The sequence below is a fragment of the Gracilinanus agilis genome, chromosome 4 (genome assembly GCF_016433145.1).
Source record: "Gracilinanus agilis isolate LMUSP501 chromosome 4, AgileGrace, whole genome shotgun sequence".
Lineage (NCBI taxonomy): Eukaryota > Metazoa > Chordata > Mammalia > Didelphimorphia > Didelphidae > Gracilinanus > Gracilinanus agilis.
Genome location: NC_058133.1, coordinates 448,926,961 through 449,071,139, shown reverse-complemented (window position 1 = coordinate 449,071,139; position 144,179 = coordinate 448,926,961). Strand labels below are relative to the sequence as shown.

At 37.5% G+C, this 144,179-nt stretch overlaps 1 protein-coding gene across 2 annotated transcripts; it reads right to left on the bottom strand.

The window, feature by feature from the left end:
* Nucleotides 1-42,856: 42,856 nt before the first annotated feature.
* On the bottom strand, nt 42,857-102,964 carry S1PR1 (sphingosine-1-phosphate receptor 1). Of its 2 annotated transcripts, none has more exons than XM_044672160.1 (2): nt 102,914-102,964; nt 42,857-45,702 (listed from the first exon to the last, which is right to left on the bottom strand). In XM_044672160.1, exon 2 carries the CDS (start codon nt 45,538-45,540, stop codon nt 44,398-44,400), a length of 1,143 nt encoding a protein of 380 aa, XP_044528095.1. In that variant the 5' UTR covers nt 45,541-45,702; nt 102,914-102,964; the 3' UTR covers nt 42,857-44,397. The 2 variants fall into 2 exon arrangements, with proteins under 2 accessions (XP_044528095.1, XP_044528094.1); XM_044672159.1 differs by lacking the exon at nt 102,914-102,964 and adding an exon at nt 47,441-47,761.
* Nucleotides 102,965-144,179: the final 41,215 nt, after the last annotated feature.

Below are 144,179 nucleotides of genomic sequence, written 5' to 3'. Positions count from 1 at the left end.
CCTTTACTGGGAATCTAAAAATAATTAGAGTGAGCAGTTTCAGAATCAGCATTTTTTAATATCTAGAAATAAAGATTACAATTTTCTAGGAATTTATGCCATCTTTGGAAAGCATCATTCTTCTACTTGGCACTGAGGAGGGGATTGAATACTTACAGTTTTTATAAGTTCTGAGGATCCCTATCTCAACTCCCACTCTCAATGAGTTGGGTCTCCCGGAGCAAGACTATCTACATCTCTTCTTCAAGGTCCTAGCAGTTCTGCCTGAGGAATTGAAGGCATCTCTCTAATGCTGTCAGCTCGAGGCCCCCATTCCAGGGTTTTCTTTGCAATATCAATCAGCAGTTGAAATTACCCCAAGTATTATATATTAATGACAATAATAATAATAACAATAACTAATACTTACATATGGGCAGTGAGATGGTTCAGTGGATAGAGTACTGAACCTGAAGTTGGCAAGACTCTTCTTCCTCAGTTCAAACCTGGCCTCAGACAATAACTGGAGTGACCCTAAACAAGTTGCTTAGCTGTTTGCCTCAGTTTCCTCATTTTCAAAATGAACTGGAAAAGGAAATGGCAAACCACTCCAGTATCTTTACCATGAAAAGCCCAAATAGGGTCATGAGGAGTAAGATATGAGTGAAATGATGGAACAACAATAAAAAATATTTATAGAGTGCTTACTACGTGCCAGGCACTGTGTTAAGGGCTTTACAATTATTATCTTATTTGATCCTGTGTATTTTAAAATGGCTCTAAGTCCTGGGAGACTACATCTCCCAGGACTCTCTGCCATAACTTCCTCAGACACATCCCACTTCCTTTGTGAGAGGTGTCTGAGGAAAGTATAAGAAAAAAAGATAACGAGAGTTTTGGTGCCTTTTCCCCTCAGAGCACCTTCTCTCCCCCTCAGAGCACGGCCCCCCCCCCAAGAACAGAGGAGCACTTCTGGAGAGCCTAATTTCCCTAGTTTTCCCTAATCTTTCTTTACTACCTAAATAAATCCCAGTTAAACACCCCCAGAGACTAGCCTCACTTTTTTCTACCTCAAGTTCCTAGCTTACCCTCCGAAGGGCTTGGGTGAATTTCCCACCAGGGCTGGGGGCTACCCCAGCTACCTTCATTCCCTTCCTCCAGCTTCCTACCTTCTATTCCCTTCCTTTCTCCCATCCTCCTTCTTCCCTTCTTTCAACCAAACAATCCTCATAATAACGCTGAGAGAAGGGTGCTATTATAATCTCCATTTTACAGATGAGGAAATTGAGACAACCAAAAGTGAAGTAACTTGCTCAGTATCACATAGCTAGCAAGTGTCTGACCTGAATGTGAACTCAGGTCTTCCTCACTCCATGCTACCTTATGTTATTATGCTAATTAATTAGTCAATTAACCAATTAGTTTTTCAAAAAGATATCTATTAAGAAGATAAAGCAAGAACAGAAACACATTTACCCCAACTTCTGGAGGATAGTATCCTTTTAACCACCCTAGTCCCTTGGGAGAGTGAACTAAAATTTATAGCAAATTCTACATAGCATTTGATCCATCAAGTTCACTTCTGAATATAGCATACACTAGACGAGTTAGCATCTTATCTAGATTTTGGCTCCTACTCTTCAAGGTTATATTGATACTTTATTGATAGTAAATGTTAGCTTGCACTCCCATTACTGGACTTATGGTGGCTTAATTTTCCCAACTTTTGAAGCTTTCAACATCATAGCCGTATTCAATCTTCTTTCACTTAAAAGCAAGAAAGAATAAATGCAAAGAGGTAATGAATAGAGATCTATATTCAGGTCTATGTGGCTCCCAGTAGAGAGATTAAGACTAAAGATCACCCTTCCACTGGGGAAATTGGAAAACAGTAAGGGAAAAATCAGGTTAAGATCAACATCTTATACCCTATACCAAGATGAATTCAAAATGAGTGAATTTTGAGTGAAATCATAAATAAATTAGGTGAACATAGAATAGTATACCTGTCAGATCTGTGGGAAAGGAAGGAATTTAAGACCAAGCAAGAGATGGTGAATATTATGAAATGTAAAATGAATACTTTTGATTATATTAAATTAAAAAGACTTTTTTTGTACAAACAAAACCAATGCAAACAAAATTAGAAATAAAGCAACAAACTGGGAAAAAAATTATAACAAAACTCTCTGACAAAGGTTTAATTTCCCAAATATATAAGGAACTAAGTCAAATTTACAAATAATCAAACCTTCCCCCAATTGACAAATGGTCAAGGGAAATGAATAGGCAGTTTTCAGATGAAGAAATCAAAACTATCAATAATCACATGAAAAAGTGATCTAAATCCCTCTTGATTAGAGAAATGCAAATCAAAACTACTCTGACATAACACCTTACACTGAGAAGATTGGTCAATATGGCAGCAAAGGAAAATAATAAATGTTGGAGAGGATGTGGCAAAACTGGGACATTAATGCATTGCTAGTGGAGTTGTGAATTGATCCAACAATTCTGGAAGGCAATTTGGAATTATGTTCAAAGGGCTTTAAAAGAATGTGTCCCCTTTGATCCAGCCATACCATTACTGGGTTTGTATCCCAAAGAGATAATAATGAAAAATGTTTGTACAAAAATTATTTATAGCTGCGCTTTTTATAGTGGCAAAAAATTGGAAAATCAGGGGGTGTCCATCAATTGGAGAGTGGCTAAACAAATTGTGGTATCTGATGGTGATGGAATACTATTGTGCTCAAAGGAATTATGAACTGGAGGAATTCCATGTGAATTGGAAAGACCTCCAGGAATGGATGCAGAGTGAAAAGAGCAGAACCAGGAGAACATTGTACTGATACACTGTGGCACAATCGAACGTAATGGACTTCTCTACCAGCAGCAATGCAATGACCCAGGACAATCCAGAGGAACTTATGAAAAAGAAAGCTATCCACATCCAGAGAAAGAACTGTGGGAATGGTTCAATGGGAATATGAATGGGGTTTAGGCTTTAAATGATCACTCTATTGTAAATATGAATAACATAGAAATAAGTTTTGAACAATGATACATGTATAACCTAATGGAATTGTTTGTCCGCTCCAGGAGGAGGTAGAGAAGGGGAGCGGGGAAAGATTATGAATCATGTAACCATGGAAAAATATTCTAAATTAATTAATTAATTAAAAAATAAAGTAAAATAAAGACCTCTCTTCCAACACAGAGGCTTATAGCAATGTGCCTTCCCTAGATTACAGCCAGAGAAGAGAAAGAAAAGAAGTTGGTGGGTTGGTTTCTCTAAAGGTATTCTCAGTTCCAGTTCAGTGGCCAATGAAAAAGATTCCTTCATGTGTTAAGCAGAATGGAAATAATATTTGTATATGCTTACTTCTCCAGTGGAATTACATGAGCAAAAAAGCTCTGTACATACCCATAAGGACTCAGTTCACATACCTACATATATGTACATGTAGTTTCCCTGGCAAGAATGTTTTAAACTGGAAAAAACACAGAACTATTAAATAGTCAGAAAAACCAAGTCTTTAATCAGGAGAGGCATAGGGTACAATCTTTAGGCCTCCACACAGAATCACGTGTCCAAAATCACACAGAACCGAGGGATCTGGTTACTCTGTCTACCGATCCCTGGGAGTGCCACCATGCTAGATGACAGCTCTGAGGAACTATGAAAATTGGGGAACTTATTTACCTCTTGGGGAATTGAGGACTGGAGAGTATAGTTGATTGGCTTTACAATGGCTACAAAGAAAGGAGGACTTCTAGACAAGATTATTAGGGAGAGGTTGATGCTTTATAATGGACACAAAAGGGAAAGATCCAGTCAAGGCCTGGGCTACCTGAGCTAAGACTTTGATACTGTGGGAGAACCTACTAGGACAAAAAAAAAAAAAACTTAACATCTGATTGAATCTGTTAGTTCCACCTAAAGTACTTTAAGGTTTATTGTTAGTCTGAAAGGTTTATTGTTAGTCTGAAATTAAGTCTAGGATTTTCCTCCAAGAGAAATTCTCATGTGACAAGGTCAAACTTGAGGTCTTCAGATCTCCTGCTGCTACAGACTTGGGATTCTCTTAGATTCCACATTGACAAATGAAAGTTGCTTGAGGACAAAAATGGTTTCATTTTTGTCTTTGTGTCCTCAATTCTAAGCAAAGTACCTGGCATATAATAAAATCTTAATAAATGCTTATTGATTAATTGCCAATGAATCCTCACAAGTTGGAGGAGGAAAATCCCAGCTCTAATTGTTTAATAGATATTTTAATGCTCTTAAATTCATATTGTCATTGTTTCACCTTAAAAAATGACATAAACGGGGCAGCTGGGTGGCTCAGTAGATTGAGAGCCTAGAGATGGGAGGTCCTAGGTTCAAATAGGGCCTCAGACACTTCCTAGCTGTGTGACCCTGGGCAAGTCACTTGATCCCCATTGCCTATCCTTACCACTCTTTTGCCTTGGAGCCAATACACAGTATTGACTCCAAGATGGAAGGTAAAGGTTTTAAGGGGGGAGGAGGGAATGACATAAAAAGTCACCACAGGCAATCTTTTAATTAAACTCAGGGTACCCTCCAACTCTAATTCTATGATCATAAATGCATAGTCAGTTGTTGATTATCCACAGAGATTGACAAACTTAGAGCTAGAAAAAACATTAGAGGTCATCTAGAATTATCTACCACTTATTTTGAAGATATTGAAATTTTATAGAGATAAAAGATAAAGGACAAAATAAAAACAATGGACTTTATGATAAGGAAGTCATTAGAAATCTTTTAAAGAGTTCATTCAATTGAGTGAAGGAACAGAAACCAGATTTCAAGAAATCTAAATGATGGTAAGGATGAAGCACAATGCAGAAAAGCAAAAGGGACAGATCAAATTAAAGCAAGGTCAAGAACAACAAATAAGATGGCAGCTAATAAAAACATCACTTTCTGGGGGGCTTTGTAACATCATTATGAGAAGATTTATAGGTAAAATTAGGACAACAAATAGATACAAAATAGAACAGATCTTTCAGTATTTCAATAGTAATTTATTTGCACTCAATAATAGTGAAACCACACCTTTGGACTCTTATTAATATCATAGTCCCTAGTATGACCTATGAAGAAATAGAAATAGAATGAAGACAGGAAAAGCAGCTGAGTCAAACCAACTACACAGAAGAAATTCATTCTGGAGGTGATTAAAATTTTGAAATAATTGAGAGAGAAGGTTTTAAATGATTTGAAAGCAGCAAAGATATCAAATAATTGGAAAAAATCATGGGGGGTTTTAAGTGATCAAGAACTCACAAGTATCTACTGAATCATAATGCATGCTTTCTTATTTTTTTAATCTTTAAGATAATTATTTATACACATGTCAAAGGTAAAGACAAAAATACTACAAAAGAAGGAAACTTGTGCAAATGATTTTCTGTCTCAAGCATATTTTTTAGTCACATAATTGAGAATATATGACTGCTGTTTGTTGCTTGTTGATGATGTCTTAAAAAAAAAAAAAAAAGTATTGACTCCATAGAACAAAAAACTGCTTTCAAGGCTCTCCTCCATCAAGATGTCATTCAAACATATGCTATGCTCATACTAGATACTTTTATAAATGCAATAAATAAACATAAAAGGGGCAGCTGGGTAGCTCAGTGGAGTGAGAGTCAGGCCTAGAGACAGGAGGTCCTAGGTTCAAACCCAGCCTCAGCCACTTCCCAGCTGTGTGACCCTGGGCAAGTCACTTGACCCCCATTGCCCACCCTTACCAATCTTCCACCTATGAGACAATACACCGAAGTACAAGGGTCTAAAAAATAAATGAATGAATGAATGAATGAATAAATAAATAAATAAACATAAAAGGCATTTATTAAACCCTTACTTTTTGGTAGGCACCATGCTAAATGCAAAGGGGATAGATACAAAAAGCAAAATATTACAATTCTCACTGATGATTTTGTTCAACACTCTTTTGGTCATAAAATGAAACATAACATAGGGAGTCATGTCTTCACAAAAGCGTTCATCACTGTCATAGAAGCCCATCATTGATTCCAAAGAGAGGGGCAAGTTCCCGTAAACTTTTGTGTTTATGTGTGACAAAGTGCTGACTGCATTAAGTCCTAGAACATTATAGGACCTCCTCAATGAGAGCCACAACAATTCAGAAGGGATCAGCCTAATGATCCACAAAGGAAAAAACAAAGTAATAGAGAAGACCTATTGTCCAGATGATGACATGAAGTTGGATGGACAGCCAATCCAGTTTGTTAATCAGGATTTCTATCTTGGATAGGAAATGGCAACAAACAATAAGCTGGACCTAGAATGAAATGGAGTAGGTGAAAGAGCCACAGCTGTATTGCATTTGGGGAATTGTGTAGGACTTTAAGCAATTCCCAAGCTGCTTCCTAACACAAAACCATCTTATTCACATCAATATTTTTCTAGTGATATTACATGCTTTCAAATCATGGAATGTTAGATTTTAAATTATGATGGCTCTAAGAATGGTAGAGAGAGACATGACAGGTATGAGTAGGTTGCAGCCCATGGATATCTTACTCACAATAAGTGATATAAAGGATGGTTTGGGACTGGGTATGTGATTTCCTTAGCATAAAGAACTCCCAGTGAGGAAATTCCCACTATCAATGCAAACAGACACATGCACTACAACATAGTCTTGAAGAGTTTGTGTGGGGCACAAAGCCAGCATGTGTCAGAGGCAAAGCTTGAACCCACTACCAGAGGTGCCAACTATGACATCAGAGAACTCTCCTACCAGCCCTATAAAACAATTGAACTGACTTATCAAAGCAAGCAAGGGTTTAAGAATCACCAGATTAGCCAAAGGTCCCTATTTGAGTTATAGATCAAATGGAGAAGGAGCTATGATAGGGACGCAAATGGTAGACCCTGGGTTCAGGAAGGAAAACTTTCTCAAGAATGAGAGGACTCCAAGCTTAGCTTAAAAGTAAAAAGAAAGATTTATTAGTAAGATAGGATTAATGGCCGGCAAGACCGCATGAGTGGATCAACACTGGGGGGTTGTCCTCCACAACATGGCATGGCAGCACTAGTGGAGCATTTGTCAGGGTTGCTCCCCTGATGCCCCAGTTCAGGGGATTTTGTATCCTTTTCAAGAGTGTTGACTTCTTGCACTCAGGCATTTGGTGGGTGGGGAGGGTCTGTCTGGGATCCTCCATGCTTAGGCTATCAAGGTATGGCTGGGAGGTGTATCTCTTTTGTCTATCTCAGCCAAAAGGACATCCCAGGATAATGGTCTTTGCCTGGAGAGTCACAAGGGCAGGAAGGGGGAAGGGAATTTCCCAGTTCACAGCCTGCCTGAGTTAAGGGGTACAGGGTCTCTGCCATCTCTGCACAATGCCCAAGTCAAAACCAGTCAGAAAATGAGGATGGTGATTCACAAATCCTTGAAACTCAGACTCTGGCTGTGTCCCATATATTTCCCTGAAATTACAGTCAGCCTTCATGGACCTCATGCCTAAAATCCAGGGTCTCTAATAGCCTACAAGATGGTCTCCCTCAGGCTTGTTGTGTCTTGTGGGAGCTTCATACAGCCTTTTCCCTAAGTAATGGGTTTGAAGATCTAAAGAAGTATCAACTGACCCACAGGCAGTGTAGGCTGATCCAAGCCATGGGAAGTATATAACAACTGCTATGTTTCTTAGAATGGGTTATAGGTCCAGATATCCCTTCTGATTTTCCCTTCCCAGAGAAAGATGTGATAACAATTCCTAAAAAATCTCTTGAAATTGTGATATGGAATCAGACTGACATTTCCAGATGTGTAGCAAACCAAAAAAACCATTCTCTAACTATTATGCTACATTATCTCTCAATAGAAATACCATCCTGGAAAGGTATAATGGAAAAAGGAAGTGGTATGGTCACATAGGAGATAGATGAATATTCTCAATATTGTTCTAATATCCTTGAAAGATTGAAAAGGGAGGTCTCCAGGGCATTAGACTTTTAACTTTGGAAAAACAAAGTAGTTAGAAAAACCAAACCTTTAATCAAGAAAATGATAGTGTCATATCAGGACATATACTTTAGAAGATTTATGTAAGGACTAGACAGGAATCACAAATGATAAAAAAAAAAAAAATGATTGTACAATGATTTGCACCACTGAAGGTGGTGCACATAAAGAAGATCATGGATCATCTTGAGAATTGAAATATGGTAATCCCTAATTTACACATTGGTTAGTGGCTAGCATTGTTGTAGCTTTACATAAGTGTCAGGTCTTTTATACAAGTTTTCTCATTTGATCTTCACAACAATCCTAAGAAATAGGTATTATTGTCCCCATTTTACAGTTGAGGAAACTGAGACTGATCAAAGTGACTTGCCCATGGTCACACAGCTAGGAAATGGTTGAAGCAGGATTCAAATTCATATCTTCCTGAATCCAAGTCCAATGCTCTAGCCACCACATCACTTAGCTACCCTTAAGTATTCCAAGAGTTCATTTGTAAATTACTCATACCTAGGAACATAGTTTTCCATAAAAATAATACTAGTAAGGATTTGAATTTTTCAGACCATCTCAACAAAGCACATCTTTCAATAAAATAGCCACCCTTGGGCAAATCACCCTGTGTGAGTGTCCATGCTCTCCAAGAACATTGTTGTAGTTGCCACTGTCATCTTGGAAACCCCAATCTTGAGATCTTGAGAACCCCAAGTTTGTAGCTGCATGAGGTCTGAATACCTCACACCTGACCTTGTCACATGAGAATTTTTCCTGGAGGGAAGTCCTAACTTTAAATGTTTCAGATCAACAATAAACCTTAAAGTATTTTATGTGGAGCTAGCAGACTTAATTAGGAGTTAAGTGCCCTTTTTTGTCCAGGTAGTTTCTCCCTTTGTATCAAAGTCCTTTCTAAAGTAGCCCAGCTCTTGGCTGGGATCTTTCCCTATTTTGTCCATTGTAAAACAATCAGCCTCTCCCTGATAATCCAGTCTAGGACTCCTCATGTCTTTGTAGCCATTGTAAGCCAATCAACCATACTCTCCCATCCTCAGTTCCCCAAGAGGTAGTTCCCCCTCCCCCCCCCAATTCTATTTTAATTTGGAGTTGTCATCTAGTAAAGTGACTTCTCCCAGGGGTTGGTAGTCAGAGCCCTGGGACTCTGTGTGAAGGCCTAAGAAATTGTGTTGAACTTCTCTCCTGATTAAAGACTTGGTTTTTCTGACTTTTTAATAGTTCTGTGTTTTTTCCAGGTTAACACCATCTTGGAGTGCATATTGATTTTCTTAAGTGAGAAAAGAACAAACCCAACAGTCAAAGAAGTAACAAGGGAACAATATACCAGTTTGCCTAGTTTTGAAAAACTACCCTTTATATTAGTTGCCATCTAGGCACCGCCACCATGATGCTGGAGCAGAAAGGACCAGCTCATTTCCATAGTTCATAGAAATCTTGAAGTTAACGTGCACCACTTGGAGAGCCCAAGGAAGAGCTCTGAGCCAGGGCACTTTGCCTATTGCTGCTCTCATGGGGTAATGGAGGAACAAGGAACTACTCAGGGTTTCTACTGTCATACTGACATGGGCATTGTACAGAGATGGCATGGACACTGTACCCCTTACCTCAGGCAAACTATAAACAGGGAAATTCCTTTGCTCCTTTCTGTCCTTGTGACTCTAAGCCAAGAACATCTGATAGATCCAGTAAGGCCCAAAATAGTTTGAAATGGATATGGAGATGCACCTCCAGGCTATACCTTGGTATCATCAGGTTGTATCTCAGATATCCATCTGTCCTCTGAACTATGAGGGCTACCTCCCTAGATCTTCAGACAGACCAAAATCCCCACTGAATGGCTGAATGGTTACCACACTAGAGTCATATACTCACTGTTGTAAAGAGTATAAAAACCCCTGAACTGAAGCATTCAGGGAGCAACCCCTAGGGTTGTTCCACTCATGCTGTAACTGGGGGAGACAGCTTTTCCATCCATGCTGTCCTCCCCCAAGGAACAGCTCCCCATCTAGCGGTTCCACCATGCTATTCCACTTTGCTATCCCACCTTGCTATTCTCCTGGCCATTCTCAACATTACTTTCCAAATTAATAAATTTCTCTCTTTACTTTTAAACTAAGTTTGGAGTCTCACATTCTTGCAAAAGGTATCCTTCCTGAACCCAGGGGTTCACCATTGTAACCCACTATGTGATGTGGTTCTGCACCCCATAACAATACCAAAATGCCAAATACTTTTGGCATTGGGACACCACGTGGCCAATCTGTAGCCAGTGACTTCCTGTATTCAAGAAGTTCAATATTCTATCAAGAAACAAACTATGCTGACTCTCATAAGGTAGTAAGCATCAAAAGTGGGATTTAAACTCAGGTCCTCTCACTTTAGCACTAGGTCTCTTTTTCCAAAGCTTCTACTTGATCTACCAGGAAAGGCAACTCTTTGCATGTTCCCTGGGATAGACTTTGTTACAAGCCCATAAACTTCTCCATTTTGCTAAATCCTTTTATTTGTCCTAATTTGCTTCCTTCAATCTTCAAAGTGTACCCTCTACTTCTAATATTCTTGGCTTTGATGAATCCATCTGTTCCCCTCTATCTAGAAGCAGCAGGGAATAGTATGCACAGCATTGGTCTTGGAGTCAGAAAACTGGACTTCAAAGCCCAACCCAGACTCTTATTAGCTATTTGACCTTACCCAAGTTACTCAATTTCTCTAAATCCCAAATTTCTTCATCTCTAAAATAAGGATAATAGTATAATCTACTTCAGTTTGCTTCAAAGAAAATGCCATATAAATGTGAATTTCTATTATCCACACACATCAAAGAACCCCTGAGAAATATGTTTTTCCCTATGAAGTCCTCCCAGATTGATCATGAGAGAAGCAATGCCTTCCCACTAAAAATGCATGGCCTTCTAAGTTTCCTTAAGTTGCTTACTTATTCCCCTAATGCCCTTTTCCTTGGCAAATATAATAATGAGAGCATTTCTGTTATCTACTTGCATATTTGTTCAATATTTTTACTCTAGTATTTCTCACATCCTCTATATGTTCATCCCCATCAGTGTTATCTGTTTGGCAACAGCTGGAAAGGGTGGAGTAATCCAAGTTTCCTGTAGTCCAGGAAGGGAAGAAACAAACTAACAGGCTTATCATCATGGAGATATGTGTAATCCTAAACCAATCATTCTTGCAGTGGTTGACCGAGGAGGCTAGTCGACCTATCTTTATTCTACATCAGACATAGACCTCATTTCTAAGCATGCCCTCCCTCAATTTGGGTGAAAGAACTTCATACATATATGCATGCCTAATTCCGACTGGGAGAAAGGGAGATGAGGCAGGCCTTTGGTTTAATAGACTTTCAGCAAAGAAAGAAGGAACTAAGAATGTTAGGGAAGAGACCAGATAAAAGATGGAGAAGTATTGTGGGCACTATCACATGCGTGGAGCATGTTTCATTGCTGGCTCTCATATCTAATCCACAGTCCCAGATCAGCATATTTGGAATTGGAAGGGATCCAATCTCCTCATTTCGCAGATGAAGAAACTATAAGGCTCCATGACTTTATGTGGCTTGCTACATAGAAAGTAGGTTTCAGAGCCTGCATTCAAAACAAGGTCCTTTGACTTCAAATTCAGTATTTTTCCCCCACTCTACCATTAAGGAAAATTACAATATAGAACTCTCCCTTCCAGTGACCTTCAACTTTCCCTTTTATTGACCATATTCCACAAAACCCTGCAGCCCTGCTGGCTCTCAACTTTCAGACATAATACTTTCTCCTTAAAAAAAAAAAAATGTCTTATCACTATCAGCAAGGAATCTGATATTAATCAGCCACACATTAGTATATATTAAGTAAATGTTTTACTTTTCTCAGGATCATAGAATTAGAGAGACTTTAGGGACCATCTAGTCCAACCTCTCATTTTTTCAGATCAAGAAACTGAAGCCCAGGAAGTTTGCATGAAATAATCATAGATTGTTTCTTAAGATGAGAGACAGACAGACAGACAGAGGCAGGGACAGAGACAGAGAGACAGAAAGAGAAGAAGAGGAAGACAGAGAGACAGAAAGAGTCTTGTCTCTAATTATGAAATAGGAAATACCAACTCTTTTTTCAATAAATGTTAAACATCATTTAGCAAGTAGAGAAGGTTTGGGGAGGCATTTGGGAGAGCTAAGTCCTCTTTCCACCTTCCAAATCTCACTTCCTCCACCTCCTATCACAGAAAACTGCCTGCTCCACCTATCTGTAGGGCTTTCCTTAAGATACAGATAAATAATACTGTACTATGAAAGACTGCGCACAGTGCCTGAGTAAAGTCTTGATTATATGTTTAAGGAAGGTCTCCAGTAAGTTCTTGGCTGGCCACAGAGGTTGCCTGGGGCAGAAAGCATCTGTCTGCCTTCACAGGATACCCTAAAATGGGAGGGCCCCAGGATTCTTGCTCTCAGCAATACACAGGAAGGGTTCTACCCAGTGTGGGTTGTCAGAGCACAAAAGTGAACAGATCTTTATATATCTTTCGCTTTCTGAAACTTCTTTCTTTTTCATCCTTTTATAGTCATCGGTGCCAGCTTTCAGGCTGGTAAACAAAGGGAGGTGCTTGAGGTCAAAAGGTGATGTGATCTCAATCTGAATTTACTGGCTGATCAGCAAGGCTCCCCCATTATGATCAGGAAATCCTGGAATGGCTGAGCATGGGCACATCTGAAGGGTTCCATCACAGCCTGGAAGTGTTTCTCCAGTTTGTAGGACTCTAGAGTTAAGAGATGAAGAAAAACTTGCATGTCCTATTGGGCAAGACATTACTCGGATGTGCCTTGGTTTCCTGACAGGTAAAATGAGGGTGCCAGCCTATGAGACATCTTCATCCTCTAAAATTATGATCCATTGATATGTCAGGAATTCTTAACCTCTTTTGTGTCATAGACCCTTTTGGCTGCCTAGTGAAGTCTATGGACCCTTTCTTATGAGAATGTTTTTAGATAACTGGAAGAAATGATGAATTTTAGATAGTAGTTAGGGAAAATTAAGATATAATTTTTTCCCATCCAAATTCCACGGATTCTCCTGAAATCTAACCACAGTTCCTTTGGACATCTGTGGACCCCAGGTTAAAAACATCTGGCCTGAACTAACCTCATTTCAAAGATGAGAAAAATAAGGTTCAAAGGGATACTGGGTAGTTAGTGATAGAGCTGGGATTCAAACCCACATCCTCTGACGCCACGGCTGGCTATTATAATTCAACGGCACACATTGATTTCAAGCCAAGGTTTGGCTTTTTCTTTGGAGATTTTTTCTTTTATGTTTGGCTTCCTGCTCAGAGGGGTTTTAGTCTATCTCACAGTGCAATGTACAAACAGGTTCAGAAAAATAAAGCAAGTATGAGGTCTTTGCTACCCTTTGTCCAATGACATTTCATAGCTTCTCTTCCCTCGTTCCACCAAATTTGAGATTCTGTGAAACTGGGGTTTAGTGGATTCAAAGTTCTGATATATGTGTGTGTCTATGCCTGTGTCTGTGTTTGTGCTGGGGTAAGTCAGTATTTATCTTTGTACCATTGATGATCATTTTCATTTTGTGATATGAAATATTAGCCCTGTAGAAGTTCCTTATTTCCTTCTATATTCCGGCTTTACTATATGTCCTTTCAAATTACGCTTTAACTGTTCAGGAAGCCCTGCTTTACCTAACCCCAGTTTTCCTTTTTCTTTGTGAAAAAAATTGTTGCTTTCTTCTGCTTATCTTCCAATTTGTGTGCTTCTCCATGCCCACAATGCTCCAGTCTCACCCCCTGGGGGACCTGGAAGCTCCTCCAATGACCATGGACTCTGATTGGTGAATTCCCACCTTACTTTACCCAGTTATGCATCATTATATACCACTTCAGATATTCGCCTCCCTTGAGAATGACTAGTTCTGAATAGAATAATCATGTTGATATCATCATTTCTAGTAAGAACATGTCAAATAATTGTCTTTTTATGTCCAATCACCATTTACTCTGATTTCCTTTTTCCAAACTGTTCCTTCCTGGCCAATACTCCCCTAAATGGATTGTGTTCAAGTATTAGTTCCTTAAGTGCAGGAATTGTCTTCTTTGTATAGTGTGTGTGTGTGTGTGTGTGTGTGTGTGTGTGTGTGTGTGTGTGTGTGTGTGTGTGTGTGTTCTGGCCCCATTATCTCAAAGCTAGTCCTACTACATCTTCCTCCTTGGAGCTCCAAGATACCATGATGGTTGGAATGTCTCTTTTCTCTGTTGCCATTGGCATGAGTCCCCACTGGTTACATTTCTCCCATTTGTAAGGAGGCAGCGACTATTGGTTGCCTTGATTCCATTTAGCCACTTACTATATGAAACTTTTGGTAAGAAATATTTACTTCAAAGATATAGCAAGGACGTTTTATAGAACATTTACTCTGATATCTCCAAGACATATTCTCTCCTATACAACTTCAGTCTCTGGTGGATTAGGTTCAAAACTCAGCTCAGTTCTTATATAGCAAGAGTCCCATCAGTTCCACATCCAATGATGGCATGGCTATTGTATAAGTGCTTGCTTCAACTTTCATTGGTAGAGGTCCAGAAAATAAATCCCAATGGCCACTCCATGATCCTTAGGCATCGATTTTATTATACTGGCTACAAAACCAAGCCTGTGTTCTGAAGCTCTGCCTCTCTCTCTCTTTCTTTTCTCTCCCAAGCAGGCTGGGTTAGATAGCTCTCTCTAGTTATTATTAATAAACTTTATAAATATTATACTTGGAGATATTGTATATTAATTTTATTCTCTACGCCTGGATTCCAGTTCCCAGATTTCTGTAGCTCACTCTCCCATCCAAGTAAAAGACTCTGCTCTCTGCACCTAGAATAGAAAAGAACAAACAAAAAGGCCAGACAGAGGCCCATTTTGAGGGAATCCTATGGGTCTCAGAGAGAAAGAAGACCCAAAGGTCTCTTCTTACAGCATAGCTTCTCAATGAAAGCTGTAAGTGAAGGAGGTTTGCACTCCCTCTGACATAAAGGCAGCCAAGGGAAGAGAGAGCCCCTTTTTGAAGATGCCGACAATTTTGGCTAGTCATTCAATAGAAAAACCATGCGATTAGCCAACTGAAACTAATTACAGAATATCCACACGTGTCCCCTAATCTGTCTCCAAGGCACCTCTTTACATGTCATCAGGATTCTGGGAATCCTGGCTCCCTCACATCCTCTATGTCGAGATTCCATCCAAGGCTCTCTGCCCATGTACCAGATCCCGTAACGCTACTTGCTTATACTTGTTACTTGTATTCCCTGAATGTAGTTCGGTATGTAGAATAAATGTTTTCTCATTTCATTCACTCTGCAATTTCTACCCTTGAAAAGTCTACACATAACTCTCTATCACTTGGTGGTAATGAATTAAGTCTTCACTCCAGCATTGAATTACCTCTTGTTCAGCTTATCACAGAAGAGAATATTAGGTTCCTCCAGAGCCTCTGTCAGATTTCAGGGTATTACCTTCTTAATTAAGAGAAAGCAGTGATTCTCTAGCATAATGACCAGAGTGGTAGAGTTAGCATTAGGGAATGCTGAGTTCAAGTTCTGCCTCAGATACTGAGTGTGTAACAATGGGCAAATCTCTTCTCAGCCTCAGTTTCCTCATGTTTAATAGGGATAATCATTGCACCTACCTTACAAGGTTGTTGTGGCAGTCAGTAAGATAATAATAATAACCAAATAAATAGCTAAGAATTGTCTGAAGCTTTGCAAAGTGCTTTTCATATCTTATGTCATGTGATCCTTATTATAACTCTGGGGGAGGGGGTATGGGGCTACTACTATGCCCATTTTATAGATAAGGAAGCTAAGGCTAAGAGAGGTTGTGATTTACTCATGGTCATCTATTGTCTGAGTCAAGATTTCATCTCAGTTCTTACAGTCTTGTCTTTCCATCCTGGAATTACCCCTACCCTGAGGTATCATTCTACTGCTAGCCTGGCTGGACCAGTATTTCAGGAGAGCCCCAGTCCTAATTCACCTCATTCAGGACTCAATTCACTGGACTTCTCCTTGCAAGGGTTCCCCCTTTCTATATGCCTGGCACATTGCAAGTGCTTAATAAATGTTTCTCTCTCTCTCTCTCTCTCTCTCTCTCTCTCTATATATATATATATATATATATATATATATATATATATATATATATATATCTTTCTCTGTCTCTGTCTATGTGTCTCACTCTGTCTCTCTGTCTCTCTCCTCTCTCTGGCTGTCGCTGTCTCTGTCTCTCTTTCTCTCTCTCATCTAAAGAAATAATCTATGGAATTCCAAGTCACAGTTTTTTGTCTAAGACAAAAACTAGTAAAGAAAAATAAACACAAAGAAATAGAGGCAGCCAGTGGCTTGAGGTCCCTTCTCAGGCTCACCTAAGCAATTATCAATGTAACCATCAGTCAAAGGAACAAAATAAGTGGAGACAAACCAGCTTGACTATTGGTCAAGCATGTTCTTTAACAAGGAGCCAGAGGGGCAGCTGGTTAGAGAGCCAGGCCTAGAGACGGGAGGTCCTGCGTTCAAATCTGGCCTCAGACACTTCCCAGCTGTGTGACCCTAGGCAAGTCATTTGATCCCCATTGCCTACCCTTACCACTCTTCTGCCATGGAGCCAATACACAATATTGACTCCAAGATGGAAGGTGAGGGTTTAAAAAAAAAAATAAAAAGTTAAACAAAAAACAAAAAACAAGGGGCCAGAGCACAGTTGGCCCATTGGAAAGTGTCAGAGCACAAGCCCATCTTCTTTGCTCCATGGGATATCTTATCAACACTTCATTATTGAGTGACAGTAGGAGAGGGAAAAGGCTAGCATTAACCTGATACATTTAGAGATCAACTAAATAGGAAATTAAAAAGGGATAAGTGGAGATCAATCCCCAAAGAAAGGCCTTTTGGAAACGCTCCAGTTCACTTATGTTTTTCCTTCCCTATACTCTGACCCTTAAGACATGAATCATTTCACAACAATGAATCAGCTTCTTTTTCAAATATGTCACTCTTCATCCTGATGGCTCAAGATAAGTGTAGAGAAATAGTCTGGACACATATTTTGGAATGATTCAAATAGAACTGAGGCTCACATCCTCTGCCTCACTCTCAAACACATCTACTTGTTTGTTTTTTTGGCTGTTTTTTTTTTTTTTACTTGTTGGATTTTTTTTCCAGGGAAAGACTTTCCCCAGGTTTTAAAATTACTCATCCGTTATCTTTCTGAAAAGCCTGGCAGCATAAAGGACACATCAACAGTACTCCCACCTCCCAGCGCCACAAGGGCACGATTGTGATCAGTGAATGAGCTGGTTTGCAGTGAACAGAAGCTGTAAGTAAAACTTCAAAGGGTCCTACTCTCTACAGCCAGCACTTTAGAGATTTAGGATTCCAGTAAGTGTTACTTCTGCTTGCAGAATGTAACAGATCAGTGCAAACATGGGGATGGGAATAGAGAGAGGAAAAGGAAAAACAGAAGAGAGGAAGAAAATATGAATGGAGAGAAGGGGAAAATGAACTAACAATAACCCTAATAGAGGTCATCAAATCTGAATTTTCGAAAAACCCAAACAGAAAAAGGAGAAATAATTCCACCTGCAAAAATCATGACAAAGCCAGGGAAGGGGAAGTGTTAAGCTGGCCCAAAGACAAGTTAAAACATAAAGAATATGTAATCTCCCACTGTTAGCAGTTTTTGCTGGTTGTTGATTTCTAGCCATTTCCTTGCCTTCTTTACCACCAGCAAAGTCAAACTCCAAAATTAGCAATCACCAGACCATTAGTCAGCACGTTTCAAGAGTGTCTCTGAAGGTTCAACAGGCTTTGGAAGAAGGAGTTCCCCATTTTGCCACTCAAAACAATTGTTTCTTAACTATTTATTAGGCCCTGGAATTCTCTTAGAAATGAAAGAGATTGGAGACACTATCTGGTCCAAACCCCTCATTTGACAGATGAAGATAGTGAGACCTAGAGAGGGAAGTGACTGGCCCAAGTTAACAGAGGCAATAAACAGAAAAGCTGGAATACAAACCTTCTGACTTCAAAACCAGTGTTTTCTCTTCACAAGGAAATTGTTATGGTCTTGGTACTGAATGGAAAGAGGAAAAAAAATGGAAGAAAGAAAAAGACCTTCAGAACCAGGACTTGGAGGTGTCTCTTTCCCACATATTCTCCACATGTGTACCTCACCACCTTTAAATTTTAGCTCCTAAGAAGACAAGGGAACAGAACATGAACACATTGGAAGGAATGGCTTGTATCAATTGTTCTTACTATATTTTTTTTCAATAAAATCTTTTTTCTTAATATTTATGGCTGCACTTTTTGTGGTGGCAAAAAAAAATGGAAAATGAGGGTATGTCCTTCAATTGGTGAATGGCTATGACGGGTAGGGGCCTTATTCTGGATTTATATTCACCTAAGAAGTCTGGTGGACCTCCAGGTAAAAAGCTCAATTTCAGAACTGTTGGGTGTTTTTATTGGGGCAAAGAGTTTCCTCCCCAGAAATTCTTTATAATAAGAAAATCACAAGCGTGAACACACATAAAATATATATTATACATATACATACAGATACATATACACATATGTATATATACTACTAGGGGAAGGAATAAAAAGATAGAAGGAATCTCAGAGGGCATATAGTTGTGAGTTGTTTTGTTTTTTTTTAATATGAGAAAATTGAGACCCAAAGAGTTAAAATGACTGGTTCAAGGTCACATAGCATATATGGGGGGCAGCTGGGTAGCTCAGTGGATTGAGAGCCAGGCCTAGAGACAGGAGGTCCTAGGTTCAAATCTGACCTCAGACACTTCCCAGCTGTGTGACCCTGGGCAAGTCACTTGACTCCCATTGCCCACCCTTACCACTCTTCCACCAAGGAGCCAATACACAGAAGTTAAGGGTTTAAAAACAAAACAAAAAAACAAAACAAAACAAAACACATAGCATATATGGAACAGAAATGACATTTTAACCCAAGACTTCTGAGTACAGATCCAGCACATTTTCCGCCATAATACATCACTAGCCTTATGGAGCTTATACTATAGTAGGGGAAATATAAATTTAAAAATCTTAGCTTAGGAAGGCACCTGAAGATTAACTTGTTCCAACTCATTTCCTATACAGTAAACCATTTTACAATAAACACAGAAAGCATTCATCTAAACTTTACATGACAGCCTTTAGTGAGGGAAACTTTACCACCTGTGGAGGCACCCAGCCCACCTAGATTTAGCCCCTTGTTAGCAAGTTTTTTAACAGAAATTGGCCTCTCTAACATGTCTACTCATTGCCTACTGAAGTCAAATGGAAAAAGTACAATCTTTTCCCTTGTGATAGCTCTTCAAATATTTAAAGATGGTCATCATGGTCTCATGCCCTTAGTCTTCTCTTTCCAGCTTGAACTCCACCAATCTTTTTAATTTGTCTTCATATGGCATAGGCTCAAGGCTTTTCATTATATTGGATCATTCTCAGCTGGATACTCTACAGCAGTGGTTCCCAAACATTTTTGGCCTACCACCCTCTTTCCAGAAAAAAATATTACTTAGCCCCTGGAAATTAATTAAAAAAAAATTTAATAGCAATTAATAGGAAAGATAAATGCACCTGTGGCCATCACCGCTCTTCTGGATCGCTGCAGCACCCACCAGGGGGCGGTGGCACCCACTTTGGGAATCACTGCTCTACAGTCTCGTTGGTGAAGCCATGGCACTCTTGCACAGCCTGCACTCAGGGAGCTGCTCCGTTCTCCTTCTTCCCAGCGCCCAAGGACATTTTTTGCACGCCCCAACCCTCTGTCCAGCCACCCAAAGCAAACATACTTCTCCTTCAGTTCTCTTGGGTAAAGGGTGGGGTGGGCACTCACAGACTGCTTGAATTTTCCCTCTGGGCACTGAAACTGGGAAAAGATTCACCAACCCTGCTCTAGAGCTTGTCAACATCCTTCTAGAATGAAGCATGACACTTCAGATATATTCTGACCAAGGTGTAATAGTTATTGATCCGAACTTGAAAAATACTGATCTGAGTTCAAGTGTCATTGTAAACTTCATTTGACAATCATTTGGAGAGGCAATTTGGTATTGGTGGATAATGTTCTGAAGAAGGCATCAGGAAAATCTGTCTTTAAATCACATCTCATAACACTGAATAAGTCACTTAACTTCTCTGTGCATCACTTTCTTTTTCTGTTAAATAAGGGGATTGGACTTAATGACCTCTAAGATCCAGCTCTCCATCGATGATTCTACAATCCTATAGCAGATTATTGTTGTTGTTGCTTTGAGTCATTTCCAACTCTTTGTGATCCCATTTGAGGGTTTCTTGGTGAAGATGGAGTGGTTTGCCATTTCATTCTCCAGCTCATTTTACAAATGAGGAAATTGAGGCAAATAAGATTAAATGATTTGCATGGGGTCACATAGCTAGTAAGTGCCTGAGGCCAGATTTTAACTCAGGAAGATGAGAACTTCTGACTCCAAGCCCAGCTATTCTATCTACTACACCACCTAGCTGTCCCTCACAGATACAAATCTCTAATATTCTGCTTCTCTTAATATATACCACAATCACTTTCACTTTAGTGACTGCCATTTCACACTTATAGAGCTTATAGTTCACAAAATCCCCATTTTTACATAAATTATCTAGTCATTGTCTTCCTATCCTGTATATGTGAAGTTGATTTTTGAACTCCATTGTAAGACTTTATTAAATTTCATCTTACTAGATTTGTTTCTCCAATATGACTTAAAAAACTTTTGAATCCTAATTATCTTACATTATCAATATTTTGATATTGCTATTTTATCATTTTATTTATACATTTTTATTTGTAATATCAAATTTATAATATCAAATCCAACATTTGAAACTGGGACCTCCATGAAACGTTGTCCAGTATTTCAGGATACTTTGCTAAGATTCCATGAGGTTTATCTATTGAATGAAGAATTTCAAGACTGGCAGTTCAGACTAAGAGGAGCTATAGGGCCAACCGATTTCTCCAATGAGTGGCCAACTCTAGGAGAACCTAGAAGGTCAAGATATTAAGAAGCGCCAAACATCTTAGTTCTATGGCAAACAGAGCTACGGTAAGGATGGATTACGTGACAACACACTCTAACAACAAACTGAACTTTTGGAATATGTAGCACTTTTTATTACTGTTTTCCAGATTCTACCATTTGTCTCTTTCTCGTCATTCGCAAGGTCAGTTCAGACCTCCATCATCTCTCACCTGGATTCCTATTGAACTTCTCACTTCATCTCTCTTTCTGTAACATATTTCCAATTCTCAAATAAATAGTTATTTTTATTTTTTTTAATTTTAAACCCTTAACTTCTGTGTATTGACTTATAGGAGGAAGAGTGGTAAGGGTAGGCAATGGGGGTCAAGTGACTTGCCCAGGGTCACACAGCTAGGAAGTGTCTGAGGCCGAATTTGAACCTAGGACCTCCCGTCTCTAGGCCTGGCTCTCAATCCACTGAGCTACCCAGCTGCCCCCTCAAATAAATAGTTAAATGGATCTGGAGTCACATTAATTCAGGAGTTGTCTCTAACAATACAAATCTCAACCTATCTTTGCCTTTCTTATCTGATTCGTGCTCATAGCAATCCACTCAATAATGCTGAAGGTCTTTCATACTTTCCTCCACCATCAAAAAGGTGCTAGTGGAGCACTCTAGCTCTCACCCTTGCTGTGACTTGCCACCCTTCTTTATCCCTCATGCAATTCCTTGAGGATATCTTTCACTCCTGTATTTTTTAAAGCCAGAGTTCCTCATTGATTATGTATCATACATAGCCTGCTCATATTCACCATTTACCTGTTTACTGACTTCTCTGTAATATTAATTTTTAGTTCTTCAGACACAGTGGTAATCCATGCCTCTTTGACTATAAAAGTACTAGTTCATAATGTTAATATTAAAAGGACAGTCCTTTGCTTTCATGGGAAACTTAGAATCAGTAGAAAAGCTTTTCAGTTTCTCTTAAAAGCAATACAATCCATTGCCCTCCTCTTGTCCAACTCTGGGTCTAACTGGTTGTGCACCTGTAGTGTCTGTGCCAGAAATACATATATCCTTTGGCCAAGCTCTAGAGTATATAGGGTCCCCATCCAAATATGCATTGAAATTGGGACAACAGACTTTCTTCATCCATTTGGTCTTTTCTTTATGGATGGATGAGCCAAACTCCTTTAAATGATAACTAATCTTTTCCAGGGAGCTCTGCAGTGTCCTGGGATTGATGATATCAGCACAGTGCCAGTCACAGAGGTGAGCCACTAGAAGACTTCATCATTGACAGGGAATAGCTCTTCAACCTTCAATCTGCACTGGATGGGGGACCATCACCGCAGTAATACCTTTGGCAATTATACATCTTTCAGTTTCACAACTCACCTGAGGTTTATTACCAGATAATCGATGAGTCAGGTTATTTTATTTTCATATTTTCTGTGGAATCTTGAATGATCTTGATGATAGATGGGAGATGCCTTCTAATTTGTTCAGAAAATTCTGGAAAATCTTACAATAACTGATATAAAGTGAAGTGAGCAGAACCGGAACATTGTACACAGTGACAGCAATATTTTCTGATGAGCAACTGGGAATAACCTGATAATTCTCAGCAATGTAGCAATCCAGAACAATCTCAGAGACTCATGATGAAAAATAACATCTGCCCTCTGATAAGAAACTGATGAAATTTGAATGCAAACTGAAACATACTATATTTTACTTTCTTTCTTCTTCTTTTTGCCTATCTCTTCCACAAAATGACTAATATGGAAAGATGTTTTACATGATTGCACATGTAAAATTTATATTAGGTTGCTTGCCATCTCAGGGAAAGGGAGGGGTGGGAGGAAAGGAGGGAGAAGGGTAAGAAGGAGGAAGAGTATTTTGAACTCAAAATTTTAAAGAAAATGAATGCTAAAACTAAATGGGGAAAATAAAATATTTTTTAAAAAAGAAAGATAAGTCTATTTTGTTCTATTCAATTAAATGCTTTTTTATGGTCAGCAAACATTAAGCACAATAGAATCATCTATTATCTCTACAGTTTTGGTTAGTGGTTAAATGGTAAGATGGAGTCTTTTGTTGAATATAGTGTCCTATTGTTTGTTCCCTACTAATATCCTGATTAAGGATGCTCTTGATTTATTTATAAATGATGCATAAACATTTTGTAAAGGTAAGAGAATAGGTATTTAGGCAAGTAATTATTGTTCCCTCAGACACCTTTTTCCCTTCACATCTTTGGCACCTTCCCTTCCTTCAGAGACTGAATATCTGTCCCTCAGCAGCCTCACAACTATACTATATCCAGTTCAGATCTCTTCTCCATATATTTACTTGGCTGTTTTTTCTGTCTTTGTTCTTTTTGCTACTATTTATTCTTGTTCCACAAACCATCTGGTATCAGTTTTTCGAGCCCAAGTTTTGTGGTCCCATCATCCTTGATGAACTAAACAGTTCAATAAAATAAAATTTGCAAATCTTCTCCATATTTCTTCCATGAGTAGACCTTCCATTTCTATCATTTTATGTCCTTAGATAAATAAATAGCAATCCTGAGATGGACAAGTCCAAGTTTGGAGGCCATGACTTGATGAAGTTGAGAGGATTAAATGTCCTGAGTACAACAAGAGAACTTATTGGTGACAGAGAGACTTTTCGCATCTATGAAGATAGCCACCAGCAAGTGGACTGATCCAAATCTGGTTGTTTTACCAAGAGACACATATTAGAAATTGTTTAGTCAGTGCTAAGGCTGAAGTGAAATATAAAATATCTAGTCATAAATCACACAAAATGCTTAATGTTCTGATGAAGTTTAACTGACATCTTTCTGGCCAATTGCTTTCAGTTTGTTTTTGTCAAATGTGCATTTATGAGTGTGCTGTATATAATATTACTTTTGGATGTAGGAAATAATTACCTATCTCGAAGCTGATTCATATTGTACATTGAATGCCTTTTCAACTCTCCTTAAAGGTAACCCTTAAACATTATTCAAGCCTAAGGGTTCTGAGGTTGGACTTTAATAAGATAAAGATTATGAGAAAAGTGAGCCTAACTCCTTTTTTAGAGGACAAGCTCTCCCCATGACTGAGTCTGGTCAAAACCATAAGTATGGGCTCAGAGCATGGAGGTAGTGAAATAACACCTCCATATCATATGAGACTAGCAGCCTATCTAAATTAAACATTTATTGGCAGACCTTAAGGTAGCTGCTACAGAGAAGGAAATTTAATCTCAGTGAAGATAAGTGGAAGATACACACAGCTAATAATAATAATTGGTAATAGGAGGCAGCTAGGTAGCTCAGTGGATTGAGAGTCAGGCCAAAGATGGGAGGTCCTAGGTTCAAATCTGGCCTCAGACCCTTTCCAGCTGTGTGACCCTGGGAAAGTCACTTGACCCCTATTGCCCACCCTTACCACTCTTCCACCTAGGAGCCAATATACAGAAGTTAAGGGTTTAAAAATAATAATAATAATAATTGGTAATAATTTACATAGCACTTTAAGGGTTACAAAGCACTTTACAAATATTACCTCATTTAATCCTGACAAATCCCTAGAAGGTAGATCCTTATTATGTCTATTTTACAGATAAGGAAACTGAGGCAGTTAGAAATGAGATGATTTACACAGGATCTTGCAGCTAGTAAATGTTAGGAGAAAGATTCAAACTGAGGTTTTCCTGAATCCAAGTCCAGCACTCTGAGCTACTGAGCTACCTAGCTGCCTCTAAGACTAGTATTTGAAAACAGATCTTCCTCATTCCAGGGCAAGTATCCTATCCCATACCATCCCATCTCCCTGAATCTTATAAGTGAGTGAGAAAAGTTCACCATAAAGTGCCTACACTATAAAATACAAACCATCGACAAGCTTTTCAATACCCCTAAAATGGACATCAAACCATATTTAGAATAAAGTAAATACTTCCTAAATCATCTAACTTTGGAGCAGTTTCTCAGTAAAGACCTAAACTGTTTTATTTCTTCACTAAACTAGTCCCAAGTCACTCAAAGATGACTAAATCCAATTCTACCCTTTATTTGAAAAAACAGGTGATTATAACCTTATTTGCACAAAAACTGGGACACAAAAGCCAGAGTTAATTTACTTTGGAATATTTTTCACTTCTCCATGTTGTTCTAACCCTTATCTATTTCCTGCGTTTCCTAGGATTTTGAGGTAGAGGGGACCTCAGGGATCTTGGTAACTGTCCATAAGACTTCGTTTCCACTTGCTGGGAAAAGACTCTTCTCACTAGTCCTTTATGTTCTTTCAGCCTATGAAAGCACCAGTCTTTGTTGCCCGTCTCTGTACCCTCTGCAGGGCCTCTGCATTTTTTAGTAAGTGAAGTGAAAGGCAGGCCTTTGCCCTGGTTGTTAATGATTCCAAATGGGAGCCATGGAACACAAATGGTTCCCCAAACAGAGAGATTACTCAAATTTATAACTCTAGATTCCAAGAACTCCATTCTGTTCTGGCTTTTTCCAAAATACAAATCACCAAATAACACCCTTCCTCTCTCCGTATTCTTCTTCCCTCCATGGTACAGAAGAGAGAAGGGCCACATCATTAACTCTGACAAGACTTTATAGCCCCTGACATAAGAGTCGATGCTATGGATTTCCTCCAAAAACGCTGAAAAGTTCATGGAATGACCTAGAAAGAATGTTGAGAGTTTATAAGACGAAGAAAGCTTTGAAATCTTTCATGTGCCCAAGACAGCTTCATCAGAGGATATAATTGTTGTTTTCCTTCTTCCCTCAGCTGGATTTACTGGAGGGTGGTAAGAAATGCTTCTAAACAGAATGAAAGAGTTTCCACCCAGAAGATTATGTTCCCTTTATTTTGCTCAAAAGCAGATTTTTATACCAGTAACCAGCAAATTCTTATATGGTAACAAAACCCAAAGCCTGGAGTTACAGCAGTAACGCACACCCAGAATCCAGTGTGAATGGCAATTCTGCAAACCACTTAATAACAATATTCCCAGTGCCAGAACTCATTGGTAACATGACTGAGACACTGTACTGATACAACAGTGATGTTCCGAAATCTGCGTCAACAGCAGAAGGGCTTTAGAAGAATTGGCCAGCCTATGATTTTTCAACCAAACTCATTTCCTGGGGAGTTTCCTTCCAACATTTGTTTAATCTCTCCAAAAGATCACTGAGTTTAATTCTATACATCAGACAGAAATGATAGACCAAGGCTCTGTTTCTTCTTAAAGCCTCTAACCATGACATACTGCCTCAATGAGAAGCCACCAGTCAAAGTATTTAAACAACCGCACTCAGAAATAAGTGCCTATGCTGCATGCTAAAGAGCTAGCCAGTTCCTCAGATGCCATGTTTAACATTGTCTAAAAAGAAGGTATTCCTTTTGAAAAACTAATCCAGGCAGGCACTAACCAGATAATTTTTTCCATTTTATTTTTTTTTTTGCAAAGCAAACAGAAAATTGTGGCCAATTACATTCTCTGGTGTATGTTTCAGACCATTGAGTCACCAGTGTATCTTCCAAGAACCCAAGCCATGGAACAAACAAAGGAGAATCAAGAGAATTGAGAGTCCTGGCTTCAGGTTTAGGGCTAACCATTATCAGGTGATGTCACTTCACCTGTCTTACATTATGGTTTACTCACAGATTGGAACACAGTAATTATAAGGTCCCCTTCCAAGTCAAACATTCTTTGAACCAAATTAACTGAATTGAACAAACTTTGATTAATTATCCCCTGTGTACATCACACTGTCCTAGGCATGGAGGGGAAACAAAATTTTGATACACATGAGTCCCTGCAACCCAATCCTGCAATATTAATGCAGCAGAAAAGAGAGGGCCTTGGGAAATATTGCACCACTATAAAAAAAGACCCTCTCTGGTAGAGAAGTTTCGTGAAGCCAGATCATCGTCCAGGTCTTTGTCTCTCTTTGTATCTCCAATGTTTAGTATGGTACCTGATATATAGTGAGTGCTTGATGAATGTCCATTGATTGACTAATTTGATTTTCCACTGTTCTCCACTGTAATGTATTCTTCCTGCCTCCATGCACACTTCACAGCTTTGGAGCTTTGCTACCAACTCTTTTCTTCCCTCCTGACTAGCCTCTTACATTTGGCTACCTCCCTGAATTCTGACTCAGCACTGTATCCACTTTTCTTTCTCTGATCAAGACTTTGATTGTTCTTTCTTTAGTATTTTTTTCCTTTAGGCATTGTTATTACCCCTTGAATAGCTGGCATGGTTAGCTTTCTCTTCTGAAAGTTTTCTATGAAAAGAATGAGTAGTTAATAACTTCCTTATTTGCCTTACTGATAATTTCATCTTTCAAAAAGTGAAGGAACCAGTAGGAAGAATTCTATTCTGGCTGTGATTCTCACCAGCAGAAAGGAATTGGTCACTGGAATAGAAAGCATGGAAATCTGTGGGGCACAGGGTAGGTGTAACCATTTCTTCTAGTCTGTGAGAGAAAAGAAACTGAAATTTCAAGAACAAGCAGGCATATATCCTAGATTTTAGAAAAGCAGATTTCAAAGGCTTCAGAAAAAGGATAGATGGGATAAATACAATGGACTAAACTTTTATAAAAGATATTAGCCCAGGAGAGAAGCCAAGCTCTTAAGAATGAAACTAAAGAAGCAAAAAGCAAATGTTTCCAAATAAGAGGAAAAAAATGGGAGTTGTCTCTAGAGAACTACAGGGATGCCTATGGAAGTCAACAACCAACTGAGAGATGAAAAAAAAAGACATGCACCAAAATGGAAACTAAGGCAGGTGACAGAAGATAAATAGTAGAGCATAAAATTGTCCTGTAAAAAACAGTGTCAAGAATACTAAAGCTCAGGGTAAGCTGAATTTGATAAAGGTAGCCAGGGACAACAAGGATTTGTAAAAGTTATCATGGAAGAATAAAGGAGTACCCAAAAAGGAACAAAATCACTATATATGAATGATGACAACTGACAACAGAGAAAAGACAGAGATGCTCAATTTATATTTGATTGCATTTTCTCACTTGAACTGATAGACCAAAAATCATTCATAGGAAATTGATTCCCAATATAATTAAAGAAATAGTAAGAAAAAAACCTAGCTATTCTTGATGAATTTAAGTGGAATGCTCTATTGCTATTGCCAGGGAGCTGACCTGGCCCTGTTACTGACAGAGGCTGTAGACAAGACAATCACTCCCATTTCCTTAGGAGAGGATCTCAAATAGTGGTGGCAAGAAGATGATGAAATATAAAGCACAGGTAGGGTCAGCTAAATATAATTAACTGTATGGCACATTCACTGGTGAGTGGTCTTAGTAAGGGAAGTCCAGATTTGAGAAGGTTAATTTCCCAAATTATGGTCTCTTTGGAGTGTACATGCAAGAAAATATTCAGAGTGGGTGTGAAACATAGCAGACTCTGGATCTGGAAAACTAGATTCTCTAAGAAGGGAATAAGATTGAAAAACTAGGGGGGAACTACATTACAGATGCCTTTAAAATCTAATCTTTACCCAAGCTTAGGACTTTGCATTTCATTTTGGAGATAACAGAGCAGCTATCTAAAGGTTTGGATCCAAGCATGGCTAGGTCTGAATTTAGGAAGATTATTTTAACAAATGGATAAAGATTAGATTTTAAAGGAAGTGGGGAGGGGGCCAATTATTAGGTTAAGAAAATAATCAAGTTGAGTGGTAATGGGGGCCCCAACTAGAGCTGTAGTTATGTGAGTTGAGAGGAGGTGAATAGGAGATATATTGTGAGAGTAAAATTGATAGGATTCAATATGAAAGGGAAAGGTGGGAAATGGAGAAAAGAATCAAAGATGACTCCAGCTAATCAAGAAAAAAAAAGGAAAGGAAAATAAGCTTTTATATGGTGTCTACTATATGCCAGACACTGCATTCTTTACAAGTATAATCCCATTTGATCCTTGGAAGAACTTGGGGAGATGAGATGAGTGCTATTATTATCCCCATCTTATAGTTGAGGAAACTGGGGCAAATAGAGATTTAAGGGACTTGACCAGGGTCACACATCTAATAAATGTCTGAGACTGAATTTGTATTCAAGTTTTCCTGATTCCAGGCCTATTGTTCTGTTCACCACATCACTCTCAATAGATATAGAGAAGTAAACCGTTTTCCTGGAAATTTGACAGTAAAAGGGAGATGAGAGATAGGACATGGCTTCAAAGAGGAGAAATGACTCTTCTTTTAGACGAAGAGAGACTTGGACAAGTTTATAAATAGAGAAGTAAAGAACCAGTAGAGAGGAAGAATTTGAAGATAGGAGACTTCAAGAAGATCATATATTTAAAGTTATAAAGAACCTTAGAAGGTCATCTTGTCTAATCTTTCTATTTACTAGATGAAGAAACTGAGGTTTAATCTAAAGTTAAATGACTTACCCAAGGTCATAAAGGTGGCAAAAACTCTGGTCCTCTGACACTAAATTCAGTGTTATATTCCACAATACCTCCAAATGAAAAGGTCACAAGAAAAGGGATGTGGTGGACTAGTTGGAAGATGAGCTTACTTGGGAAGGTGAAGAAAAAAGATTAGTGAAAAGATTAAAAAGTTTTAAAGTGTCAAAGGAGAGGAGATAAAGGTTCTCAAAAAAGTAACCACAATTTTCTCTATAAATGATAAAATGAAGTCATCTCAAGAAGTGGAGGCAGGGAATGTAATTGGGGGCTTGAGGATAGAAGAGAAAGTCTGGCAAAACAGGGATAAATATGAAAGGGAGTCAATCATAAATAAATAAAAAGATTATCAAGCAAGTAAGGGCCCCTTTGAGGTTATCAGTATTTCTGTCTTTCCCCTTGAGGCATTCGGGCTTAGAGAAATAGGAGTAGACCCTACAAATGGGAAGAATGACCCAGGACTCTGGATTAAAGAGGCCAAAGGAATCATGGATGGAGGAAGTTGCATTGTAGAAGTGTATGACCAATGGATTGAAACTATGAAGGAAAAGAAGTAACATCAGAACACTGGGGACTTTAAATGGAAGAGTGGAGACAAGAAGTCATAATAAGGAGGAATCTAACAATGCTTATAAAGTGCCTCCTGTGTGCTAATAACTGTGCTAAATACTGGGGATACAAAGCAAGATTAAAAAAAAAGAGTCCCTGATGTCAAGGACCTCGTAATTTTGTAATAAAAGTCACATTTAGGAGATCAAATGAAGGCCAAATTTGGGACCAAGACAGAAGGAAAAAAGTTTATGATCATAAAGGGAAATGTTAGAGTTCAGGCTTTTGGAAATAAGGAATTTTTAGTTTAATGGTGACCCCTGTGTAACCAAATCTGGTGGCTGAAATCATGGAAATTGAGGTTAATGAACTAAATGGTATTAAGAAAATTATCAACATAAACATTGAAATCTCCAATAATAAAGTAGAAAGGAAGTCTTGAAGGCGTGTGTTGATATCATTGAGAAATACGAGAAAAAAAATAAATGTATATGACATATGGCAATATTATATACTAGTGTGTACAACCAAGATCAGAGAAGAATGTCAGCTACTCTGTATCCGAGATCTTACATATCCTTCCTAATGTCCTTTATGTGACTCCCTAAATACATTGTCTTTGTTTCTGGGTAATGATCTACTTATATCCCACCACCACCATGTGTCCTTCCATTGCCTGAAATCTGAATGACCTGTATTTTAATTCTTCCAAGATTATTGTATTGATTTCATGATTGATTCTGACCTTTGCTATAACGTTGCCCTTTGCTCTAAGCAGCTCTGATGTAACTGTACACAGCCAGTTCTGAAATACCTGCTATATTTTTAACTAGTCACTTCCTGTCTGTTAAACTATAGTCAATACTCCTTTTTTATGATATTCATTCTTCATCCCACCAAGCACCTTCTTGATGGGACTGTTCTTATGTAATTTTGCATTCTGTTTTTGCATAAATCTGCCATATTCCTCTGATTGAACATAAGCTCTAGGAATATAGTATATTTTATCAAAACTTTGATATCTTATATCTTATCAAAACTTTGAATCCTCTCTAAAATTAGCATAGTACTCTGAACATAATTGCTGTCCCCTGAATTGAATTAAATTGTAACATAGCTTTTTTTTCCCTAAATTAGCCTACAATAAAAACCTACTACTTTAAAAAGAAAACCATTATGAAATTATTAAATGTATAGTTGGAAAATCTTGAATCCCTAAAACTACTTTACCCAAACTTTCTTTCTATGTTACTCAGAATGCTTTTCCTTTTGTCCATGTTTGCATCATCACTCTTGTATATAGTTTGCTGTAACTCCTCCTTCTTTCTCCTTTGCTCTCTTTGAGCGGGCTGGGTCAGTACCTTTTAGTTAGTTTTCTTATGTTAGTTTATTATTAATAAAACTTTATAAAAATATAATATTTAGTTATTGAATATTAATTTTAATCTCTACATGAATCAATTTTAAAATAACAATGGATTAACCCATGGAACATCAATAAATATTTATTATTCACCTACTATGTGCTGGATACTAGGTGATGGACTACAAAAATAAAAAATAAAAAACCCCAACCTCAAGGAGCTTATGTTCTGAGGAAGATATTGTACTTATTTATAAGTAGAATCACATACTGTGGCTCCAAGAGCTGTGCTCTGGTTCAGAAGAGGGAGCACATGCTTCTTACCATGGACACAGAGAACTTGCTCCAAAAGTTTACTCTCATTACATTTAAAAAGAAAAAAAGTTTATCCATAACATAACAAGTTTTTGTTGTTTTGTTTTTTTTTTTGTTCGTCTAAACCTGTGTTTTTTCTGGGTAGGTAGCTCCTGGCCAGAGGTCTCCTTCTACCAATTTAGAACAGGACCTAATCTGCAATGTATATTCTTAGCACGTAGCATAGTGACTGAATGCAGTGTTGTTGTCCAGTTGTTTCAGTCATGTCTAACGCTGATTCTATTTGGGGTTTCTGGCAAAGATACTGCAGTGACCGTCTCCTAGATCATTTTACAGATGGCAAAGTAAGGCACACAGGGTTCAATGATCTGCTCAGGGTCACACAGCTAGTAAGTGTCTGAGGTCAGATTTGAACTCACGAAAATGAACTCACCAATTCTCTACTCGATGCCCCAACAGAAAGTAGCCGCTTAATAAATTTTGATTAATTGATTGATGGTTTAGGACACTTGGAAGTGGAGACTTGCCCAGGATTACCTAGCCATAAAGCATCATTTATATAATCTAACAATGACCAAAATGTGCTCATCTGAGCTTCACAACTGGCCCTCTAACTGCTCTGCTACACTGCCTCACAGGAGAGTCTTATTTCCCCCTAAAAAGCAGCAGCCCATAGATTTGACCACGCTTTCGAAGTTCTCTTTTAACTTCCCAGGACTTCTTTTATGACATCATTGGAACCTGCAGGAACTAAGGAAATTATCTAATTAGCTCAGACCCACTTTCACCTGGATGACCTAGATAAGGGAAGACCAAGCATTTTCAGCTTATGTTTCCCAGATAATTGTCTCAGGGCTGGACGTGATTTGCTCACGCAGGCAATAGATTCACAGCCCTGTTGTTGTGAGCTCTGCACTAGGAGGTTTCTAGACAAGGAAGAGAAACTAAGAACTATTTCTGCAGGTGGTCCTGTGAAGTTAGTTGGAGCAGAACAGCATGTGAGCACTAATCACTATTTCTGGCTGCAGCAAACTAGCAGTAAAAGATTATTTATGGGAGAACATCCAAGCAGATAACATTTGATGTTTTTACAATTGGGTTAGCATGTCTTCTCTTATTATAGAAAGTGAGATTGTTGGTGACTTAAGGTTATTTTTCCCTAAAGTGTCTAGACATCCCCAAGAGACATCACTGAAATCAGGAGTAAAAATGCTCTCCTTTAAGTACAAGAATAGCCTGTTTTGTCTTCCAGAGGCTGTTCTGAATGATGCCCATTCTCGACTCTATTTCTGAGATGGTTGACCCTCATGGATTTGGATGGGGTGAGTGTTTTGTGGCAGCAGACAAGAATTGCAGAAATCTCAAAATTGGAAGGGGCTTTAATGTCCAGTCAAATGCCAGGGGTTTTAAACCTTTTGTTGTTGTTGTTTTGGACCCCTATGGGTAGTCTAGTGAAGCCTACACATCCCTTCTCAAAATACATTTTTTTAAACAAAATAATTGAAGGAAATGTTATATTTCAGCGAAAGGTTAGTGAAAATAAACATGTAAGTGTTTTCCCTATTCAAATTCACAGCCCTCCCCTGTCCAATCTATCCACAGACTCCTGATGGGTTTTGTGGACACCATTTTAAGGACTTCCGACCAACCTGACTTATACCTGAACATGAATCTTCCCCACAACATCACACAGAAGTGGCCAGCTAGCCTCCACTTGAAAACCTCCAAAGAGGGGCCACTTCCTTCTTCCAGAGGCAGCTCATTTCAGTTTGAGACAGCTCTATTCGTTAGGCAGTTTCACCTGAGATCAAACTTAAATCCACTCTTCTAAGGCCTTGGAGCCATTGCATAAATCAGCCAGAAACAAAGCCAGTCTCATCCATACCAAAAACCTTCAGATGAAACACAGAAAGTTGAAAGAGAGAATTATTCTTAAAAATCTTCAAAATTTATTCTGAAATGCTAAATTGGAATTTAGACAGAACTAGGGACATTAGAGAATTGGGTCTGGAGTCAGGAAGACCTGAGTTCAAATTCAGCCTCAGGCACTACCAATGTAGCCCTGGACAAGTCACTTAATCCTGTTTGCCTCCCTTGCCTCATCTGTAAAATGAGCTGGAGAGGGAAATAGCAAACCACTCCAGTATCTTTGCCAAAAAAAAAAAAAAAAATGAGGTCACAAAAAATCAGACAGGACTGAAAAACAACTAAGCAACAAGGGATATTTAGATAGTATCTGACATTTCTTGGACAACAGGTAATTTTACCCTGTTGTCAAAACAACATCCAATCTTTCCAAGATGTACTATCTTTCCAAAATAAATGTGAGTGAGTTAGATGAAATGTGGAGCAGGGCATTGGCTGGGGATTTGGATTTAAAAACCTTGAGTTCAAGTCTTAACTCTGTCAGTAGTTATTTGAAGTTCAACGAGATACTGTACCTCTCTCAGACTCAGCTCTTTTCTATGTAAAAAGGTGAAAAAAAAAATGATCCCAAAGAGTATAAGCTGCCTAGGGAATGAAGACTTATGAGTCATTAACACCATGCTGTCTGCAAGGGAGCTACAAGAAAGATTCCTTGGGCAATCTAGTTCAGATCCTGCTGATACAATTGTTTATCAGTCAAGTTCTTTATTTTGGGAGAGAAAAAATCTAAACATCCTCAATTTCATAAGTGCATTGTAACTGATTTAAAAACAATGAAAAACCCTTACTTTCTGAAACCTTGGAATCAATTCTGTATATTGATTCCAAGGCAAAAGAGCAGTAAGGGCTAGGCAATGGGGGTTACGTGACTTACCCAGGGTCACACAGAAAGGTCATTTCTGAGGCTGAATTTTAATCTGGGACCTCCCATCTCCAGTCCTGGCTCTCTATCCACTGAGCCACCTAGTTGCCCCCATTGTGACTGATTATTAAGGACATGTGTCATGTTTCTTCCCAAGATGAACATTTTTTTCCTACTTTCCCTTTCTTCCTGGTAGAACTAAAAAACTATTTTAGTCTCATTCAAATGAAACCTTCACATGTACATGTTAAACAAAGAGAAAATATCATAATGGTGTTCCAGGAAGGAAAACAATATTTAATAAAGTTAGGCAGCTAGTACTGATAATGAAAAAAATGCTATGATTTTATGAATCTGACTCCTGCACCAGAGGGGGGTCCATTTTAATAAATAGATCAGCTTGAAGAACAGAAAAAACTCATCAACATTCATCTGTTTCAATACATTTATAACCCAGATCAAATTGCTTACCAACTCCAGGAAGGGGGAGAGAAGAAAGGAAAGTAGATGTTCAGATCACATAACTTCAATGTGGAAAATTGCCACTGCAATGTAATTTGGTAAAATAAAATATTTTTACAAAAAAAAAAAAAAAGATCTGTTTCCCACCTTCATCATAGGTCCAATATGATTCTCTCTGCTAAGAAACATTTCTAAATTTCTGGTTCATAGATCTAGAGCTGGAAGGGGTCTCAGAGGTCTTCTAGTCCATCCCCCTCTCATTTGAGAGGCAGTTTTGCAGAGTAAAAGGTATTGTAAAAACTCCATTCTAAGGAAGAGAAGGAAGCCCAGGTCAACCAACCAAGTCTTTATTCCTCTCCAGGCTGCACTTCTGATTCCAGACTTTCCCTTATCATACCAGGGAAATCTCTTAACCTTGGAGAGCACTCCATATCTTCTTTGCTCTAATGTCTCTGGTTCTCAAATGATGAAGAATCTTAGTTCAAAAAAATGTAATTAAAATAGGTAGTTATTATGATTTTAGTTTACATAAACCAATGTCCACAAATGCCTCATACCTAAGTGTAACCTGTGGAAGCGTGTTAAGTATACTTTTTCCATTATAATATTCTGTCCTACGCTGCCTCCCTCGGCCATTTCATTCCACTTACATTCAAATTAATAAATCTCTTTTATTTTTAAGCTAGCTATTGGAGTCCATCATTCTTGACAAACCTGTCCAGATCCAGGTTTTACTTTTAAGCTCTCCCACATCACAATGAATTTGATTTTCTTGGTTTCTCTCTCTGCCTAGCACTTGTTCATTCAATTCAATTTAACACAAGCATTTATTAAGCACCTACTGTGAGTCAAAGCTAGCCTTGCCCTCAAGGATCTCACATTATACTAGATAAATTGGTACTATACAGTACTGTGCACAAAGACCAACCGGCAATGTCATTAGGTTGAACATTAATTTTTCAAACAACGCCAGGTTTAGGAAGCCTGCCACAAAGGAAATAATTTGAATCACATTGGTCTGTGTGCCAGGGGTACATGCTAAAATATTATCCCACCTTGACATCTTTGCCCAGGCATAAAAGCTTCATTCTTGATGCCAAGTAAATTGACAACACCATCAATCATCTTAAGACATAAATCTTAATGTTATCATAAGTCTTTTATTGTGACAATTTAACTGTAGCCCAGTCTTTTCCAAATATCTGACCCAGAGCATTGAAATTCAAAAGGGATTACAGATAATGACATTGAGCCAAATTCTCATCCTATGGAAACAAAGAAAGCATGATAATGTCGCAATTATTTAGCACTATTGAAATTTAGTTCTGAGGCATAAGAGAATATCTCTGAACCAAATTTCCTTCTACGGAACCCTTTAGGATCTCAGCCATATTCTATGGAACCCCTTGAGACCTTTCTCATAGTTATTTGAGGAAGGTCTCATATATCCCATGTCTGTATGAAGCCAAAGCAATAGTTCACCAAGTGATAGTAAAATATTGGCAATGTGAGCTGTCTTTCCTTAACGGCCAAATGAGTGACTGGAATTTATTTCAGAAAGACATAATGAGAGAATGCCTGTCCATTAGACTTGCACTCAAAACTGATCTTCTTGAATAGATATGCTTAAACTCTAAGCCTTAGTTTTCATCATTCAATTCAAGGGAGAAAAAGAAAGGTATGAAGGTAGTAGGAATCAAACAGTGATTGAAGCTGAAAAGGAGAATGGAACAATCAATAAACAAGCATGTAATCAAGTGCCTACTATGTGACAGACATTGTGCTCAGTGATGAGGATACAAAAATAAAAAACAAAGGGCTCTCTGCCCTCAGGGAACTTACATTCCATTGAGGGAGACAATATGTCTCATATGTACTCATACATGTACACATATACACCTATTTGTATCTATATATACATATATACATAGATAGACACAAATAATATACACAAAGTATATACAAAATTAATACACAGGGTCCTACCTCTGACAAAACTGGCTTTGTGACTCTGTATAAGCCACTTAACCAATCAGTGATCTAGTCCAGAAATGTCAAGCGATCTATTAATCAGTCAATTATTTATTTTTGTTTGTCCTTTACAGTTTTTTTATTAGTGTTTGTTCATCGGAAATATATATATATATATTTGAATGTTACAATATATTTTCTTTTTTCTATATTAATCAGTTTTGTAAATGAATAATCTTATAAAACCAAAACACCAAAATATTATGCCCAAATAAAAACAAGTGATGAATCACATTTTCATCTACATTTGTATTCCAACAGTTCTTACAACATATTTTCAAACAAACATATAATATAAATCTGGGTCCTTTATCAAGAGGAAAGGCAAAATAAAATAATTCTTTTGCAACAGACAACTTACTCTGGAAACTTTCTTCTATGACTCTATTAATAAGTTCTTTAAGAAAACAACAATTTGTTCTCAACATTTATTAGGTACCTACTCTGTGCCAACATGCAGCCCATGGATCTCATGAGGCCCACAATACCCCTAAATATTTCCTGAATCAGATTAAAATGTAATTAGGGAATATTTAACAAAATAAATAAAAATATGATAAAAACAGATTTTACATTTTTTATTCTAAGCCAATATGCAGCCCACAAAGATCCTTTTGAATCTCTTAGTAGCCCCCATTTCTATTTTAGTTGGACACCACTAATCTAGGCAACTTTCTGAGGTTGTAAGTTATAGAGAAAGTGGCAACTTGCATTGGTAAATGGGGTTTTCCTAACTGGAACCTCTCTCTAGCTTTCCCTAAGCTCACTAACAAAATCATGGGCTGAATTCCAAAGTTAGCAAATGGAGACTAAACTTATATTTTCATTGGTCTAGAGAACTCCTGGAGGAAGAAACTCCCTGTAGCAATGCAGGTCAACATCTTTTTTGCAATTTACAGCCTTAGAGTCGCCTTGAGGACTGAGGTGTTAAGTAATATGACCGTGGTGACACAGCCATAATGAACCAGAGGTTGAACTAGATCCTAGTGTGTCTTCCTAGGTCTGAGGCCAGTTCCTCTAGTCACTACTATATGTTAAGATAGACAGATAGATAGACATACAGATATTTAGATAGACAGATAGATGCATACATACATAGATGCACACATATAGATACATACATAGATAATAAGGAGAGAGCAATAGGAAGAAAAAGAGGGTAATTTGGAGGCGAGAGACATTAACAACTGGCAAAGGTATCATGAAGAAGGTAAACCTTTAGTTGAACCTTGAAAGAAACTAGAATGACAGGGGACAGAAGCACCATACTGAATCAGATTTGCCTTAGGGTCTAGAACTTTTCAGAGTCAGTGTCTAAACTTATTTCCTTGCTTGCTTTTTTTCCTCTTGGCTCTCCTCATCTTTTCCCTTCCTCCTTTAAAAGTCTTCCTTAGAGATGAGTAATCCCAAATTTAGGACTGTACTTTGGGAAAGCTACAGGAAGGATCTATAGCTAATTCTCGAGGATGCAGGAAATATCTACAGCTCCCAAATCACCGTAAATAACTGTAATCACAATCCTGACAGTTAGCTGAACGGTTCGTGAAGCACAATGAAAAGCAAAATATCACTTTCAGATTATTGTATCAGTTGATCACACCACAATACCATACTTGTCATACTTTTTGCCTGAGAGTTCTACAAAGTGAGAGTTGTCATTCTGTGAAGCTTCCTTTATTCTCTCTTGAAGTTTCCCACAAAGGTAGTATTCTGTAGATTATTTTTAAAGTCTCCAAAGTAATGTAGGAGGATTCTGAGGATGTGATCCAATTGGGAAAAAACAATCCAAATATTCAAAACATCTATAACATGATTGAAATTTATTGAAGAGGAAAAGAAAATATGACAGGAGTGGAAGAATGGTGAAGAAAGGGGGAAACACTATATATATATATATATATATATATACAAATAGTTCTAATTATTGGAGAAGTCAGAAAATCAGAAAAGGTCTCAAATAGGAGCCAACACTGAGCTGTACTTTGAAAGGGCATAGAGAAAGTTGGCAACTAGATGGCTCAGTAGATAGAGTGGTGAGCCAGGAGTCAGGAAGACCTAAATTCAAATCCAGCCTCAAACACTAGCAGTGACCTTGGGAAAGGCATTTAACCTCAGTTTGTCTTAATCCACCAAAGAAGGAAATGGCAGACCACATGTATCTTTGCCAAGAAAACTCCATACAGGCACCACTAAACAACAATAACAAATCAACAATAACAAATCAGTCATTTGTCACCTTTTAAGTTATCATCAACTTCATTTTAGGCAGCTAGGTAATATAGCCGATAGAGTCTAGACCTGAAGTCAGAAAAACTCATTTTCCTGAGTTCAAATCGGACCTTATATACTTAGTGTGACCCTGGGCAAGTCACATTACTCTGTTTCCCTCAGTTCCTCATCTGTAAAATGAGCTGGAGGAAATAGCAAAGCACTCCAGTATCTTGTTAAGTTGCCAAGAAAACTCCAAATGGGATCATGAAGCAGTTGATACAAATGAAATGACAATGATAAAGGGGATCTCTGATGAAGAAATGAGGTGAATACATTCCAGACATGAGAGACAGCCTGTTCAAAGGCATAGAAATGGGAATGTCATTTCACAACTAGTTCAGTTTGACTATAATAAAGAGTACATGAAGTAGATTATTAGCTGCCAAGAGGTAGTTAGGTAACTGAGAGGATAGAGCATTGGACCTGGAGGCAGGATAGACCTGAGTTCAAAATGAACCCTCAGATCCTGTGTTGTCCTGGGGTAAGTGACTTATGACTACTATAATGTAAATGAAATATCTAAAGGAAGGGTAACTGTAAGGACCAATCTTGAACTGAAAGAACAAATAATAAAGCAAATCTCCCTCCTTTCAGTAGGATCAGAGTTTCATAGATATAAAACTGACCCTCTAGTCCAATATCTTCGTTTTCTAGTTAATTATACTGAGGTCCAAAAATGACTTGCTCAAGATCATCCAGGATATAGATGGGAACCAAGGCTACAGAATGCTGTATACACTATGAGATTCAATCACTGTTATTTCTTTATTTGATTAACTGTTTTTCTTAGCTATAAAGAAGAACTCGGTGTTGGGGGAGGGAACAAGAAGGAAGGAGAGAATTATATCTGAAAATAAAGTAATGTAAAAACAAGAAGCATCAATAAAACTTTTTAAAGGAATGAGGGTATCAGATTTTGGAGGGCTTTAAATGCAGGCTAAGGATTTTATATATCATCCTGGAGATAAGGAGCCACAAAAGATTTCTGAGTATGGAAATGACACAGTCAGATCTGTGTTTCAGGAATATACTTTGGCAGCTGGGTAAGAAGATAGACCAGAAGGGAAAAACTAGAAGTAGAGAGTCCAATTTGGTAGCCAATACTAGAATTATCTCTAGCCCGAGATTAATGTCATAAAAATAAGAGTAGGACGATGGTTCCCAAATTGTGGTTATTTTGGATTGCCTCCTTTTAAAGAACAACATGGTAGATTTTTGAAGGAAGATTTTTAACTTTTTAGTACAAATGCAAGACTAGTGAGCTTTTCTTTTTCACATTTAAACTCTAGAGCAGGGTGAAGTCAAACCAAATGTTCATACTAGGAAAAGAAAGAAGACTTCTCCCTGGTCCTCTAGTTTTTGGCAGGAACTAATGCTTTGCCACAGATCTACCCAGGAATGCCACAGTTCAGTGACTACATAGCTCTTTTGGAATGAGGTACACTGTCTGGAGTTTCCAGGAAGTGAGATTTCTGAGAGTGCACCCAGACTACCAGATGATGTGCTCACAGATGGGCTACTGAGGTTTTATCTCCTCTATTACCAATCTTCTCCATTTCCATCACTACTGCCCACCCTTTCCTGTCCAACCTATCCCTAGCAGCATGCCACTGCTAGGCTGAAGGTAAGCCCAAATGCTCAGGATTTTATCTTCCCCATAGCTACAGATTGGACATACTTTTCCATTCTGTTCAACACTGTAATTAAAACCCTAGGAAGTGAGTATACATGAAATCATTCCTTCCGTCCGTCCCAGCAGACAGATGGAGAGACATTCCAGTCCGTTTCCAGTCTTTTGTCTTCAGGGCATTTTTGGCATTTCCTTCAGGAAGCTGAAGGTTGTGACCTAAGGCCTTCCTCAGTGAACAGGCTCCTGTTTCCCACAGTTAACCTTACATAGAAATGACATATAGGGTATAAGGTGAGGTTTATCTTTATGTCCCAACTGTGTCCTGTACACACTCAATGGAACTTGAAAGCACTACCTTTCAGAGTAATAACAAAAGAAAGGATGAGAGAGTCAAACAGACTAACTTAAATTCTCTAGATTACGTATTAAGGTTGGTCTTTCTAAAAGTACATTCCAGATAACCAAAACATGAAGACTTGGATAAATGATAGGAAGAGATAGATCAAGATAGGTCAAGAGAAAGAAAGTGAACAAAAGAAAGAAAAAGGGAGAGTAAACAAGGAAGAAGGAAACTATCAGAATAATCCGATTTTTGCCATATTCCTTCCATTTTTCAGTTTGTGAAGGTAATAGCAACTATTCAGAAGAAAAGGCACTGAACATCTTATGGCTTCTAGCATCCATTTTCAGGGTTCTTCTGCTTTGTGGATTGAGTAGAAGCAGCTGGGGAAAAACCAAGTTAGACACAGAATAAATCCTGCTGACATAATGATTATCCAACACATCAAATGACAAACAAGTGGATAGAATGCCTGGCCTAGAGACAGGAAGATTGAAGTTCAAATCTGGCCTTAGACATGTTTACTAGCTGTGGGACCCTAGACAAGTCACATAACCCTGTTTCCCTTAATTGATTCATCTGTAAATTAAGATGAAGGAAATGGCAAAATTTTCCTCTAGTATCTTTGCCAAGAAAATCCCAAATGGAGTCATGAAGAATCAGACATGACTGAAACAACTGAACGACAACAAAAATGCCATGTTTAGGTTGTAGGCTCCTAAGAATCTCACAGTTCAACTATATAGATCTTCTAGGTCCTTCATCCCCAGTATTTCTAAACATCTCCTATTATCTATACCCCAAATTTAGTTATCCAGTTATATGCCATTCCTTTAAAACCCAGATTTTACTACCACATGTTTTTCAACTCAGTCTTAAATGTCACAATGCATCTATAATCCATGGCATTTTCCTTTTGAGAGGCAAAATAATTTAAAACAGGAAGTTCTTAGCCTGGGTTCCAGGAACTTTCCTTTTTAATAATTTTTAACGATTATACTTCAGTTATTGGTTACCTTTGTAATCTTATGTTTTTAATTCTATGTATTTAGAAACATTCTGAGAAGATCTCCAGTTTTTAATCAGACTACCAAAATGGTCCATGAGACAAAAACAGATTAAGAACACCTGGTCAAGCTAGATAAAGAACTGGCTTCAGGTCAAAAAGACTCAGGTTCAAATTCAAACTCAGATGTCACTTATAAGTCCTTTAAGACTGTAAATTGCAGGAGAGTTGGGGGTCTGCATGGTTAGAGGGAGTTCTCTATGAGGTCCTGACAAGTTTAAAAAAAAAAGCATTTTGTATTTCAGATCCCCAACAATTCATTAAAATGCATGGTTTTTGCTACTGTGGTATTTTCAAGGTCGGTAATTACCTCATTCTTTTCTACTCTTCATTGTTCACATATTGAAGTTCCCCTTCCTGCAGAAAATCTGGTGGTTTCAGAAGGAACCACAATTATTTTTTTTATGCCTGAAGTTATCAATAAAGGCTTTTAAAAGAAGTAATGATGAAATCTTTACTATAACTTTCATATTAAGAGGGGGAAAACATTAAACCAAAAATACTCTTGGCAATGGTATTTTTTTAAAAATCAGTTTATTAATGTTTAAAAGTAGGTAAAGCTATGTGCAAATTGAACAGACCTTTTAAATACTATCTTCAAAACAAAACAAAAAAAATCATTTTAATTGCACTGGAAACCATACTACAGAGGCAGAGATATATTTTTATTTTACTCTTTTTACAACATTTCTACACCTCCCCAGTAACTGTATAGTAATGGAGAGTTCTGAGGGAGCTACCTGAAGTGTCCCTGTCTGTTACAGTAATGCTCTAGGGCACAGAGGACCTGCATCTTGTTAACACGTGTACACATTCAACTCGGTTAACACAGGTTAAGGGGGGAAATCCAGTAAAAACAAAAGATGCAGAAACAAATACATTCAAAGAACATGGAAAGTAAATCTGAACACAAATCCATAAAACACCAACACTTCTCTGTTCAAAAGCCGAGGAACCCGATGAAATGCAACAAAGCATTGCTTTAAGTGCCAAAGGTCAGATATCCCAAAGTGTCAGGCAAGGGCATTTAGAAGGCAGAGAGATATCTGGTGGATTATAGCATTCAAAGAACACTTCCATTTGTCAGTTTTTCTTACACCCTTTTCAGGAGACTGGGGTCAAAGGTTGGATCCTCAAAGTAACCTCTCAAATAAACTAATGTTTAGATAAACTGGACCTTTTCCCTCCAGCTTTCAACCACAGGAGCTAGGGTAAGGCAGCTCATGTCATTAAGATATCAAGAAATGCCTCCTAAAAACAAAATAACAAACCTGGCTCCAAGTGGGAACTTTGGACTCAGCAACTCTTATTACACGACATCTAAAAGCCATGTCAGCTTCCTCACAGGTGAGTGTAGGGGGACTACTGCAGCTGGTCCAGGGGTGGTGTGCTTCCATCCCCTCCTCCTCCCCCCCACGGAAAGAAAAGGAGCTAACACAGGAATGGAAAATCCTGGTACTGGAACGGGGACAGTGGAAGAAGGAGAGGAATTACATGGGTAGCGGTGGAGGGAAAAGAGAGAGAGGAGGGGGCCACAAACCATTGACAGAAACTAGGGCAAAGGGAACCAACTTCTCTTTCATGTTTTCCATCCCCAACAAAGGAAGGCCCAAAGACCCAAACAGACACTTTCACATAGGGACATTGATCAAGACTTCAAGAAGTAATCAGCTGAAACTTTCAGGAGCCTGACAATGTTAAACCTTAGTCAGGCTCAGTGCAAAGTCAAAACAAGTTCCAGGGAGGAAACGTATTCGGAGCCAGGACAGTCTGTCTCTCTGGGACAGAGCTCCACCCTTCCTGGTGCATTGTTCGTGTGGACTAAAACTCCCCACCGCCCAGCTAGCACCACCACTTGGCTTTTTTGGCTCTTCCTTCCCTCTCTCCCTCTCTCCCTCCCCTCCCTTACTTCCTAGGGCCCTGCAGCAGCACCCTTCGGGGTGGGGGTGGGGGTGGATCGCACCCTAGAGCTCTGACCTAACTTTCCCAAAAAGCGGGGAGTGAGGAGGGGGAGGCGTCAACACAGCACCCCCTGTAGGCCTGCAGCAGAATTAAGTTTTAGGAAGAGGAGTTAACGTTCCCAGAAGACATTATAGTCTCCGGGTTGTCGCCATCGTCCTTCTGTGGGTGGGAAGAATTGTCGGATTTGCTGCGGCTGAACTCCATGCCACCAATGATGGGCCGCTTGAACTTGGCCCCCGAGTCCCCGCTGGGGCACTTGAAGCAGGACATGATGCGGACAAAGGCTCTCCGCATTTCCTTGTTGGTCAGCGTGTAAATGATGGGGTTGGTGGCTGAGTTGAGGACCGCCAACACCAAGAAATACTCCGCCTTGTAGAGAATTTTACACGTATTCACCTTGCAGCCCACATCCAGAAGGAGCAGGATGAAGAGAGGGGACCAACAGGCAATGAAGGCGCTCAGGACAATGATGACCGTCTTGAGGAGCGCGAGTGACTTCTCCGAGCTCCTGCTCGCCTTAGACATGTTCTTGCGGAAGGTCAGCCGGCGGCTCCGAGTCCTGACCAGGGAATAGATCCGGCAGTAGAGGATGACAATGGAGAGGAGGAGCAAAGTGAACACAGTGGTGCAGAAGAGAATATAGTGCTTGTGATAGAGGGGCAACACAGTGGAGCAGCTGTGTAGGTAGCCAATGCAGTTCCAGCCCATGATGGGCAGGCCTCCCAGGATCAGCGAGATAACCCAGCAAGCGCTGATGAGCAGGAAGGAGCGGAAGCTGTTGCTCCCATTGTGTAGCTTCATCTTGAGCATGGTGATGTAGCGCTCAATGGCAATGGCCAGCAAGCTGAACACTGAGGCTGAAAGGGCTACAAACATGCTACCCTCCCGTAGGAACCACTGTGCTGGGGTTAGCTTGTAGGTGGTGGCCCCAGAAAGAAGGAGGTTGGCCGTGTAAGCCACCCCTGCCAGCAGGTCCGACAGGGCTAAATTTCCAATGAAATAGTACATGGGCCTATGGAACTTCTTGGTTTTCCAGATGGTCAGGAGGACAAAAATGTTCTCCAGGATAATGAAGCAGCAGATAAGGATGAATAACACCGAGGTCACTTTGAGGCCGCCCTCCGCGCTGGAGTTTAGCTTTCCCGTGTAGTTGTAATGCTTGACGATGATATCATAGTTGACATAGTCAGAGACGAAGCTGGGAAAGGCCTTGACCGACGGCACACTGGTGGAGCCCATGGTGCTGGGAAAAGGGCCTGCAGGAGCCCAATGCAGCACCTCCCCAGCTGGACGCTAGAGGGCAAAGTCGAGCGAGGCTTCGATGCCGGGACAGTGACAGTGGTCGGTGGCCGGTCTTTTCTGTAGCCCTTCCCTGCTGAGGGGGCCTCGCAGATTTCGGCCCTAAAAGAGGCACAAAAAATAGAATCAGAAAAAAGGGCACATTTAAGTTGGCATAAAGCTCATCCGAGCTATAACTAGGGCTCTGTCCATGTTAAGAGGCTTCTAAAAGAGAGAAAGTGGGGAGGGGGCTGGGAAAGTAGCCTACAAGAAAGATATCGAATGTCCAACTCTTGCAAAATGAAAAGTCCCAAATTTTCCCCAAACTGGGAAAAAACAATCCCATGTTTTCCTTCATCCCTCCCAAACTGGACAGAGCGAATCAGGGAAGAATTTTTAAACTAATCCTCGGAATGCTGGTAGTGGATCACATTGCATTTCTAAATTTCTTCCAGACCTCTTCCTAGTACCTCCTTGAGTGAGGCACACCTCCCCTACCCTGTCCCACACTTCCAGATGCTTCCCTGACCACCCCACTCCAATCCAGTCTAGGGAATTAAAACTTTTTAAGTTTAGAAACCGAGGGTGGGGGTTGGGAGAGAGGATTCGGACGCCTCTCCCCTCCCCCTTCCTAAAAAGAAGAAACTACCGCCTAATTGTTATGTATGAAATTTTCAAGAAAATCAGCTCATAAACTAAATCATTCTTTTCACTCTATTAATAGCATCCTCTAGAAGCAGGTGTGCCTGTACAGTGAAGATCACTAGTGTGGGGCTCCAGTGAGGTGTGTGAAGCGAGGTCAAGCAGCAAGCTAAGCTGTAAACAGGAAAGCTTAGAGGACTTAAAATGATTTTTTCCTCTTTCTTTTTTGCGCAACCTTTGAAGGCAGTAGTAAGTACAGCACAAGTAACATTTAAAGGAACTTGGTGAATCCATTCATAACAAAGGGATTTCTGCAGACCCCAGCGTTTGAGATCACTAATAAATAGGTGCACAACTTTGTTTTTTTCTGGTTAAAAAAAAAAAAAACAGTTATCAATAGAAATGGCAATGGAGGCTATCCAGTTCTGAGGTTCCTCTATAAAACTATTCTCTCAAAACTTAAATAATTGAACTTTTAAGAGATTACAACGTGCATTAAAAACCACCCCCTTTTTCTTTTTTAAAAGAGGGGGGTGGAGGTAGGGGAGGAGGGGGAATGCTTGCTTTCAATGAGCCAGAAAGTGAGAGGGTAAACCGCCAAGGTTACACAAAACTAGAAAGTGAAATTGCTTAATATCCTAAAGGTAAAAGAAGCAATGGGAATAACTAGGTAACAAATGGACCGTGTAAGAGCAACGTAGTACCTATCTCGGATAAGCAGAAATTTCTCTGCACGTAATTTGTGGACATCCCACTCTCCTTCCCAACGAATTTTGCAATGGGACCCAGTACAGAGCAAGTTTATATTCTTTTTAGTACTTTTTCTATATGCTTTGTCTATAGGATCCATTGCAACAATGCCCCCCCCTCCCCCTTTTCCTTCCTTTCGGCTGACCACCCGCGGATTTTCCCAGCCTTTCGTCCAATTTCGATTTGGCTGCCCTTAAACTCTTACAAATCACAACTACAAATGCCTCCCAAAAAGTGTGGCAGGTAAAAAAGTCAGCAGGGTCATCCTGTCTGATTCGCCTTCCTAAGAAGAGAATCGCCCAGACATATCGTTTTCTTAAAAATAATAAGAATCACATTTGCGTGCACATTTTAAAAGTTCGTATCCAAAGCCAAAGTTTGCTTTCAACAGTTCGCTACCACAAACCCATTCAGGACTCGGGCTCCCTCCAGTCTTCCCCCAGTCCACGCTGCTCCCCAACGTTCTTACCTAGCTCAGGCAGGACAAAGTTCGTTTTTAAATGCCACTGGTCGGCAGGAGCTCGTACTTGACATCTTGCTGCCCGAATTCAACCCGAGCTACCAAACTTCCTTTAGCAAGGGGTCCCCACCCTCCTTCGCCTTGCTCTCCAATAGCCAGCTAAACGCGATCCCGGTTGTCCAGGAGGTGCAAGCGGGAGACGGAGCCCAAACCAGCGAGTTTAACTAACTGTACTGCTGGCCACACTGGCGTGTATGTGTTTTCTTCTGCGACTGGCTTTGAGAGGGACTGGGAGGGGTTAACTTATCTACCCTCTCACCCCCTCCTCCGGCAGCTGGGGCTTCTCTGGATCTGAATAGTCGCTCTGGACTCTCCAGGAAAGGAGCTTGGGTTGATGGGAGGGGAGACCAAGAGGAGGGGGACGCAAATCACCAACCAGACCTAGCTTAGGAGGAGGAGCCTGGCTGCCCCCTGGTAGCTATAATGAATAAATCACGGTCCTTTAGCTGCCACGGTGCTGCTCCCGGGTGGTGGAGCTTATTCATACCCGCTACTCTTTTGAAAAGAGAGTGGGGGAGGGAGGAGGCTGTGCGCTTTGGGAAACTTCTCTTTTTTTCTAAGTGTATGGATGCCTAACACAGGGTTCTCTTAAGCAAACCCCTAGACTGATTCCTTCCAGCCTCCTTCCCGCGCCTCCACATTCCCACACGCTCCCCAAAGTCATTTCCACGCAGCCTCCTCTCCTGTCCGCCCCCAGAAGCGATTAAACCAAAGTCTCAGCCCTGGGCCGCAGGGGAGTAACCACAGGGTATAGAAAGGAAGGCGCTGGGAACCAGAGAGACGCTTGCAAGACGCCAGGGGCTGCGCTTGGGAGAAAAGAGGGGGAGGACCTGAGAGAGAGAGAGAGAGAGAGAGAGAGAAAGAGAGAGAGAGAGAGAGAGAGAGGGAGGGAGGGAGCTGGCAAAGTGGTCTTTGAGTTAGGCAAGTTGAATGGGCGGGATGCGAAGAATGTCCCTCATCTCCCTTGCTTGCCTCATTTCTCTTTTCCTCTCACCACTAGTTCTCTCCTGAGGCTAGCTAAGGAGAGCATCATGGGGACAAGGAGGAGGGGCAGGGATTGTGGGTAGGGGTGTGGGTAGGAATTGGCTTTTGTTGAGTGGAATGCCATAGCATCGCGTCACAGGAGAAATGGGAAATGAGAGGAGAAAGATAGCCCGGGATGATGGGAAAAACTGAGGGGGATGGAAGGGGATAGTTCCACGTCTATCTAAAGTAGGCTAAAACTCCAAGATGGGAGAAACTGGGTGTGGAGACAAGCCTTTTGGGCGGGTCATCAAATCCCTTTACCCCTGTGGCCCTCAATGCCACCATCCATCTACAAAACAAGAGAACTGGACTTAATTTGGTCTTCCAGGTTCCTTCCAGGTTCCTAATATTTTGTCATTCTCTTTTCTCCTCTCCTCTTGTCTTTCTCTTCCAGCTCTCTCTCTCTCCCTCTCCCTCTCCCTCTCCCTCTCCCTCTCCCTCTCCCTCTCCCTCTCCCTCTCCCTGTGTCGGTTGGTCTGTCTGTCTCTTCTTTCCCTTTTCTGTCCCCTTTTAGATTGAACTGTTTTACAGTGGGTGTATTACAATCAAAGTCTTTAAATGAAGAGAATTTCAGGACTCTGGAGGGTGGAGTTGATGCTTAGAAACTGAAGAAAAGAAAACCCAAACTAACTCTCCTGCCAAGGTCCTCTCAACCCCCAAAAGAGCAGTTTGTTCCCTTCCTCCTTCACTTTACCTGGTAAGAAAGACTCCTGCCCCACCCCCTCACTCCATTTTACTTCATCTAAGAACATGGACCGAGGTGAGATAAAATATATGTAGCTAGCAAAAAAATATATACCTGTTGTTCAGTTCTTAAATAGACTACTTCCACCCAGCGGCTGGCCACATTTACTTCCCATGAGATTCTGTGATTCTGTGTACCTGTTCTCCAGTAGATGTGAAGAAATACATCTTTCTCTGCTGTCTAGTTTCAATTGGTGTACCCACCCTCTACCTGAATGAGTCAGAAGGACTTTAAAAGAATAAACATCAGACCTCTAGCTTCTAGGATGTTATGAGTTTGCAGGAAAAAATGAAAAGTTTCTTTCATTAAAGTAACGGTTAATTCACATCTGTCCTAGAACTCCCTTTAATGTCAAATTTTTAGAGTGCACCAAACCATATATAAACATTGTTAATGCTTCCCATGCTGAAACACTAACTTAAGAAAACAATGCTTTGTGTCTCAAGTTGCTTTCGAAAACTTAGTGAATTTAAGAGGAGAGACTGATGGTCATTTAGCAGTTATCTGTTGCTATAACTGTAGACACATCAGACCAGTGCATGCAGATACATATGTAGACAAATTACATCACCTCTTGTTTGGACTGTTATGCATAGTTTATTTTCCCTATTGCTTGTGACTACTTACTCCAGCCTATCCTCACAATGTTGCCAGATGTTTTTAGTGACAGGTTGTGATTTTATTGATATGAGGGCATCCTAACGAGGAAATTCCCTCTACCAATATAGTTCCCCATATGCTATGTAGTTTAAAGTCTTGGAGAATTCATTTCCTGTGACTTGTCTACCATCATTTCTAGTTTGTGTCAAAAGTAGGACTTGAATACAGGTCTTCCGTATTCAGAGGCCAGTTCTCCCTCCATTTTGCTACACTACCTCTCATACTGCCATGTTATTCATCCTAAAAACACTTTGTGAATATTCAAAGTCTTCAGGATCTTTCTGTTGACTATTGCAAGGGTTCTTAACCTGGAGCCAACAAAAATCATGGCTAGATTTCAGAGGGTCTGTGAACTTGAATGAAGAAAAAAAAAGTTACATCTTTATTTTCACTAACCTTTGGCTTCCTTTGGAATTCAATGTGTTTTACTAGATACATTTAAAGACATTATTCTGAAAAGAGGTCCATAGGTTTAACTAGACAGTCAAAGTGGTATATGAAAGGTTAAGAATCACTGGCCTATAGGCTCAAACTCTTTAGCCTGGTATTAAAAGCTCTCCACAATCCAGCACCAACTGCCTTTTCTAGACTTCTGTGTTATGGATCTCTTTGGGAGTCAGGTGGAATCTATGGGACCTTTTCAGAATAATGTTTATTAATGTACAAAATAAAATTCAAAGGATCACAAAGGAAACCTANAAAAAAAATTACTACAAATGTTTTTGTACACATGAGTATTCTTTATTTCATGTTTTTGGGAGGCATATGCTTATTAGTATTATCACTGGTTCAAAGGTTATGCACAACTTAGTAAATCTTTGTATATAATTCCAAATTATTTTCCTGAGTGGTTGGACCAATTCACAGTTTCATTATCTGTCTTTCCACAAACTCAATCATCATTTTTTGGGGTCACTTTTACCAGTTTGTTAGGTGTAAGGTAGAACCTCAGAGTTATTTTAAATTTGAATTTATATTATTTTTAATCATTTAGAATCTATCTCCATCTCTCCTTCTCCCCACCCTCTTTTTTAACATGGCTCTTGATAGAGTGGATCTTTTCCTTTGAGAACTGCCTGTTTATTATCCTTTGATCATTTGTTTATTTAGAAATGCTTTTGTTCTTATATATTTGAATCAGTTCCTTATATATTTTGGATAATAGGTCTTTATCAGTGAAATGTCTGAAACATTTTTTCCTTAGTTAACTGTTTCTACTCTAATCAACTGAATTTATTTTGACTGTGGAAAAATGTCTCAATTTAATATAATGAAAATTGTCCATTTTCTCTCCCATGATACTCTCTTACCTTCATCTTGTCAAGAACTTTTCCCCTATCCACAGCTGGAAAGAAATAGTTCCTTTCCTGATCTTCTAATTTGTTTTTGATATCTCCTAGAACATCAAGGTATCCATTTGGAGTTAATTGTGGTATCTAGTGTGAGATTTTGGTCTAAATATAATTTCTGCCAGATTGTTTTCTAGTTTTTGGAAGTTTTTGTTTAATGGTGAATTTTTACTTTAATAGTTGGAGTCTTTGTGTTTATCAAGCAAAATGCTAATACATTCATTTGCTTCTATTTGTTGTGTGCCTAATCTGTTCCACAGAACAACTTTCATTTTTAAAAACTGATTATCAAGCAATTTTTATAACTACCATTTTGCAGTGTAGTTTAAACTCTGTTATTTCTGGGTCCATGCAACCCATTTTTTCCATTATTTGCCTTCCTTTGTGGCTTGGTTAGAGTTGAAGTTAGACTATAAAATGTTGAATTGATTCCCAAATATTTTATGTATTTCATAGTTATTTTGATATAATTAACCTTTTTCATTTACTTCTGTTGGATTTTGTGGGTTATATATAGGAAAGCAGTTGATTTATTTGTATTTCATTTATGTCTTGTGACTTTGCTAAAATGAACTATCTCAATTTTAGTTAAATCTCTAGGGTTTTCTAAGTAGGGTCATATCATCTCCAAAAAGTGATAGTTTTGTGATAGATCCCCTTTGCCTGTGGTTATTGCCTTGATTTCTTCTTTTTTTAAACCCTTACCTTCTGTCCCAGAATCAGTAGGGCTAGGCAATTGGAATTAATTTGCCTAGTATGATACAGCTAGGAAGTGTCAGAGACCACATTAGAACTCAGGACCTCATCTCTAGGCTTAGCTCTCTTTCCACTAAGCTACCTAGCTGTACCTCTCTTGATTTCTTGATGTGAATCTGGAGTCTAGAGACATGAGTATGGCATGGTTGTTTGATATGTTGGTCTAGAGTCTGTAGCAAATAGAGTTCATTCACCGAATTAGAGGTTTCTGGTAGACACTTTTTCCTATATATGTCTCAATGAACTTTGCTTCACCTTATGAGTCACCAAAAGAGCACATTAGTTCAAATTAATTATTCAGATAAAGTCATGAGAAGGAGGCATTTGGGTGCAGTGAAAATAGCATTGAATACCTGAAATCAAATCCTGGCTTGTACACTTACTATGTGAATTTGGATAACTCATTTGAATCTCCTTGGATTTCAGTTTCCTCATCTGTAAAATAAGACAGTTGAACTAGAGGGTTTCTAAGAGTCTCTTCCAGTTCTCAGTGGAAGCCATCAAAATCTAACAAACCTCTCATTTATCACTAAGGCCCTAAGGCATTTCAGCCTTAATCCTAGGTGGTTATATATTTTCTATATATCTTCTTCTCCTTCTCCCTCTCCATTTCCCTCTCCCTCTCCCTCTCCCTCTCCCTCTCCCTGTGTCGGTTGGTCTGTCTGTCTCTTCTTTCCCTTTTCTGTCCCCTTTTAGATTGAACTGTTTTACAGTGGGTGTATTACAATCAAAGTCTTTAAATGAAGAGAATTTCAGGACTCTGGAGGGTGGAGTTGATGCTTAGAAACTGAAGAAAAGAAAACCCAAACTAACTCTCCTGCCAAGGTCCTCTCAACCCCCAAAAGAGCAGTTTGTTCCCTTCCTCCTTCACTTTACCTGGTAAGAAAGACTCCTGCCCCACCCCCTCACTCCATTTTACTTCATCTAAGAACATGGACCGAGGTGAGATAAAATATATGTAGCTAGCAAAAAAATATATACCTGTTGTTCAGTTCTTAAATAGACTACTTCCACCCAGCGGCTGGCCACATTTACTTCCCATGAGATTCTGTGATTCTGTGTACCTGTTCTCCAGTAGATGTGAAGAAATACATCTTTCTCTGCTGTCTAGTTTCAATTGGTGTACCCACCCTCTACCTGAATGAGTCAGAAGGACTTTAAAAGAATAAACATCAGACCTCTAGCTTCTAGGATGTTATGAGTTTGCAGGAAAAAATGAAAAGTTTCTTTCATTAAAGTAACGGTTAATTCACATCTGTCCTAGAACTCCCTTTAATGTCAAATTTTTAGAGTGCACCAAACCATATATAAACATTGTTAATGCTTCCCATGCTGAAACACTAACTTAAGAAAACAATGCTTTGTGTCTCAAGTTGCTTTCGAAAACTTAGTGAATTTAAGAGGAGAGACTGATGGTCATTTAGCAGTTATCTGTTGCTATAACTGTAGACACATCAGACCAGTGCATGCAGATACATATGTAGACAAATTACATCACCTCTTGTTTGGACTGTTATGCATAGTTTATTTTCCCTATTGCTTGTGACTACTTACTCCAGCCTATCCTCACAATGTTGCCAGATGTTTTTAGTGACAGGTTGTGATTTTATTGATATGAGGGCATCCTAACGAGGAAATTCCCTCTACCAATATAGTTCCCCATATGCTATGTAGTTTAAAGTCTTGGAGAATTCATTTCCTGTGACTTGTCTACCATCATTTCTAGTTTGTGTCAAAAGTAGGACTTGAATACAGGTCTTCCGTATTCAGAGGCCAGTTCTCCCTCCATTTTGCTACACTACCTCTCATACTGCCATGTTATTCATCCTAAAAACACTTTGTGAATATTCAAAGTCTTCAGGATCTTTCTGTTGACTATTGCAAGGGTTCTTAACCTGGAGCCAACAAAAATCATGGCTAGATTTCAGAGGGTCTGTGAACTTGAATGAAGAAAAAAAAAGTTACATCTTTATTTTCACTAACCTTTGGCTTCCTTTGGAATTCAATGTGTTTTACTAGATACATTTAAAGACATTATTCTGAAAAGAGGTCCATAGGTTTAACTAGACAGTCAAAGTGGTATATGAAAGGTTAAGAATCACTGGCCTATAGGCTCAAACTCTTTAGCCTGGTATTAAAAGCTCTCCACAATCCAGCACCAACTGCCTTTTCTAGACTTCTGTGTTATGGATCTCTTTGGGAGTCAGGTGGAATCTATGGGACCTTTTCAGAATAATGTTTATTAATGTACAAAATAAAATTCAAAGGATCACAAAGGAAACCTAAGGTTAGGGAAAAATAAAGATGTCCATTTTTAATCTTATTCTAGTTCACTTATTACCTGAAATCTATCCATGGAAGGGGTCTATAGATCCCAGGTTAGAAATACTTGTTGTGGGGGGAAGCTGGGTAGCTCAGTGGATTGAGAACCAGGCCTAGAGATGGGAGGTCCTAGGTTCAAATCTGGCCTCAGACACTTCCCAGCTGTGTGACCCTGGGCAAGTCACTTGACTCCCATTGCCTACTCTTACCACTCTTCTGCCTTGGAGCCAATACACAGTATTGACTCCAAGATGGAAGGTAAGGGTTTAAAAAAAAAAGAAAGAAATACCTGTTGTACATGGTCACCTTTAAGCTCCAGCCAAACTGCTAGGCTTTTCCTGCTCATGTCCCAAGGTTTTCCATCTCCATATATTTTCTCAATCCATTTTCTCATACCTAATATGCCCTCTCTCCCCATCTCTACCTATTAAATTCCTGTCAGTTCTTTAAATCTCATCACAAATATCACCTCCTCCATGAAGCCATTGATTTATCTATCTTTTTTTTTTAGTTAGAGTTAATATAGAATTGTTCTCTTCTCTAATGCTCTTATCATATACATTTTTTATGCTATGGTTCTACAATTCAATTTAATTCAACAAACATTAACATAAAAGACACTTGGCTAGTTTGGAAGAATATTTCAAATCAAATATTTATCTAAAGTCTTTCCCAGACTTTTTCCTTTAGAAAAATCAATAAAGAAAAATCTTTTACAATCAAGAAAAAAAAGGCAAAAATACTAAGAATACTGATTAAGTGATGATAACTATTGTAAAGGGGCAAGAGTTAATACATGTGCAGATCACCTGGGATAGCATCTTTCTTTCTTTTTTTTTTTAATTGAAAAAACAAAAGCAGAGGTCAAAGACTGATGACTATATCCCACATTTCTTTGATCTCAACCTTTATTTCACTTTAGAAGGTAGGAGTCATATCATAAGACCATACAACCTTAGAGGAGAACATAACCCTAAAGCCTTTCTCCTTAGAGCAATGGTCTCTCACCAAATGTTTTGGGTGAAGGATTCACCAGAGGCAAGAGGAAATAAAACAAAAGGAACAACTAGTCAATGTCATCAGTCTTGGACCTCTGCTTTTGTTTTTGTTTTATTTTGTTTTGCTTTTCTCTTTCTAAGCAAAGGGGATTGGAATCTTGAACTTGAAGAGATTTGAAGTTTAAGAGAGCCAGAGGAATCTGGGAGTCAGGTCTAAGGACAGGTTTTACAGCTAGGGAATAAGAAGGAAACAACCTTTGGAAAGGACTTTCAAGATTTCAGCCTAGAAGTAAATGAGATAAAGATTCATTCAGCACGGATGCTATCTTTGCATGTGAACTTGGTGGTACAAATGCTTTATAGGAACTATAAAGCTTTAAGCTTGTTATCCCAGACAAATAGAAGTGAGTAAGTCCATCAAGGTGTTGGGAGAAGGGTTGAATGTTTGTACTCTTGTTTTTGCTTTATTTTTAAGTAATAGGCCTTCATCAAAGTTAGTTGATGTTATTAGTGTAATTTGGACCTGTCTGGGTTACACAGTGAGAGGATCCCTCCTTTGCCCCTGCTCCAAGAAAAGACCCCCTTTTGTTTCTGAAAAGAATGATCAAAGAAGGAAGTTTTGAAAGAAAAAATAAGTAACTATTATTCTATTTGATGGCATAGAATGATACTGCAAAATTTGCATTTTGACTTCCTAGCTGTGTGACCCTGGGCAAGTCACTTAACTCATATTGCCTAGTCCTTACTACTCTTCTATCTTGGAACCGATACACAGCATTGATTCTAAGATGGAAGGTAAGGGTTTGGGGTTTATTTTAGAGTATTCAAAATCCTGTAGTGTGGAAGAGGGATTCATTTTGTTCTCTCTGGTTCCAGATGGGGAAATGGATGGAAGTTTTAAAGAGATAGATTTCTCTTCATGTATAAGGAAAAGCTTCCTAAGGAGGAAAATTATTCAAAAGTGGAATGGGACCCTTCAGAAAAGTGGTTGCTAATCACTGGGAGGACTTCAAGCAGGGACTGGAAAATCAGTTGTGAAGGATATAGTAGAGATGATACTGTTGCCCAGATAGAGACTGGACTAGATCTCTGAGGCCCTTTTCAACTCTAAGATTCTAAAGTCATTTGAAACTTAATCAAAGGAAAAATATTTACTTTCATTTTTTATGACATAATTTAATGTCATTTTTTTCTAAAACCAAATTCTTAATAACTACTGTTTTCCAGGTGATCAATTACAGGAGACATAATTCTAATTTTTGTAAAGTTATTTACTTGGATCTAGACCACATTACTGAAAAACCCAGAAGAGGACTGCCTGAATTAACTACTACAGAAATGTCCATGCCTGCTTACGATAACATTTTCTTTTGATTGGCTTCTTTCTTTACCCTCCCCATATGTATTTCTACAAACTGTGGCTTTGCTTTAGAGAAACACAGAACTATTATTGGCTTAATTCCTCAAAAAAATTTAAGTATGTTATTAAAGGGATAATTAGTGAATCTCTAGAAAAGGAAGCAGTAATCACAAAAAGTTAGTATGGCTTCATCAATATATTATCTCATGGTATATTTCATAGGTGGCATGGTGGAGAGAGTACAAAGTTTGGAGTCAGGAAGACTTGAGTGAGAATTTAGCCTTAGCCACTTATTAGATGTGTGACCCTGGACAAGTCATTTAAATCCATTTGCTTCCAAAAAAAAAATAGCTCATTCTAGATTAATTTCATATCCTTTCTTTACCTTTGTACCCAAAGCTATAGTTCATTTGGACATGATGAAATCATCAATGACATCTAGGTGCTCTCACGTTATCTCCCTACTAATCATTGTATCAACTCTATTATCTATTTTGTTCTGTCCTTTCTGATCCAAAGATTCTTATACAAAATTTGTCTTGTTAATGAAATGATTGGAAAGAGGAACAATTTGTTATTTTATTTTTTATTTAAATATTTTTCCATGATTTCATGATTCATGTTCTTTCCTTCTCCTTTTTCCCTCCCCTTTCCCAGAGTTGACAAACAATTCCACTGGGTTATACAGGTATTATCACTCAATACCTATTTTCGTATTATTCATTTTTAAAATAATCTTTTACAAACCAAAACCCCACAACCAATACCCATATAAATAAGTGACAAATGAAAAGTTTTCTTTCTGCGTTTCTACTCCCATAATTCTTTCTCTTGATGGGGATAGCATTCTTTCTCATAAGTCCCTAGGGATTGTCCTGGATCATTGCAATGCTATCAGTAGTAAAGTTGTAGCAAAGTTGATTACATACGATTGTCCTAGTCTCTGTGTTTCATGTTCTCAGTGTACAGTGTTCTCCTGGTTCTCCTCCTTTAATTCCACATCAGTTGATGGAGGTCTTTAAAGAGGAACAATTTGAAAGAAGACTAGATATGAAAGGGAATTAATGCAAAAAGGGAAGTAGTATGAAATAAGACTATTCAAGAAAGGAAATGATACTTAGTAGTACATTGGTAGATCAGGGGAATGCTATATATATAGTTTACATAAATTTTGGCAGAGTATGACAAAGTTTCTGATTCTATACTTGTAGAAAAGATAAAAATACATGAATTAGATGATTGCAAAGTTAAGTGACTTTAGAATAAGTTGAATGACCAATGGGTCACAATAATTTGAAAGGAGTGTCTTCCCAGTAATATTGCATGGTTCTATGATGTATACTATTTTTGATAGTGAGTTGAATAAATATATAAATGACATACTCATGAAATTTGCAAATGACTCACAGCTATGAGGGTTAGCCAACACATTGGGAAAGTCAGAATCCTAAAATACTTTGACCAGTCAAAATGTGGGTGAAACATAATAAGATTATGTTACATTAGGAAAAATGGAAGGTTTTATGCTTGAGTTAAAAATCATTTTTACAAATTTAGGATTATTAGGCCACAGTTTTTCAATAAAAGACTTGAGGTGTTGGGTAGGGAGTGATTGAATTCCAAATTCAACAAATTTGGACAAAAAAAAAAAAGAAGAAAGCTAAATCAATCTTGAAAAGCATTAAGCGAAATAATTCTCAGGAAGAAGGAGGTGATGTATTCTGCCTAGTAATATCACATTGAGAGTATTAATTACATCTTTGGACATGCTAGTTTAAAAAGAACATTTTTAAGTTGGAGAGAAGGTCAACTAGAATGATTAGGCATCTTGACTCCATGCCATATGAGAACTGATTGAAAGAAGTAAGGATGTTTGACCTGGAAAAGAAATGATTTAGAGGGACACAATAGCAATCTTCAAGTATTTTAAGGTTTGTCATGTGGAAGAGGCTTTAGACTTTTTCTCATTGGCCCTATAACAGAACCAGGAGCAACGGTTGCCAATTATAAAGAAACAATGTAAGCTTGATGCCAGGAAAAACTTCATGACAATTAAAACTATTTTAAAATGGAATGGATCATCTTACAAGGTAATTGGTTACTCTTACTGAGTCCATTGCAGAACAAAATTGTAGAGGGGATTCTTTTTTTAGGTATAAATTGGATTAGCTGGCCACTGAAGTACCTTCCAAGCCTCAGTGATCATCTAGTCTCCACCTGAAGTCACCCAATGAGAAGGAACCCTTTAGTTCCCAGGGCAGCCCATTCTATTTGTTAATAATTCTAATTGTTAGGATCTTTCCCCACTTTGTATCAAAATTAAATCCATCTCTCCAACACATCAACCTATTGCTTCTATAGTTCTGTGTTCTGGGGCCAAGCAGAATGCCCTCAAAGTTGACATGATTAAAAAAAAAAATTTAGCATCATTTTTTGAATTTAGAACTAGAAATAGATGCATATTAATTGGGGAGAGTTAAATAATCTGTTGTATATAAGTATATTTCCATATTATTGGGCTGTAAGAAATGACAAAGGTGAATATATTAAATAATGCAAAGTGAAGTAAATAAAACAAAAGTAAAGAACAACAAACCACAAAACAATTTAAAATTAATACCATGCCAGCATAGCGGTATATATGCCTATAATCCCAGATACCTGACAGACTAAAGTTGGTAGACCTCTTGAGCTTGTCCTTGGGCCAAAAATGAAACAAGTCAAAAAACCCCAATAATGCCAGTTATTTGTGATTGGGCCTGTAAGTTGCTGTGTTTTCATAAGTTCTAAGATAGGGAAGTCTTTTTTTTTTTTTTATGAATAATACAAAGTTACAGAGAATAAGTTTTATTCCAAAGAAGATATGAAAAGATCCCTCCTACCTCTGACTATTTTGCAGATTCAGGGGGCCTGTGGGTATAGAATATTGCATATGTTGTCATATTTTTTTGAGGTATTGATTTTTTGTGGACTTTTTCCTCTTCCTTTTGTCCTTTTTAAAAAAATCTTCATTTGTAAAGGGTAGTTTATAATAATCAACCATGAATGATTCAGGGTTTGATCATTCAAGCAGATCTATGTCACTTCATTTGTCTCCATTTCACTTTCCCCTAACACAAATATAAGCTCTTTAAGAGTATGTATTGTTCCATCTTTTTCCTCAGTGCCTATTACAGTGCCTGAAGCATAATGGATGCTCAATGATAGTGTGAATGGAATGCAATATTATCATGCCATTAACAAAATGAGAAAAAGGAAGATTCAAAGAAACCTCAGAGGATTTATATGAATTGATGCAATATCCTGAACAAAACCAGGAGAAAATTTTACATATAATGACTACAACAATGTAAAGGAAAAGAAACATGAAAGGCTTAAAAACTATGTTCAAAGCAATGGTAGATGATGAATCATACTTTCCATCTCTTGTCAGAGAAGTGATGGACTAGAGATACAGAATGAAATATACATTTTACTACATGATCAATGTGTTGCTTTGCTTGACATAGATATACCTATTTGCTACAAGGGAGGAGAATATATATGTATGTATACATATATAAATATAGATATAGATATAAATATGGATAAGTATTGGCATGGCAGAACTGAGGATCAAGTGGGAAAATATAGTGAAAATGATACTTTAAAAAGGAAGAAAAGAGAATTAATCATTTAAAATGACAAAGAAGAACTTTGTTGGTGATAATATAGAAGTGCTGAAGATTTATGTGTTTATTTTGTTTCCTGCTACTTTGCTAAAAGTATTGATAATTTCAAATCTCTAGAGTACTACATATATACCACAATGTCATCTGCAGAAAGAGATAGCTTTATTACCTCTTTGCCCATTCTGATTCCTTCAGTTTCTTTCTCTTCTCTTATTGCTATTGCTAGGATTTCTAGTACAATTTTAAATAATCCTTTTTTTTTTTTAAACCCTTACCTTCCATCTTGGAGTTAATACTATGTATTCGCTCCAAGGCAGTAGAGTGGTAAGGGTAGGCAATGGGGGATCAAGTGACTTGCCCAGGGTCACACAGCTGGGAAGTGTCTGAGGCCAATTTTGAACCTAGGACCTCCCTCTCTAGGTCTGGCTCTCAATCCAAGGAGCTACCCAACTGCCCCCAATTTTAAATAATTTTGTTGATAATGGGCATCCTTGTTTCACTCCTGGTCTTATGGAAAAGGCTTCTAACTTTCTCCCATCACATATAATTTACTTATAGTTTTAATTATATGTTTCTTATTATTCTAAGGAAAAGTCTATTTAATGCCCATGCTTTCAAATGTTTTTTAATAGGAATGAATGTTGAATTTTATTGAAAGCTTTTTCTGCATCTATTGATAAAATCATATAATTTTTGTTATTTTTAAATATAATGTAGGGATCAGGGGAAAAGGAAAAGAACCTACATGTTCTAAAACATTTGGAGAGCTCTCTTTGTGATGGCAAAGAACTAGAAATTGAAGGGATACCCATCAGTTCAGCAATGGCTAAACAAATTGTGGTATAATGATTGTGATAGAATGCTACTGTGCCATAAGAAATGATGAACAGGTTAATAAAAAATGGAAAGAACTTCATGAAGTTATGAAGAGTGAAATGAGCAGAACCAAGAAAACATTATATGCAGCAACAAGAATATTATTTGAAGATGACTTGTGTATGCCCACCTCCAGTGAAAGAACTGATAAATAGAAATGATATCATTTTTTATACAAATATATCTCTTTGTCAAATGATGCCTTCTCTAATGGGAGAGTGGAGGGACAAGGGGAGTTACCTTGGTATTTTAATGTAACATATAAACAAATAGATAAGTATATATGTGTATATACATATATATATTTATATGTTTGTTTTTTTTAATACACAGAAGAGGGGGCAGCTAGGTGACTCAGTGGATTGAGAACTAGGCCTAGAGATGGGAGGTCTTGGTTCAAATCTGTTCTCAGACACTTCTTAGCTATGTGACCTTGGACAAGTCACTTAGTACATACAAAAAGTACAATGTTGAAACTACCATGTCAAATTTGAAATCATCATCAACAAGAACAGACAAACCCATGCTATACATTGTAAAAATTCATAGTTTTATATGAAGTCCTCTTTTCCTATTCCATGTACAGAGAAATATTCATGTTTGCTGATATTTATCAAGTTAATAATTATAAAAAGGAAAACTTTTTTAAAATGCTAACTGATTAATATGGTGGTAAAATTAGTTCTTAACAGGCTACTTGGTCTTTAATATAAAGACACCCCCTCTGTATTTGGATGACTTAGCTAAATTGGATATCCTCATTATGAGTGCACACAGAATAGAGATTCCAAGGCTTGCTTCTGAGACAGTCTTTATCTCTTATTAGATTGAGAATACATTTCTTACCTATAGCTGTGTTCCTCATAATTTTTCCAATAGTATTATATTTTATATGAAGGCAATTTATCCATTTAGAATGTATTGTGTACTGTGGTGTGAGGTGTTAGTCCAAATCTAATTTCCACCAGACTCCCTTCCAGTTTTCCTAGTGTTTTTTTTAACCCTTACCTTCCATCTTAGAATCAATACTATATATTGGTTTTAAGGTAGAGGAGTGGTAAGGTCTAGGTAATGAGGGTTAAGTGACTTGCCCAGGGTCACACAGCTAGGAAGTGACTGAGGTGAAATTTGGACCCAGGACTTCTGGTCTCTGGGCCTGGCTCTCAATCCATTGAGCCACCTAGCTGCTCCCTCCTAGCAGGTTTTTTGTGTGTGTGTTTTGTTTTTTTTTAAATAAAATATGGAGTTTCTCCCTAGGCAACATGTTTTCCACTTTTCAAACACTGGGTTACTGAGATCTATTCTTTCTAAATCTCTCTTGTCTAGTCTATTCCATTGATCAATCTCTTCTCTAACCAATACTAGATGGTTTAGATAACTGAGCTTTTTAATCTAATTTGAGGTCTTTCTTAATGTGCTATATCCCCTTCATTCTTATTTCTTTTTGTTATTTTCCTTGCTATTCTAGCTCTTTTGTCAAGCTCTATAAAGCATCCTTTTGACAATTTTGTATTACATTAAAAGCATAGTTATTTGGAATGAGGTAAGTTTTCTCTTATAAAGGCTTCCTTTAAAATGCAAAGATGATGAGACAGATACTCTTTCATTAGATCCAATCTGTCACTGAGGGGGAGATGAAAAGAAGAGTAGACTTTCTCAGCAACTTTTTCTTTTTTTGTTTTTAATTGATAGATCAAATTCAAATGCAAGAGTAAGTGATTAAGAAATCTTTTCACTTTGCTTTCCAAAGTTCTGTTTGTGAACAATGTCTGGTACAGGATAGGTACTTAATGAATACCAGTTGTTGGACTGAATCTGTGTACTACAAAAGCCCAAACTACTTACTTGATATGAAATTTTTCTCTAAACAGTCTTTCGTAAAAGAGGAAGTGTGCAAAGTGTCCATTCAGATATGAAGAAGTAGCTACTTAAAGTAGGTGCATTCTGTATTTATTCTTTCAGTATCCTCTCATCCAGCTGTGTTGAGGGACTGCCCCTTCTCAAAAAATTAGGGGAATGAAAACCTACCTGAGTGGGTACTTTTTATTTATAGAAGAATGAACTTACCTACAAAAGGAACTACTTTTTAGCTTGCTTTTATATGCTTTCATAGCTATAGTTTTGTCAGCCAATAACATTAATAACATGAGATTAAGAGAAGCATCTAACAGGCAGCAGCATGATACAATAAAATGACCACTGACTTTGGAATCAAAAAACACATTCCATCTCTGACTCTTACTAACTACGTAGCCTGGAATAGAACATTGATCTCCTTGGGCTCTAGTTTCTTCATCTATGAACAGCACCTTCTTTCATTAATCACTCATCATCATCATCATTCTAGCTAGCATTTATATAGATTTAAAGTTTGTAGAGCCTTAATAATACTTCAGGAGCAGCTACATGAACAGAGTGCCATGATCTGGGAGTCAGTAAGACTTCTTTTTCTCAGTTCAAATCTGGCTTCAAACACTTACTAGCTGTGTGACCTTGAGCAAGTTACTTTTTTTGTTTTTGCTTTTTTTAAATTTTAAGATTTTTAATTAATTAATTAATTTAGAACATTTTCCCATGGTTATAGGATTCATGTTCTTTCCCTCCCCTCCTCCCATAGCCGACACACAATTCCAGTGGGTTTTACACATGTCATTGATTAAGACCTGTTTCCATATTATTGATATTTGCACTAGGATCTTGAGCAAATTACTTAAAGTCTTTTTGCCTCAGTGTCCTTATCTCTAAAATGTGCTAGAGAAGGAAATGGAAGCCACTCCAGTATTTCTGCCAAGAAAAAAATCCAAAGGGGTCATGAAGAGCCAGACATGATTGAAAAACAACGACAAATAAACTTCACAAGTATTGTCTCATCTTATCCTCACCACATCCCTAGGAGGTCAGTGCTCCTCTTTTTCCCATTTTACAGATGAGGAAATGGAGGCAGAGGGAAGTTGAATGACTTGCTCTAGGTCAGGGAGTTAGTAAGGGCATGAGGTGAGATTTTGAATTGAGGGCATCCTAACTCAAGCTCTATCTACTGTAACGCCTAGCTGCTTGCCTCAGGGACTTGCTTCAGTGGAGTACACTGAGATTGGGTAACAGACATTCAGTGTCAGAGGCAGGATCTGAGCCTAGGTTGTCCTGACTCCAAATCTAGCATGCTAGCCACTACATCCTGTCCCTTCTACAAACCATTGACACTGCTATAATCTGAAACTTGTTCCCTAACATTGACTAGAGGGACAGAGAGAAGGTGAGAGTTGCTGCTGCTACTTTTTCCTTTCTATTTTGATGGCAAAAGTTTGCTGGAGATTGTGGTTGAGCTGTGTTCCCCTGAGCCACAGAGGCGTTGAGAAGGAAACATTATTGACAGCAACTTGACTTCTCTTCACATACCCCTACACAGGCTAGGGGTATACCAGGTGAAGAAATTTGCTTCTTGTAAAACTGTACAAAGGATCATTTCTATAGTGATTTCCTTTCAGACCTGGCTTTCAGTGAGATTCTTCTTGAATGTCCCTTGATGCTCCTTCCACCTCTGAGGTACTGCTGCTGGACTCAGAAGTTCTGGGGAACTCTCACCTCCTGGTTCTGTGCCCAGACCTTCAGTCCAGACTGGTGGAGCCTTCATCTAACAATAGGAATTAGGCTCCATTTTCTAACACTTATTGCCTTGTTAAGTCCCTCCCTCTCACCCTGAGGAAGAATTACTCATGTTATGGCTCACATGTAGGGGTTCTCTAAAGGAGGTGTTAAAAAAGGTACTAACTGCACAATTAACAATTGCATATTCAATGTGTAATTTATTTCTATACATAAAAGAAAAGCTAACCATAAAAACCTCACCAGAATGAACTGACAAAATAGGCGTCAGTTACTTTCAATTAGGATGTATACTAAGGCTTTAACAAACCATAAAGCTGTTTGTAGGGTTGCTGATTGCACTACTTTAAATACTAACTTTTTCAGACCTTCCTCAGTTACTTCTGCACTCAAATGCCCTGGCATGTGCCACAACCAATCACCCTTCTTTTTGGTCTGAGAACCTTTAGATGTTTCAGACTCAGAATAATGCCTTCAGTACTGGACACATCTACCTTGAAGTTGATGCTCATTTGTCTACTCAGAAAAGGAAACACCCTGAAAAAGGTCATCAGGCACTCAGGTGCAAACTTGTCTTGTTGCATCCAGGCTTCCTGAGGAGGGGGTAGAAGGAAAGAGCATCAAAGCAAAGAACACATTATTTGACACATGGGGGGAGAATTGTAGCCAAATGGGTCTCAGCTGGAAATTGTTTCCTCTTTTAAAAAGTACGCAGCCATTAGCTCCAGCCGGTCAGCAGCCAGTTTAAGGGACTCTTCATCATGTTTGAGTGCAAGCTCTTTTGCCCTGAGTCATACATGGTCAGAAGCTAGACTTCAAGTTCCCATGGACTACTGGAAGGATAGCACTGAGTTGTTTGTAACGTAATTGAATTAGAAAATGAATTGTGTAAGGAAGAGAATGTATGAGCACCCCAATCTCCATTTTTGAGATATTAAAGAATCCCAAAGGCCTTATTAAAACAATAAAAATTTATAGCTATGTTTTTATAAATTATCAAAATAAGTTGACTTCAAGATTCTTTCTTTCTTTCCAAATGCCATCCAGAGGTTCATATATTGCTTCACGAAAGTACAGGTTAGTGGTATATTCAAATACTTTCTGCATGCGTTTGTTTTGGGGAAATGTTGGTTCTTTCAGCCCAACTAATTCTCTTTTGAAAAAACAGAACAAAACAATTCTAATTGGCTGATTTTCTACACAATCAATCAATAAGCAATTAAGTTCCTTTTCTGTGTCAGGCATTGTGTCAAATCTATCTCCTATTAGAATCTACTGACTTCAAAATGAAGCAGAACAGAAATAAAATTTCTCTAATAACTGTATTTGGGCAAATCTACCATTATGTACCACATATGTGTATATACATGTATGTATGTACATGATATATAACATATTGTATATTACATGTAAGAGAAGGAAAATAATATAATAGATATAGTATTAGCCTTAGAATAAGGAAGTCCTGGGTTCAAATCCTATTTTTGCTATAGTTATATGATCATGGACAAGTCAGAAAATGTGTCATTGCCTCCAGGCAACTGTTTAAGAATAGAAATTTCAAGTGAGTTGTTTATTTGTATTTGTAATAGTTTTGACACTTGGATTTACCTAATCGGGTTAAATCACAAGTCCAGATTTCCCCCTCCCCAACAAAAAAATCCAGTTTACTTTATGTGTTTTTTACATGTGTTCAGATAGATTTATCAGCATACATGACCTCCACTGATTCTTTAGTGAAGTAGCCTCCAAAGTGGAAAAGGTTGTGTGATCATTCAACAAGAGAGTTGGAAGATGGGTCACATGCCACTCTACCCAAGATAACCGATGATGAAGCTTGTCTCTAATGTGAGCATTGCTACTCCTTACCCATTATCCTCCAATATTACTATCACTCTGCCTACCATCCTCTGATAGGTAAGCTGTCAAGTTCTATTCTGAGTCCATCAGGACAATTCATTAACCCCACTCCAGGCAATCACAACAGCAGTTGCATGAGACCCATTGGGGAAACAAATAAACAAACCCTGCCACCACTTTTAGCCCCTGTCACCCAGATAATCTCATATGTTAGGTAGCCTGTGGATAGAATGCTGGAAGCCAGAAAGATCTGAGTTAAAAACTGGTCTTAGACACTATTCTTGTGATCTTAGGCAAGTCAATTAATTCTTTTTGCCTCAGTTTCCCCAACTATAAAATAGGTATAATAAAAGGACCTAATGAGATAAAATTTATAAGGTACTTAGTGCTTTGGCACTTAGTAATCACTATATAAATGCTGGCTATCATTACTATCATGTCAGCTCTTTGCTCTAGGGTAGCACCCTGTGAGTCTCTTCTCCCCCTTTACCCCCAGAAGGACAAACTGAGGCATAGAATGATCAGGCAACAAATAGGTTATAATCTTCATTGAATATCTCATTCCATTATCTTTTCCCCCACTCTCAAACTCATCTGTTAAGGGGAAAAACTTGAGAATTAAGTGATGGTGTTTATACTTTTGGTGATTAAATCTAAAAATGGGCAGGGTAGGATTAATCCCATCTTCACACATCCCTCTTCCCAATTCTCCTGTTATTGTCAAAGGCCCCATCATCCTTCCAGGTACCCAGGTTTACAACCTTGCATTATCTTCAATCACTTCAATCAAATACCAAATCTTCTCATTTCTATCTCCACCATATGTGTTGCATTCATCCCTTTCTCGTAGAGCCTTGCTCAAGCCCTTCATTATCTCTCCCCTGCCTAGACTATTGCTTCTAGTGTTTCCTCTCTCCAATCCATTCTCCATGCAGCTGCCAGATGAAGTACTCCTGAAGTACTCCTGACCATATCACTCCCCTACTAAACTCCAATGGCTGCTGTAAAGGCAAGTTTCCATCACTCAGCAACATTCTAAACTGATTGTTTTTTCCAAACTTGCCTTTACATTGCCTATGGACTCTAGAATCAAACACTGCTTTTTTATCCTTTTTTGATAACTGATTTTGATGTGTTAAAACACATATGGTTATTGGTATAATAGTATATGAATATAAGTATATGGTACATAGTATATGAAGATAAATATATACATTTTGGTGATATGTGCTCAATTTTTAAAAAAATTGATAAAAGTATATGATTTTTAAAACTTGAAGACCACCATTTAATGGACAATTTACTATAAGAATGGGCTATAGTCTTCATGTCTGTTCTAAGTGATGTGATCATTTCCCCATTGAAGGGAAGGAATGAGAAGAATGTGGACTTGACACTACAAGACTTTTGAGAATGCCTACTACACCCTAATTCCTACTCAGTCATGGTAGTCAAATCCAGTTTTCTGAACAACTAACCTGATGGGTGGTATGACTGGGTATTTGGTTGTGGCTAATGAAGTCAATGTCAATGTGGATCCATTTTCTAATTCCTTAGATGGTAGGTGATAGCAAAGGGCTGCACTATTCAGATACAGTATTTTGTTTCAAACTGTTTTCAAACCTTATCTCTGCTTTTTGTTCTTGCCAGTTTCCCCTTTCCACTGTTGACATTTTAGGACTAGAAACAGCTATATTACTTTGAAAGTGAAGCACAGTGGTACCTTTGAAAAGGATTTCTCTCATCCTTATTCAGCTCCATATGGACCTTACTTTGGTCTCCTTCTGGCTTTTGTTTTGTTTTTTCCTTTTCTCTTTTGCCATCCCACGAAGCTGATTATTTATAAAGAATATGGGTTGGATATTGGAGGAATGGCCATGATCCAAGAATTCATCACTGGAGACTTTGGCCATTTGCTGCTAAGGACGGAGCTGCCACAGATGAAATCTGTTGAGGAGCTACACATAACTATTTATAGAGAGTTCAAACATAGTTTCACAGGGATAACTATGGGAGCAAGGGAGGGAAATGCTGCCAGAGAAATGTTTCCTGACAACCAGGAAGTGCCTATGGGTGGGATAGAATCACAAAATCTCAGAGTTGGAAGAGATCCAAAAGGTCATCTGTCCTACTTTATACCTGAATCAGGTATTCCCACTACAATATTCTGGACAAATGATCAGTCTGCCTCTGCTAGAAGGCCTCTAGTCTTCTAACACTATGACAGCCCATTCAACTTGGAAAGCACAAATTCTTAGATGTTGATCCCTACATCAAGTTGAAAATCTGTCTCTTGGCAACTTCTTCCTCTAGAATTCTACCTCTACAGTACTGCCCTATGAGGCCAAAAATAATCTTAATATGATGCAAGCTCTCACTGCATCAGAAACATTCTAAGAGCATTGCAAGCTCATCTTCAGACCCATATTTCCATTCATACAGGTCCCCTTGAGCATTGAATGAACATGACTCTTGAGTCTTAAAAGAGGCTAGCATATAAATTGTGATCTCATTGGCATGAGTACTCCCTCTACTGGTACTGATCACAACCTCTATATGCCTTCCTATCATGCTAAATTCTTGTCCACATCTTCTTGTAAATGTGCCAGAAAAGTCCTAGCCGAAATGCTAGAGGCATTCCTTTGGTGCCTTAAGCATTTCATGTATACTAATGTAGCACTTGGGCCATCTACTTCTTATAATTCAACTCTTTTTTTTTTTTCCCCAAAGCCATAAGTCTAAAATTGATAACCTTTTAAAACATCTCAGTCATCCCTCAACTACTAGTTTTTCCTCCCTTGTACAGAGTCAAACAATCACATACAATTGATCAGCAAAGTAACAAAAGCCAGCAATGTATACATTTTCACCCATAATCCTCTATTTCTATACCAAGAGGAAGGATAGGTATCATATTCTTTGTTCCTCAGAGCCAATATTGTTCATTACAATTAACATAAGGTTAGTTTCTATTTAGAGTTATTTTAATTTTTATTTAGTCATTATGTATATTCTCTTGGTTTTATTTTCTTTCTACCACGTAATTTAATTCAAGCCTTTTCATGTTTTTCTGATTTTTTACATGCAATTTAATATGAATCCCTCATATTTGTTTTGGCTTCCTTTGGCGCAATTATATTTTATTACATTAATTTGCCCAAATTTGTTTAATCATTCCTCAAATGACAGGCATCCATTTTGTTACCTTTTTTGCACTACAAAAAATACTGCTGTGAATATTTTGTTAAATATGGGATCTTTCTTTCTGCCACTATCATTCTTAGGCATCAGACACAATGGTGACTTTTTTGAATAGTTCAAAATTGTTTTCTAGAATAGTTGGACCAATTTACAGTTCTACCACCAGTGTATCAGTGTGCCCATTTTCCCATGACCTTGTTAGAGTAACTATTGCCATTTTAAAAAAGAATCTGCCCCACTTCAATGAATGTGAAGTGAAATCTGAGTCATTTTAATTTGGACTCCTTTTTACTATTTATGGTTTAATGCATTTAAGTTGTTTTCTTTTAAATTTCCATTTTGATTTCTAAAAAGATAGTCCCAGTGTACTTTATCTTGGTCAAGAGAATATTGTTCAATTCTGGGTGCCACGTATTTGGAAAGACATTGATAAGTTGGAGAGTAACCAGTTAATTGTCTTTGTGAGTTGCAGTTGCCAAAAATTGTATTACGAGGTGGTTGAATTTCCAGTGGTAAAGCTCTCTACATTTAACTAACCTGATTCTCAGACATAGGACACAAAGCACCTTGCCAGACTCATATTCTGAACCTTTCTATAAGGACACTGTGTTTTAGAACTTAGGTTAAAATCTAAATGATGACGAATATGATTTTGACAGAGGCCTAAGAACAAAATAAATAATAATAATAATAATAATAATGGTATGCAGTTATACAGCCTTATAAGGTTTGCAAAGAGCTTTCATCATCCATTTAATGAATATTTATTAAGAGCTTACTATGTGCCAGGCACTGTGCTAAGTGCTAGAGATAAAAAAAGGAAGAAATATAGTATAAGAATAGAGCAATAATACAATCTCTGTCCTCAAAAAGTTCATATTCTAAAAGGAGATACTTAATGCAAACAATTAAAGTACATGTAAGATATATATCAAATGTTTAGAGGAAATCTCAGAGGGAAGGTACTATGTTTGGAGAGAGATGACAAAGTTGTCTCCATTGCTGTTAGGACCAGCACGCTTTATGTACATTATCTCATTTGCTCTGTACAAAAATTCTGGATGGTATGTGACATTATTCTCTCCATGTTGAGGGTGAATAAATGGAAACTTAGTATGATTAAGTGGTTTTTCCCAGAGCCATATAGTCAATAAATGTCTAAGAGCAGATTTGAACTCAGGTCTTCCTGACTCTAAGTACACATGATAGATCCTCGATGTGGCTCTGCCTCTTGAAGTTAATAAGATCTGTGTAATATTTACTCCTTATTGACAACATGTCGGCCTTCCTTAGGTGATTTAGAAGGTACTTAGAAACTTGTAGTATCTTCATTATAAACATTATTATTTTATAGTACTATAACTGTATAAGGTACAACATAGTATAATGAAATCAGTGCTGAACTCAGAGTCAGAAACCCCATCTCTGATGCTTACTAACTTTGTGACCAAGAGTAAGTCACTCAACTTGTCTGAATTCTAGGTAACTCCTTAAAAGAGCTACTAAATTCTAGATGTGCTACAATCTACATTATTAGAGGGAATTCCTGCACTGAGAAAATAGTAGTTGATTATTTATTACAAAGTTGCCTTTTTATTCACAGCACTCATAACATGGTAGATAATAAATGTAGGTTGAATTTAATTTTGGATATTTGGTTTAGTGTATTCTGACCTTTTATTACCACTTTTTAGACACGGATCCTATTTTTGCAATTAAATTATAAAATCTTTGAGGAAAGTAACCCTTCCTTAACTATCCCTTTGCCTTCCTAGGATACAGCACAGTATTATAAAAGAGAATTTTCACATTGAAGAGGTTTTAGAGATAATTTATCCTAATACTGTCTTTTTGTAGAGAAGAAATATGAGTAAAATGACCTGCAGTCATTGGCCTATGCAGTCAGTGGCAAACACAATGCCACTAACTTCATGAATATTTGATGGTGATGACTCAAGGACATGTCCTGGAATTTTGTGTTATTTTAAAACATAATCTTACTGTCAGCCTTTTTTTTTTGTTTGTCATTTGTCTCTTTCCCATGAAAGCAGGAAGAGAACTATAAAACAAATTCAAGTACTTAAACTTTCTGGTTCTTTGGCCTTCAGAGAAATGCGATTTTACCATCATTTAGTCACCCAGTAAGTCACCCACCAAGGTCATCCACTGGGCCATTGCCAATCATCTTAACTTTTGTCCTGCTACAGTAGACTTTGATGACTAGAAGAGAGTGAGGCTGGTGGCTACTCAGTTCTGCCTCAATTAATTCCAACTCATATGCAAGTCAAGACCACCCCATGAAATCATTGGTCCTCTTCAAAAATGAAAAACAAAAAACAGGAAGAAATTATTTTGATAATTTATTATTCCCTCTACCCAATTCTCTTACCCCCTTGATGTATCATGTCCTGTTTCCAATGAAATCTGTTTTTTTTATTCAATGGCATCTAAAAGCAATTTAATAAAATAGAATAACTGAATAAATCTCTGTATCATAAGTATTGTAAGCCACACAATTTTATGTTTCCATAGATGAGGAAATTGTGATTCAATAATGTTATGAAACTTCTTTCTGAAGTCAAAAAGCAAAATAATGCCAGGGCTAAATTATAATTGCTCATATTCATATGATATTCTTTGACGACGCCATTTAATCCTTACAAAAACCCTGTGAAGTGAATAGTACGAGTATTATAATATTCATTTTGTGGTTGACACAACTGTCTCCAAGAAATCAAGTAACATTCAAAACCATACAGTTGGTAAATGATAGAGCCAGGCCTTGAACTCTCCTTCTGACTTCAAAATGAGCATTCTATTCACTATACCACCACATGATAAGATTTTTAGTCAGTTAACTTTAATTCAAGAAGCATTTGGTCAACATCAATCAAGCACCTTGGGTTCTTAGAAGCGATGCCAACTGAATACAACCATTAACAGATTCTACCAAGCCAGAAAGGCTGAGAGTATGGCCCTGGCAATAAACTGTGCCTAAAAGCCAGCTTAGATCATTTTGAAAAGGCTCATCACCAGAAGACTGGCTACCATGGGATGATAATTTTGGCCATATACCTCATGAAAATGTTCTTCTATGGCACAGAGAGAAGTTAGTTGTCTACATGGTCTATCAAGCAATCAATCAACCAGCAAATATTTATTAAATAAATAAAGGCTAAGGTGCCAGGCACTGTCTTAAGCACAGAGGGCACAATGAAAGCCACACTGAATATTTGTCATTTTAGAGTTCTCTTCCTGCTTTCATAAGAAACAATAAACCAAGCACAAGGACAAAATGCAACAATCTCTGAACTAGTCTGAGAGCTTAGATTCTAGCACCAACACCAAAGAAAACACAAATTCCTGAAGTAGGGCTTATTATCCTCATAAAATCACAAAATGTTAGAATTGAGAGAGACCTCAGCAGTCACCTAGTAAAATTCATTACCTAAGGCAAGAAGCCTTCTGCAATGTCCCTGACAAATGGTAGTCTAGTTTCTGCTTAAATATATCAGGTGACAGAAAACTCACTACTTCTCAGAGTAATGCATTTTATTTTCAGACAACTCTGAGAGAAAGTTCTTAGGCTGAGCTGAAGTTTTCATCCCTATAATTTGTATCACACATTCCATTCATAACCTCTGGAGCAAGAAAGAACAAATCTTATTCCTTTTCCACATGAGAGCCTTTCAAATATTTGAAAGTAAGTTAAGCAGGGTAGCAATGACTATAGTCCCTATAAAAGATGAAACTAATGGTAACTTCAGTCTGAGAGTTCTGATTGTCAGGAGCAATCAGGTACTACATTCAGGTAATACATGAATTGGTATTATGTTCAGCACAAATATAATGATCCTCCAGGAGTGGAGGACCACTAGGCTGCCTAAGAAGGGATGGATTGACCCAGGATGAAAAAATGGAGTTTAAAGCTACCAAGCCGATTAGTGAAATATTAGGATTGAGTCTTTGAGTGACCAGTGCTGTTCCAACAAGGGCAAGACAGAGAGGCCCAATCTCATAATAAAATTTTAAAAGCTGTCCCTAACAACCACCCCCCACCCAAATATTTGAAGGGAATGATCACTTCAATTGACGGTTTTAGAAAACCAAGGCACTAAGCTAGATTGTGTCCTTATCATCTATGTGAAACAGTAAATTTTGAAAGTTCTAAGCAGTTTTCTCTCATTATAGTTGTTAAGTAAGAAGTGAACATTATTATTAAAAATTATTCTCCTTCACTTGGGGGATACATAATATATTCAAAGCAGTAAGAATTGTCCAGAAAAAAAATTTGAAAAAGAAAAAAAAGAGTGAAATTGGCATGTAGAATATGAATGAAGGCAACACTCATTTTGGAGTCATATTACTTAATCTATAATTTTAGTACCTGTATGCCGTTGGGCATATAGTCCCCTGGGCCACTTATCTGTAAAATAATAGGGGGTCAATGATCACTAAGCTCTCTATCAGCTCTAAAATCTATAATCTTCATTATTGATATATCTTATAAGATTTATTTCCAAATTGATGGAATTAATTGGCATTTTATTTCTCTGACTCTATTTTTCAATTCAACAAATTTTTATTTTTTTCCTATGCTGCACAAGGTACTTTGCTTCTATTCAATGGAAAGTATCAGTATTTCTGAAAGCTATGCATTAATGATGCATTAAATGCTCTTTATTTTTACAATAATAAACCTGAATTTGTCTAGACAATCCTGGCTTTAAGTTTTCTCCACAAGGGATAGAAGAGATGTATCATTTTTTTGTTGATATTCAAAGATTTAAAGAAGTCCTTATCTTATTTTCTCAAGAAAAAGACCTAATCAGAGGAAAAAATAAAAAGAGAATATTTTAACATGCTATGTCATGTACAAGGAGAATAATGTGATTGCTTTCTGGAGGGCAATTTAATTTTTGTGGTATATCATGTTGGGCGCTAGAGTCAGTTAAACACATCCTGAATATAAAATGGAGAAATATGATAATAATGAAGGAAGTAAATCATTACAGAATTTAACATGGACAGTTTACGGGGAACCTCTAGATGTCATTTTTTCTTTTCTAGGCAAAATCATTATGCGATTTTCTTTTTTGGGGTCATGATCATAAGAGAACTATTGAAGTCATAGGATTAGCTGTGTCAAAAATAGAAGGCAGAGGGCAATGAGAAGGGAAATCCCTCAATGCTGAAACTTTTTCTCCTCCCACTACCTTACTACCACTTTCCCCTCTCCTAAAATTAGTCTTTGACTTCTCAGTTCCTTTAGTGGTGAAAGTATCCAAAGACTCATTAATTTGGGTCTTCCTCTAGCAGTCCTCTCTATAGTCAGAGAGCCGCCATTTATCTATCTCCTATGAGGCCCAGGACTGGCCAGAAGTTCCTAAGTAATAAAGGAGAAGGAATAGAAAATAAGAAAGAATAGTTTTCTTTGGGAACATAAATACTTTCCAAAAGTTGTAGGTCATTGATTTTAGGTTCAGAGTCTATGTAACTGTAGCATGAAAGTATTTTAGCTAAAAGGGACCTTAGAACTCATCTAGTACTCAGAAGTCCTTAAAATAAAAGTACAGAGTGGCAAGGAATCTACCTGCACTGAGGAAGTTTCCTTGAGGGTTTATACCAGGAAGAGGCCTTAGTCCCCTTGACATTCTTCCTCCAAAATGGCTGTTTGTGTATCTTCAATTTCATCTACAATTCTTCCTCAAACTCCAGTCCAAGGCCTGGGACCTTAGCCATTTAAAAGGGCTTAAATTAGAAGAATTAAATTATTCAGTTTCTCCATCTTTAAAATTAAGATAACAATCCCACTACTCACCTATCAGGGTTATTTTAAGGAAAGTATGTTGTAAACCATAAAGTGCTCCATAAGTATGAGCTATATATAATGAATACAGAGAAGTAATGTGGCATAGTGGATAGTGGGCTAGTCTGGTGATTGAGCAACCTGTATTTAAGTTTTGTTCAGAATATTATCAAATTGCTTAAACTCAATGTCTCAGGTAATTTTCCCCCTATAAATGAGGTGCAATCTGTAGTGATAGAGGAGTTTCCACACAGAGAGTTCCCTAGACCAATGAAATCAGAGATCCAGATAAAAAAAATTTTTGATTATTCTCCCCCTTTTCCCCTAGAAGTTTCTATCAAAGCTCTTTCTTGCCTCCTGCAACAATTCTAAACTTCTCTTGTCATTTAACTTTTCAGCAATCGAGCATGTTTTATTTCCCTTTACTTGGGCCAAGGGACTTAGGCTCTAATGATTTATCCTTTTTTTCTGAAGCCTGATTTTCTCTTCTGTAAGATGGAGATTATCAGGAATTACACGTGGTTTTCCCTCAAAGGTCTACTGTGGGAAAGAAACGCAATATCTGATAACACCAGCAAATAATGCAAAGTGAAAAACAGTGAAGACTGTATCTTGGTAAGGAAGAAGTCAATGAGGTAAAATATCTTTAAGGAGTGGCAAAAATTTATCAGGCAACAACTAGATGATGGTAACTAATCACTCTGTTTTGTTGCAAGGGATTTGTGAGTGGAAAATCCTCAGTAACATGCATACGGACCTTCTAAGGTAGATATCCACACCTTCTGCCACCTCAGACTAGGAAGCATATATACCTCACACTCTGGAATCAGTCAATCAGTGAATGACCAGTGCTCTACTGGGCACTGATATTGTTTTCTGCATTATGGGTGAGACAAAACAAGTAGACAGAGTCCTTATGATCAAGAAGGTAACATTTTAGTTGGGGGAGATAAGATATTAAGTAACAGCAAACAATTATCAACCGTGTTGCCCAAGTTCAAAATAACCTTCGAAATATTTGCCTAGTAGAATGTAAACTCCTCAAGGGCAAAAATTGTCTTTCAGTTTGGTATCCCTAGGATAGTGGTGGTGAACCTTTTAGAGATGGAGTGCCAGGCCCCTCCCCCCATAGGAGTGCCAGTTGCACCCTACTCCACCCCCCCTTACCCCACACAGGGGAGGGAGGAAGCATTCCCATTGGGCTGCTGGGTGATGGGATGGGTAAAGTGAAGTATGTCCTCAGTGAGTGTAGAGAGGGGGAGGGGAGTGGATCCAAGCACTGCTCCCCTCCAGCTCTGCTGCCTATGAGCCACCCACCTTACTCCCTGTGCACTCCCATTGGGCTATTGGGCAGAGGGGTGGGCGATGTGAAAAAATGTTATCAGGCACAATAGAGAAGGAAGGGAGTAGTTCTGCCCGAGTCCCTCTTCCTTTCTAGCAATGAACTCTGGCAGCAGGCCCAAGGGATGGGGGTTGGGGGGCAGGAAAGGCAGCCCATGCCCACAGACAGGACTCTGAGTGCCTGGAACACGGTAGGCATTTAATAAATATTTGTTCAATTGAACTGATTAATAACCCATCATAAGCTGTTGTATTAAACTGAAAATTAGATTTTTAAAAGGGCGTCAATTTGGTTTTGCACTGGAACTGAACAGTTGTGGATTACATTTCAAATTATATCATTTGCAGACTCTGGAAAATATAACTATGAGTATGGTGGAAATCTTCCCCTTGCTTAGCAGATATATGATTTTAGATCCTATGGCCAAGTTGGTCGGCACAGTTACTTCCACATTGTCAATCCCTTATTTGTGTAAGTAGATAGGTACTGCACATACTAACTATCAGCATTTCTAACAAGATGGCTTATGGTGTCCTCATGCCCACAAACCACTCATCAAGGATTGTAGTAAAAACCTGACGTTCAAGAAGATAAAAACAGTCTCAGCAGGGCAGACAGGAAGCTGCCTGGCTAGTCACCCATCAGTGAAAGCCTCACCCTTCCACACTTTGTTTACTGTCTCCTCTTTCCCTATTTATTGTTTCAAATTAGACTTCCATTCCATTGATGAGCTGCATGTTCCAGAGAAAAGTGTGAGATTTTATTTCTAGATGTTGTACTTAATTTACTGGACCTCTTTGTTAGGAATTATTTACTATAAAGGGTGTGTGGTGGGAGCGGGGAAGGGGAGGGAGCTATGCAGCAAGGGGCTAGCAAAGAAGCATGAGAAATAATGTCCATATGGTCTAAGGTAATAAATATTGTGTGGTGCTCTTGGGTTTTTCACTTCTGATACTTCAGAAACTAGAGTATTGTGCTACATGGCAATTTTCTAGTCCCTAAGGTATTGTTGGTGCAGTGGAAAGTCTTGCTGGATTTTTTTTTTTTAACCCTTACCTTCTGTCTTGGAGTCAATACCATGTATTGGCTCCAAGGCAGAAGAGTGGTAAGGGTGGGTAATGGGGCTCAAGTGACTTGCCCAGGGTCACACAGCTGGGAAGTGTCTGAGATCAGATTTGAACCTAGGACCTCCCGTCTCTAGGCCTGGCTCTCAATCCACTGAGCTACTCAGCTGCCCCCGTCTTGCTGGATTTTGAATCAATGTTTGGGTTCAAAATTTGATTTGGCACTTACTATCTGTGTGAGTATGGACAAGTCACTTAATCTCCCTAGGATTCAGTTCCCTCATCTGTAAAATGAGGGGCAGAGGTGGATTAGATGACAGCAAAAGATCATTTCAGCTCTAAATATATTGCTATGAGATGAAATAAAGAAGCAGGCAAAACTTCAACAAGGAGAGAGACAAAGAGAAAGAAATGGAGAGACAGACTGACAGACAGACACAGAGAAAGAAACGATGCCTTGCATGAGGAATATCAGTACCTTGGGGAAACTAGAACTTAATGATTCTATACTATTACCATCATTTCCAAAAAACTATGCTCTGTTGTCCCGTTAACAGCTATAAGAGGAAACCCTAAAGAAAAGCTCCAAAAGGAGTTTGGTTTTTAATTTTCTTTCTTTCAACTCCTTTACTTAAAACCAAAATTAGTATTCAAGGTCGAACGACTCATATCCTTATTGCTAGGCCAACTGACACTCTTAGTATCAAGAGATTAAGAAACTTTTTCATTTTTACTTTCCTTCTGTTCTGAAGTTTCAAAAGGGCTAGCATTTTCTCTTAAAAAAAAATGAAGCAAAAGCTATCCAAGTGACTGCACAAAGACATTTAAGCTAAACTGAATAGTGCAAGAAGTGTTCACTTTAAAATGAACAGCCCAAACCTGGGACAAAGACCTATAGATGAGCTTTTAAAAACTGGCTGCAAAAATGAAAACCAGACAAAACAATTGTTGAGGGAAAGTAAATTTAGTAGTAGTATGTAGGATATCTCCAGCTGCCAAAAGATAACAGGATTCCATTCTCATGATGTTGTTAAACTGAGATTTTCTGAAGAGAAATAATGGTTTGTGATTAGGGGCAGAGCAATCTGCCATGCAAACCATATCACTCCTGTCTGGGAGCTGGCACGGTCAACTTTTATCTGCCATCAATTTACTGTAAGTCATGTTGCACTGGCTACAGAGGATGGTGATGCTGAGAGTGATGTCCTGCTGAAGCTCCTTAGTCACCTAGTTAAATGTCGAAAATAGACATGTGGAAAATGACTGCTAGCAAAGGCCTTGCTCCCTTCTCCCTCAAAGGCAATGTAATTTGACCTAGGGTATGTGGAGTGCCCAGATAAATTAGCAACAACAACAAGAAAAACCACCCAGGTTAATGAGTTATCCAAAAATACTACCAACTTAACAGCATGTTATCTTGGAAAGAAGTGATAACAGGGTGTCTCTCATGAATACCAATTGGTCTAGACCTTTTGACATCTAAGCAGTGGTAAATACTTTATACCCCAAAGTCTTGTCATTTAACTTATACTTACCCAACAGCTGCGCCATGCGTAGCTCAATGTAAAAAGAAGAAATATTTTAAATTTTGAAAAGAGATTTTATAATCTATTATTTTGTCTTGGAGAATAACCATCCATTCATGGGCTAGAGTGACTTTTCAAGCCTGGATTTAAGCATATTTATCAATGAAAGAGGAAGTGAAAATGCATTGAGGATACAAAATCAGCCTAGGTCTCAGGGAGACTTGAGTTCAAGCTTATATCCATTGGTTGTGTGACTGTAAGCAAATTACTTAATCTTTCAATGCCCCAGCTCTAAATTAGGGAGTAAGTGATGAACTATATTGGAAGAGGGAGATTCCACAGCAGAAATTCCCCAAGATGAATGCAGTCACAGGTCTAATTTCCCTGGTTCATCTCTTCTTGCTTCCTCTGCCCCCAAATTGGGTATGGATCCTCAAATACACAACAGAATACTGTTTAGATTGGGAGTTCAAAATTTTCTGCTTTTTTTTTTGTTCTCTTCTTTATAGACTACTGGCAAATTGGATTATTTCAATACTTCCTTTCTCTCTTTTCAGACAAAATGCAGGCTCTAAAACAAATTACTATGTGGATTTATTTTTTTTCTGAAGGGTTATAGATATGAGAAGACAAGTCCTGAGTTACCTGGGATAGTTGAGAATATCAGTGAAAACCACTGAATTATTGCAAGATTTTTCCTGCCTTTTGTAGTCTCAGATACATAGCTTCTATTGGAGTATTTTGATCAATCATGGGTATATTTTTACCATTATGGAACCCTTTCCCTATGAAAGGTTATTATTTCTTCAAACCTACTCACTTAAGAAACACTGACTTTTTTTTTTTAAACCCTTACCTTCTGTCTTGGGAGTCAATACTGTGTATTGGCTCCAAGGCAGAAGAGTAGTAAGGGCAGGCAATGGGGGTCAAGTGACTTGCCTAGGGTCACACAGCTGGGAAGTGTCTGAGGCCAGATCTGATCCCAGGACCTCCCTGGCTCTCAATCCACTGAGCTACCCAGCTGCCCCCCTACACTGACTCTTGATAGACTAAGAACCCACTTTTTAACTTCGATACCTTCTACATTTTCTCAAATTTGATGTTCTTCTTTTAGTAGTAGCACCGGGTTGATGTTTGGGCTCCAGCTACACTACTAAGCACATAAAGGACCCAGCTCTGGACTTTATGTTCCCAAATCACCAACATCTGACAATTAGAGGAGACCACCTAGTCTAACCTACACCTGAGGAAGAAAATTCCCCTCTGCAATGTTGCCGATAAGTGGTGATCTTACCTTGGCTTGAAGACTACCAGTGAGGGAGAACTTCTTTCTGAGATAACCCTGCACACTTTTGGAAAACTCTAAATAGTATGGAAAACTTTTCTTCATGTCAAGTTTATGCTTTGCAACTTTCAGCCTTGCTTCTGATGCCCTTAAACACACTTCCTCTTTTACACGATAGCCCTTCAAATATCTGAAGCTATCTATTACAGCCTCTTTAAGTTTTTTATAAGTTAAACATTTCTATGTTTATGTATGGTCCCTCACTAGCCTAGTTATCTTTCTCTCCATGGTCTAGACCAGTGGTTCCCAAACTTTTTTGGCCTACCGCCCCCTTTCCAGAAAAAATATTACTTAGCACCCCTGGAAATTAATTTTTTTTTTAATTTTAATAGCAATTAATAGGAAAGATAAATGCACCTGTGGCCATCACTGCTTTCCTGGATCACTGCAGTACCCACCAGGGGGCAGTGGCGCCCACTTTGGGAATCACTGGTCTAGACTTTAAATATCTGCCCTAAAATGTGGTACTCAAGAATTAAGGAAAATACTCCAAATGTAGCCCAACTTGGTGGGGAGTGCTTTGGAATTATCATCTCACAAGCCAGGCCTCTTTGCTTCTCTCAACACAACAGAATATCAAACTGATGTTTTGGCTTGATTTACCACACACTTTGGGGTTTCTCATAGTGTTTGATACCCAATTTCCTTCATTTCCACTATCATCCCCAGTGATTTCAAATGCCCTACCCAAACCTCTATCTAGTCCACTTTTTTTCTACTTAATTCTTCCACGGTGACCTTTGGGAATGCTCTGGTTCCATAAGCAAAATGTTTCCCTTCATTGCATCTACCTTTCTCTCATGATCCTTTCCACTCCTGAAAGGTTAAAGTTCTTTACTCCCTCCTCATCTGACAACTTCTACTCTTCTCATAGCCCTTCAATTTCACCCCAACATCGCCACATCTTCCTTTTTTCTGATCTTTAATGAAGAATTAGCCCTTCACTCTAAGGCTAATTCCTTCACTTCTAAGAACATTGAAGGAATTGAGGGGATTAGGACAGCAATTGGTTAATTGTAGGAATTGAGTGAATCACACTAACTCCATCTTGTGAGGATTCTGGAGCTAGTTTAGTTCCTTTTCTATTCAATTATGGGCCTTGTCCAAATTCTGTCTTGGGAGAAAAGTTCATTCAATTGTGGGAACTGGGAAAAAACTTGATTATGTTGTTTAAACCTAATTCTGTGTGGATGGGAAACTGGACCATCTGTACCTGCTATTTGGAGATTCTTAACCATAAGCTAGGTTGACCAGAAATGCAGTCAGATCCTAAGACTGAAATAAAGTTTTCTCATAATTGTACATCTCAAGGATCCTATATGTCTTGTCTGAAAACTATGGATGATGTACTAAAAGTCAGAGATGAATGTTTCCCTAAATACATCATTTTATAATTATAATGCTGTGAGTATTCCTTCCACCAATGACTACTGAAATTACTTTACACCTCAGTACACAGTCTTTAATTAGCTATAGTAAAAAACAAAAACAAAAACATATGATTGTGATGGAATACTACTGCCCTATAAGACATGTTGAGCAGGTTCATTTTTTTTAAAATAATGGAAAGGCCTACATGAAATTATGAAAAGAGAAATGAATAGAACCAAGAGAACATTATATGCAACTACAGAATTAGTGTTTGTAGAATAAATTGTTAATGTCTACCTCCAGAGGAAGAACCAAGAAATAGAAACGCAAAAGATACAGTATATATATATATATATGGTCAAATGATATCTTCTCTAGGGCAGGGAGGGGAAGGATGGAGAGAGATATCTGGGGATTTTAATGTAACCATCAAACAAATAAATTAATAAAATTCTCAAAAAGTCTTCCTCTGTTTACTTTTGTTTGATAGCAACTGGATTTTTTTGCAGGAAGTAAAAGAGATAGTAATAGTCAGAGGAAGGTGATGAATTAACACACATAATTTGAGTGTTTTTTTTTCTTTTTTTAGGGAAAAGGACTTCAGCAGGCTGGCAGAGCTTCACTCCACACGCTCACCAGTTTTCACTTACTATCTTGGTGTGGCAGGGAGGTGGATGTAGTGGCCAAGATGAGATAAAATTATAAGGTGTAGTAGATGGACTAGTATGTAGGAAACCCAGTGTTAAGTTCTCACTCTGACATTAAGTTGCTGTGGGATTTGATTAGGTCCTCTCTGAAATAAAAGTGAGGGTTTGGGAGTTAGGATTGGATGTTATTTAGGTCAGTATCAGAAGAGTAGCCTGGTTCTGGGAAGGCTAACAGAACCCAGTGCTGGTAGAGCCAAACTCTGAGATGACACACACACACCCACTAAGATGTTAAATAAAGTCGTTTAATTATTAACAAGGGAAAGGTAAGAATGGATTTGGACAAACTTAAGCTAAGGTTTTCTATCTAAACCCCACAAGATCAAAATGTCCTGTCACCAGTAGTCTTCGTGGATTTAGCTAAAATGAGCTCACCTCTCTGTCTAGTGACCCAGACCCCAATATAAATATCCAACACTAACCCAAACCAACCCCCTTTTGGTGGTAATGGAGGTAGTTAGGCAGCTAGGCAGGACAGGGGTTTGGGATCCTAAAGGACGCAAACCAAATTCTCACAGACAGATGGCTCAGCTGTACAGGAAGCTCAGTAGATGTTTCAATCAAGTAACAGGGAAGCAGTTAGGATGGAGAAGTTCAGATATAACAGCCAGTAAAAGCAGGTAGCCAGTTCCCCTCTAGGTGAACACCAGAGAGAAAGAATGAATCAGCACCAGGCTAACTGACTCCCCAGTAGAATTCTAGAATTCCTTATTCTGCTTTCCCTGCAAACACACTTAACTTTACTTATAACATCTCTTGAGCCTCAGTTTTCCCCTCTGAAGAAAGAAAACACTGAACTTTTTTTTTTAATTGGTTCTTTACTTCATTTAAGCTAGAAGCATAGTGTTCATTCAAAGACTTGATTTCACTGTTCATCAGAATGAAAGCTTTGACTTGCTGTGGTCCTGGCTTGGGGCAGTTGCCTGCCCTCCTCATGGTCATCTACACTTTCAGGTTCTCACCACATTGATGCCACACAATATGGATACCCAATTTGACTTTAGCCATTCAACAGTCCAGAACTCCCTAGCTCATGTGATCCACCAGCCTCAACCTCTCCGATTGGAAGAGATTAGAGGCATGCACCACCACTAGAGGTTTGTCTAATTTCTTTAAAGTCTTTTATTGGTTCTCTCATTTTCCAAGATGTCTCTTTCCTTTAAGGAAATACACAAATCCCTCTACTCTTTCTCTATTCTTTTTTTTTTTTAAACCTTTGTACTTTGGTGTATTGTCTCATAGGTGGAAGAGTGGTAAGGGTGGGCAATGGGGGTCAAGTGACTTGCCCAGGGTCACACAGCTGGGAAGTGGCTGAGGCCGGGTTTGAACCTAGGACCTCCCGTCTCTAGGCCTGACTCTCACTCCACTGAGCTACCCAGCTGCCCCTTTCTCTATTCTTATATAGGTTTATGACTTCCTCTTACCCTAATACCTCTTTGTTCCCTCTTATCAGGTACTACATTTTATCAAGATCTTTGTGCTTAGGTCTTCTTAATCCCATAAATCAAATTAATATATTCTCTATGCCCAATACTACTTTTTAGTTCTTTCTTCTTGATCCAGTAGTTAGCATTTCTTGTTTGCCTTTATACAGTTCCTCTTGATCTACAGAACAGAATGCCTTGTTCTTTCTATCTCTTCTTATTATTCTGGGCCTTTTATATCCAAAGTGATTGTTTTAGCTTTGATTAGAAGTTAAAACAAGGGGGCAGCTAGGTGGCTCGGTGGTTTGAGAGCCAGGCCTAGAGACAGGAGGTCCTAGGTTCAAATCTGGCCTCAGACACTTCCTAGATGTGTGACCCTGGGTGAGTCACTTAACCCCCATTACCTTGACCTTATCATTCTTCTGCCTTAGAACCAATACATAGTACTGATTATAAGACAGAAGATGAGGGTTTTTAAAAAATAAAAGTTAAAACAAGACCTGTGAATTATTTAATTGATTCTACCTGGTGAAATGTAGAATATGTACTACATAGGACAATAATACCAGAAGAAAGGACATTTTTTTCTTAAAAAACTTTTTTTTTGCCTAGTAGGCAAAAATTAAAAAAAAAAAAAAAACACAAAGCTCTGAAACCTACTAGGTAGCATCAAAAAGGGATGTAGTCAAAATTGTACTAATGCTATATGTGTCATGGTGATGTAGATAACAATACTGAAGAAAATGAAAAGGCCAGACCAACTAAGAATGCTATTCATTAGTCAGTCTAGGAACAAGCACATTAATAATCAAAGAACTGATTACTCTTCTGAGAAAGGCTCATTTCTTTTCATGTCACAGGAAGATAGAATTTTCTTTTTATCCCCAACGGTTACTTCAGTTTATTTGTCAGTTCTATGTAATTTTAAAGAACTAGAAATGGTAGAAATTTGTGACTTTAAGGCATTTCATGGAAGGAATTAAATGGTTTCTTTCAATTCGCAGATCTCTGAATTAAAAGGGATGTTAGAAGCTACCCAGGCCAATCTTGTACCTGCAGTCTCCCCTACATCAGACCTAATAAGTGGTCATTCAATTCTGATTAAAGACCACCAGTGTTGGGAAACTCACTACTTGCAAAGATTATCCTTTCCACTTTGGAATATTTCCAGAGAGAAAGCTCTTTTTTTTTTTCCTTCACGCCAAACCTAAATTTACCTCTTCGCAATTTCTACCCACTGCCATTAATCTCGCCTTCTGTGAGCCAAAAGGAACAAGTATCTTCTAAACAATTTTTAAAATTAAAATTAATTTGGGGGGCAGCTGGGTAGCTCAGTGGAGTGAGAGTCAGGCCTAGAGACAGGAGGTCCTAGGTTCAAACCCAGCCTCAGCCACTTCCCAGCTGTGTGACCCTGGGCAAGTCACTTGACCCCCATTGCCCACCCTTACCAATCTTCCACCTATGAGACAATACACCGAAGTACAAGGGTTAAAAAAAAATTTAAAATTAATTTGTTTGTTTGTTACATTAAAATAATCAGTTAACTCCGCACCCTTCCTCTCTTCCCCTATTAGAGAAGGCACCATTTGTCAAAAAGATATATGTGTATACAAAACCATGTTTGCTTTTTTCTGCTTATCAGTTCTTTCTCTAGAAGTGGGTATACATAAGTCATTCTTCAAACAATAGTTCTGTAGCTGTATATAATATTCATTTGGTTCTTTTCATTTCACTTTTTATAACTTTATAACTTCATGTAGACTTTTCCATGTTTTTAACCAACCAAAATAAACCTGCTCATCATTTCTAATGGCACGGTGGTATTCCATCATGATCATGTGCCAGAATTTGCTTAGCCACTGCTTAATTGATGGGCATCCCTTCAGTTTCCAGTTCTTTGCCACCCAAAGAGAACTGCTATAGAAATTTTGGAACATGTATAAATGGTCAGTAGACTTGAATGGAAAATTTTAATTTTAAATCATTATTAATTAGAGAAATGCAGATCAAAACAACTCTGAGATATCATCTCACACTTATCAGATTGGCTAAAATGATAATAGGGCAAAATGACAAATGTTGGAAGGGATGTGGGAAAATGGGGTCAGTAATAGACTTTTTTTTTTTTAAACCCTCAACTTCTGTGTATTGGCTCATAAGTGGAAAAATGGTAAGAGTGGGCAATAAGGGTCAAGTGACTTGTCCAGGGTTGCACAGCTGGGAAGTGTCTGAGGTCAGATTTGAACCTAGGACCTCCCGTCTCTAGGCCTGACTCTCAATCCACTGAGCTGCCCAGCTGCCTCTCAATAATAGACTCTTGGTAGAACTGTGAATTGATCCAACCATTTTGGGGAGCAATCTTGAATTATGCTCAGTTAGAAAATCATCTTTTTTTCTCCACTTATCTACTCTTCAGATACTCAGAGATAGTTATGTTTCCACAATGTCTTTTCTTTATTCAAGACAGATATACCCAATTGATCCCCATAGAGCATGAATTTGAGTTGCTTCATTAGGCCAGCTATTCTCTTTGGGACATTTTTTTTATCCAATCCCAAATTTGATAAACAAAACTAAAGGTAATGTTACAATGCTATCTGACCATGGTGGAATTACAGAGGGGCTATCAGTTCTTTATTCCTGCAAACTAGACCTCTCTTAATGAATACTAAAAAATACATTACATTTTTTTAACTATTGTCAGACCTGGCTGACAAGGGATCCAACCTGAGGCAAATGAGATGAAGAGTTGAGTAATGCAGCAAGGCTTTATTGTGAGAAAGGAAGGGGGTGGGGAGGAAGAAGGAAGAGCAAGGGAGAGGCCCATAAACTTCAGATGGCTAGAGTTCTCCACCTGGGTGGAGAAGGGGGCAATCTTTATAGGGTAGTGGTCTGGGATGAGATAACCTGGATTGACCCTATTGGTCAAAGTTGGGTACTTGTGATGAAGGAGGCCATTTGTCTAGCCTGACAGCAAAATCCTGATGTTCCTCCAGGTTTTACTGGGGCTTTGTCTCACAGTTTGGATAGGTGCTGGGGGTGGAGGGGGAGGTTGGAATAGGGGAGTGGGGGAAGGGGAGGAGGAGGCTACCGGTTTCACTAGGGAAGGGGGAAGGAGAAAAGAGGCTTTGGTTCTAGGGTCTGTCAGCTGTCCTATCTCAATACTGACTTTTATTGAGCGTGCAAACCACTAAAAGTATTATCAAATACTTTTTTCAGACAAATTGCTATCGAACTATACCTCTTCCACCTCATATCTATAAATATCCATGAATCATCCCATACTAGATTGTGTGCTTTTTTAAAAGCCTTGAATTTCTATTAATACATGCAATAAATCAGTGATTAATGTGAAACAACTGATCTATGAAAATATAATCTTGAAAGTGATGTGTAATTTTGTAGCATTTGCCTAATTTTTTTTGCCAGAATATTTTCTATAGAATATATTTGTTATTATTCAGTCATTTTTCAATTGTGCCCAACTCTGCCTGACTCTATTTGGGTTTTTCTTGGCAAAGACCCTGGAGTGGTCATTTCCTTCTCCAGCTCATTTTATAGGTGAGAAACTGAGGCAAAAAGGCTAAATTATTTGTCCAAGATAATACAACTACTAAGTGTCTGAGCCCATATTTGAATTCATAAAGATGAATCTTACTGATTCTAACCCCAGAGCTCTTTCCACTGTACAACCTAGTTCCTCCATAGAATAATACAGTACAAAAGAAAAGAATACCAGAACTTCTTGATCTAGTACTTACTAATTTTGGTCCTTGTAGAGAGACCCTCCTTCCATTGTTATATCTGTCTTATGCCCTATCTTCTTATACCTTTTCCAAAAATCAGAAACTCTCAGCTTAATACATAACTACGTCCTTTCCAGCCTTGTTGGAACCTTTGGTGGCTGGTAAATAACAGGAACTCAGAGCTTCTGAGTTGTAGTAGGACTAAATCCAGTCAGGTGTTTGTAGTGTCTGACAACAATAGAGAGAATAGTAATATATGTGTTAGCATGGTAATCAGAAAAGTGGTGGATAGTCCTACATTATAACATCATTGCAGTGATGCAAAAGGGCTGTACCACCAGGGACATTTATGGATGCAGAAAGATAGCCATTGCTGCCAGTGAATTCGATTAGGCAGATAAATTTTTAAGTGGTCCAGATTGTTAAAAGCATGAAAGCAACAGTCAGATAAAATGAGAAGATATTGTTTATCTTTCCCAAGAAAAAACTTCCTTCTGTTATAGTTTTGTGTATCTCCTCTGGTGGAGTGAGCAACTTGGAGCAATGAAGATTCCTACATACTCTTTCCCTAAGTGTCTCTCTGGTATTGACTGCCCTGTGCTGAAGGGTTGGTTGTGGGAAGGGTGGAATCTATGATGAAACAGATTTAGATACAGCTTCAGCCATATTTATGATATGGAAGCTCTAATGCTCCAGCACCATAAGAATATTCGAGAGCCCAGATCTAAGAGGTTCATTGACATATAACATAATACCTTACCTTTCTTTGTTATTCTAGAAGTCTTGGTAAAAGTGGTTCACAAGCTCAGATATCAAGCTCACAAGCTTGGCATCAGGGTAATATCTGAGACTCTCCATGTCATAGTGACTGTCCTCCAGTGCCACATTACAGCATCATTCCCTCCAGAACCTGTTATAGTATAGACTTTTGGTCTAGACAAGTTGGACTACTAGCTGTGACTTCATGTCCCACTTCTATGCATTTGTCCATGGTATCAATTATAATTGGAAAGAAGCATTGTCTCATTTACAGTTCTCAAAATTCTCATCTCTCTTCATGGTTCAGGTCAGAGCCTACCTCTTCCATGAGGGCTTCCTTATTTCTCCCATCAATTAGTTCTCTCGCTCCTCAAGCTATGTTTTATATTATATATTGTTAAATTTAAATTAATGTCCAATAACTCCAAGGATATTTTATAAGATTTATTAGTAATCATTTGAAGTAGAAGAAATTTTAAAAAAGAAGTACAAAGCTTAAGTATGACCATGTGAGTAAGCTTTCCTGGCAAGCTCTCCCCACAGCCTCCATAGTCACATTCCAGAAGGAAGAAAGAGAGGAGTGGGGTTACATCCTCCCTATGCACATACACACTCATGTAGTGTTCATTTTCAGCATAAGCATGCAAATGAAATGCTGGGTAAGGGAGTCCTGGGGAGCAGATTCTAATTACACAATTCCCCCTGTGATTCTATTGGGAAATGAGCATGTAGAAATCTCCCAGATATACATGCCTGCTTTCCCCAATAAATCATTACACATAGCCAATTTATATCTCTAAAGATTTTTAACTAGAGGTACATACAATATTGTATTTTCTAATGGGAAATTACAATAATTTGGGGATAAGAGAGAAATAAAAAAGAGAGAAAGCAAAACCAATAGTAGCCAGGCACATTGAATAAAAGCCAATTAAGAGGCAATCCCCTTTGGCATAAGAGTTTACATTCAAAATAAATGCATTCAACCCCCCACAGTTCAATTCACTATACCCAAAGTTCATTCTGGATCTTTTGGTGCAGTGTGTGGTTTCTGCAGGCTTCTTTATGGTACCTTCTCCAAATAGTTCACTTTCTTGATGTGGGGGGTAACAAGTTTCATATCCTAAAATTATTCTCAAATGAGAAAAATTTGAATAAACCTAGAATTTTATGACAATAATACAATCCACCCTTAGGAAGGTTTTGACCAACACATGGATCACTTTGGGATACATGGCTGAGTTATGAAGTATATGAATCAATTGTCAAAAGAAAATCAAAAACATAAAAAAACAAATAAAAGAGAAAAAAGCAATTTCTGAATGAAACATAAAATATCAAAATCTCATGTGTAAAATTCTAAGTAAGGAAGAGTAAGCCCATAACAGTTACTCGAATTAGGGCCTGAGTAAAATGATGTATGTCTTACAAGTCCATAGTAGCAATTATGCACTTACCCAATCAGCAGCCAGGACTACAGAAAATTGCCATACTATGAAAGAGAGAGAAAAAAGACTAGATTTTGAAGCAGAATATGGAAAATAGCATTCCCTGGTCTGATTTTGCCTTCCCTCACAGGGATAGAGGAACCAAAATGGCAGCCAAACTGAGGTACTTTGTTTGAATCTGGCACAGGGAAATCCTGTATCTGATGTTGTCAAACAGCTGTTTGGGTTCCTTGAACCCAAAAATAAGTTCAAGTCCTCTATTTTGGTGCAGAATCCCCTCAATCCCACCAGGATTGATTGGTCTCCTTGACATTGTGCTTCTTGGCACTGTGCAGTGGTTCTTTTGTGATCCCTTCTCTTGGAATCAGACATAATAATTAATCAAAGTCCCATAATATTTAACAATCAATGGCAGGTTTCCACAGTCTAAAGCTTTTGGGTAGGCATTGACATTAGGGCTAATGGACATTTTAAACTTATTCTAGTGCAAAATCAAAAAACCATTAATACTGGTAACATATGCTTCAAGTACAAAAAATGAGAGAAAGAAGAAAACTCAAATGCTCTATTGCACACACAAGGAAAAACAATAATAAAAGTTTTTTAAAAATAAAAAATATATAGTTCACATTCCATGAAAAGGTATCAGCCAAGTAGAAGCACAATACAAAGGTTTCTTGTTAGGAGCAATAGACACACATGGTCTGTCAGTATAATCTACGGATCCCATCAGAACCAGCTGTAGTTTACAAGATCTCTATAGCTGATGGCTGTGACCACTCTCTATGACTCCTTTCATTAATAAAAGTTTTTGCTGTATAATAAATCACTTCAATTTAAAAGAAAATGGTGAATATGTAGAAGGCTAATTGGAGAAATAGGGTCGTGGATAGGGCCTTTTATCTGGATTCCCTATGTGACCAATCCAGGCTGAGATAGTCTTTTTGATTGGTCCTGGTAATCTAAGCCCTGAAAAGCTCTGGTACCAGCAGGTTGGTTAATCCAAAAACAATTTGACCCCTCCAGGAGGCTAATTGAAAGTCATTAAGAGAAATAGAGTCTATAATAGATATTTTATCTGAACCCCATCAAAAGATCAATGCAATCTGGCAAAGGTGTGCCTTGACCTTTCTGCTCTAAGTCAGAACCAGATAGGATGGGCTATATAAGATAAAAACCTGAGACTCCTCTTTTGACTCCTTTTCTAAGCCACACCTTTTCTTATTGGAAAATATTATAGTCTTATTGGAAAACTTTAAGGTCTTAGCAAACCAGAAGTTAAGAGGTTAACAGTTTCTCTCTTGGTCAAAATGGCAGAAAATTAAGCTGCTTGGGCTCAAAACTGATTCTAGACAGTCAAGGTCAAAATTAGACAAAACCTCATCTAGCAGAGGCTTTCTGCCCGTGAAAAGTATCCTGGAATTAGCTATCTGATAATAAGGCTGCTGGAATTCAGCCTTGGGCTTATCTTCACCTTGAAGCCACTGAGGCTCCTTATATTATCTAATTGAAATTTCTGTGGAGCTGTGAAAACTTTCTTTGTGCCTTTGGGTGAAATGGGGTTTGAATTTAGTATATATTAAACTTGTGACTCCATGGTACCTTGGAGTACCTTTGAGCTGCCATTAGCTGTTGCTTCCAATCTGTTTCATCCTTTTATCATCCAACACCACCACAGGCCATTCAAAACCCTGTCAGTATATAGAGCTGGCTCTCTATAGTTTCTCACCCAACAATGAGATCCATTTCCTTTTTAACTTGGCCATGATGCACAATGTGAGTGCACATGATTTTCACCAAGTAACAGCTTTTTAAAACAGTAGTACAGAATCTAATGCATTTTCAAAGAAGTACCAAAATCCAGAAAACCATAATAGTCCAGTTAATGACAATAGCAATCAAATCCACTATCATTAGGATTCATATGAGTCTCTATAGCCACTTGTTGTGTGACATTTAGAAAACCTTTGAAGCTCATGGATACTTATCACAAATTCTCCAGCTCTAGCCAATCTTTCAACCTTGACAAAGATATTTCTTTTTTTTTTTTAATTTTTTTTTAAATGCTTAACTTCTGTGTATTGGCTCCTAGGTGGAAGAGTGGTAAGGGTGGGCAATGGGGGGTCAAGTGACTTGCCCAGGATCACACAGCTGGGAAGTGTCTGAGGCCAGATTTGAACCTAGAACCTCCTGTCTCTAGGCCTGACTCTCAATCTACTGAGCTACCCAGCTGCCCCAGCAAAGATATTTCTAACAGTCTATTACTCCCATCATTCCAAAATGTGGCAGGAGAAACCAGAAAAAAAAGCCACTGCACTGCTAATGAAAACCTTTTGGATCTAAAATGTCACCAAGAGATCATTCTGGTAGAAGGGTAGAATAAGCCAAAGAGTTACAAATATAAAACCCATCCAGGAGCCACTAGACTCCATGGGAAAATTCTCCCTCTGGGAGCCATCCAGGGATTACCAAATCCCTTGGGAAATCCTTCCCATCTCCTGGATGAGATTATAACTCATCACAAGGTAACCAAGCCCCTTGGGAAACCTCTCTCCTCTGGTATGAGATTATAACAGTCGTAAAAGTTATGTATTTATATGTCTCATCCATTGCAATGTGGAGGAGAAGAAAACAATAGTGAAAATCACTTCTGATGTCTCATTCATTACATTTTTATAAATGCAAAGGTGGGGAATACAACAGTGCTATTTCACTTCACTTCACCTTCTAAATGGATCCTTACTTCTTGTTACAAATAAGTCAAAGGTAGGCAAATGATCAGTCAGAAGTAGTGGTGCTACTAGATATCTGAAAATCACTTCTGAAGACCCCTTAAAATCAAATGAAATTTTTAGCTCATTAAATTCTCCAAAGGTTGTATACAGGTTGTAACCAGTTTGATGGAGTCCATTCATCATCATCTATGTGACAATTAACAAAGGCAAAAAGGAACAAAAGGCTGTGAAGGCAACATGTGACCTAGATGGATCTGGTGATAAACCCAGCATCCATAAAGATCTATGATTTTGCCATGGAAAAGGGTTTATCCAAGTTGTTTATGGATTTTTATGATGGTATTTTCTCCAGACTAGTCATAGGGGGAGGGTAAAAATAAAAACAATGTAACAGAACATATAGCTATTGACTAAAACACAGCAGCTGAAAATGACATAGTATAACGGAATATATTAGATTAGATTACTATGTGAACTTAAAAACTTTTGAATTTCAAAGCAATTAATCAGCAAATACAACAAGTGTTACAGGATACAGGCACTCAGTGTTAATAGTTTTTACATGTGAGCAATCAGTCCAAGAGTTCTCTTCTCTTATTCTGATAGCTGCTTTACAGAGACTTCTTCACTATTTGGAGGGGAACAAACTGAAATAGCTAATATCAATAAAGCAATGGAGTCTGAAAAGGCTTAAAATTCACCTCTAGACTCATTGAGGTTCCTTCCCCTCCCAAGTATCATCATCTGTCTAGATTCCTTTGGTCACACTTCTGGGGTTCCCCATACTGAGGGGGATTTCCACACTAAGCATAATGTAGATGAACCCCATATTGGATGTTTTGCAGATACTGGGTAGAATCTCCCTTCTGCATCTTGGGAATACTCAAGATATACTTCAGTTGTTTTTTCTTGGGGAGGAATGGATAAATTTCAAAGTATCCAATCAGTACAAGTACTCCCAGGAACAATAGTAAGAAAAGACATCCTAAAACCATGGTAATGCACTGCTCTTTCATAGAGTGGGCCATGCTTTTACATAAAATTATTAAATCAGTTACAATTCTACTTACTGTCCAGATGTGGCACTACCCCAGTATGTATTGGCTCAGAGTAAAGTTAAGAGGTTTGGAAGAGTAACCTTCCTTCCCCTCCCCTCTACGGGCAAAAATGCCAGGGAGCCACTTGTTTCCACTGCCACATGGGCAGGGGACTGCTGCTCCCTTTGATTGCTCTCCCCAGATATATGGACAAGGAGTTAAGTGGATAGAAGCCTCTCCTCAGGTAAAAACCTTTAGGAGGCTAATTATCACCTAAGACAATGATGGGCAACTTTTTGATCTTGGTGTGTCAAAATTTGCCAAAAACTGAGCACAACTCAAGAAAAAAAACATAATTTTATGATATTTATAGTTTAAATAACAAAAATGTATAATTGTAATATATAACTGTATTTAATAAAACAAAATGGGTAAATTTATATAGGTAGAATTGTCATCTATAGTATACAGAGTGTCTACTCTACACTACAGCAAATGTTTCATCCTTGGCATGTGATCCCATACTTCTCTGTATGCAGCCGCATGCAGCTGTGTGTCATCGAAAATGACTATTCGTGTCAGTGCTGATGCCACATGTCATAAGTTTGTCTTCACCAGCCCAAGAGAAACACCCGGGGTTGCAAGGCTGTAGCAAGCACTTAGGTGTTAGCAATGTAATAGAAAAGGGGATTTATACCTCACCTTCCATGCAGAAAACTGCTCTCAAGAACCCCCAGCCAGTGTCTGGTCAAATGTGGGAGGCAGTGGCAAGTGGCAGTAGCAGAAGGAGGAGCAGCAGAAGCAGTGAGAGTGGAAGAGGCTTTTAAAACTGTGTAAGGAATTAAATTTAGGGTTTTGGCTAAAATATGAAAATTCTAAATTAATATTGTGGTTGCCAATTAAAAAATATTATAGTTCAAGTCAAAATGACTTTTAATAGCTTTTATTTACAAAGAGGTAGAAGGAGTGAAAGTAGAGAAATACAAAAAGAGGGTAGAGAAGATGTCTAGGCTATCACACTAAATATTGCTCCAGTGCTTGGCTCAGACTGGCAGGGTTTGTTAACCCTTGACCAGAGGACTTGGAGTTCTACCCACACAGCCTCCTCCAAGAGGGGAAAGTCTCTCTGAAACTAATCTCTCTCCAGAAGCCAAGAAAGGAAGGCTAGTTACTCACTCACCCAAGTGCCAGTCCAAAAGCCAGAGTCCCAAGTTGAAGTCTGAGGTCCAAGTCGTAGCTCCAAGCCACAGTCCCAGTCCAAGATCCTCCAAGCTGAAGATTCAAGCCAAAGACGGCCTCAGCCAAAGACTTTCAGAACTTTTTATAGTCACTTCTTATCCTTCCTGCTCTATTTTTTTTCTTAAACCCTTACCTTCTGTCTTGGGGTCAATACTGTGTATTGGCTCCAAGGCAGAAGAGTGGTAAGGGCTAGGCAATGGGGGTTAAGTGACTTGCCCAGGATCACACAGCTGAGAAGTGGCTGAGGCCAGATTTGAACCTAGGACCTCCCATCTCTAGGCCTAGACTCTCATTCCTCTGAGCTACCCAGCTGCCCCCACCCCCCTTCCCTCTCTTCACAAAGGCCAATCACAGCTTCCAAACTGCCTAGCACTACCCCAGGGAAGCAGTGTCGGTGGGATCCATACCTAATCCTCTGAAAGTGTCAACTCTTATCAAAAGATTCACAAGTTTCTAATTAATTGAGTTAGAAGAGTGGAGCTCTCCAAGTAAGTGACTTGTGAATTCTCTTACTTGATAACAAAGTGTTAACTCAAAATAGACAAAGAGAATAAAGAATTCCCTTTCACAGCTAATATGTCTTTAACTAAGATAATAGTAAGAGTCCTAAGCTTAAGACTTCTAGTCACCAGAAATGTAAGATTTAAATTAATGTCCAATAACTCCAAGTATTGTATTTTATAAGATTTATTAGTAATCACTTGAAGTAGAAGAAATAAAAAATAGTAGTACAATCTGACTTTCTTTTAAACAGTAAAATAGGTTTATTTATAGTAAATCAACAGGAGATGATGGAGGACCAGGATAAAGGAAGTCCCTAACTCTAAAAATCTAGATATTCCTTTCTCCTTTCTATGGGCCTCTCACAAAGCCTTCTTCAATTTCTTCAAGCTACACTTTCTACTCTGATCTCTCTCTCTAAAACCCCAGGCTATCTTTTCTGAGCTGATTGGTCCTTAAATTAAAGATAGACACAGTTCAAGTTCATCAGAGTAGAACTATTATAATCTTGATGAACTTCTTTAGCTGCAAAGATAGCCACAGGCCTCTAGTCCAAAGACAGAGTTTTTTTCAGGGTCTGGCTCTCACTCACTCTCAGTCAAGAAACCTCTCAGACTTGGAACTGGGAGCTCACAGAGATATTTGGAAGATGTTAACTGGAAACAGGTTTAGACAGAATCTCAGTTTTTCTCACTTGTTAGACTGCAGGACCTCTGAGTATCAGGAAAGGAAAGTCACCTCCTACAAACTGCCACAGGAAGTGGACACTCTCATCTCCTGGCCAAACAGGAAAAACAGCCTCTCAACAGTTTTTGGTCCTTGGTTTTATATCTTCCCCAAATTCTGGAATTGCCCTTCCAATTCCGTGCATGTACCTAGACCCTTTTTCAAACCTTTTGCTATGCTTGCAAAGTTGCCAAATCCTAGTTTCTTATTTTCCCCCCTACACTGCCAAGCTCTGCCCTCAGCCTCCATAGCCTTCTAGGAAGAAGAGAGAGAGGGGCTGGATTACATCAAAATATAACCTCCCTACTTATGCACACGTAGTGTTCACATTCAGTGTGAACACACAAATGGGATGCTGGGTAAGAGAGTCTTGGGGAGACAATTCTAATTGCACAATATACATATGTAAATATATACATATATATATAAATGCTATGTTTATTTATGTATAGATTGGGTCATTCCATTTTTTTTTATTGGTTTCCCTAGAGCTTTATACAATGCTTTGCTCATAGTAGATAATAAATTTATGTTAAATGTTTGGATTGGGAAGGCAGTGAATGCTTGAATGAATGGAAAAGCCCTTCCTGAGGCCTTGCTGTGGGCAGAGCACTAGGAAGACGCACACTGGGAAAAGCAAGGCATGCTTATTCTCAAGGAGTTCTCATTCTAAAAAGAAGAAATAATATATGATTGAGGTTTCAGTTACAAGGCCCAGTGGTAAAATAGACAATGTTGCATTTTCTTTAGAATCATTTCCATTAAATGGGATTTGAGTGATAATATATATGTATAACCAAGTGAAATTGCTTGTCAACTCTGGGAAGGGGGAGGGAAGAAAGGAAGGTGACAACAAGAATCATATAACCGTGGGGCAGAAAAATCTAAAAAGTCAGTAAATAAATGCAATGGGGGAAAAACAGAATGCTACCCCGGACAATGAGGCCCACATGTAAGTTCGTTGTAATAAGCACTACATAAAAAAATTGCATGTAGTAGCAAAGAGGTTGTATGTAAGAAATACAATTAAAGTTTGGGGTTATATATGAATAGGATCATTTCCATTGGGAAAACCACAACCATTTATGTACTGAGCCATTTGTCAGAGTCAAGGTGTTGACTATTCACTCCTGTTGTTTAATAGGAAGATGGGGAGGGGAGGAGACAAGATGTATAAGGGTTGTTTTAATTTCTGAATATAACCGAGTAGGACAAATTTTGGCTCAAATTCAGAGCCTTCCTTTTACCTGCCTTTTCTCTAGGCTTCCTTATCTAAGCTTTAGTCTTGGACTTTTGATTCTATCTGTTTGCTCAGCTACTGATCATACTCACACAAATATGACTGCCTCTGATGCTTCCTGGGATTCAAGAGTATAACTAATGGTTAATCAAACTCATATGCTATTGGTAAAAACTCTTTCTCTTGCCGAAAACTCAGACCGCCTTACAGTTGATCTTCCTTTCTTGTCTGGTTCTTGTCCCTGTTAAACTGTTTCTTATGTGATCTCTGCTAGGTTAACAATAGACAAATGGCAAATTCAGGTCTCTAGACTCTTTTCCTTTTCCCATGCTGGGGATGGCATAAGGGAGAGTGGGGCAAAGATGTATAATGAGCAAAGGTTTTCTATTTTTTGGAACAGATAGTGCTTAAAAATAGACATAGCAATGGAATGTGGCTTTCTCCAAAAGAATCAATACTAAAATCAATCTAAACCAATACTGAAACAGTCTGGACGTCCTGCTGATGTTTTTTAGTCTGTGCTGCATTATTTTATAGAAAAATATCCCTGACAGATGTTTGCTGTGAAATATCATGTATTTCACTGTACTGGGATGCTGGAATAAGGCATTTTGTCCCATGTGGTATATGCTGGGAGGAACTACATAAGGGCTAACAAGGAATGCTAATTACTGAATCAAGAAGAAAACAATTAAAATAGTGTTATGAATACATTCAGGAAAAAATAATCATAGAAAAAATTTAATAATATTACAATATGTAGTATAATCATTTTTTGGGTATATTTTTGGGTTGGACCTATGATTCCATCAACACTGGAACCTCCCAGTGAGGAATTTCCTCCCCTAATAGTGGGGGGAAGGGCAACTTTTTCTCCAATTTAGTCTTAGAAAATTACTTGGAGAACTCTGAAGTTAAGACTCTTGCCCCAAGTTATATAGCCAGTGTATATGTCAGAGGTGGAATTTGAACTCAGGTTCCCCTGTCTCCCAAGAACAGCTATCCATTATCTCATCCTGCTTCTTATTGCATTACTAATATGGTTTTTCTTTTGTCTGAATCTGTGATTTCTTTGGTTTAGGGAGTTCCCAGGAAGAAAAATCTCTCTACATTTCAGACCTACAATTTTTCAGCAACCTATAATTTTAGAGAATTACAAGAGAAACTAAGTTAAAAGACTTACTCAGGGTCACACAGTTCATAAGTATAAGCAATGAGATATGCATCCAACTCTTCCTGACACATTGGCCAGCTCTATTCACTACTCCATGCTACTTCTCAAATTATTTTATGTAGAATGATTATAACAGAACTAGTACATAGTTTACATCAAGTCAATTTATTTATTTATTTATTTATTTTAACCCTTGTACTTCGGTGTATTGTCTCATAGGTGGAAGAGTGGTAAGGGTGGGCAATGGGGGTCAAGTGACTTGCCCAGGGTCACACAGCTGGGAAGTGGCTGAGGCCGGGTTTGAACCTAGGACCTCCTGTCTCTAGGCCTGACTCTCACTCCACTGAGCTACCCAGCTGCCCCAAGTCAATTTATTTTTAAATTGGACTAAATTGGAAAAACTTGCAGAACTTTTGATAAGAACAGCTTGAAAAAAAAGCTGTTACTTGTATTAAAGTATGTAAAAATTAAGTATAAAGGGCAAACAACAATGCTGCAATACATGGTTTGTTGTAAGTTGGGTCCTGATAAAAAAAAACAACAAAAAAACAACCAATGTGCTTTGTTTCAGATATGACTGAAATGGAACAGCATTGGGAAAACTGCCTCAGGAAGTCAGCGAACAATATAAATCATGGTCAGACTTTCCATACCTTTCTAGTCACAGGAACTCTTAAAATATCAGACCATTATGCCTGCACATTGAATCCACACAAAGTTTCAAATGTTTTCCAAATAGAAATCCTCAAATATTAGAGATTTTTTTCATTATAAAATTAAAGAAAGTTTCTACAGAGATGTATTTTATAAGTATCTTTTCCAAGAGGAAATATACCCACACAAAAACTGTAGAAATTCTTTTAGTTGTACTTAATTGTTCAGAAGATTGTAGAAGTAAAGGGAAAAGGGAAAGGAAGGAAAAGAAAGGAGAGAAGAGAGAAGAGAGGAATTTTGATGAGAAATTCTTTTTTTAATGTTCAGTTTTAAAAGCTTCATTGTTATTTAATTAACAACTAATTATGAAATTTAAGTATGTAGTAAAAAAAATTCCAGTGTCAGACCAGGACTATTGACAGGATCAGGTTGTAGATAAAGGATCAGGAACCAAACCTAGGGCAGTTAAATAGGACCAAGAATATGAAACAGGCAAAAATTAGTGATAAATGAGGAGAGCCATGGATCTGGAACTGGGTAAGCAATTCAGATTGAAGATAAGTACACTTAGGTCATAACAGGAAAGGGATATGGAATCAAATTCACAGATAACACCTGAAGGATAAAGCAGGCTTTGAAGGTTAGTGTAGGTTCAGTCTTGGCAGTAGAGGGTCAAGAACCCTGGCTAGACAAAGAGAAAATTGTATCATCAATGTTTTGTTTAATTATTATTCTATTGAAGGCAAAAACCAGTCCTTAAGCTCAGCCAGCTTGGGGTGCTCAGGTAGAGATGAGACGGAGGATCTGGCCAAAGTGGAAAGTGAAGATAGAAAAAGGAATAGTTTTAAAATATGGGTAAAATTGTAGTCAGTGGAATATTTAATAAGGTTCCACAAATTGACAGGTAAATGCTATATAAGTACAGTAAAATTTAAACATATCCAGTCTATCAAGTCCAAGATAATTTACAAAAAACTTTTAAAATAATGAACACCATTCTCCTCATTTCTTTGCTTTATCTAGGGCCTATAATTCCAGAATTCAAAATTAAGAATTTGTCATTTTATTATTGAGACTATTCCACATCCCCTACCAGTAAAGGTCATAAAAACCCTCTCTAACTTAAGAAATAAAAGTTGAAAAATGTGTCACACTGCAGCCAGCTTGGCATTCCTTTCATAATGCCCATCAAATCAAATATAAAACCCTCAACTTATCATGGTCTCTCTAGTTTAATCTTTTGGCCTTCTAGAGAGAATACTGGACTTAAAGTCAAAAATATGGGCATTGGCATTTAGGCTCTGACACTTTTTAGCTCTCTTTACCATAGACAATTCATCTAATCTTTCTGATCCTCAGTTTCCTCATCTGTAAAATGGAAATAACTCTTATAGCACCTTTGTCACAGGTTTATTGTGAGGTTCAAATGAGATAAAGCATGCAAGGTACTATTCCAACCTGAAAGTATTATATAAACATCAATGTTTTGTTTTGGTTTTTAAAATTTTACTCAAGCTTCAGCTAAAATAATCTGATTGCTATTGGGTGAGTATGTTCCCACAACAGACACTGTTTATAGATGCTTCTGATCTCCTGCCATCACTACATGTGTTTATCCCTGCCTATTTCTGTCAAGATCACTTTGCAAAGATTCCACAAAGAGAAGAAAGGATTTCCAGCATCAGGGCTGTTAAGGTATTCCTTTGCCACATGTGTTCACTTTAGTGTGCCTCATTTCCCTTGAACTTTGAGTTCACTCTCTACAGGACTCTTGTTTTCATATCACCTTGACGGAGTGGCTGATAGGAAAATAAAGGTTCAAAATTGATTCTGATACTTTTGATAAATGGTATTTAAAAGCGTCTTCAGTAGTAATAGGGATTCTTTGGAAGTGATGGTGAGCAAGGAACGTCTTTCGGAATGTGAGATCACCTGTGGGAGGTGGAATGTTGGGTAAAGGCAACAGCTGGCAGGCCATTTTGAGAGAACAGAGAATGCATGAAGGGAAATGATGTGAAAGAAGACTTAATAGGTAAGTGGTGGTTAGATTATGGAAAGCTTAAAATAAAATGATCATTATGTAATATGAGATAAAACTCACTCTGAATTTAAGGCCCATTTTAAAATAAAAATAACTAAATCTCTAAAAGGGCAAGTAGGACAAAATTGTTCTTGGTTTGCTTTTTTTTTTTTTCCTTAAAAAAAAAAAACAGTTCTATTTCCTTTCAGCAGAGAGTCATGTTATGCTGGGTCTAGTGAATCTCATTTTGCTCTTCCACACCCTGCCCCCTTCCTATTTTTCTACCCTGTTTTATTTTGCATAGTATTTTCATTTACACTTTAGACCTGCAGGCTCAGCTACTGAATTCCCCAGTATCCTGGCCTGGGGCCAGCAGGATAAGACAAAGGTGACATCAAACAGAATTGTGACAGAGCTCCATATGGCTATCAGGATAAACACATGAATAATATAATTACTATGCGGTCTGAAAGCCTGAGCCCTGTATCTCTGCTTTAGTCCAGCCCTATAACTTGGGGAATGCAAGCCGTAATCATCAACAGCAAATCCTCTAATAAGCATCATGAAATATACTGAAAATGTACATATATCCATAAAAAAGATTAATTTGAGTAATTTCATCCAGGAGGATATAGTGAGAAATGAAAACTGCAGTTAAATAATATGATTAAATTAAGACAAAAAATAACTAAATTTATGCTTTATTTTTCTGTCTTTTCAGTCTTGTCTAACTCTTCATAATTCCATTTGGAGTTATCTTGGCAAAATTACTGGCATGGTTTGCCAACTCCTTCTCTAGCTCATTTTACAGATGAGGAAATTGTAGAGTTAAGTGACTTGCCCAGGGTCACACTGCTACTTAATGTCCGAGACCAGATTTGAACCTAGGTTAGATGGGTCTTCCTGATTCCAGGTCCAGCACTCTTAACTCCTTAAGTTAATTCGACAAAGATGTGTTTGAATGTATCTCCCCCATTTCTATATTTTTATGTAAATGAAGCCTTATAAACATTTACCAAGTCATAGAGAAGTTCTGATTTCAAAAAGTTGAGAGGCCATCCACAGCAGGAAAAATACGACTCCCTACCATATGGAAATATGAAGTCTTATATAACAAGAATTCCTTACCTATTTAGAGGGCTGTTTGGTAAAAACAAACCATTGGTAGGAGTTCAACCTCCAGCCTGATGTAGATGAAGCTGTGTTAGAAGAGAAAGAAATTCTTATTCCCTAGTAGTTTTCATATCACCTTGAGCAAATCCCATCTCTGAATCTGACTTTCTTAATCTATCAAATACATGGGTTGGACCAGATGATCCATAAAGTTCCTGATAACTTTAACATTCTATAGTACTTTACACAATAACCAAGTATTAGATGCTTAGAAAGCATAATGTAATCACTGAGAGAAGATGGGCAAGGTGCATGGTGAGAGCGAGACATAACAGGTTGTCTGTTGTCATTACAATGCCAGGAAAAATTCTGGACTCTGGTCTGTTACGTAGAACCCCTGAGAAAATTTTTGATAGGACATGATAAAGAGCTTCATAGAAAGGGCAGAGATGGAGGAGTTGAGATCTATGGAGCTAAAGGAAGCTCCTGACCCAATGATCTCACAAATCTTTCTTAGTATCAAGTAACAGTTATAAAGTATCATAGTGCTCTCTCTGGTTACAGAGGAAGAAACAAAAATGAGTCCAATATGGTACATACTTTCAGAGAGCTTACAGGGAATAAACACCCCCATAAATAGCTAGAAAAAACAAGGACATTGGAGAGACCAAAAGGTTATATGAGAATTCTGGGAAGGGAAGATCACCTATTTTAGAAAATACTTTCCCATTTATTAAGAAAGATCTTTAGAATAAAAAGAAACTGGCACTTACCTTTTTTTTTTAATTAATCTTTGAGGCTTTACATATTTGGAGATTCTTTATTCTGAAACAAGAGCATAAGTTTCTCCCTTGAAAATGTTTATAGAGGTGTTTTTTTTTTAATTTTGGTTCAGTCATTTTTTCAATCATATCTGATGCTTTGTGATCCCATTTAGGATTTTCTTGGCAAAAATATTAGAGTAGTTTGCTATTTTCTTCTCCAGTTGAGAAAACCTAGGCCTATAGGGTTAAGTGACTTGCCCAAGATCACGCAGATTATATATCTCTGAGGCCAGATTTGAACTCAGGAAGCAGAGTCTTCCTGACTCTAGGACTGATACTCTATTAAGTGAGCTGTTAGATAATTAATCAAAATATTAATATTATCTTTTCATATATTTGTATTGATAGTATATATTGGAATAGATGGCTACTGAGGTCCCATCTAACTGAGATTCTTTGATCCTTAAATTTTAGTCCTAATTATACTGCTTACTTAAGCCAAGGTAAGACAATATCATTTATTTTCACAGGGCCATAATTTTAAAAGAATCATTTTTTAATCTCATCAAAAAGTTTTAAATATTTGTTGTGGCTCTCCAGTAAAATTACATCCCTTAATATGTATTTATTGGGTAGTATAAAAGTTTTAAAGAAAAGATTAATTTGATACCAAATATTTACATAAAAACTATTTTCCTAGATATAGGTATCAGAATGAAGCTTAAATAGAAACTTTTGTTCGTGTTTAGACTATAAAATCATTTCTTCCATTTGTACTCTCTATATTCTTAGAAAATCCAGGAAGAATTCAGTGCAAAAAAGGGAAATCTATGTGTCATGAAAGTTGGAATGGAGTGGGGAAAAACAATTATATTCCTGAACATAGTGTTAAAAGGTGAAGCATAAAAATAAATTAATCAAAAGTGGTACAGTCATAGAATCCCAATATCTCAGAGTTGAAAAGGATCTCAGAGGTCCTCTCCTTTCTATAATATCTTGGTAAAAGAATGCAGCTTCTACCTGAACACCCCCAGTGACAAGGAGCCTTCTCATTTAGAAGACAGACTATTATAATCTCAGAAAGGTCTAATAATTAGCAAATTCTTCCTTGTACTGAACTGACATCTGTCTCCCTATATCTTCTCCCCACTGGTCCTAGTTCTGCCCTCTGAAGTCACAAAGAATAAATGGATGACCTTTCAAATGTTTGAAGACAATAATCATTTATCCTGAAGTATTCTCTTCTCTAAGATAAGTATTTGTACCTCCTCACCTGATCTTCCTCTGAGTCCTATGTCAGAACCCCTTTGTAACTATTTCACCCACTTTCTGGGTGTTTCTGAATGGCTTCCCTGATTTACACATACCTGCTTGCTCCACCATATGCATATCTGGGCTAGGGATTTTCCCTACTTCTTTGTCATCTGGACCACATTGGGATGATTCAGCACCTCTTCTCCAGCTAATGGGCAGTAGCCTTCAAAACCAATATTTCATTTTTGACAGTAATCCTGCAGTTTTAAAAGGATGAAATTCAACTTGCTAGAAAGAAGAAAACAAGTACCTTTGTCTTACTATCTTTATTGTATTTAACCATTCTAAGATACAGTAGAAAAATGTAAAATTCAAATATCATGATTGGATAAAAAACAGATTCCATTTGTATGCCTAGACATGGTACCTCAGGAAAATGTGCACAGAGCCCTCTGACATATGACTTCCTTTCTCTTTCAGTGTCCTTGCTACTCCCTTTCCTTGTAAAGACAAGTTTACTATTTACTTTTTTTAATGGATGTTTTCCTTTTCTTTACTTGCTTTTTAGCTAAAATCTTTGCTTTTTAAGCTAAATTGACTATGTTATCCATATGCTTCTTACCATATTTGTAATTACACAATCCCAAAATTACCAGTTCATTTAGTCAGTTCTGTAACACACACACACACACACACACACACACACACACACACACACACAGTCAGTTCAGGGAAAAAAACAAGTGAAACAGGTTGTTTGGGGCCATGCAGACAAAACACTTGGCTGATTTAATTTTCTACTTTTCAACGGGTTGTTTTGGTATTGTGTAGAGAAAGCCTGAATTTGGCTGAGCAACAAGTGTTCATCTTCTGTCGGCCTATTTTGGAATTCAGCCTAAGCACAGTGTGTTTAGAGAAAATAGGATCAAATTTACTTTAAAAATAAAGCTACTACTAGAGAGAATTTCACTTTAACTACAAGGTTCTGGGATTTTACAAAACTACCTGAAAAGAAAAATAAGTAATTTCGAGTATCTTTTGGAAGCAGAAAAATATCTGTATATATTAGGGGAAAAGATCATGGAAACTAATAAATTAGAGAACATAAAAATAATAAGGAACTCAGGATAAGTGGGGAAAAATCATAAAAGGTATATCTGAATTAAGAAGTAAACTCCTTTTATAAAAAAGGGGATATCAGAATCTTTGACCAAATATCAGCCAGCATTGAATTGGGGTTACCATCAAGGAGGGTAGGATAGAGAAGAGTCATTTTTCTCTTTTTTTTCCTCCTCTCTTTAGAAGAGCATGTGGCTCATCTCATATCCACATAAAAAATGGTAGAGACCAGATTCGTGGGATTTCCTTTCACATAATTCTTAGCCCAATTTAAGCCTTTGGTCTTTGTCAGTAAATTATTTCCAGGGACTTTAATGTGCTCAGTCCCTTATGATGAAAGTAGGGCAGCAAGAGAAGAGATCAGTTGTGATGGAAATTTTTCACTGTGAGTATTTTAAGAAGACTCAGCTAGTGACCAAGATTTTTTGAAACCCTACTGTGCACAGAATACTAAATACTGTGGTAGGAGAGAAAAGAAACAGCTGCTTTGGTGGAGCTTACAACCTCTCACATGAAATAAGAAGCAAGTCCAAGATAATATAGCAGCCCAACACGAGTACATTAAGCATCATATTTCAAAAATATGAACAGAATTATTCTAGCCAACAACAAAGCAGGCAGGATTTCACTAAAGGATAATCAGAAACTTGGTGCTTTACCTTTGACGATGATCATAATTGTTCCAAAGGGCTAACCATTGAGTGTTTTGAAGAAAAAAAAATCTTCCAAATAATTACATCAGCACATGGACTCTGGAAAATTTCTTCTTCCGTAAGAAGGACAAATGGACATTTCCTGTTTCACATCTCTAGTACATGTTGTCTTTTCAGACAACAATAGTGAGAAACAATAGTCTGGCATTGGTTCAATACATACTAAGAAATACTCTGGCCCTTGAAGAGTGGGCTGAGTCAGCCTAAAACAGCAATGATCTAAATGACGAACAGAAGGGTAGGGGCAATGTCCTGGGAGGGGCAGTTACAAAGAACAAGGTTCAAGCAGCAGGCGCATCCATGTCTTCCATCTTTGATGTTTCTTGACCTTTGAGTAGCCTTTTGATTTTATATTTACATTTACAAAGACAATATTTAGGCCACTGGTGGATTCATTCTGTTACATAGGAATAGCCTGAATAGTATTTTCATTGGCACAGGAAATGTGGTATAGTAGATAGGATGCTGAACTTGGAAGCAAGAAGATGGGTATTCAAATTTTGCCACAGATATTTAATTGCCTTTGAGATCATGGGCAAGCCACTTAGTCTCTTTAAATCTCAGTTTCTCCATCTGTAAAATGGAAATGGTAATATTTGTACTGCCTATCTCATGGAGTTGTTGTGAAGAAAGCACTTTGTAAACCTTAAGACTGGAAATGGGAATTACTGGTATTTTGTTAGGAAAGAAAAACTAGAGAGCCGATAAAATAAAGCTAGAAGTTCCTTTCAAAATGCTACCTAGTTACATGCAATTGGAGGAAAGAAAATATTATTATATTTTAAATACTACTTAATTGAATATAAGATGGATCTTTAGAATTTGTTAATTTTGTGAGTCAAAAACATGAAAAGGAGTGTAACCGCATTACACAAGTCCTTAGGAGAATCACAGACTAAATATAAATCTAGTTAAAAGAAATTCAAGGTCCAGATTTTAGAAGAATCAAGCTGCACATTAATGAAGATCTAAAATCCATTTTAAAAAAAATCTGCATTTCCTTCATCTTTTCACTTGGGGAATAGAAGACCTAATTAACAATGAAAGAGTAAATTTAAAGCAAAATAAGGAATTAGTATTGGAAGGTTAGACTACTAAAACTGGTCTGTAATCCTCACATGAGATGCTTTGGCTCAGCAATGAATTTCCTTCCCTTCCCCAAGGAGTTTGAGGACTCAGGTATAAAAATGAGTAATATACAAAGTGTTATCAACTCAAGAAGCTGGCTTGAAATCCTCAGCTCACATTAACATTAATGGTGTTTAAACTGTATACACACGTGGCATTCATAAGCCTTCATTTTCAGGAAAGGAGGGGCTTTCATCACCTAGATTATAAAATATTGATGAATTCATGTATGCCCAGGCATAGTCTAAAAGTAGAACCATGCAGTTTGTCATCCCTCTCCCACATCCACATGGGAAAATTGAAAGGCAGTTACAAAGTAGAACAAAAGGAATAATGAGGGGGCAGTGATGAGAAAGGAGAGGAAAAACTAGAAGGAGAGAGACCGTGGAAGAAAAATGACAGCTAGAGTCACAGACAGACCCAGAGCATCCACCTACAACCTTTCTCAGACATACTCTACTTAAATAAGCTCACTTTTTTCTTCATGTAAAATATTAAGTTCTCATATTAAAAGGCCAAAGCATCCAATTCCTAGTCCATTACTTATGTATCAATGCCAAGTATCTGTTGACCTCTCATACACACAAACATAATCTTATTTCAGTGAAGATTGCATACTGTATATGATACAATCATTATTGGGCTTTTCTGACTTTCTGTGGGGTATTCTGCACCCACTCAATTCATTTTTTGGTTATATCTGTGTCCAAAAATAAATATACTGTAATTATGAAGACTTCTCTAGCTTCTGATCACTATTATTAGCTAATACTTCATCTCTGTCAAAAGAACATTGGAAACATTATTTAATTATGACAAGGAAAAAGAAAAGGGAAAGAAGAAATATTCTCCACTGATCTTGAAAATTATTAGGTTGTATCTAATGTATTTAAGGAAACACTAAAGTAAGTGCTTATTCTGGGTAAGGAATTGCATTGTTGCTGAAGCTACAAACAATTAAAAAATTAAAAGTCCTTACCTATATGGAATCTACATTCCATAATGGGGGATACAATATATATATACAGGTAAGTAAATAACAAGTTCCTGGAGTAGATAGGTAACATAACAGATAGTACTATGCCCAAAGACAGGAAGACTCATCTTTGCAAGTTCAAATCTGGCCTCAGATAATTGCTAGCTGGGTGACCTTCAGCAAGTTATTTAATCCTGTTTGCCTCAGTTCCTCATCTGTCAAATGAGCTGGAGAAGGAAATGACAAACCACTCAAGTATCTTTGAGCTCCTCGACTCATATTAACATTAATGGTGGTTAAGCTGTATACACACATGACATTTGTAAACCTTCACTTTCAGGAAAGGAAGGACTTTCATCACCTAGATTACAAAATATTGATGAATTTATGTATGCACAGAATTAGTCTAAAAGAAGAACGATCCAATCTGAAAACCCCAAATGAGACTGCAAAGAGACTTGACTGAAACGATGAACCATCACAAAAAATACAAGCTAATTCAGAGAGAGAGGGAGAGAGAGAGAGAGAGAGAGAGAGAGAGAGAGAGAGAGAGAGAGAGAAAGTCCTAACAACTGAAGAGATCAGAGAAGTCTTCATGAAAGAAAATTTTTCATAAAATAAAATAAAAAAGAAATTGTGACCAGGGAGTATATTCTATGTACATTGCAGCTAACAAATATATACAGGATGGAGTGCAAATAATAGAGGCAGGAGAGTTCTAAGTTCAGAGAACAGCTGGTAATGCAATTTGGGAAGTAAAGTGTGTGAAGGCACATAATATGAAATAAACCTGAAAAAATAGGTTGGATTGAAAATATGGATTCAAATTTGGAGATTTTCTATTCTACCCTAGAAACAATAAGGAGTCTTAGGATCATGGATTTAGAACTAACAGGGACTACAGAGCCCACTGAATCTAGTCCCCTCATTTTATAGATAAGAAACATTGTTGGAGACTGGACTCAAACCTGTCTTCCTCACTCTAAATCACTTCTTTATGCTATCTTTAAAGTCATTAAAGGGGAATAAAATGGTCAAATCTGTTCCATAAGACTATTTTGGCAGTAATATGGGGGATGGATCAGAGAGAAGAATATGGAAGCAAGTTGACCCACTTGCATTGGTCCTTTCTCTCCACTCATGTTTCTACCTCCTGAAACCAGGTGACCGATGATAAGGGCTTGCATATGTGTTGTAACAAGGTGAACAGAGAGGAAGAACAAACATGAGGGATATGTGGAGGGAGACCAACTCTATAAGATTTGATATGACATGAAGGGTGAAGAAGAGGGAAGAGTCATACCTGACTTTGAGATTATAAACTGGAATAACTGGAAAGATGATGTTTCTCTTCACAGAATTAGAGAAGTTTGGAGAAGGGGCAGGATTGGGGAAGTGAGGAACACGATAAGTTATGTTTCAAGTATGTTAAGTATGAGGTCCTATGGAATATCCATTAGGGAAGGGGAAGGAAAAAGCAAAGGGAATAAGCATTTATATAAGTGCCAATTGTGTGCTAAGCACTTCACAAATTTATCTCATTTGATCGTCACAGCAACACTGCAGGGTTGGTACTGTTATTTATCCCCATTTTATAGTTGTGGAAAGTGAGGCAAGCAGAGTTAAGTGACTTGCCCAGGGTCACAAATCTAGTTAATGTCTGACACCAGATTTGAACATATGTCTTCCTGATTCCAAGGCAGTATTCTATCCACTGTGCCACCTACCTATTCAGACACAGATATAAAGAGGACTATAGTTTAAGAGAGAGGGTAGGGCTGAACAATGTTCATCCTTTGTTTTTAAAGATGACCAATGGCATCACAACATGATGTCTCATCTGATGTGTGAATTGGATTTAAGTAAGACAGAGCTTTACAAAGCCATCAGCCTCACTCTCTTCCAGTCATCAAAGTCCAGGGGCCAGACAAAAATCAGGATGATCTGCAAATGCCTCAGATATAGTGGATGACTTTGGTGTCTTCAATGTCTGACCAAGCTCTGAGCACTCGATAGCACCTGTTCATCCACCTTCATGATCCCTAGAATAAATTGTTCTCATCTGTCATTTTACCAGAGGAAGTCTTCATGTGCTTGGGGTAGATATCCCCTAATTCACAGACAGTTTGGAAGCTGGTCAGTTACTTCCAACCTGGTTTAGCCTGCCTGCCAAAATGGTTTTTACTGGGGGTGGAGGGTAGGTGCTGTACATGCTATAGCTTCTTGGAGCCAAATGTGAGAGTTAAGTGACAGGTAAATACCAAAGGTAGATGAACAGCCCCGTATAAAGCTTGTTGAGTCTTCATAATTGAGGTACTAGTCCTTCCTGAACTCTCCACATACCCCAAGGGCTGCATATATGGATTTGGAGTCAACTGTGTAGAAATGAAAATTGTATTCATGACAGATGAGAAAACAAAGCAAAAAACTATAGAGAGAAGAAATGAGGGCTCAGGACAGAGCCTTGGGAGACACTCACACAGGGAGTAGGAAATGGATCATGAATTATCAAAGGAGACTAAGAAGTGGTTAGAAAAGTATGAGGAAAACTCATAGAGAACAACATTATGGCAGGTGTGGGGCTTGTCAGAGGGCGAGACAAATAGAGACTGAGACAGAAACAAATGGAGACTGACAGAGACAGAGGCAGAGAGGATAATTTGATTAATGGGGCTGGCTTCTGGAGAAGATGGGTAAGATGGATTGGAGGCACAAATTGTAAGATTAACTTTATCAAAGGAAAGGATCCTTGCCCTTTCATAGATGTGAGAAAATAAAGGAGAAATACCATAGGTAATATAGCTTCTTATTAATGGCCTCGATTCTCAATTTTGTAAGTAGGATAGGAGAAAAGGTATCTGCTGGGAGACAGGTAAGAGTATTACAGTGACTCAATCAAGAAAGAATAAATGCTTGCCGTCCAGCAATGATGTACCAAGTGAGACTAGAGAAAGCAGATCTGTAGCATATTGAATAAAAAGTTATGTGAATCTTCCAGCAATTTAACAAGAAGGGAATAGAAGTGACAAAAGGCAGATGGAAGCACTGAGTCAGCTTCGAGGATTACTAGGAGAGGAACAGTAACAGAACCAGAGGGCAAATGATTCAAAAGTAGAGGATAGTGCATAGCTAATTGGTTAACTAAATTTTATTATCATATATTTATGGACAACATGGAGAGCTATGGGCTGGATAATAGCACAGTGAAGTACTCATGGAACTGACAGAAGGTACTAGAGTGTGATTTATGAGAGTTGTTGTCAACTCAGACAGAAGTCTCTTTTGGAGTATCCCAGAGAATCTGTTCTTGGCTCTATCTGTTAAACATTTTTATCAATGATTTAGATAATATGATGATTAAATCCAAGTTTATACATATATTTAATATGTAGATACATACATATATAATATGAGACTACAAAATCTGAGACATAAAGCTTTGAGGTATAGTTACTACATTTAGATGCTAGAATAAGAATCAAAAATCTTTTAACAGATTAGGATTATAGGCCAAATTTCATAGAGATCAATGTAAAGTCCTACATTTGTGTTTATATCAGCACAAGTACAGGATGTGGAAGGATTAGCCAGAGTTTAAGCTTTTTCCCACGCTGGTCATCCTCATATGCATATTCTCCAGACTGCCAATGACTTTCCTAAAATGTTTTACCCAGGATTAAATACACTTCCATATCACAGTGTGATAGTTGTGATTTTTAAAAAATATATCGTTTGATGTTATAGTTGTGACAGTACTCCAAAGTCCTAATGCCCATAAATTTTTAAGCAAAACAGACAGCCTGTACCATTTTGACTCACTCTGACCCTTGTCAAATATGCAATTGGGACTTTTGGTCACATGAGGCTCCTGACCCACTGTAGCATACCAATACCCATTTCTAGGATCCCCCAAATATAGACTGAGCCCCTCTCCCAATTTCTGCTTTTAATTAGGAAACTCCCCTACCTGAGTATGGCTTCAATAAGCGACCTGAAGAATTTCCCAACTACATCTAGGTCTGATTAAGAATGCCCCCTCCTCCATATCTGGCATTGATTATCTGTTCTGAATCAAACCCATCTTTAAGTATAAAACTTCCCAACTTGGACTCCTCTCTGAGTGTGTACTTTCACTGAAATCTTTGCCACAGTACACATTTCTCTCATATCAGTGAAGCTGGACCAGTATGTAGCTGAATCTCTGTTTGTTGTTATTGCCATAGGGTGTGTATGTGCGTGTGCGTGTGCATGTGGGGCATTTGTGTGCATGTGTGCATACATGTCACATGTCCACACTCCCAACATATGCTTTTGTTTTGCCTACTTGTACAGAGCATAGCAATAAAGCTCATGCTGGTACTTACCTCCCTAGTACAAATTTTCTATAAATTCTTGAACCTTGGTCATTGCTTTAACCGGAGCTGTGAGGTCAAATAAAGCACACAATACTGACTCATGTTAAGCTTGCAACCTACTAAAACCCCTAGAACTTCCTCTAACCATTCCTTACCTGTATCTTCTTTCATCTTTGCCAAATAAGAATAGCATAAGAGACTTTGTTAAATGCCTTATTAAAATCTAGGTTAACTACATCTATTCAGCCTCATGATCTACCAATTTATCAATGCTTTCAAAAAAGGAAATAAGGTTCAGTGATAGGAGGACCTCCAGCTAAAGAATGTCTTTTAGGTTTTAAGCTCTTTGAGGGTAGTGACTGTCTTTTTGCTTCTTTTTGTATCCTTAGTGCTTAGGGCAATGCCTGGCACATGGTAACCATTTGATAAATGTCTACTGATTGATTTATTCTCCTCTGTCACTTGTCTGATGTCAGACTTATACATGAAAAAAAGTACAGGTAAAGAAAGATTAAGAGAAAACGATATTTTGGGAAATGTATACACCAAAGGTACAGGTTACTTTTGATGATGGATAGATAACATTGATTCTTCAGGATCAATTTCAGGCTGTGATATTCCATCATTGAAAAGTACAAAACATTACTAGTGGGACACTGATAATGAGAATTTTGGGCCTTAATTAGTAGTCCAATATCCTAAAGAGATCAGAGAAAGAATAAACGGACCCATACATACAAAAATATTCATAGTAGCTTTTTGTGGGAAGGATAATACAGTGAAATAAACTGTTGAATTTGGAGTTGGAGGACTTGGTTTGACTTCTGACTCTGCCATTTACTATCCATATGGTCTTGAGTAAATTATGTCACCTCAAAGAGCCTCAGTTTTCTCATCTGTATAGAGAGGAAATTGAACTAGATGACCTCTTTCAGTTCTAAATCTAGGATCCTATGCTCTCATTTTATGCCTCATTTGATAGTAATCATTGCAGCGTCAAACAAATTCATCTCTTTCATTGAATTTTTCATGAACCTCTTGTGATTTTAATATATGCAGGGGAGGCAACTATGGAGGAAAGTCTTTAAAGTGGCCCTCTTCTCTACTGAAAAAAATAACTTTTAAAAAATACTTAATGTCAATCACAATGAGATCTCATATTCTTTTATCTTTTAGTAATTAGTGTAAAAATGTAGAATGTTTTAGAATATCATTTATAAGTTTTTCTTATAAAGACTTTGAAAAGATGGGAATGAAGGCATATGAGTTATTTTTTCCTTTTTGTTTTGTGGAAACAAGAGTAGATTTTTTTTAAGTACCTAGAAAGTATCTTACAGATATGTTGATAATTGATATCAAAATGACTTTTTAATTGTCACCTCCGGAATGGACCCCTATATATATATACTTTATCTAGTTCAGAGATTATTCCTATCTTTTAAATTTAGTACCTAGTTTTCTTTAGTGCCATTTCTGCCTTATGGTGGTTCTACTGTCATTAATAAGTAATTGTTCATTATAAACCTTGATATATTTTTACCATTTTTAACCTACTGTCATCTTTCCTGTTTTATTCTTAAATACTTTCTAGATTAATTGGGTTTCTTGCCAAGCTCTCTATAAACTTACTTTTCCTTTCCTTTTCTCTTATTGTTTTATGAACTTATACTGTCTATAATCTTCTTCCATTCTTCTCTATAATATTTGACCAAAAATTTTATATTGTAATATAAAGTCTATACTATGCCTTTGACTTCTCTGTGTGTATGTGTGTATACTTGGAAAGGAGTTTAAGGTCTAAAGTGGTTTCTAGGATGTGTTTGGTCTCCTAATTGTACTGATTGATTTATACAGGTCAAACTTCCTTAGGAAATGATAAAAGTTTGTGTATGGGTTTCTGCTTTTTTCATATCAATAGGTTGAATAGGTCAAGTTGGAGCTGTTTTAATTACATGCCATGACTTGTGATTTTATTCTTTCATTTATTTTATTATTGATTTTGATCTTTGCTCTAACAAGTCAATGTTTTCACTTTATATACATATCTAGTTGAGAAATGACTCCTGAATTAAGTATTTGCTTCCTACTGGATAAAGTCAATTGAAGCAGAGAATTTCTTCCCAGGATTCCATAATAATAATGATTATAACTAGCACTTATATAGGGATTTAATGTTTGCAAAGTTTTTTACATAATATCTTACTTGATCCTCATTATCATCACATCCCAAATCAAGGCATTTTCACTGGCTGTCTCCTATTCCCTCCTTAATTCCACCTCTAGGTGTCCTTGGCTTCCTTTAAGTCCTAACTAAAAGCCCACCTTTTATAGGAATTCTTTCCCAATCTCTTATAATTCTACTACCTACCCTATAGAAATTATTTCCTTGCTTATACTATTTATAAGCTTATACTATATATAAGGGATGATCTTTTTAACTTTTTTATTATTCCCAGTTTTTAGCACAGTGATTGGTCCATAGTAGGCACTTAATAAATGTTTATTTACTGACTGTTATTATTATTCCCATTTTACAGATGATGAAATGGAGGCACAGAGAGGCTAAGAAAGTTGCCAATGATCATATAGCTAATAAGTATTTGAAATGGATTTGAATTCAGATCTTCTTGCCTCCGACTCAGTGCTTTATCCACTGGACCAAGTAGCTACTATAGTGTTCTACAAATATCCACAACTACTTTTGGGTGGGGGTTGTAATATTGAGTTAAATTATAGATATATATAATAAATATTCCATAATTATCTATAATATACATGTATTACTATATATATATATATATATATATATATATATATACTATATTTTATATAGGAGGAGAGATCTGACCTGTGACTTCACCTCTATAGGGAAGTCCTGGTGAGAAAATGAATTTCCCTGATGAATGAATTGGCTGAAGCACTGTGAGAGGTTAAGCAATTTTCCCATACTCTAGGCAAGAATATGTCATTGATAGAAGTTGAAACCTAGTTTTTCTAACTCTAAGACCATCCCTTTATAGACTATGACATGTTTTATATATATATCTCCTTAGCTTTCTTAAAGTCCTAACTAAAATTCTACCTTTTATAGAAAGTCTTCCACAATTTCTCTCAATTCTACTGCCTTCCCTCTACTGATTATTTCTTATTTATACTTCATATAGCTTGTTTGTTAATAATTACTTGCATTACATGTTTGTTTATATATATGCATATATATATAAAAAGATATAGATTATTTCACATCCTAAGACACTACAGAGTTCCCTAAATGAGATCCATAATCATCACACAAGAGGATTTGTTATTACCAACCATTTAGGAAAAAGCAGGTTGATGAAAAATGCTCATTTTTTAACCTTTAATAGCAATTAAATAGACAATCTATAGAGCTCTTCCAATAGTACATAAATCTGAGACAAACACTGCAAATGGACAATTAGCTGGACTCAAAACTGAACAAAACAGTAAGAGAATAGACTAGATTATCTTTAGGAAATGGCATAGTTCTTTGAATGACTCTAGGTTCCTTCCTGCACCACTATTCTTTCAATGACCTATAACTCAAAATAAGGGTGCTACAGTCTAGAATTGAAGCTGACTCTCATCCAAAGGGCAATGTAGAGTTACAGGATAGGTGTAAGAAGGCTATACAACACATTATAAATGAGGAATTATGCAAAAATGGTGCAAAAGATTTCAGCAGAGAGGTGTACGCGAAGAGAATAAAAGGAATAGCTCCAGTACAATGGGCAAACCCTAATTCATGGGAGGATATGGACTACAGGCACAGATGCTGGGTATGCTCAGATGAGTCATGATCTGTATTATTGGAGAGAATACCTACATTGTGGAGATCAAATTTGATCCTATCTACAATGCAGCCTTGGGAATTTCTGTGTCTTGAAAGCTAACCCTTTAAGAACTCAGCTCTGTTCTCAACTCAGGAGGCTATATGAAGGAAGAAATAGATAGCAGTGGCAACTCATGGAGTTAGCATTACACACTAAGAAGCTTTTTTTTTTTTAGAAACAGAAAGGTGGGTATGGCAGTGGCCCAGACATACAGCTACGGTACTACTATCAGGAGAAAAAGCATTGGGTCTACAGTCAGGAAGATTCAGGTTCAAATCCTAGCCATATGACTTGAGCAAATCACCTCACCTCTGTTTGCCTCAGTTTCTTAAACTATAAAATGGAGATAATATTAATATCTACCTCCCAAGAATGTTGTGGGGACCAAATGAGATATTTGTAAAGTGTTTTACACAATGCCTGGCACATAGTAAGCATTATATAAATGCTAACTACTATGAAAACAATGGCTATCATAGCAACAAGACTAGACTATGGAAAAAATTGTCAGGCACAATTGGAATAGCAATAGGTAATGATGGCAAAAGTGAAAAATAAATCAACCAATTTGATGCTAAAATGTTTAGAGATTTGGATTTGGAGTTGACTCACGTTCAAATCCTGAGTTAGACACATTAACTGTGTAACCCTAAGCAAGTAATTTAATTTCCCTAAGCTTCAGTTTCTCCATATGTAAGATGGAAATGATAATAATAGTAACTATCTTAAAGTGTTGTTGTGAGGATCAAATGAGATACTATCTAAGAAGCACTTAGAAAACCTTTAAGTTCTATATAAATGTTGGCTATTATGAGAAGCAGTGTGGCATAATGTATAGAGTAAGGGACGTCAGGTCAGGAAGACCTGGACTAAAATCTCACTTGAAACCCTAACAAGTTGTATGACTCTAGGCAAGTTATCTCACTTCTTTGCATCTCAGGTTCCATATCTATAAAATAAATAGATTGGACTCAATGACCTCTAAGTCTCTTCTCATTCAAAATTTATAATTCTATGATCCCGAGTCAGTGTAGGATGTTGATAAGTTCTGTGAAGATGAGGTTTCTACCACAGTGATTCACTGCACCCCAATGTAAGTATCACACAAATAAGCATAGAATTCCCATAATGAAATTATGTAATTCAGATGACAAGAGATTTCTCTTGGAAGTATATGGGTCTGTTATAAGAAATGATAAGAAGGATGATTTCAGACTGGGAAGATCTGTAAGAATTGCTGCAAAGTGAAATAAACAGAACTGGCAGAACATTGTATGCAAAACCAGCAATATTGGACTATGATTATCTGTGAAAACTTGACTACTCTCAGCAATGCAACGATCTGGGACAATCCTGAAAGACTTATGATGGGAAATGCTATCTACCTCCAGAGAAAGAACTGCTGTAGTTGTCTTTCACAACAGTGTATTTATGGTTTTATTCTAGGGCTTTGGTTATGTATGAATTTACTCTTACAACAATGACCCATATGGAAGTGTGTTTTGCATGACAATAAAATATATTTTAAAAAAAGGAGATGAGTCTATGTTGGAGGGGTTGTGGACAGACAGGTACACTTATACATTGTTGGTAGAGCTATGGATTAGTGAAACACATTGGAACTGGGCATTGACAAAAAGGGTCCATAAATACTAAAATATTTTCAGCAGGACTCTTTGTGGTAACAGATAAATAAAAACCAAGTAGATGCACATTGATAGGAAATGACTAAACAAATTGTAGCATACAAATTATTATGTTGCAAGAAATCATGCACACGACAGATACAGAAATGCTAGAAAAGGCTTATATGAATCTGATACAAAGCAAAGTAAGCAGAATCAGTAAAACAATGTATGTAACGATTACAATGATGTAGATAGAAAAAAGAACCACCACAAAACAATAGATGAATTCTGCAAAATTATGAAGAACAAACTTGGTCCCAAAGAAGAGGTATGAGGGGAGAAGAGGAAGAAAATAAGCCTTTATATAATGCCCACTATATAATCAGACACTGCTAATATCATATCGTATAATATCATATATCGTCCTATTTTATCCTCAGAACAATCATAGAAGATAGATGCTATTATTATTCCATTTTACAGCTGAGAAAACTGAAGTAAACAAAGATTAAGTGCTTGTTCAGAGTTAACACAGATGACACAGATAGTAAATTTCTGAATCTAGATTTGAACTCAAGTCTTCCTGTCTCTAGTTCCAGCTTTCTAATAAGCCACCTCGCTGTCTAATTCTAGAATTCTTTTTAGTATCTTGAAGGCTTCATTGTTTCTTTTTGAATTATCATCATTTAAATTACATCCATGAAAAGATACCTCCCCATCCCTGCTTTCCAGAGGTGTGGGACATTGTATATGATGCCTAATTTTTTCAATAAATTGCTGTTTTGATACCTGGCAATAGGGGGTTAAGTGACTTGCCCAGGATCACACAGCTTCTCCTTTTCATTTAAAAGTTTTTGTTATGAGGAATTGCTCTCTGGGAAAGGTGGAAGAGGAAGAGAGGGGGAAATCTAAATGATAGACAAAAGACATTAATAAAAATCTTTTTTTTAAATAAAGAAAGCATATAGAAATTAAGGGTTCAAAACAAGGGCCATGCCTTTGAAATGTTTAAATAGATATATTGACAGATAGATAGATAGATAGATAGATAGATAGATAGATAGATAGATAGATAGATAGACAGACAGGCAGGCAGGCAGACAGACAGACAGACAGACAGACAGACAGACAGACAGACAGATAGATAGATAGATAGATAGATAGATAAAAACATCTATATAAAGATAGATGTGTGATACAGTAGATGTAGTATTAGACTTGGAATCAGAAAGACTTGAGTTCAAAGCCTGCCCAAGACACTTACTTTCTGTTTGACCCTGGGCAAGTCATGTAGGCTCTGTCTCAGTTTCCCCATGTGAAAAATGGGGATAATAATGGCACCTACCTCACAAAGTTGTTATGAGAATCTAATGAGATAATACGTATTTTGTGAACCTTAAAGCACTTATATAAATATTGGCTATAAAAAGTTATTATATTAACTAACAGCACAGTATCATGCATAGAGAGTTGACCTCAGATTGAGAAAGATCTGGATAAGAAGAAAGTCCTGCTTCTACCATATGCTAGCTGTGTGACCTTGGGCAAGTTTCTTAACCTCTCCGTGTCTGAAGTAACTCTTCAAGGCTTTTAAGTTGCAGAGTAAGTGTTCAACTGCATTGGTAGAGAAAATTCCTCACAATGAATTCCTTATACTGGGGAAATCCCAAGTTTAGTCCAAAAAAACCCCCTATATCTATCACACACAGATATTACATACACATTGCAAGTCACAGGTCCATTTCAATCATGTAAGTAGTCCCTTAAAAGGAAACTCCCTCCACTAATGCAAATTAGCAGCTCATGTGTAGCTTTTAGACTTAAAAAGTTCTCTCAAAAGCTCAGGTTAAGTGACTTGTCCAGGCAACACAACTAGTATATGTCAGGGTGAAGAAATTAAGCCAGACTTGCTGACTCAAAGCCTGCCTTCTATATGCTATGAAATCCTCTCTTGCTTTTTATGTTTTTACTTCATAAATAAAATTGAATAAAGAAAAAAATAAAATAGAACAACAGTATTTCCATCTTCGAAGTGTGACTTTTTACTTCTCCCTTGTGTTCTTATGAGATTTTGGTATATCCTAATGCTATCCCGGACTCAGTGATAGCAGTGTCTGTGTCCTGGTATTCTTGTATATTGTGCTACTATTATTGTGCCACATGACAATGACCTAAAGGGACTCTGGGAAGCATTTCGGAAATGGCATTTATTAGGCACTAGACAGGCTACCCGCTGACAGATGAGTGACTTTCTCCTTAAACTGAGTATAAGTCTGATTTCAGCAGGGAATCAGGGATGAGAGGAGAGGGAATTAAAAGGAAGAGAGGGGTTTCTTCCATTTGTAGCTCCACAAGATGGATGTACTACTCTGGAGCCAATAGGAGAGAATGATGGAGATTGGTACTTTTTCCATGTCTTTGACCTGGCTGTTTGCCATGCCTGGAATGCATTTCCCTTCTCACCTATGCTTCCTAGAACCCTTGGTTACTCACTCAGACATTTAATAAACATTTATTTCAAAAGCTGTTATGTGCCAGGTACTGTCCTAAGCCCTGGGGGTACAGAAAAAAAAAAGGCAAAAGTCCCTGCTTTCAAGGAGACCATAGTCTAAAGGGAGAAACAGCATGGGGGGGGGGAATGTATAAACAAGATATATTCAGGATAAATTTGAATTACTCAACAAAGGGGAGGCACTAGAATTAAAGGAGAAAAAGCCTCCTGTACAAAGTGGGATTTTAATTTTTAAGGATCAGCTCAAGCTCTACTTCCTACCTAAGGCCTTTGCTAGTGCTACACCTTCAAAAGTTTTCCCTGGATTTGCATTGCATCTATATATGTGCATGTTGTCTCCTTCTACACTCTTCCTTCCCTGATTTTAAATTTTAGATCCTTGAAAATAGGGATTGTTTTGCTCTTGTCTTGATAGCCCAATCACTTTGGGTAGCACCTAGAACCCACAATAAATATTTTTTAAAAATTTTTGTCGATTGATATTTTGACACTTAAAGTTTACAAAGCACTTTATATACATTATTTCCGTTTAGCTCCATAACAGCCTTATCTTAACCCTTCCAGTGGTTAATAAATTTTTGTTGATGTGAATGACATACCGATGATGATATAGCTGCTAAATGTTAGTGATAAGATTTAAACCCAAGTATTTCTGATTGGAGGTCCTGCATTCTATCATCTATTTGAAGCTGTCTATTTTATATAACCTACTTAATATTTAATGAGTTTAATGGTAGATGCATAACTAAGAATAACGTAGTGTTCATAACCAGAATGCTCTGTGTAACCTGCCTCATGGGGAAACATGAAATGTGAAAAGTGATCCTGGAGAAAAGCCTTCACCAGGTAAAATCCCAAGAGCAGAAGAATCTCTATAAGGATTCAGTCTCCACGATCATCCCCAGGCTTAAAGTCCATTTACCAAGAATCTGGATTTTGGTGGGTTTAATTTCAATATCTGCATCAATTTCTCCTGTGGTTACCCAGTCCTCTCTACATGGAGCCTATGAAGATAATCTTGAAAGATAGAAAACAGATCAAGCCACGAAGCTGGTACAAAGCCACAATATGATTTTGTGATAATAGTAGTGCCAGGCCATCTTAGAGCACCCTCTTCTCACCACCCCCCCTTGCCATTTACAGTAACTCACCTGGTTGGCATGTGGAACTATAGCACCGTCTTCCTTTAGTTGTTCCAAATGACTAAAAAGGAAGTTACTTACATCAGTGGAAAGGCATAGACTTAAGAAAAGAATAATGACATCATACACAAGAGCAACATATCAGGCAGAAAATGAAAACATGCTGTACGTGTTCCAGCCTCTTTGGAGGATATGACAAACAAAGCGTCACAATTCAAATGTGACTGGTTGACTAACAGTTATAAAATAAACAGTAAAGTAAAAACAAGGGGCGGGGGGAATGTTAAAATCTGCTTGAACAGGCTATCAGAAGCCATGATTCTATCAGAGGAGTGCTAGGAAAAAACATTTTATAAACTAAACAAATTGGATTTCCCTAGTGGATAGCCCTCCAAGCTAAATTCTGGGAAAAGCCAATGTAGTATAAGCACAGAACAATCAGCCTGCATCAGAATGAAAAGAAGGAAATGGTATTCTGAAGAGTTTGCCAAAACTAAAGAAAAGTAGAACGCTTGCTGAAGACTAATTGGGTATGAGTAATATCGCACTAGGACTGAGTCCAAATTAACTGTCCCCTACTTTAATTTTGAGATAAATGATTACTAAAACAAAGACAGTGAAACTCAAAGGGTACTTGGTGGATCTGGAGAGACGAGATTTCATTTGTATACTTCTCTCAGTGTGGGGCAATAACTGGGCTTTTTCACGTATGTAAATATGTGTGGATGCATGGGTTTCCCCCTCTGAGACTCGGTGGAAGATTTTATATGTAAGTGGAAAAACTGTAGTTGTGGCTACAACAGTAAAAAGTGACTCTGTATCATTCCCCTAACTTATGCCAACTCATTGCAACCTCTACTTCTACTATCTTTGTTTCCTGATTTTAAGCATCTCTGGGGGCCAGGGGAGAACTCTTCAAAGCCTGTTTGATAGGAAATTGCTTGCTGCTCTGGCTTATAAATCATTTTGCATATCCATGTTGCTGTATTAGCCTACTGAGCCAAAACTTCTTTATAAATCAGTTTTCTTGGCTTCTGGAAACCCTATTATATGAGCATCCATATGTATCCAAATATATAAAGATATATTTGGAATCTAACCAGAGTTCTGTTTTTTTTTTTTTTAAGTGACTTTTCCCCTACTAAAAATAGAATTAGGAGAAAAAGTTTTCTCAGACCACCAATAGCTTGAAGTTGTTCTCTGTAAAGAGCTACTCAATAGTTTTTGTGATATTACCTAGTAATGCGAGACCAGATCTTTGTGGACGGGAGAGTTTTGCACAAAACAACTTCGAAGCTGTTATGCATACTTGTAGGAAAACTCAGAGGAGAAGCCAGGGAATAGATGGGCAGAAAATAAATTCTCACCCTTGGAGGCCATTTCTCTACACTGGTGGTAGCCCGAGTAAACTAACAGCATCACCACAAGCTGAATTGTTATTCTGAATAGAAGACTGAGTTGAACCTTCAGTATGATTAAGCAAGAATCTCTTTTCAGTATTAAATTCACTTTTGTAGGAAGAAAGGATCAAAGAAAGAAAGAAGAGAGCTTTTGTGGCATAAGGGTGATATCAATAATTAGCTTAGTTTTTTCTATCAGGCATTAAAGCAATTCCTCTCTGGTTTCAGCCCAGTGAACACATGTAGCACTGATTAATGCTAATGGGATTCATACATGTGTTAAAAGAGGAGCATATTCAATTTCAGGATAGTTTTAAAAAAGAAAGAAAAGGAAAAAAATTTTTTGATTCAAAATTTCCTGTGCATCTCTTCTAATTTGAAATTTTTATATTCTACTTTTAAAATATCACAATTTTCAAATACTGAATTCAGACTGATAACCAAAAAAGCTTTCTAGTAGTTACATATATGCATGTTATTAAATTAAAATCCTTTCAATATAGTTACTAAAATTCCAAATTCCACTGAATAGCATAATTTACAATTACCCATAAAATCATAAAAAGAAATAATTTACAAGTCAAGGTGACTCTATATTTTTTTTTTGTGATCTAAATTTTGTGATCTAAATATATCCGACATAACACTGAGCAAGACAATAGCTTATTATAGGAAAACACTATATTTTATTGACATAATCAGAAATTTTCCTGAAAATTAAGAAATAAATAAAGACTACCTATCTAGATTTTATCTGGAGAAATTATCTGCTCCATATTTATTATATTAATTAGATTATAGCTGAAACCTTAGTAGCTTGCATAATTTGTATTTAATCTGCCAGAAGGGGTCATATTGTAGTCTTGGACCTCTTCTGACTGTTAATGCTATTGAGTCCACCATAATAAATCATTTTGCCAAAGAAACTAAGAAATATTTGCTATTCCAACACAAAGGAAGCCCTCAAATAATATATCTTGTTATTACTTTAAAATGATTATAATATGTAAGCCCTTGCATTTGAACAATGAGTGCCTTTGGAAATATATCTGCCAGATCAAATACTTAAAATGTTAAGATTTGATTTGCCAAGATTTCATCCTCTCATAGCTCAGAGTTAATGCCTTCAATGTATTTCCTAGTTGCCTACTTGTTCTATCATTTAAAAATATTTATAGAAGCAGGGTTTTTTCCACTTTTCATTTGCTGTTATATGCAATTATACCTTACACTAGGATCAAATGAGCTCTTCTCTATTTAAATATACTATAGGCTAGCAAAAGAGGCCTACTTTGTTAGGAAATCTATTATCAGCAAAGTTTCTATTGCAGAAAGAAATCTAGTTACAAGATAAAGGATGGTATTTTATTAGGGCAAGACAAAAATTTCAAGATGTACTAGCAAACTTTTTGTCCTCTAAATTTTCTCAGATCAATTAGCAACATGCAAAAAAGCACTTTAACCAATACTGGAATGATGATCAGTGAGCAAAAAGACCCTAGATATCATTTAGCGAGGGCAACTAGATGACACAATGGACAGAGTACCAGATCTAGAGTTAGGAAGACCTGAGTTGAGTTCAAATCCAGCCTCAGACACTACTAGCTATGTGCCCTGGCCACTTAACTCTATTTGCTTCAGTTTCTGCATCTTTAAAATAAACTGGAAAAAGAAATGGCAAACCACTCCAGTATCTTTGCCAAGAAAACTCCAAATAGAGCCACAAAGAGTCAGACATGGCTGGAATGCCTGAACTACAACAATATCATTTAGCTTTCCTGGCTCTTGGTTGTTAGATGTTCTATTCAATATCTCTGAAGTAGTTGGCTCATCCCAAAATAGATAGGACTTCTTCCAGGATAGGGACCATTCGCTACTAGAATCTGTGATAGATGAGGGGAAACCTGGGTACAGTTTGGCATGCACTCTAGATTTTGGGAAAGCAGATTAAAAAGGATTAAGAGGAAAGAAAAGTAGGCTCTCACAAGACACCTGGTGATAACCAAGGATGCAGTGCATCACCTAGACATCATAAATGTCTGATCAAGCTCTAAGTACTCCACTGCACCTGCTTTAGCTGCCTTCATAGCCACTGGAAGAAACTGTTCTCATCCACTCATTCTGCCAGGGGAAAGCTTTCACATGCTTAGACATGACATCCCCCTAATTCACTCATGGGTTTGAGAGCTGTAGGTTGCCTTCAGTCTGGTTTAGCCCATCTGCCAAGATGGTTTTACTAGGGTGTGGCCACTGAGAATACTACAACTTTTTGGAGCCATTGGTTAGGCACCAGTGAAAGGTAGCCACCAAAGATGAATGAGCAGCCCTGAAAAGGTCTTGGCAACCCTTCACACCAGAAGTACTAGTCCTCCCTGCTATGCACTTCTTAGACACTTACTAGCTGTGTGACCCTGGACAAGTCATTTAACTCATATCTGTATCAGTTTCCTTAAATGATGATAATAATAAAAGCTTCTTCACAGGATTATTGTGAGGATCAAATGAGATACTGGTAAAGCACTTAGCACAGCACGCAGCACATAGAAGGCACTTATGTAATCAATGATTATTCCCTTTCTACTCCCCATATAGAATTCTACTATATCCTTGCTTAATATTAATAGAAAGTCAATGAACAAAGTTATTCCTGTTCTATCTTCCAAGCAATTCTGCCTCAGCCTGGAATTTGCCTCAGTACTTGAGACCTGGTAACCCTGAGTCATCCAATTACACCTGTGATCTTCTTAATGGGGAATATTCTTCTATATGGTCTTCCTTCTTTTCCAACTGGCAAATGCCTCCTAGAGCTTCCATTTTGTAGAGGATCTCAGTCTCGCCTTCAGTCCCCTTATCACCTAATTCCTAGCTTCCAAACTTTAAAATAATGCCCCTCCATCCTAATCCCCCATTTTTGTATTATCCCTTCCATTAGGATATAAACTTTGTTTTTTGTTTGTATTTGTACCCCCACAGCATAGTGCCTGGCACAGAGTGAGCCTTTACCCTTCCTTCTTTCCTTCCTTCCTTTTTTCCTTCCTTTTTTCCTTTTTTCCTTCCTTCCTTCCTTCCTTCCTTCCTTCCTTCCNTCTTTCCTTCCTTTTTTCTTTCCTTCCTTCCTTCCTTCCTTCCTTCCTTCCTTCCTTCCTTCCTTCCTTCCTTCCTTCCTTCCTTCCTTCCTTCTTTCCTTCCTATCTTGTATAATTTTTACATTTATTTGGGAGATTTCTTGTTAGAATGGTGCCTTTAAGATGACATTTTGCTCTACTAAATTAAATGCTTTTAAAAAGTAAACATTAAATATAGTAGGATCTTGTATTCTCTAAATCTTTCATTCAGTTTTGTGATACTCAGTGCTGAGTCTACTATGGAATGTTACTATAGCGTATATCTCACAGAATTGTGATGTTCTCCAGATGATGTTCAAAGGAAATAATAATTTTCGAATCCATACAATTTTCTCCAGTTTAGCATTCTTATTAAACTTATTTGGCTAATACCTGGAAAATGTGTTACATTTCCATATCAGAGGATTTAGTTCATCAAACAAACTTTTATTTAACAAAGCTTAACTAAAGGCAAGAGGATTAATTTAAAGAAGACACCTGAGAAACAGAGAACTAAGAAGAGGTACCATAAATTAACTGGCCTTTTCTCACTGATGTCATATACCAAAATCCAAATGTTGATTGCAGTAGATATATAGAGAAAGCCAGAAGAAGAGAGGAATATATTTAGTTATAAGATTTTTGATATGGGTTTCTTCATTCTGGAATTAGTTAGAAGGGAATTAACCCCCCTCACCCCCAAAAATACTGGTTCATTCATGAAAGGAAACAAATTTTATGGATTATATCAAGAAGAGATTGATTTTTCCTTAGATTAATAAGAAGTATATACTTAAAGCCATGAACAAATATTACCTCTAATGTGGATCAGTTAGAAGCCTTCATAATAAGATCAGGAGTGAAACAAGGATGCCCATAATCACTAATATTACTTAATATTTTGCTAGAAATGCTAGCACTGGCAATAAGAGAAGAAAAAGAAACTGAAGGAATCAGAATGGTCAAAGAGGCAACAAAACTATCTTTCTTCACAAGTGATGTGACGCTATATATAGAAAATCCTAGAGATTCAAATTGAAACTATCAATAATTTTAGAAAAAGTATAAGGATATAAAATAAACTCATGTAAATCAGGAGCATTTCTATGTATTGCCAACAATGTCCTATAAGAAAAGACATTAAGAGTTAACCCATTTAGACTTCTTGGTTAAGGTGGCTGCAGAGTAGAAGCAGGGTGCTTTACTCTCCTCACTACCAACCACTAGCATACCTCCAAAGGACAAAAAAACCAAATCCAGATGAAAAAAGGGTCCCCAGAATAGAGCGCAGTATTGAAGGTACATGGAGTTTGGGCACTTCCACGCCAAAAGGGGGGGGTGGAATAGCTTCCATCAAAATGTGAGCTGATCAACCCTCCCCTATCCGACCCACAGTACCAGAGTCAGAGGCTGCACACCAGAGTTAGAGCGAGCAGGAGCACAAAATCTAGCTTCTTGGCAGCTAACTGGGACCACTAGGAGCTTGCCCCTGAGAACAGCAAGACTTGAGACCAAAGGAGGCTAGAGAGCACAGACCTTGGGTGTGGGAGTGGAGCTGAGAGAGGCAGCAGACAGTGGAACTAGCTCAGTGTGCTGAGACTCAGGGGAAAATCTCAGATGGAGGAGCAAGCATGGGCCAGTTTCTGGGCTCTGGGCAGCTGACTAGGACCATGGGGGATTGACCCTGAAAACAGCTAGACCAGAGACCCCAGGAGGCTGGGGAGTACAGACCTTGGGTACAGGAATGAGGCTGAGAGGGGCCGCAGACAGCAGAGGCCTAGTAGACAGTGGAAGCCAGGAGACTCGCAAAGTAGCCTCAGGCAAAAACTGCTCCTTAGTTCCATACAAAGAGAGTCTGCCTGCCTTAGCCTTCTGGCTGAGAAAGCATAATGATGCCAAGTAAGGCCCAAGAAATAACCACCAAAAAGACCAAGAAAAAAGCTCTAACACTTAATAACTTCTGCACAGAAAAAAACCAGAAAACCAAGAAGGACAAACAATTGAAGACACCCAAACCTTCCCCCAAAAATGAAAATTGGTCACAAGCTCTTGAAAAATTCAAATCTGAGATCATGAGAAAGATGGAAGAGATCTGGCAAGAAAATAACTGTTTAAAAGGCAGAATGTTGCAATTGGAAAGTGAGGTTCAGAAATCAAATGAAATGATAAGCAGATTGATGACCAGAAATGACCAGCTGAAAGCCATGAAGAGCCAGATAGACCAGATTGAAAAGGAAAACCAAAAGATTATAGCTGAAAATTAGTCTTTAGAGGCTAGAATTGGGCAAGTAGAAGCCAGTGTTCTCACAAGACAGCAAGAATGAATAAAGCAAAGTCAAAAGACTGACAAAATAGAAGGAAGCATGAAATATCTCAATGAGAAGATAATAGATTAAAAAAAAAACAGGTCCAGAAGACACAACTTGAAAATTATTGATCTTCTGGAAAAATCAGAGACAAATAGAAATCTAGATATCATACTACAAGAAATTATCTAAGAAAACTGTCCTGATATCATTGAAGAAGAGGGCAAAATAGACATTGAAAGAGCCCATAGAACACCCTGTACACTAAATCCTCAGAAGACAACCCCCAAGAATGTAATAGCCAAATTCAAAAGCTTCCAAGTTAAGGAAAAAATATTACAAGAAATCAGAAAGAGACAATTCAGATATCAAGGAACACCAATCAGGATTACACAGGATCTGGCAGCCTCCACACTAGAAGACTACAAGGCTTGGAACTTGATATTCAGAAAGGCAAGAGAATTGGGTCTACAACCAAGGATCACCTAAAACTGACTATACTTCCAAGGGAAAGTATGGGCATTCAACAAAATAGAAGATTTCCAAGTATTTGCACAGAAAAGACCAGGACTAAATGCAAAGTTTGATATCCAACCACAAAATCCAAGAGAAACATGAAAACGTAAATAAGAAAGAGAGGGGAAAGAAAGAAAACTCTTATCTTTAAATTACTTTCTTCAAGGGGGCTTCAATAAGATCAAATTATTTGTATTCCTATATGGAGAAATATTATGTATAATCCTAAAAAATTGTCCTCACTATTATAGTAATTAGAAGAATTAGTCATAAGGAGAGGTTGGAGGACTAAATGGTCTAAGATGATATGGAGGGAAAAAGTGTGGGGGGATAGAAGATGGCACCAAGAGTAACTTGAATGAATAAGAAAAATAGGATAATCTATACCACACAAAGAGGGCATGGGAAAGGGAGGGGATGAATACTATTATAAGAAGGAGAAGAAGAGAGCGTTTAATAGGAAATACTTAAACTTTACTCTCAGCAGAATTAATCCTGAGAGGGAAGAGTAGCTAGATACATTGGGATATCAAATTCTGTCGAACTCTACGGATAAAGTCAGAAGGGATAAACCAAGGTGGGCAGTGAGGTGGGGAGTTCATGAAGGGAGGGGAAGAGAGGGGGGAAGGAATTCATTAGACCTTAAAAAATAATAAGAGGGGAAGGGAGGGGGTGGAAAGGGTAGTAAACCAAGGGAGGGGACAAGAGGGACTGATTTAAAACAAACCACTGGTTTAAAAGGAAATAGCGTAAGAAGAAGGGGTAGAACTAGGAGAGGATACCAAAATGTTAGGGAATACACAGCTGAAAATTATAACCCTGAATGTGAATGGGATGAACTTGCTCATAAAACAGAAGCAAATAGCACAGTGGATTAGAAAACAAAATCCTACCATATGCTGTCTACAAGAAACACACACGAGGCAGGTGGACATACACAGGGTTAAGGCCAATGGCTGAAGCAAAATCTTTTGGGCATCAACTGAGAAAAAGAAGGCAGGAGGGCAATCATGATTTTTGATAAAGCCAAAGTAAAAATAGATCTAATTAAAAGTGTTAAGGAAGGTAATTACATCCTGATAAAAGGCAGTATAGATAATGAGGAAATAACAGTACTCAACATGTATACACCAAATGGTATAGCATCCAAATTTCTAAAGGAGAAACTGGTAGAGCTCAAGGAGGAAATAGATAGTAAAACCATAGTAGTGGGAAGTCTAAATATTCCTCTATCACAGTGGTTCCCAAACTTTTTTGGCCTACCGCCCCCTTTCCAGAAAAAATATTACTTAGCACCCCCTGGAAATTATGAAACTATTTATTGAACTCAGAATAGAATATAATACAAAAAAAAAATGTAGTCATCACTACCTCCCTGGATCCCGGCAACACCCACCAGCGGGCGGTAGCACCCACTTTGGGAATCACTGCTCTATTGGATCTGGATAAATCAAACCAAAAAATAAATAAGAAAGAGATAAGAGAGGTGAATGAAATCCTAGAAAAATTAGAATTAATAGATAGGTGAAGAACAATAAATAGGGACAAAAAGGAATACACCTCCTTTTCAGCTGCACATGGTACATTCGCAAAGATTGACCATGTACTAGGATATAGAAACATGGCAAACAAATGCAAAAGAACAGAAATAATAAATGTAACCTTTTCAGATCATAATGCAATAAAAATAACAACCAGTGAGGGCACATGGACAGGCAAACCAAAAACTAATTGGAAATTAAATAATATGATTCTCCAAAATTAGATAGTTAAAGAAGAAATCATAGAAACAATTGATAATTTCATTGAAGAGAATGACAATGATGAGAAATCCTACCAAAATCTGTGGAATGTAGCTAAAGCAATACTCAGGGGGAAATGTATATCATTAAGTGCATATAATAACAAATTAGAGAGGGCAAAGATCAATGAACCGGGCATGCAAATCAAAAAAATAGAAAGGGAACAAGTTAAAAATCCCCAGTTAAAAACTAAATTAGAGATAATAAAAATCAAAGGAGAAATCGATAAAATTGCAAGTAAAAGAACTATTGAATTAATAAATAAGACTAGAAGCTGGTACTTTGAAAAAATAAATAAAATTGACAAAGTACTGGTCAATCTAATTAAAAAAAGGAAACAAGAAAGCCAAATTATCAGTATCAAAGATGAAAAGGGAGACCTCACTTCTAATGAAGAGGAAATCAAGGCAATCATTAAAAACTATTTTGCCCAATTATATGGCAATAAATATAGCTATCTAGGCAATATGGAAGAATATTTACAAAAATATAAATTGCCTAGATTAACAGTAGAAGAAATAGAATACTTAAATAATCCCATATCAGAAAAAGAAATTGAACAAGCCATCAAAGCACTCCTTAAGAAAAAATCCCCAGGAATACATGGATTCACAAGTTAATTCTATCAAACTTCAAAGAACAATTAGTCCCAATCCTATACAAACTATTTGACATAATAAGAAAAGATATAAAAAAATACCAAACTCCTTTTATGACACAAATATGGTACTGATCCCAAAGCCAGGTAGACCAAAAACAGAGAAAAAAAACTACAGACCAATCTCCTTAATGAACATAGATGCAAAAATCTTAAATATTAGGAAAACCATTCACATATCTGACCATATCAAAAAGCAAACCAACAAAAATCACATGATAATCTCAATAGATGCTGAAAAAGCCTTTGACAAAATACAACACCCATTCCTGCTGAAAACACTAGAAAGTTTAGGAATAGAAGGGCCTTTCCTAAAAATAATAAATGGTATATATCTAAAACCATTAACAAACATCATCTGCAATGGGGATAAATTAGAAACATTCCCAATAAGATCAGGAGTGAAGCAAGGATGCCCATTGTCATCTCTATTATTTAACATTGTACTGGAAACACTAGCAGTAGCAATTAGAGAAGAAAAAGAAATTGAAGGTATTAAATAGGCAATGAGGAGCTATCACTTTTTGCAGATGATATGATGGTTTACTTAAAAAATCCTAGAGAATCAACTAAAAAGTTAGTGGAAAAATCAACAACTTTAGCAAAGTTGCAGGATACAAAATAAATGCACATAAATCATCAGCATTTTTATATATTTACAACACATTGCAGCAGGAAGACTTAGAAAGAGAAATTCCATTTAAAATCACCCTAGACAATATAAAATATTTAGGAATCTATCTGCCAAGACAAACACAGGAATTATGTGAATGCTACTATGAAACCCTTTCCACACAACTAAAACTAGATCTAAACAACTGGAAAAACTTTGATTGCTCATGGGTAGGACAAAGTAACATAATAAAAATAAAAACATAAAAACATAAAAAATAAATAAAAATTACCATTTGTCCTATTAAGTGCTATACCTGTCAAACTACCAAAAAACATTTTTACTGAATTAGGAAAAACTATAACCAAGTTCATTTGGAAGAACAAAAGACCAAGAATATCAAGTGAAATAATGAAAAAAAAATATGAAGGAAGGTGGCCTAGCAGTACCAGATCTTAAACTGTACCATAAAGCAGTAGTCATCAAAACAATATGGTACTGGTGAAGAGACAGAAGGGAGGATCAGTGGAATAGACCAGGGGTAAGCAACCTCAGCAAGACAGTCTTCAATAAACCCAAGGAACTCAGCTTTTGGGACAAAAACCCACTATTTCACAAAAAGTGCTGGAAAAATTGGAAAACAACATGGTAGAGATTGAGCCTAGAGCAACATCTCACACCCTACATCAAGACAAACTCAGAATTGGTGAATGACTTGAATATAAAGAAGGAAACTGTAAGTAAATTAGATGAGCACAAAATAGTATACTTGTCAGATCTATGGGAAAGTAAAGATTTTAAAACCAAGAAAGAGTTAGAAAAAGTCACAAAATGTAAATTATTTTGACTATGTTTAATTAAAAAGGTTTTGTATAGACAAAACCAATGCTACCAAAATTAGAAGGGAAGCAACAAATTGGGAAAAAAATCTTTATAACAAAAAAGTCAGACAAAGGTCTAATTACTCAAATATACAAGGAGCTAAATCAATTGTACAAAAATATCAAGCCATCCCCCAATTGATAAATGGGCAAGGGACATGAATAGGCAATTTTCAGATAAAGAAATCAAAACTATCAATAAGCACATAAGAAATGTTCTAAATCTGTAATAATTAGAGAAATGCAAATCAAAACAACTCTGAGGTATCACCTCACACCTAGCAGATTGGCTAAAATGACAACAGGGGAGAGAAATGAATGCTGGAGGGGATGTGGCAAAATTGGGGAATTAATGTATTGCTGGTGAAGTTGTGAACTAATCCAACCATTCTGGATGGCAATTTGGAACTATGCTCAAAGGACTTTAAAAGACTACTTGCATTTTGATCCAGTCATAGCACTGCTTGGATTATACCCCAAAGAGAGAATGAGGAAAAAGACATGCACAAAAATATTTATAGCCACACTCTTTGTGGTGGCAAAAAATTGGAAAATGAGAGAATGTCCTTCGATTGGGGAATGGCTAAACAAATTGTGGTTTCTATTGGTGATGGATTACTATTGTGCTAATAGGAATAATGAACTGGAGGAACTCCGTGTAAACTGGAACAACCTCCAGGAATTGATGCAGAGTGAAAGGAGCAGAACCAGGAGAACATTATACACAGAGACTGATATGCTGTCGTAAAATTGAATGTAATAGACTTCTCTACTAACAGCAATGCAAGAATCCAGAGCAAGGCTGAGGAACTTATGAGAAAGAAAGCTAGCCACATTCAGAGGAAGAACTGTGGGAAGAGAAACACAGAAGAAAAACAACTGCTTGAACACATGGGCCAATGGGGATATTATTGGGGATGTAGACACTAAACGAAAACTCTAGTCCAACTATCAATAATATGGAATTAGGTCTTGATCAATGATAAAAACCCAGTGGAATTGTACATTGGCTAAGGGAGGTTGGGGGTTTGGGGGAGAGGGAAAGAACATGAAATATGTAACTCTGGGAAAATATTCAAAATAAAAATTAAAAACAAATAAACAAACAAATAAATTAAAAAGAGCTTACCCATTTAAATTAACAATAGATAGAATAAAATGTTTAGGAGTTTATCTTTCAAAAAAAGTCCAGAAACTATTTGAACATAATCATAAAGTGCTTTTTATACAAATAGTCATATTTAAATAGTTAGAGAAATAACAATTGTTCATGGGTGTTCATGCAGCTCTTCCAGGACCACTATCTATACTCCTTCAGATGGGTAGATCTGGGAGCTAAACCAGGCCAAGTTAACCTGCAACTCAGGTTGGGATTAATAGTCTCTACCAAAAATCTCCCACAAGTAGATGACAGTCTTCCTTCTGGAGATCAGGAAATCTGGGTGCAAACTCCACTTCCTCTGAGGTCTCCTAGGATAGTTACAACTTGTCCCAACAATCATGGAGTCCATCTCAGAGAGAGAGGCCACATTTCCTGCTTCCCCATTCCAATTAGAATTCTCCAGCCCTGCCTGCTAGGTTTCCTAAATAATAATTAAGTAATCTTCCTCACGACAATTGGCAGAGCCAATATAATTAAAATGCCAATCCTACCTAAGCTAATCTACTTATACAATGCCATCTCAGTTAAATTACCAAAAAAAATTTCATTAAACCCAAAAAAATTCATTTGGAAAAACAAAAGCTTAAATAATATCAAAGGAAATAATTGGGGAAAACATTAAGGAAGAAAGTCTAGCAGCACCAATTTTTTTAAACCCTTACCTTTCGTCTTAGAATCAATACTATGTATTGGTTCCAAAGCAAAAGAACAGTGAGGGCTAGGCAATGGAGGTTAAGTGAATTGCCTGGGGTCACACAGCTAGAAAGTGTTTGAGACCAGATTTGAACCAGGACTTCCTATCTCTAGCCTGGCTCTCAATCCACTGAGCCATCTAGTTGCCCTAAATAGTACCCAGTTTTGAATTAAATTATAAACTAGTAATTACCAAAACTATCTGGCATTGGCTAAGAAATAGAAAAGATCAGTGGAACAGAATACAACAAACTATTTTAAAAGATTATAATAACCTTGGGTTTGACAAAGGTAAAGATCCAGGTTTTTAGAATAAAAATTCACCATTTGGTAAAAATTGTTAGAAAAACTGGAGATCAGTTTGACAGAAATTGGATATAGACCAATATCTTATATCATTTGCCAAGAAAGATGAAAATGAATACATGACTTAGATATAAAGGAATATATAAAAAAAATTAAAGGAGCAGGTAAGATATTGCCTATCACATTGATGGACAGGAAAAGAATTTATGAATAAATAAGAGATAAGAAACACTTTTAAATGTATAATGCATAGTTTTTAACAAATTAAAACTGAAAAGTTCTTACACAAATAAAATGAATGTAGCTAAGATTAGACGAAAGGAATAAGTTGGGAGTGAGGAGAAATCATAGAAAATTTCTCAGATAGAATCTCATATCTAAAATATATAGAGAGCTCATAATCAAATTTTATATAAGACTATGAACCATTCTCTAACTGGCAAATGGTAAAGATATGAATGGACAAATTTGGGGTGAATAAATCAAAGTTACATATAACTATGAAAAAATGCTCTAAGTCATTATTGATTAGAGAAATACACATCAGAAACTGAAGAGATGTTCATCATTGAGGAATGGCTGAACAAGTTATGGTATATGTTTGTAATAGAATACTATTGTGCCATAAGAAATGACAAGTACGATGATGACCAAAAAAACTTTAAAAGACATATTGAAATGATGCAAGGTAAAGCGAGCAGAATCAGGAGGACGTTGTACACAATAACAACAATAATATAATGACCAACTGTGAATGACAACTATTATCAGCAAAGCAAGGATCCAGGATAACTCCAAGAGACTCATGAAAAAAAAGAATATCCACCATCATAGAAGGAATAGGTGGTCTGAATGTAGATCAGAACTTGCCATTTTTCACTTTATTTCTTCCATGAATTTTCCTCTAGTTTAAGCAGTATTTATCTTGTTTCACATGACAAACAGGGAAATATGTAATATATGATAAAATATGTCAACCTATATCATATTACCTGCCTTCTTAGGGAGAGAAGAGGTTTAGAATGGAGTAAGAGAGCATGGTTTGCAAAATTTCAGAAAAAAAATATTTAAAATTGTATCTACATGTAATTTGGAAAAATTAAAATTAAAGAAGACGAAATGGAACATAACCACAAGTATATTTGATTGTTATCTTAAAAGCTATATTGGGATACCATAGATTGACTATAATAATTGCAGATAAGACAAATTGAAAGGGTTCTATAATGCCTTGGGTATACAATGTCAAATAGTTATCACTTTTATGAACTTTAGGTCACCTGTGTAGACTCACATAATAACACAGGATGTTGTCGTTTGGGCTCTGAGCAGTATTCGATTTTTTAAAAAGGGTTATATGCAAAGACCAAGAAAGTTAAGGTAAAATGTGGATAATGAGCAAGTCAAGAGAATAGTTCAGACCTAGACAATACATGGAGGTCATTGTTTAAGTGAGAATGGATCCAAACCAGACAAACCATAAGGATCCATGAAGTGGTCAGAGGCTAGATATCAGAGTGAAACAACTGGTAAAAATCAGATGGAACAGAAGCAGAGTAGAACCAGAAACTCTTCTTGGTTAAGGTTGACCTAGAGATGTCAGGAACTCTCAAAAGAGAACATCACATCCAAGGATGTTTGAAGTTTCAGAGATTCTCTGTAGTTGGAGACTAGAGCATCTGAATGCTCTTCAGTGGTTCCCAAACTTTTTTGGCCTACTGCCCCCTTTCCAGAAAAAAATATTACTTAGCACCCCCTGGAAATTATGAAACTATATATAGAACTCAGAATAGAATGTAATACAAAAAAAGTGTGGCCATCACCGCTTCGCTGGATTGCTGCAGGACCACCAGGGGGCAGTAGCGCCCACTTTGGGAATCACTGCTACAGTAAGAGTATCATGAAACCTGCAGAGTTCTTTGACCTACCAGATCCACCAGGGGTCTTTGGTTTATGGATGAAGATGGTTCTCCAGAATATTAAATGTGTTTTTCTCTGGTCTTGCCTAAAATTTCCGAGGTAAACAATAGGAACTTTAGGGTTCCTTTGGGATATTGGGAGATATAACTAGAATTGCCTCAAGTTAAAAAAAGTTGGTTTAAACCTGAGTGAATCTGGACTTTAACTGACCATGCAAAAAGTTCAAAACAAATCTGTAGCCATTAAATGAACTATATATTTTTATTCATGTGACAAAATCCTGTTCATCTTCTTTGCCACATCAGTTCTTTATAATAAAATCAGTATATATGATCTCAGCACTTCTGTAGACTAAAACGCCTACATCCTTAGTAGAAAGTTTTCATGAGTCGTGGCCAATTCAATACACAGGGGTCCATGTTTAAATGATGAGTCATTTGCAAACACATACGCTGGTCCTTGGCTAACCTATACAGTTCTTTACCAGGTTCATATTGAAAGTGTTATGATCAAATAATTTGAGCCAGAGTTTGTACTCTGATAGCATAACTTTGAAGCCCTCTGGACCATTTCTATGCTATGCCAGGTCTACCTCATCCTTTTAAAAATCCTTCACTTGACCTTGCCATTCCTTCAAGCTACAATCCTAGAACTCTTCTTTTCACAGTCAAATGCCTTAGAAGTGTTAATTACTCACATTGCCTTAATTTTCCTCAGCTCTCATTGACTCTTAAGTCCAGAAATCTGGGTTTTGGACTTTATCACTCAAAAAGAATCTGCTCTCTTAAAGGCTACCAAAGATCTCTTAAGAGCTGAAATCAAAGACCCTAATTTAACCTATCATTATCTCTCACCCGGACTGCTGTAAAGAGTATCCAAATTGATACCCTGTCTCAAACATTCTCCCTCTGCAGTACATCCTCCATATGATCATGTTACTCCTCAGCTCAATAAACTTCAGTGACTTCATATTATTTTTAGGATTAAATATAAATTCCTCTACTCAGCATTTAAAGCCCTCTATAACCTGGCTCCAATTTCTCTTTCTAGCCTTATTATAATTACTCTGTTTCATATATTCTACAGTTCAGCCAAACAAGTCTTCTAATGTCCTATCACCTGTTTCAAATCTAAGGAATTTCAGGAACCTGAAGTTTATAGGAGAAGTTTCTTTGGGGGCAGAGGAAGAGATAAGGGATACTTTCTGCATCTTAAATGGTAGATTGACCTACTTTGGTCATCTTAATTAGCTGAAAGAGCTGAGTCAAACAAGATAGTATATGTCAAGTGTCTTATAAATCTTAAAGAGATAAAAATGTTAACTCCAATTAATATTATAAAGGTCAGTGCAGCTAGGTTGGACCCTAACCTTTATTTTCACTTCACCTAAGTGAAATGGTTTGCTGTTTATGCTTCAATAGGGAGCTTTTCATACAGCTTTTATCATCACATTTTCCCCATTTTGTTTTTACCAAGGAACATGGCATCTCTTTCCAGAACTCATGTATTCAATGTCTCTTTTCTGTTCTAAACAGGTTTCCTATTCATTATGTGCCTACAAAAAAAAAATTAAGTATTGTGTGGATTCTGTTCTGTATAAATCCTTACTTGAAATCAAGCTCATCCTATTAAAAGTAGCCTGCCTTTTCAAATGGTGTAATTTATTACCTATTAATAGCCAATATTCATGTTCCTACTTTCAATCTCAAAATAGTTACACAAGTGCAGAATTCACTATGATTGAGTCTGAGCTCAAAGCAAAAATATTCTGTAATCAGAAGGGCAGAAAAGAAAATAAAAAGGTAGATTTCTGACTTCTTTTGTTGTTTTATAATGAGGATTACCTGTTGTCCTCAATTACTGTAAATTATTTTGATGGGGACAAGACAGTTAATATCATTAAAAGTAGCTCAGTATTAAGTGAAACAATTTTCTTGCTATAATAATGCAATAATTATTTGTGGCAAGCAAAGGAATAATGATAACAACTACATATCTATTTCATAGTTTCCATATAACTTAAAACAAAATATTTATTCTTTAAGACTCAATGAAAATGATGCCTTACTACACAAGTGAAGATAGAGACATATATATATATATATATCTTCCATTTGCTCACTTTCACAGAATCTAAAAAAAAGCAATCAATATAACAAATAAAACTTCCTAAGCCTGACAGATGTTCCAGTTCACACCTAACCAAGATAATGCTTCCAGTATAGATAAGCCAACTTAGCTTAGCTTTTGCATGGCTTTGCTTAACCTTCCTCATAGGGATGTTGTGGTAACTACGCTGGTCTAGATGTCATAGGAAATTATAGCTGGTGAATTATATTTTTCTTGGCAACTTACTACCAAGTGACCAGTATTTTCCTGTCAAATATTTAATCTATTTCCCAACAGCTTTCTTGTAATAAAAGATTCATGTATTTTTGTCATATTTTGAAATAAACTTTTAGCTTAGATTGTGGGTAAACTGTGCTAATTCTTCCTGGAAATTCACTAGTTCCAAATTCCTAGAATCAACTATATATTAAACACATCTTCCTGCTGATAAGTACTATACTATGCTGTCAAGAGAATACTATTTGAGCTCCACTCTTCTTCCCCTATCTACAGAAGAGTAGATCTTCATGGAAATTCTAAATCCAAAAGATTTAATACTTTTCCCAATCCTACTTTAAAAGAAGGAGCCCACTAATAACACAAAGCAATATTCAAAAGAAAGCTACAACAACCAAATCAACAATTCATTTTAAATGTTATTCTTAAGTTGAAATGAGTTGAAGCATGTTCAAATCAATTCCAAAACAAGGTGGGGGGGAAATAAAGTCCTAGTTGAAAGAAAATAAATTAGTTCTTATCCAAATCTTTTAGTGATTAAAAAAAAATCTGCTTCTTCAACTTGCTATTAAAGGCAGACACATATTCGTTCTCACAATTCCATGTCATTGACCATCAGGCACAGAATAAAGGTCCCCATCAACAATGTATTCCTTTGCTCATGTTTGGCCTCAGCAGATTCATCTGTTGAGGATGGAGATCTATAATTTACAGGGAGGAAAAAAAGCTTTCTAGTTGATTCTACTGTCCCTTCAGTTTCTCTTTATCTCCCTTTCACTGATAAGTTTTGATGTTTTTATTTTTATTATCATGCAAAACACACTTCCACAGTGTTGTAAGAGCACATTCATACAAAACCAAAACCCCAAAATAAAACCATAAATACACTGATGTGAAAGATAGTATACTTCGATCTGCATCCATCCAACTCTAACAGTTCTTTCTCTGGAGGTGGATAACATTCCCCATCATGAGTCTTTTAGGATTGTACCAGATCATTGCATTGCTGACTGTAGCCAAGTTTTTACAGTTGATCATCATACAATATTGCTGTTACTATGTTAATTGTTAAGTTTTTAAACACTTGGTATGCAACTACTGCTTTCGTTTCCTCACCAATGATTCAAAATATCAGAAGATTTCGATCTGGATGACATCCCAGAGGCTATGTGATCCAAACTTGACTGGAAATAAATCACTTCTATGTCATTCCTGTTAGATTGTTATCCAGCCTTCACCTGAAGACTTACAGCGAGGAAGAATCCTCTACTTTCCTAGGCAATCCATTTTACTTTTGGTTAGCTCTCATTGTTAGAACACATATCTTTAACTTCATGCCTAAATCCATCTCTATGTGAATTCGTTCTATTAATCCTAGTTCTGCTGTTTGGGGTCAAACAGAATAAATTTAATCTCCTTTCCATATGACAGACTACCACATATTTAAAGGCAACTCATGTTCCTGGGCAGCAAGATGGCATCTTGGGTAGAATACCAGGCTTGGTGTCAAGGAAGACTCATTCTCCTGAGTTAAAATCTGGCCTCAAACATTTTCTAGCTTTGTGACCCTGGGCAAGCCTCAGTTTCTTCATCTATCAAATGAGCTGGAGAAGGAAATGGCAAACCAATCATTATCTTTGTCAAGAAAACCCAAAAAATGTCATGAAAAGTTGGACATGACTGAAAATGACTGAACCACAGAATCATGTTCATGTTAATTGCCTCTACTTCAGGCTAAACATACCCAGTTCTTCCAGCTAATTAATGCCTGAATGTACAGTTTCCAATCCACTCAACATCCTGATTACCATTCTCTGGGTACTATCTGGCTTATCAATGTTGTTCCCACAATGTAGCAGTGAAAATTCAACCCAATACAGAAGGGCATAAGAATTGTATGAAACTTTTTTCCCCTTGAGTTCATTTTATTTTTAAATTTTAATTAATTAAGAATATTTTGCCATTGTTACATGATTCTTGTTCTTTCCCTCTCCCCAACTACCACCCCCCCAACCCCCCACCATAGCTGACGCATGTCCACTGGGTCTTTGATCAGGACCAATTTCCATATTATTGATATTTGCATAGGGTGGTCTTTTAGTCAATATTCCCAATCATGTCCCCATCAACCTATGTGATCAAGCAGTTTTCTTCCTTCTGTGTTTTTACTCCCACAGTTCTTTCTCTGGATGTAGATAGCATTCTTTCTCATAAGTCCCTTAGAATTGTCCTGGATCATTGCATTTCTGCTGGTAGAGAAGTCCATTACATTCGATTTGTACTAAGCTTTTAACAAATGTTATCTCATTTGATCATCACAACTCTGTGAAGTAGGAGGTATTGTTACTCTTATATTATAATTGAAACTTTAGGAAACTGAAGCAGAGGTTAAATGACTTGCTCAGTCTCATAGCTAGTGTCTAAGGCTTGATTTAAATTGCAAGTCTTCCTGAATCCCAAATCTTTATCCACTATATCACCAATTGTCTTTAATACTTTTAACATTCTAGATGTGGTCTGACAATGGAAGAATATATTAAAACTGTCACCTAATTCATTCTGGTGGTTATACTTAATACAGACTAAAAATGTGTTAGTTTTTTAGCTGCTATGTCACACTGCTTGACTTTTAGTGGTTTTGCAGTTAATTCAAGTCACTACATTTTTTTAGAAGAAATGTTAAACCCATTTCAGACTTTGTGTTTATCTTGGTCAAATGGCATTTTATTTGATTCAGTTGATCACTCTAAGCTAGGATCCAGACCTGATAAGTTTCCATTTAGCACCCCATATTCATTTCAACTGCAAACTTGACAAGAGTACCATCTCTGCTTTCATCCAAGTCATTGATAAAAGTGTTAAAATAGCACAGAGCCAAGAAGAAATCCCCGGAAGGATATTCTAAATCCTCCCCCCCACCCCACCTCCATCTCTTCCTTCTTTTCTTCCTTCCTTCCTTCCATCTCACATACCACAATTATAAAAAATAGATCCACCTCCTTGTTCCATCTTTCTACACTAGTGATTTTCTCCTTTTATTTTCCCTTCTATTTCACCTCTTAGAACTCTCAGAATAGAAGCAATCCACCCTAGGTCCCCTGTTTTTTTATTTAATTACTTCATTCCTCTTTGAAGACATTAAGAATCTAAGAGATGTTTCTTTATCCTTTTCTTTTAGAATATTTACATTAATTATATCATTATTCAGCTACTCACAATTGAATATATACTTTTGTAGGTTTCCCTGGACTCTTGTGTTTGTATTTCAAAGTTTCTACTCAGATCTGATTTTTCATCAGAAAAAAATGAAAATCCTCTTTCCCATTAAAGGCTAACTTTTCTACTTCTGTGTGATTTTCCTGAGTTTTGCAGAGTAATTTAATCTTGGTCAAAAGTCTATGGACGTGAGACTTTGTGGGTGGAGATAAAATTCACAAGATATGGAAATTTATTCTATATGTAGGGTAAGATGGAGCCTTCCAGAATAATGAAATTCAAAAGAGGACTGAGTTTTGAGAGAAGGCTATTGAGTTCTGTTTCAGATTGGTTGCCTACAATGAGTCAGGAAAGAAGGGGAAGGAAATGCCTGTCAGGTACAAGAAGAACCAAGAGGGTGGTGTCACAAAAACTGAGAGAGGATAGGATATTTGGAAAGAGAAGGTACAGTGTCAAAAGATACAGAGAGTTCAAGAATGACAAGGATTGAGGAAAAATCATCAGACTTGACCATTGAGATCTTTGGTAACTTTGGAGGGAGAAATTTCAGGTCAATTTTGATGTCAGAAACTAGATGCCAAGGGTTGAGAAGTGCCAGTCAACAAGCATTTATTAAACTCACGTATGTAGAACATTCTTTTAAGTACTGGGGAATACAAAGAAATGTAAAAAAAAATAGTCTCTGACCTTAAGAAGGTCACATTCAAATGGAGGAGAGAGCATGCAAATGATGATATGTACACGATATATTCTGTGCAAATAGAAGGTGATCTCAGAGGTAAGGCACTTCCTCCTAGTTCTCCCAACTAAAAGTGGCAGGAAATCAGTTAGAATCCGTAAACATTTCTTAAGTATCTACCATGTGCTAGAAAGTGTATTAAGTGCTAGGGATTCAATTAAAAGACATAAGAGA

Coding starts and splice junctions, on each gene's coding strand:
- S1PR1 (XM_044672160.1), bottom strand. CDS start 45,540: ATGGGCTCCACCAGTGTGCCGTCGGTCAAGGCCTTTCCCAGCTTCGTC.